At 42.4% G+C, this 101840-nt stretch overlaps 2 protein-coding genes and 3 long non-coding RNA genes across 10 annotated transcripts; 2 read left to right on the top strand and 3 right to left on the bottom strand.

Annotated features, from left to right (window-relative positions):
- Nucleotides 1–19672: 19672 nt before the first annotated feature.
- Nucleotides 19673–30889, bottom strand: LOC136019068 (uncharacterized). 2 transcript variants are annotated; one of them, XR_010614729.1, is made up of 4 exons: nucleotides 25893–30889; nucleotides 25160–25332; nucleotides 23592–23707; nucleotides 19673–19800 (listed from the first exon to the last, which is right to left on the bottom strand). It is a non-coding gene; the product is annotated as an uncharacterized LOC136019068 (long non-coding RNA). The 2 variants fall into 2 exon arrangements; XR_010614730.1 differs by lacking the exon at nucleotides 23592–23707.
- Nucleotides 25705–29722, top strand: BCL2A1 (BCL2 related protein A1). The gene is made up of 2 exons (XM_065688839.1): nucleotides 25705–26264; nucleotides 27739–29722. The coding sequence occupies exons 1-2, from the start codon at nucleotides 25845–25847 to the stop codon at nucleotides 27841–27843; spliced, it is 525 nt and encodes a 174-aa protein (XP_065544911.1). The 5' UTR covers nucleotides 25705–25844; the 3' UTR covers nucleotides 27844–29722.
- Nucleotides 30890–30920: 31 nt separating the features above from the next.
- Nucleotides 30921–52540, top strand: MTHFS (methenyltetrahydrofolate synthetase). Of its 5 annotated transcripts, none has more exons than XM_065688835.1 (3): nucleotides 30921–31155; nucleotides 34497–34761; nucleotides 34960–38111. In XM_065688835.1, the coding sequence occupies exons 1-3, from the start codon at nucleotides 31015–31017 to the stop codon at nucleotides 35070–35072; spliced, it is 519 nt and encodes a 172-aa protein (XP_065544907.1). In that variant the 5' UTR covers nucleotides 30921–31014; the 3' UTR covers nucleotides 35073–38111. The 5 variants fall into 5 exon arrangements, with proteins under 5 accessions (XP_065544907.1, XP_065544906.1, XP_065544910.1 ...); XM_065688834.1 differs by lacking the exon at nucleotides 34960–38111 and adding an exon at nucleotides 51705–52540 and having other exon boundaries at nucleotides 30943–31155; XM_065688838.1 differs by lacking the exons at nucleotides 30921–31155; nucleotides 34960–38111 and adding exons at nucleotides 31297–31472; nucleotides 51705–52540.
- A 13202-nt stretch (nucleotides 52541–65742) lies between these two features.
- Nucleotides 65743–68273, bottom strand: LOC136019044 (uncharacterized). Its single transcript, XR_010614724.1, has 3 exons — nucleotides 68144–68273; nucleotides 67710–67968; nucleotides 65743–65786 (listed from the first exon to the last, which is right to left on the bottom strand). It is a non-coding gene; the product is annotated as an uncharacterized LOC136019044 (long non-coding RNA).
- Nucleotides 68274–69864: 1591 nt separating this feature from the next.
- Nucleotides 69865–81520, bottom strand: LOC136018796 (uncharacterized). The gene is made up of 5 exons (XR_010614580.1): nucleotides 81449–81520; nucleotides 80277–80400; nucleotides 78030–78202; nucleotides 77467–77540; nucleotides 69865–69925 (listed from the first exon to the last, which is right to left on the bottom strand). It is a non-coding gene; the product is annotated as an uncharacterized LOC136018796 (long non-coding RNA).
- Nucleotides 81521–101840: the final 20320 nt, after the last annotated feature.

Raw genomic sequence — 101840 nt, 5'->3', positions numbered from 1 at the left:
TTTCTCAAGTTGTGAATGAAGCTTATCAGTTTTCTGATGTGCCCAAAAGAGGAAACTCAGTTACAATAATTCTGGAGTAAATGGATTTCTGGGAGCATTCAGAATGGTCAGAAGTTGCCACAGCTCAAAAGGGGCAAACAGCTGGGAAACAGGGAACACAAACGTTTATGTCATCTGCAGAAAAAGAACCAGTAGTCAAACTGTCCCTGAGGGAGAAAATTAATATACAAGATGGGGTAAAATAAAGAATGCAGTTAAAAATTAAATGTACATCTTGATACAGTGTGAATAGAAGACATAATATTAAAGAAATAGTGTTCAATTTTCTAATTTGAGGACCTCAAGACTGATAGGCTAAAAAAACTTGCTGAGCTCAAGTAGGATAAGGAAAGAGAGAAGTTTATAATCAGAGAAATGACTACGCTGTTAACCACCCAGAGAAGGGCATCCTTGACTCTGAGAGAAGGTCAGAAATCAGCTAAAGAAGATGGAAAGTCAAAAGTGACCCTGATCCAGCAGATGGAAACAGAGGCCTGTTTTCTGTAAACCACTGCAGAGAAGGAGTTTGTTGGTAGGAATAGTTTTGAATTCTAAGAGTAGACTAATGTTCAGCACGATCTAGAAGCATGTGGAGGCTGATATGCAATGGGGTGTTCATGGAACAATTTCATTCTACCAGGCAGGATTTTGCTTGAACAGAGCCATCCAGAAGAAGCTCCAAACAAATAGGTAGGGATCTTGGTACAAGCTGAAACACCCATGAGGGCGGTGAAAGGTTTCCCAGCTACTGGCAATTTGACGCTGCATGGCAAAATGGAACAATCAGGGAACAGTACGTCCTCATTTATAATGTTACAACTGAAACAGTGTTTATTCTCCTTGACCTGTGTTATTTAGATCTGCCTGTCATAATTTAAGGCTCCCAACACCTTGGTATCTCAGCACAACTTATTCTCATGTTCTTAAGTGCCATCTATTCATACACCTTTTAGAAGTTGTTGGCAAAAAAAAATCTGAAATTAGTTTCTTCTAATTTTTATTCCCTTCTCCCAAATCCATTTAAGCTATCTCCTAATGCACACAAACGCAGAGGACGTTTTTCTCTGTTTCCTTTCATGTTTGCTTCTGCTATAGCAGCTTGTTATTTCTTTTGCTAAAGCTTCAGAGACCACTTGAGGAATCTTAGTAATGTATTCATTTTAAGGTAGATTTATCTTCAGAGCTCGTCAATAGAAAGACTCTTCTTCACTTCAGTGGGCTTTGGATCAGGTGTTTAGTGCTAACATCATTTCAGTTCTCCTCATCTAGTTGTTTGGGCTCAGCATGCATCCCCTGAGACTGCTGAGATTTTCACCAGAGACTCTAATGAGAGCAGAATCAGCCCCTACTTCCTGAGAGACAGCCTACAGAAATCCAAAAGAAATAAGCACAAGACTTTCTTGAACAACTGAGTCTAAAACTTCATCTGATTTTATCCTCAATCTCACCAGATTTTTTCCACAGCCACTTTGACCTCTGTTCTATGTAATATCCTAACAGGATGAGCTGGAGTTTCAGTTACCCAGGCCTAGTGGAAATTGGGCCCAGCAGTCATTTGGCAGTGGGCCTTTAAGAGCAGCAATGCCAGCTCTCTATTGCAATACCCAGATTCAGAGATCTGTAGAATTAAGAGTCCAAATTCTGCTTGTATCTGCAAGCCCAGAACACGACTGACTTCAAGGGGGTTGTAGGATTTTAGCCAAGAGCAGAAACTGGCCCAGGAAATTTCAAGATTCCCTCATGTTTGTTTATCTGGTGTTATCATTGAGAACTAAGAGCTTCCTTCATGATGCATTTTAGTTTTAAATTACATAAAGGATATTTACTGTGCCGATGCCACATAGTTTGCAAGAAAGATGCACATATGGAAATGAAAAAACACTGATTACCATTGGGATTTCCAGCTTCCAGCATTCATTTTCCAAAACAACCCAGGGACTATTTCTCATCAAAAAATGTAGAAATGAAAATCAAGTTTTTTGCTATTTATGTATGGCATCCTGCAGTCTGACTCATCAAGTCTGTTGTGAAAATGGTCAGAATAAAAAACCTCATAATGTAGAAAAAGTTCAGTCCTCTGCTTTTATTTTCTCTATACTGGTTTCCCAGCCAGAGACATGAGTCCTTGCCTAAAAATAATGTCTTTCTGCCTCTCAGGGGGTGAGAGGAGATCTGAGGAGAGCTGAGTGATCACCAGGGCCAACAGGTAAAAACACAGATAAAGGCTGAGAATGAATGGATCATTCTGTAAAAACAGGTAAGTGGATGCCAGGCAGAGCATGGCTGCACAAAAGCATCCGAGCAGCCAGTGGAGCCAGGTCAGTCCTGCCCTGCCCAGGGTGACATCACCTGCTTCAGAGCCAGCAGCTCATTGATACTCTTGCAGCTGCAGAACAGACCTGAGAGCAAAGTGCCTGCTCAGTGTCTGTCTTGAGCAGGGAGCAGCATAGGATGGAGGTCCTCCACAGAGCAGAGCTCCAGTCTGGTTCTCGTTGGAGCTACTGGGCTGCTCAGCATCTTTCAAAATGAGGCAGATTGTTTTGCCGGGCAGTTACAAATCTGGGAGCTTCCTTCTAGGTAGCCTTTAGAAATCTGGGCTGGGGCCTTTTAAAGCCTTAATGACTCCCTATTTAAGCTTTTAATATCCATGTTAAATCGTTCATTGAGCATGGCCTGGTATTCAGAACAGTGTTGCCATTGTCACCCCGTGAGTAACTTTAGGCAAAGAAATTATCTTGTACCTCTGTGACTTTTCTTCTGCATCTGCTTTGTCTATGTAGATAGTAAAGTCTTTCAGCCAAAGAGTGGCTCATGCTATGCGTGTCTACTCATCAACACAGTGAACTCCAGTCTTGCTGAGAGCCTCTCTGTGCTCCTCAGTCCTACCCATAACAGTAGCATCTTTACACATAGTGGCTTCTGTATATGCTTGCCTTTCACCCTACTGCAGAAACAGGGTTTTAGCATTACTATTTACAACCAAAATCTGGAGTCCTGAACTCTGTAAAACTGAAGTATCCATATACCATGCTTGCATGAACCCTCCACAAATTCTGATTCTATGAAATAGGTCACTGTACTTGAAAGTCCAGAGGCTACCAACGGCTCTGGCAACCAGGTACTAAATTGTGAGTATAAAGGAACCAGAGATGCTCTAACATGACAATGTCATCCACTGAAAAGTCTCCATCCACATGAGAAAGCTGGCCCTATCTGTGTTCTGATCCTTGCAATCTAAGGTAAGTAAAGAACCTGTTGTCAGGGCAGCACTGCTTGGTGATCCATTAATCATAGAATCATAGAATGTTTAGGGTTGGAAAGGACCTTAAAGGTCATGTAGTTCCAAGCCCCTGCCATGGGCAGGGACACCTTCCACTAAGACCAGGCTGCTCAAAACCCTGTCCAAGCTGGCCTTGAACACTGCCAGGGATGGGGCAGCCAGAGCTGCTCTGGGCAACCTGTGCCAGTGCCTCAGCATCCTCACAGTAAAGAATTTCTTCTTGATGTCTAACCCAAACCAACCCTCTTTCAATTTAAATCCATACCCCTTGTCCTATCACCACATGCCCTTGTAAGCAGGGACTTTTACCAGCACTCCTTTGGAGGTCTTTAAAAGCCAGCAGAATTTAGTGCATCCCTGAGGGTGCTCTGGGCCAGTTTTTGCTTTCGTGACTTTCTATTGCCTCCTCTGCATGTAGCAAAGCTCTTGGATAACACTGTGTCCCTGGATTCTTGGATTTAGAAGCCTGTTTGTGTAAATAATCTTGGTGCCCAAGCACATACTGGTGCCTAGAAAGCAAGCAGTTTGCTCGAAGCATCTGTCAAGGATCTAGATATAAATGTTCCAAATGACAAAAATGTCTGTTCATCCATCTACCTTCCTGCTTAGGAATGCCAAGAGCACTGGATTATTATGGGTTTGACGCTCTTGTTCGTTCTGTTACTGTCCATCTGACCTTGCTAGTTCAGATAGGCTGTTTGTCAATGCCAGAGAAATCTGCTGCAACAACAGAGGGAATATCTGGTGTCAGTGTTCTCCAGCTTCTTGAGGGAACTACCTCATTAGAGAAGCTAAAACATCGTTTTGATTGCTTAGAAGCAAGCATTTGTTTTGCAAAAATCTCCATGCAGTTACTCACTTCTTGTAAAATTATAATGCCTCAAGTCTTTTTCTAAAGCAGTCTCGGGTACTGGAATGGCTTGAAATTTGCAGCCAATAAACAGTTTTACAGCAAAGCAGATCTGATCAGTGTTTCCTTAAGTGAGACAATTAATCTGTGCTGTCAAAATGTCATCAGATTTTGGTGGATTTAAAAACAATAAAGTGTTTTAGTGGAGAAAGTAATAAACCAGGACATTTCTATAGCTTCACAGATGTTCATAATGTATTTGAGATTTGGTGTGCTTTCTTTTGGAAATTTGGAGCTTGGATTTTTAGTATACCTAGAGTACAAATTTTTTTGTCCCATAATATGCAACTATTGTTCATGACTCTTGTCCTGGTATTCTACTTTAAGAAAGAAGCCTGTTGGAAGATTGATAGCTCTGTCTACTTTTGGGTAGTACCTTTCATTCAGGGATCCTACAGCTATCACAGAAATCCCTAACTCCTTCTAGCCAGAAGTATGACACATCCTTACTGCCTTTCTGAAGTGTACTTTACTCACTGTTGGATTGCATCAGGAGGGACAGAGTCTATCCCTCTCTCACCTCCATGCTGGCAGTTTCCCAAGGAATTGCCAGCAAACATTAGGTTACAGACCATGCTCCCTGCACTCTCTACATAGGGAGAAGAAAGGGCTAGAGAAAGAGGTATCATCTTCCTGTTCTCCTGTAACAGATCGAAATCTTTGGGTACCATCACATGTGAGCAGTTCCTATGCAGACATAGCCTGTGTGAGGACCACAGTGACAAAAGGAATCAGGGACAGCAGAGGCCTATCCATCCACATTCCCCCCACATCACTGCTACATTTTATAAAACCAGATATTATTCAACTTAACTGATAGAAAGTCTGGTGTCCGACTCCCTGTACTATCTTTTAATGTCCTGTGCACTATTCAAGACCTATTAAAAAGACACATTAGCAACTTACCAGGGTTAAACACAGCAAATGCCTGGTGAATTTCCCGAGCAACAGTACACGTAGAACAAGGTTGAGGATTTGGATCACTGACAGGTCTATGGTTGAAGAGAGGTTTTTTCTTAATATTATAGTCACAGGGATGTTTCTGTTCCTGCTGTAAATGCTTAGCTAATGTTTCTTAATGCACATCAGTTGACTTGGAACTTCAGAGGTTTACGATTCCTCCTTTCTTCCCTATGATTCCTTCCCCTCTTCATCTTTCTCCCTCTCTGCTCTTCACATTCTTCTCTTCTGCTGCCCTCCGAAGTACTCCTGAGTAGCGGGGTTATGACATAGCTGATAAACTAGGAAATTATGACATCAGAGCAATAAATCACACCTCCCTCCCAGCATTCTTCTCTCTGCTTCTTTCTTCCTTTTCTACTGATCTCCTAAAGGATTGAGGAAAATTGTGACATTAGAAGGAAGCATCTTCTTCCAATCTCTGTGCTCCCAGTCAGACCTCTTGTAGGAGGTGATTTTATCCTTGTCTTTAAACATTCTAGAATCGTGATAATAAATTTATGCCCCCTCAGTTTTCAATCTTAAAAGTGAAAGCATGATAGAGTCTTCTGTTTTCACAGTAATGGCCATTTGACCATATTCTGACATCTTACAGGCTTGCAAAGTTTTCCCTCCTTTGGGAAATAGCTAATAATCAGAGTTGCCACAATAAACAAGTTCTGCAGAAGGAGAGCATCACACCCGAGTTCAGAGCTCCAGACTGCAGCTGAATTTATTTATTTCACTTAGCAAAACTCTGGTATTTCTGAAAGTCACACCTCCTAGAGTATAACATCCCAGATGTGAAGGTACAATGGGTTCCTGTGTGCTTCAGCTGTGAGAAAGCTGGGGTGTGTAAGTAATTCAAGTCCTTCCAAAACACTGTCTTATAAAACCTACACTGTGCTTTGCTCTTGTATGAAGCATTCTCTATAATCTGCTTGGGAATATGAATTTTACCTTATTTCTTGTCCTTACTGGGCCAAAATAACATTTACACACCCCACACCAAGCTCACTAGCTCTCACAAAGAATAGTACTTAGTATACTGCTGTTAATTTGCTGACATACCTAATTATATAGTTGAATATGTCAGCATTAAGTTATGTCTATATGACAGGCATTGAAGTGGCTGTTACGTAATACAGATGTACCCAAACCACTTAAAATGAAGCTAATACACTGCTAACCATTGTAGAAGCCATTGCTAAGCCATGTGGACTGCAAAATCAATCAGAGTAATATTTATTGACTTACAGTCACTAGCCTGTACCAAACTCTGGTTTTAGCTACTACAGTACTACTGGCAGTAAGACCTTGCCCAGTATTTCTGCCTACACAGCAGTGATCACAGCCTTGAGTTCCAGCGGTGGCAGATGAGATTAGCCACAGAAGGATAAGGTTTCATCATCCCCTCTGTCTGCATCCATATTCTCCATGAGAAGTTTCCACCTTTGCTGTCAGGGTGAAAGAAAGGGATGGTAACCTAGTTTATAATTCATATGGCCCATTTTACAGCTGAAAGGAGTGGTGGAGATGTGTTGGTGCTGAAATGTTGGATTATCAACTATAATACAGACACACAACCTTTTGGGCTACTTTCATGCTACTGTCAATAACATCCAGAAGAACATACTGGGAGGAACACTGATCATTTACAAAACTACCACTGAATGTGCTGGAGCTGCCTGCCAGAGCCCTTGCCGTTGGATGGAAGAAACTGGGAGAAGTAAAAACCATAGAACAGAAGGTTTTACTAACAAAACATCCCAATGTAGCTAAAAATCAACATTAAGTCTTTACTAAATCAGAGAAATTAAAGCAATAAATAAAACAGGGGACATCATAAACATTAGAGAGTTATGTATTAGTCCATATCTAACACAAGTTACTTCTCAAGGGTTTTCTCTTCCAGTGCTACAGCAGATTTTATGCATGATCTTAGGCAATATGCATAGCTTATCTCTGCCGTGGTGTTAAATAATACTTCCCTTATAATAGCTCATTTTGCAAGTTGCTGAGTGTCAGAGTATTTATTAGATAGGATTATATCAGGTTTTGAAGAAGGGATAGGACCTGCAAAAGGCATATAAAAATGGGATGAGTTCAGTTGTCCTTGGAATCAGTGGGAGCAGAGGCCATGGCAGAAATCAGGCATTCTCAGGTTCAGTCTCTAACCAGCACAGAGGGAGCAGGTTTAGTATAGAGGCAAGTATTTATACTCTTAATGCTCAGCAGACAAATTGTTAAATTGCAAAAAACAAAAAATGTTGTTTGATTTCCCATTGGCAACACTTGTAGAAGATACTTCACTGTAGGACTGCTTCTTCTCCCGATGAATGAGCTCCTGGTAAGCTCTTGGGAAAAGTTTGAGTACAATTTCTAATGGGTCAGGTCCTGTGAAAAACGGGGTGATAAAACTTTTCTTGTTCAGTAAAGCAGAGTAGTTACCAGATGTGCAGGGGCTGTACCAGCATAGGGGCCCTTGGTGGTGAAGAGTCTAAGTACATAGTGACAAAGATAAAAAAAAGACAGGGGCAGGCAACCATGATGGCTGGTCATGTTCCTCCTTTACAGCATTAGGTATATTAAATTGAGTAACACACAATGGGAAACACTGGAGAGTGCCAGCATCTGGGAAGACACCAGTACTTCAAATTCATTCAATGGCTAAATCAGGTGGCATTTGTATGAGTGGGTTTTATATCCTTTAAAGTTATTTCCACCTGTTAGCAGTGTAATAACTACAGAAAGATCAGAACAAACAATGTTCACCATTTCTGTGCATAGACAGGAATATTCTACCTGCTGCTGAATTCCCTTCTCTGGCTGTTACCTTCATTGCCTTATGTATACCAGAGAATCAACATTTCTGCATTGCAGCATTCTTTGTCATGTCCAGGTAATTAAAAGAATGCCACTGCACCTGGAAGAACTATAAAAATGTCCTTATAAAAGTATCAGCAGCATTTAATAGAATCATAGAATAGTTAGGGTTGGAAAGGACCTCAAGATCAACTAGTTCCAACCCCCCTGCCATGGGCAGGGACACCTCACACTAAACCATACCACCCAAGGCTTCGTCCAACCTGGCCTTGAACACTGCCAGGGATGGAGCATTCACAACCTCCCTGGGCAACCCATTCCAGTGCCTCACTACCCTAACAGGAATGGATTTCTTCCTTATATCCAATCTAAACTTCCCCTGTTTAAGTTTTAACCCGTTACCCCTTGTCCTGTCACTACAGTCCCTGAGGAAGAGTCGCTCCCCAGCATCCCTATAGGCCCCCTTCAGATACTGGAAGGCTGCAATGGGCAGATACTTTAATACTTTATTCATTGCTATGTTGTTGTATTTTTCCTGCCTCGTCGAAGTGATACACTACCACTAAGGCCCAAGAAACATCCTCCATTACATTAGCTCCATGCCTTTTTTTATATCCTTCCAGTTTTGGATCCTTGTTTTTAAACAATCTTTCTGCTTTTAAGAAAGAAAGAAAAACCCCAACCTTTCTTTTGCTAGAAGCAGGGAACCAGAACAGGCAGCATTTAAGCTTTTATCCCTGTTCTATATATAGAAAAAACTGTCTGAAACCTTTATTTCCCAAGGAAATCTATTCTGAGTTTTAATCTTGTAATGCCTGAATAATTGCCTTGCATACAACACTATTTTGCCTGTTAGTGACTTCAGGAACTCTAAGTAAAAATAAAGCAGTTTAATATACACAAAACATTGATGGTTTTATTACAGAAGGTGTAGGAAGCCAAGCTGCACAAGCACAGACATAACTGTTAAAGGAAAATTATCCAGTTGCCACAGCAAGCTGTTCAGAAATAAATGTTCAGGTCCCCCAAAGCCATGTAATGGGTTTAAAGACTTTTGGTTTCCAAAATACAGGTTCAGTGTGTTCTTACTTGCCTTCACTTTTTGATATGCTGTGGAATCACAGGAAACAACTTTACCTTATAAATGTGGAGCTGAAATCTTTGTTTAATAGAGATCCTTGAGTGTTAACATGACTCCAGAATCTAGAGATTTCAGGAAATCACCACCAAGGTCACATGGCCAGCAGTAATGTCATAAGATTTAGCATCATTAGGCTATTCAATTATAGCAAACTAACTGATGCTCCCACACGTGCAGTTCCTTGGAGGTATACTGTGTTTTTCCATCCAGCAACCTTGTCTCAGAGAAGGACTCTGTCTAAGATTTACAGACATCTTGTGGCACAGAGGGAAGCAAAAGCAAGTTGGGACATCATGAAATTCCCATTATATTCTGTGTATGCTCAGATCATCCATAAGTACATATGCAGTACGCCTGACTCATCCCCAAATCCTGGATGTGAGTATAGGAGCCCCAGGGGGAGATTATGCCAACAGTGCAATAAGCAACATGACTAACATCTATCATATGTAGTTTGTTTTCTCATCCTTTTTTTTTTCCAAGGGAAGGACCTCATGTCTTGGCAGGTACTATTAGTACTCCCTTTGTATCCAAGAACACAAGCTCTAGGAATTGCATCTAGCACAGGAAGCAGAAGATGGTGATGTTTGTGACAGCCATGAGGCCCTGAGGGAATTATTACTTACTCTGGGACGTGGCCTGTCCCCTGCCCACACAAGCTGCACTGTCATTTTGCAGAATCCCATTTACCCAAGGGACACAGCTGCCAGCGAAGTGCTTGGTCTGAAGGTCCAGATGATGGGGTATGCCCAATCCAGCCTTGAGCTGTTACACTCAAAATTTGCTTTGAGAAGAGAAATAAAGAAAAATCAGAATGATAGTCAGTCTAACTGCACCAACCTGTGTGAAGGTAAAGAGATTAAATGAATACACCAAGCCCAAGACAAACTGGTGACAGTAGGCTGAAAATGCCATCTCAGGGGACGATCCGCCCCTCTGTGACTTTCATCCAACACCAAGCCAGTGATACAATTTTTAATAATTCTCAGCAAAAGCAATCTATACTTTCTCAAATAGATTGACATATCCAAACACTAAATCATTGTGCTGATGGGAAAAGCAAAACCCTCATTCTGGATGGAAAAAGAAAGAAATCACACATTTAGTTTTACCAAGTGTGCTCAGCGATAGCACCAGTGTTGACAGTTCTGGCCATTAGGTCTTACAATATTCCCTGTTTTTCTGAAAACAGGAAATTGTGTGTAGCTCATGAAAAATGAATGCCCTGAATTTGCAGCCTTAATGGTTGCAAAGAAGAGCTTGAAGACCTGAAATGGGTGTGCCTCACAGCCTTAGAAAACCCAAAGGCAAGCTGAAAATATGCATTTTATTGTTTTTTATCATCCTCGTGATTTTAAGTCATGCATGACTTTTCTTGGAGGCCTGACTCACAGCTTTTATGGGGCTGCAGTGTCCCATGAAGAATGAACTGTAAGAGCTGTACTCAGTTGACAGGTACAGGGCAACTAAGCAAACATGAAGTGTTTTGTATCTGCCAGCAAGTTTTGTTTAATGCTGGCAAACACGAGGAACCTGATACTCCTGGTGTTTTATGGGAGCAGATAAAGCTGATGAGGAATGAGGGGAGGAAAAGATTCCTGCCTACCTCAAAAATAGGTGAAAGTTGATCCCAAGGAAAAAAAATGAACTGAATCTAACTGCTACCGCTGTGTTAATGGATGGTTGGGAAGCCAGCAAGGGAAGGCATGTGTTTATATCACACAGCTGGTAATAAGGGATTCTTGTTCTTGCCCTGATTCTGACACTGACTCATCCAGCAGGGTTAGGCCTACTTCAGTTCCCACTTCAGAGCAGATTAGACTTAACTTTAGACCCAGCTGCTGTCACATTTACTCATGTTGAGTAACACTTTTTTCTCCAGTGACACTATTTGTAAAGAAGAAACTCTGTAGTTCACAGAAGAGGAATGACTGAGCCCCCTGTAGAGACTGAAAAGATGAGAAGCATCCTCTGCATAGAGGTGCCCTAAGGCTTAGCTGATTAGGTCTATGCCTGATACACCTCTTAATTAGATGTAGATATCAGGAGCAGTTACTGATCTGATTCTCTCCAGGCTTTCCTTTAGGAACAACGGAGCAGGAACTGAAGAAAATCTGGGAGTTGAGACTTGCTCGGTTGTCAGGCCCACCCGAGCAGTTCTCAAGGTGATGGAGAACCACCTAGCCCCTCTTCCATGCTTACCTCTGAATCAGCAACAGAGAGGGTGAAGAATTCACGGTACCTTTATGGAGATGCTTTATGAAGTTTTGCACTTAAGCCTAGAACGCTTTGCTCCAGAACTGAGCTGAGTTTTGTAGCCCAATATAAACCACATTTGTAGAAGTTCTGCCAGCCTTGAGCACATACAGCGTACCAACACCCAAACTTGTCAGTCATCACTGACAGTGATATCCAGTAAATCCTTCCAGGGAGTTTATTTTTAATGTTACACAAATGTTGGATTGAAACATAAAGTTTAAATATTCAACAAGTTGCATAGATTCCCAGACATCATTTGTTCAGGAAGTTATCTGGGTAATACCAATGAGTATTATCAACATTAACGTATATATCAGATATGCTAATTAGATGACATATCTGCTGTTGTCAATGCCAGCACTGTGCCATGCCTCCATCTCCCCTTGGATACATGCTTTGTAGAATGGCTGCAGATGTGTTAATAAGCACTAGATTAAAAACTAAATCTCATAGAAACTACCTCTGCTATAATTATATTTAAACAACATATCCACAATAATACAAGTGAACTTTTCTCTTGATATGACCTCAGATTTCAAACAAACTACATGTAAAATGAATTCAGACCTGTGCACTCTTATGGAGGCCCTTATATTTTTACTTTGGATTTGAAACATTCTACATCATCTTCCTTTGCTCAGTGAACTCAAAACATTGCTTTGCTACACTTTCCAATTTGTAAATTACCTAGTTCACATATACTATCATCAGCCCGGTACACAAAAATCAGGCTAAGCAGCTAAAGATCATCCAGTCTTAAACACACACTTCAGAATTTATAGCTGTTGTAAACCCCTCACCTTTATCCTTACTGGCTCAAGAACTTCCTGTCTCCTGTTTATTACACATCCATAACCTACAGCAACATAAACACACATCATTGTTTTTCCTGATGCTTTTGCCATCCTGCTATTTTATGAGCCAGCCAGTTGGTCTATGAACACATGCACCAGGTAGTACATCTTGACGAAGGAACTGGATCATTGCCAGTTCAAACAGTCAGGCTACTATTATGGCTAATATGCTAGAAGTGTTTGCAATGGGTTTTTAAATAATCCTCTACATTTGTATTGCACCATTCATCCTGAAGAGAACCAAGGTGCTGTGGAGGCTGATAATTGCTCTTTTTCCTCACTGCTAAAATGTATCTGCTGCTAAGCTGGAGAAATAGTGACCATTCTGCACAAACAGCATTATCAAGTGCAGTAGGTAATGAAGCAAACAATAACACTGCCATTTGAAACTGCAAGCTAATTACTTGATTTGGAATTTGATGAGCACATAAGAGCTGATATGCTGCTGCTTGTAAAAATATGTCCCAAAGTATTTTGGGGTTGTTTCATCACTTGTGTATGATGGCACTTCAGCATTAGGTTCTGTCATCACACTCAGCACAGTATTTCCAACTGAGCTCAGGGACAGGACTGTGTCTTGGACACTGAAAGCTTCATTTCTAGCAGCACATGAGTTTCTCTGAAGTATTTCCTAAGCAGTCCAGTGACTCGTGAAGCCCAGCTCCCCTTTGCTGAACATGAGCATACACAGCTTTATTCACTGCAGCCCAAACACAATACACGTGGGAAGGTACATGACAGGCAGCTTTCAGCCAGGGATGTGTAGGAGCTTTGCTGATGTCTGAGTTGTAACACAATTAATACCACACTAACAGACAGTGAACCTTTCCTAGATACAGTAGGAGGATATTCATCATTCTACTGGACTTAAGAGATGCATCATTAGTGCATTCCCACAGTCTGCTCTAACTTCTGCTTTGGGGCTGGCTCTGCCACAAATACCTGAAGAATAGGAAGATCAGTTGAATATGGGGAAGGTAAGAAAGTCTTCTATTATGTCTTTTTTAAGAATTCAATGTGTTGCTATATATAATAACAGAAGGAATTAGTTATTAACTGAAACAGGCAATATAATATGGACAGTCTGTCAGGAACTATCTGCTGTGTAACCTATTATTATATGAATGGAACTGTACCACAAAGGAAGGCAACTGATCAGACTTTACCTTTAAAATTTTTTTCCAAAAGCAGATGGGAAGTACCAAAACTGCATACACCAAAGCTGAAATCTCACTTAAAGGGAAGACATGAGAAAAAATCACTATAGAAGTAGCAGTTTGTGTCCAAATTTAACCTAATGCCAAATTCTTTGCTAATCATTTGAAGCCAGGAGCCCAACTCAGTCAAGAGTTGCCCAACTGGACTTTTGAGACTATGGCCAGAAAGGTGCACTCCTAGCAGCAGGATACAAGCTGGACTCATGGTACAGGCTTTGCATCCATCACAATAAGCACTGATGTCCCAGGACATCTTTATTTTAATACCAGTCTCCTCCCCTCACTTACAGTACAGGGAACTGAGGTACTCACATTGCAGCACTGTATTTTCTCTCCAGCTCCCATGCATCAAACATAGTATGTCAAGCAAAGTTTCAGATGGTGATTGTTTTCCATCCTTAACTGAAATCATTAGGCAAATTATTTAGCAGGGTGCACAGGGATGTAGCAGTAGGATTCTCATTAATATGGCCAGACATACACGACTAAATTGCGGCACTAAAATGTCCCTGCACAGTATTGCCTTAATAATCTTTTTAACTTCAACAGTTTGTTCTGTCTATCCAGAGATGATGTAGACAAACTGAAAATAAAGCATCCCAGATTTTAAGCTCTCAAAAGTCAATATTCCCTTTCTTCAGGTTCCTCAAGCCAGAAGAATCCTTTGATGTTGCATGACAAAAGGACAATTCACCAAATTAAAAGCACTGTGATAGCTGAAGCCAATTGCTATTGATCAGTCCTTTGTAGGCTGGTAACTCAGCTGCTCTCTGGAAATAAATTTCTACAAATTCCTTTGGAGTCAACACTGCCTGATGCAATCATTTATGCACAATCACAAGGGACAATCTGTCCTAATTCAGCATTCTTCCCAATTTAAATATGCCAGAAGGTACCAAAATCCCAAACTTTAATAAAGGGGAGGACGAGGAAGAGAGGCATCAGCATTAGTCTGTGTAGCATTAATGATGACAGGGTATCTTGTTACCATATCCTAATTCAAGTAAGTACAGGGACATATAGGAACACGGTCAGAAAGACACCACCAGTGAAGGTATTCAGCTCTAACAGTGAACTTCTTAACTATCACTTGGTTGTTTAACCACTGAACCTGCTGCAAAACATACCAATGGCACAGAACAAACTTTCACTGCCTCAGGGAAGAGAGATGGTTTACAACATTACTGCACCACCATTCAGACAGCTCCAGAGTCACACACAAGAATCGCCTACTGAAAGCTCTGATGGATGAGTGGGATTCATTTACAGTAAGGCAGCAAGAGAGGTTTGCTTCTTCATAAGGATGGCTCAGCTCTCCATTGCAGCTACTGCATTGCTATAAACTCCAACCCAGGGCATTAAGGACAAGTGAAATTGGTGTTTGTCCACTTTGACCTGCTGAGTTCCAGGCTGCAGCAGTTCAGATCCTGCTTGATGAATAGCCAAGCTGTCTTTGCAGGAGGTACAGGGCAGGAGGAGTGGAAGGTGGGAGGGAATGACTTCTAGGAGGAGGAACCACAGCAGTTGTTAGAAGGCAAGTCATCAGCATGTGTGAATCAGAGCACCCGTTCTGGATTGTTAGATCTCTGCAAAACTATTAAAGGGAATGAAGGGATAAAGCTGTGAGAATTCCTCTAGCTTGCACAGTCTGTCTTAGCCCAGAGTTATGAGCTGCGCACAAGAAGGAACTAACTGAAATTCTATGGTCTGTGTTACCAAAGAGGGTAGACTATAGATGATCTTGTTCAAATAGCCCTACATTTATCAGAAGGAAGTAACCTGTTCTGATCTTACCCACATCTATTTGCAACCTGGCTACTATTTACACAAATATAAACCACTACCAAGTCACGAATGCAACACCTACCTGTGGAAACTACACAGTCTATAGGGCAACCAACCTACAGCATAACCCCTTTTTATGGCTGGCAGCTAAGAAACAGGTATTATATTTTTGCTTGTAAATTGAGCACATTTTGTCTGGACTCAGTGAGAACCAATAATCCTGCAGCTTGGAAGTGACACTTTTACTGGGTCACTTTTCACAGCAGAACACCACTGCCAGTGTATTATTGGGGTTGTAAATATTTGTCTCAGCACTCTTATCTTGTCAGTAATCACCAGCAATCAAGGAATACGTTTGCTATAACTGAGCCCTGCTCCAGAGTGTGAGCTTCTGGACCTCACTTGTTATCCAGTCCTGCTTCCTCAGGAGATGACAGAAGTGTTCATAACTCCTTAGAAAAGAGATGGCAGCTTTACAGGTTGGATCCTACAGCTGCATGCAACCTTCCTCCGTGCAGGAGGATGCGCCATCAGTAAAACTTATGTATGTGTATGTGAGGCTGCAGGGCTTTAAACCAACAGAAAGGAAGAGGAGGATTGGATTGCATGGATGTTTTAAGATAAAAACAATCATGTCTCAAAGAGACAGAAGAGCTAGAGAGCCTCAGTGCATTTAAAATGCCTCCTGATTCCACAAAAGCCCATATTAACAGTGTTATTTGGCAAGGAATTGCTACAATAAAAACCCCACTTATTTTCTTTGTTGGGTATCCAGCTGGACACCACAAACAGAAAACCTGAGTACATCATGCCTTTACCTTCTAAGGGAGATTAGTTTTCCGTTAGATTACAAGTTAATTAACTATAAACGTACCTTACTGTTATTACAATTATTTCCAATTTTCCATTTGCAAAATATTACATACTGACAAAACTATTGCTTCATTTTAAAATGAGATTTTTATTCTTTTATAAAATCTGTAATTTTAAGCTATTTTGGAGAGCTACACAACAAATTAATTTAGTACACTAAACATCGAGGTATCTAACTGTGACTGAATAGGAATCCACTCACAAATTGACTATCTAGAAAAAGTGATTAGCAAATAAAGGACAGAGTATAAAAGAAATGTTGTTCTACATCAATTTCTAGATTATACAAAATTAGCTTCTAAGTGGTTAAAAAGGAAAAATGTTTTCAGGAACAAGTACCTCAGATCAAAGATCAATGCAGAAGAAAACAGATTGCCTCAGAGTGTGGTAACACACCTTAGTAGAATAATTTTACAGCTAGCAAAGCATACTGTGAAAGAAAAATGATTGGAAGAGATGAACTTGATAAAGCTGTTTTTCAAATTGCCTCACAAGCACTCAGGCTTCAGTGACTTAACCAAAACATATGTCCAAAGAATTACGAGTCCTACACCTTTGGCATCTCTAAGGCAGATCTATCTACTAGCCACAGTGCCACATGAGAGAAAAATGGGATCCATTTACACATGTAAATGACAAAGCCAGCATCTCACTCTGTAACATGCTACATTAGGCTATGTATTAAAACTAGCACCTAGGCCTGACTGAGATCAAGATCCTAATGTGCTAACTAACTGCTGTACAAATAAACAGCTCCGCTGACTGCCAACAAAGGAGAGAAGAAAACAAATATTAGGGCTCTGACTCACACACAGATGGTAAATGACTGGAGTTACCTGCCTTTGAGTCAGCTCTTACCTGCTTCAGCTCCATTTGGCTTGTGGCCACAGTTACTGTCATCAACAGCCTAGACTAAGACATCCCAGCATACCACAGACCAGCCAAGCCACACACATCAACTCCCCTTAACATGCTTCCTTGAAAAGACTGCTAAATATAAGCAAAAGTAATTACACCTGAGTGTAATTCTCTAATTTCCTCTATTTTAGAAGTGAGGAACTGAGTCAAAGGGAGACCAGGAGTCTTCTCAAGGTCATAGAGGAAATCTGTAGTAGAAGTAAAAAAATCAAGTCATATTTGCTGAATCAGCAAATCCTTTGGAGAAGCCCATTCAATAGATGGGAAACCCAAAGCTCAGTGAGCTGAAGGGGACCCGCCAGGCCATAGGAACACCAGGTTTTATACTGCATATAAGGACTCTAAATTTTGTGGCTTGCCACCTTTTGCAGAGAGCACTGGTCCCTGCCAATACACTCAGCTAATGACTGAGTTGTACTCGTGTGACAAATCTCAATGCCCTGTAGGCAGCCAGAAAAATGAGCTCCCTCTGGAACTGCAGTGGCTGTTTGTTAGCTCAGGAATATAAAGGAGGGTGTAAAGCAAAGTAATTACATTTGATGGGGGCTTTTTGGGTCTGGGTTCTAAGTTGCAAAATAGATTGGGAATGGCTGTTTATTGCCAAGCCTCCAAAAGGAAATTAAGGGCAAAGGAGAAACAAAGATGTTGCTATTATTTATGTTGCTTGAGAACTGGCCATTGGAAATGTGCTTCTCATTGAATGATTAACAGCTATCCAGCACAAAGAGCAAATAAAAACCTTGTCTAACTCGGTCAGTCCCCTACTCTCTGGTCTTGCTTCACTAAATCATGCAAAACTGGCTGTTTTATTTATTGTCCCTCTTTAATATCATTGCTGTGATGTCATGTTTCAAAATCAGGAATAATTAAGAAAACATAAGAGATCTTTAACTGAAGTTCTTTTCTCTTGAAAATCAATAACTTCATTAAGTTCCCTGTAGATAGATTTACATCCCTGCACAGATGAAGTTACCAAAATCAATAGAGCTTTGCTGAGGCACAGGGGGTCAGTGTGTGCAGAGCTCCTCTGACTTCATGAGTAAAGCACTTGATGCTGGGTCCAAGCTTCCATCTGCATTTGGGTTTAGAAAAGTTTCTCAGCTCTAGAATACACTATGAAAGCCCTTGATTAAGTCATTATGATGCATAATTCCCTGGCATGCCAAGAATCTAGTCCCAAATTGATACAAAGGCAAGTCTGCCAAGGATGAATGGGTATTCGGGGGTTTCGTTGTGAAAACTCAAAATTACACACACTGAAGTGCTGGTATGGAGTTTGCTTGCTGTTGCTTCTGATAGCCATGAAAATGCCTCAGATTAAATACAATCATCCTCACTGTTGCCTAATGATAGACCATCATGGTACCATGCCTGCTGTTTTGTGAAGCTAGGGGGATTTGAGTTGGTTCAGCATTTGTCCCCACGTGCAGTGAGCTGGGGCAGAAAACTCCTGGCTTTAATGGGTGAAACACCCAGCACAAGGGAATTCCTGCTCCCGACTGGGGCATTTAGGTGTTGCTTTATTGCCTGTAACTGTTGGCACAAATAAGTAAACGCTTTGCCTTGAGATCATTTGAAAGGGTCTAAAAGAATTCATCTTTCTGAAAGAGCATTTTAGGGCCTGAGCAGGCATCAGTATTAGCATCATTACTACAACATTTACAGGCTTGATTCCCTAGATAAACCAGGGGCTCTATACACAGCCACAGCAATTGGCAAATGCAATTCAAAGCACAGAGTACTATAAAGGTATATGATTAAAAAATGAGCTCAAAAGCAAGTTTCTTTCTGCTTTAGTTAAAGAATGGCGGCAGGTTTGGATAACTACTCATGGTAGCATCAGCTTCCTTCACACTTCTTTCATGGGACATCATTTCCCTTAGAAAGATTGAGGGGCTAGTATTTAATGTTCAGACAGCACAGTGATGAATGTGGTATAAATACCTGGGGAGACAGATGAGTTGGCTATTTCTGCTCACAGCCTTCTCCTAGGAGCACAGAAATGCCATCTCAGCGTGCTTTTTCAAAGGATCAAAAAATCGTAATAAACGCAAGGATAAAAATATACCATGGGAGTTACAGCTATTTCTCGCTATAATTTGCAGTAATTTACACGTGATAATTGTGGGTTTGAAAATACTGCACTGTGCCAACAGCAGAGTGACTGCTGAAATGGGGTAAATCAGAAGGATGAGAAATACAGTTCAGACTATAAGTAACCCCTCCAGAAGGATTGCTGGCGATATTACCTTCACCAGTTCTTCCTTGCAGTTGACTTGACTTACGCGGATTTTATTCTACCATAAGCAATACAATTTCTTAGGTGGATGCACGAGTTTCATAGCAACTGCTTTTAGACTTCAGAAAAGTCCTACCAAATGGCACTGCAGTCTTTGTCTTCCTCATGTGTTAGATGCAGGACTATTTGTTTGTTTGTTTTAATAAAGGCTGTAAACAGTAGGTGCTAGCACCACATTTTGATGCAAACAGACATTACATTTGAGAAGGTAATAAAATTTTAGCAAAATTACTGAATTAAGGTTCAGAAATGTGTTTTAATATGCATATTTATTTCCAGCTACTCTGCTCTGGTGAGGTCCCCCCCGCCCCCCCCAGTACTGTGTCCAGCTCTGGAGTCCACAGCACAGGAAAGACATAGACATGGAACACCTCTCCGGTAAGAAAAGCTGAGAGAGTTGGGGTTGTTCAGCCTGGAGAAGAGAAGGCTTCAGGGAGACCTTTCAGTTCTTAAAAGGGGCCTGTAAGAAAGACAAGACATTTTAGCAGAGCCTGCTGCAACAGGATGAGGAGTGATGGTTTTAAACTAAAAGAGGGGAGATTCAAGATGGATGTGAGGAAGAAACTGTTTACAGTGAGGGTGGTGAAACACTGGCACAGGTCACCCAGAGAGGTGGGAGATGTGACATCCCTGGAGACATTCAAGACCAGGCTGGATGTGATTCTGGGCAACCTGATCTAGTTGAAGATGTCCCTGCTCATTGAAGAGGGGTGGATTAGATGAGCTTTGAAGGTCCCTTCCAACCCAAACTGTTTTATGATTCTATGAAAATTCCTGAAATCACATTATATATTAATTTCCTTAAGCGGAATTTCTATTCGAAGATCTGGGTTTATTATAAAAGAGGAACACATCTGTACGCTACATTTGTATTTTTGTCATTTTTTAATAACTTAAAATAACTCAAAACAATTTGAAAAGGGAATAAAAACAAATGTGCCCCCATACGGGAACCCTGCAAATAAAACAAAAGATGAGTTATGAACTTTCATGAAGAGTGTTTTATAGTAGAAATACTAGTGTTGTTATAACCCTTTTTTATAGGGTCATCAACAGAGAGGATATCGTAAGAAGAGGGTAAGATGATTTATTAAAAGAATACATTATCTTCTAAAGGAAAGATACTTAATCTGTGAATCACTAACACTTGACCCAGTGCAAAGGTTTCTAGTAGTAACAGGAGCAGATGTAGGATTGATATGAATGAGAGGGGAGCACAGAAGCAAGCTCACTTCTAGGAGGGCTAATGTAGATGTCTGCAGACTTCTAAGGCATCCAGGTAGATTGTACCTGGTGAAGTGAGCTTGAATTCTGATGTGATTTATTTTAAACCCATGACATACAGAAGCTTCACTTGAAAACTCAAATAGCAAAGAATTTAAAAGAATAACCAACTTTAAACTCTTGGTAGCCTTACTGAATAGCTGCAGGTTTTTTTGAAGGTACCTAAAGGAACTGGGCATCTATATTCCATTCATGCTCAGTGGAAACTTGTTACCTGAATCTTGAGCATATTTTGAAACTCTCATCCAGTGGGACTCTCTATATGCTAAGTAAGGCTCAGATGTCACTGAAATGCTGTCTCACCACATATCACCACCTTTTAAACTAGCTTTAAAACACTGGTGCAGCTGATGCTAAATGCCTGTCTCTCCTGATGGCATTATGCCTTTGGAAGATGCAGATCTGAACCAAAGCTGCAGATCAATGTAAAGACGGACTTTGTACGTGTTAGCATTGTGCCTGCCGTAGCAGAATGAACCAGCAGTGAAGACCACCCTTGACTTGTGGCTGTGAGGGAAACACATAGGTTTGGTTATCATACGGAGATATCTCCTGACTTCTTATTTTAGGAATATGCACAAGCAGACCTTTTTGGTTTTTTCCTTCTGGGATCAAGTATTTTCAGCAATGAAGCAGACAGTGTTTCTGCTTAGCAAGATCTTGCTACCAAGACTTTACTTGTTCATTCTCCATTGCCTGGGAAGCTCAGCGAGCCTTGTGTTTCTGTGGCTCACTGCTGACAGCTATGACTATTGGTCCAAATTCTCCTAATCCGAGACAAACACTTGGAAAGGCTATAAGAATGTAGAACGTGTGTAGAACACACAAGCATATGATGACATACAGCACATGCATAGTGGGCTGGTGTGTTTGGCTGCTCCCTTGACTCATGATGATGAGAAGAGAGCTGGGATCCAGAAGCTGCCAGGTTCTAAGTTGTGATGAGTTATCAGAGGAAGTGACAAGGCAGGAGCTGAACCCTGAGTAACACAGCCTGACTGGGCCTTTCCTATGCTTCCCTCATGTCACCGGAATGCTACAGAGGAGTCATAAGGGGAGCAGAATGGCCTCTCAGATAATTCTTCTCATGCTTGAGACAATGGAGTGTGCATCTTCATATGATCCGTCCTCCCAGACTTTGCTGCGTGTTATTTCTGGGAGCAGAAAACTGCTTATGCCATATTGCTCAGCCCTCATTCTGGACTGCACCCCAGCTCAGTGCTAAGATGAGTAGTTATTTGCTTTCGTTTACACTGGGGACCACTTTTGCTCTCCTATTAGCCCAGAATATCTCAATTGGCTCAGAAGATGCAAAACCAGCTACATCCTCCTACCCCTGGAGCTTGTCTTCTGTGCATCTCTGAGACACACAGAATATTAGATGCTCTAATTGTCTGTTTCAGTTGCCAGAATTTGAGATCCAGGATCCTGCTATTCAGCCTACATCCTATAAACATTAGGAGATGGACTGAAGTGATTTAGAATGAACTGCTCATAAAACTTCTTATGGAGAAACCTTTCTTCATAGGAAGGAAACCTTTCTTCAAGAAGGAAAACTTTTTATTGGAAACCTTTAGGACAGGAGGCTGGTGCTTCCCAGCTGACAGAATTCTCTGGGAAACAACGTATCATGTACTAATTTAGATTATTACCAGGTATGAGTCTCAATCCTGCTGTATTTTAGTTCTTTGCTGCATACAGAACCCCAAAGCACAGGCTTGAACTTGTATTGGAGGTAACGGGTTTCTCTGCGTGCATTCAGGCCGGCTGCGACTAGGTGGCAGCACTCCACTGGGCAACCAAGCCTCTGGATTCAGTACCAACCAACCATCCCAGCTCACAGAAAAGCCAGCTTGCATATTCCGATTTATAGGAAAAGAGAGGGTAAACAGAAGTCAACAAAGCCTCCAGAAGCCTTGTATCAGGGCTGTGCAGGACAGCTGGGAAGCTACAAGTTAACTGAGCCGTTCTTTTGCAATGAAATCCAACCAAACCACACAAAAATAATCCTGGTTTGGACATCAAAAAGGGAAGAAAAGCAGAAAAAAATCCGTAATGATTTTCTCAAGGCCTCAGACTGCTCCTCCAGACAAGGCTCACAATGCCCACATTCACCTGGAACCGGAACAACTCTGGCAAGGCAGAACCTTTGAGAACAGCTCACAAAGCTTTTGTCATTTTGGCTTAGTTTTGCCTCAAACATGATGAGATGACATTGTCTCTCACAAGTCAATTTTATGAGGATCTGTCAACTGAGTTCCCATCTGTTCTGGAAAATAAGCTTTTTCAGGTTAGGGTACCATGTAGAATCAAATCCACAGAGCACAGATTTAAATTAAAGCACTGGAAGTCCCTTGCTATTGCCAGGTAGTTAGGGGAGGGTTTGCATTTGAGTTTCTATGTCAAGCTGGTTTCTGTTTCAAACTTTTTATTGGCACTTATCAGTTATAAAAGACAAAGTGTATGCAGGAAAGAAGAAAATAGGGAAGAAGCAACGCAGTGTATGAGGCTGCAGTCCATGCAGCACTGGGGAGACAGACCGAGTAGTAAGGTAAGTAGAAATTCATTATGTTGAAAGTATTCACTTACAGCTACAAAACACAAATAAACTCTGGTAAGAGAAAGGAAAGCACTCCCCAATACAGAAAATGAGCATCAGAGCATTACAGTGGCACAATACCGGGTAAAGATTCTAAAGGTCATTTCTTACAGTGCTCAGAGTTGACCATTAGAGCTTGGGAAGACTGGGCTACACACTCTGGTCCAAGTCTTTATGTGCGTATATAGATAGATAAATTGCCACTGCTACTCACAGAATCATAAAATACCAGATTGGAATGGATCCCAAAGATCATCTATCTGTTCAATCTTTACACACCTCTAAACCTCAGCATACAACACTTGGAACTGCACCCTCCACTACATGCTCTTGAAAAGCAAATGTGTCTGACATTGAAGGAGACAGACCTGGGGCAACTTCAACAGCCATATCCTGAGCTCTGGTCACCAGTGTCACAGCTTGCTGCTTGAGATGTCTGCTCAGAGCTGCCACCCCCTTCTGGGAGCTGAGCACGGAGCTTCACCTTACAGAGATCAAGAGACTGTAAGTGACAGCATTTGCACCAAAATTGCCAAGGTATTAACACTGATTTCTTTCAATAATGGTGATGTATTCATAGGCTTATTTCATCACCCTTCTCAGAATCCAAAATGCTCCACTAATGAAGAAATATCTGCTTCTGCCTATGCTCTACCTCAGCTGATTGTGAAAAAAGCAAAACTTGTCTCCTTAGGTACTGTTCACTGTTCTCATATTCAACTATTATATTCACAAAGAATACAAAAGTTTTTCATTAATCAATTATTAAGTCAGGCATGATCTGTAACTTCACAAGCTGTGCTACACAGAAAAAGGATGCTTGTGATTTCTTTCCTCGGGTACCTTTCTCAGCTCTGTTTGCAGCTGGCATCTGACAGGAGAGAAGTGGTCTGGGTAGAGCAATGCCTTCCCTCTGCCCTAGAAATTTCAGCCCAAATTTAGCTGAGTTGGAAAGAGTTAAAGACATCCTTTTTTTATTTTTTCATTTGCATTCCCCATAAAACATTGGCAGTTTGCTGCAATCACTGAACATAACAAAGGCAAAGCCAGCCTCAGCTCTGCCAAAGCAGCAGCTGCAGGTGTTGGATAGAGGACACCTCTGAACTCTGAAAACAAGCTTGGGGAGAATGTGCATGTGTATGGAGGCGAGGAGAGCCCATTCCCAGTCCCAGTATCGCATTCTCTCCTGAAGATACCATCTGAGTTTTTCCAGCTCACACTGCCCTCCTAAACCCAAAGGTGAACACATCACCAAGCATCCTTTCTCTGCTTCCAAGAGAAAGCGAAGGAAGCAATTTCCAGCATCGCTGAAGTGACTGATGTCTGTGCTATGCTGGTGACACCTTGAGGTTTCAAACCCCACTGTGGATGGAAGACTACTATGTCATTGAGTCACTCACCACACACTGAAAAACCCTGAGAAGGAACTGGAAACTACCCTTGTCTGCTCAAGGGTTTTCTGCAAAACTGTTACGTTAGAGCAGCAGCATATCCTTTAGGGACATGGGGGCGGGGCTAGCTAGGGTTAACACTATACTGACACCAGCATGAGCAAAGCGTATCAGCTTGCTCTAAGCAACCCTTCACAGTTGGGTTGAGGTCCTCTACAGATGCATCCTGACTCAACCATCAGGTTGCCTCAGGAGAAATCTGTAAGGAAAAAGTGGGCTAGATACCCCTGCCCCTTCCCCCAAAAATAACTGCTTGAAAATGTTAATAGAGAGCAGTTGTTGTAGGTATCATACTTGTTACCTGACAAGAAAGATTCAAATGGTATCACACATCACTACCTTGGCCCCATATTTTCCAGCCCATGTTCTGACAAGCTGAACGCATTCACATTGTCTTTCATAACTGTTTTTTACAGCAGAACTCGCGGGGGGGTGTGTGGTGTTAATCTTTGAAGCTACCCATTCAAATCTTGAAAAGTACTCACTGAGAAAGTGTGGGAAAGTCTGGAACAGAAGATAATGCTATAAAGCTGGCTTTCCCCTTTTTTCCATCCATATCTGTATCACTTTTTGCAGTTAGGTAAAGCTCGCTGAATGCTGAAGAAAGTTTATCCGTTCTTCCATGCTATTGGAAATACCTACCGGTATCTTCAAAAACCTGTGAACCAGAAATAACCCGTTAAACTGCAATATAGATTGCAGCTTTAACCCCTGGCAATGAAGAGATTAGGGTAAGAGACGATGGGGGGGGGGGGGGGGGGGCAGCCCTGCATGCTCCTACAGCATACACTTTTTAAGTAGGTTTTTTCAAGCCAAATGGCAAACCTTTGCTAACATGCACCATTCTTGGAATTCTGTAAGCTAAATGCCAAACTTTTGCTAGTGTTACATAGCAAAAATCCCTAGGAAATGCCTATTTATACTGCTAAAGAATATGGTAAAAGCCAGTCTATTTAGAGAACTAATAAATCTCTCAGGAAGACGTTTCTCCCCTTGAGTACACACTTTTTCTTTCATTTCCGCTGTGACATATTCCACAACCCACACTACTGTTAAGTCAAATAAAAACTCCATCAAAACCAGATGATACAAAGCTGTGTGCATGTCTTGTGGATGCTCATTACTGACCCTGATCAAGACTGGTGCACTGCTCTCTGCATTTCTTTCTAAATGGAAACTGCTGACTTCTATTACGTTTATTACTTAGCTCAAGATTACCTGCAATATGTGCTTCAGGAGTCACATCTTGGACCAGCCCAAACCAGAGTTGCTCATGTCTTGCGAAACATTGCATCTTCACTGCAAGATCAAACCGAGGAGGCTCTCAGACCGCTCCTGGACAGAATTGACATTACCTCTGTAGCTGTTGCCAAGAGAATTTTCAATGGTGTCATGGAAGAAAAATTTGCTGATGGAAATACTAACTGGGGACGAATTATGACCATATTTACATTTGGAGGTCTTCTCACTAAGAAGCTTCAAGAGCATGGAGTTCAGCTCACTGGAGAGGAAAAGGAGCAGATTTCTTATTTCATCACAGAGTACATAATAAACAATAAAGCCGAATGGATAGATGCAAACGGTGGCTGGGTAGGTTTCTCATTTTCCACCAAAATCTGTATTAGGAGATTTTGTTTCATTAAGTGAAACTATTGTTACAGACACCATCAAAACCATTTTTAAGGTTTTATTTGGTGGTTTTAACATTTGATGACTGGAATGTCTTCCTGAGACATACAGTGAAAGCTTTGCTGCTGCTTTAAACAGAACAATGCTAAAAGGCAACTTCCTTTTTAAAATGGCACTTTCTGTACCTGTAACAGCAAAATCCTAGTTAGTCTTGACTCACAGGATCATATGGTAACTCAGGTTGAAAGGGACCTTAGGAAATCATCTGATCCAGCCTCCTGCTCAAAGCAGGTTAATGCCTGCATGGCATGAAAATTTCCATTACTAAATCTAAACTTAACTGGTACCCTAAGGTTAGTGCAGCAACTCTTCTTCCATAGAGGAGTTGGTCCAAAAATACTGGAGTTCAAGGTAAGGGAAGAATACATGTGTGATCTTCACAGGTGAACTCAGTACTTTTGTAAAGCCATTATTTAATCCCCAAAATCAGTTTTCCTTACACAAATTTACAGGTAAGTGTAATCAAGGTTAAATCTTTTCTGTCTGGACTGAGATAATCCCACATCTTCCATCTACCAACAGTTAGTGCTAAGGAAAGCATTTGTCAATATGTGGATTATTTTGCCAAGTTGCTGAAATTCCCTTCTGGCAGTGGAGGGGAGGTCCCTTTTGCTCTGCTGAGTTTCATCATGCCAGTATTTTGTTCTCATTTGAAGTTCGGGGAAGCTGAGAATCAGTGACATCATTGTCAGTTATTTCCCTGGTACTTTTTTCCTTTCTCTATACGTAAATGTTACTTTCTCTTTCCAACCCCTCTCGTCCCACTTCTCTTTCAATTCCTATCTCTTATTACTTTTCCCCTCATTTATTTTCTAGTGTCTTGCTTTTCCTTTATTCTTTTTGCTTGTTTTGACCCTTCTCTGTCTGTTAGCAGTAAAAAAAAATACATGATAGTGGACCCCTGATGCATCAGATTTACTGTAAAGGCTTCTCTCGGCATCTCTTTGAAATAGAGTCGATTTTATTTAAGAGAAGTATCAACTCCTGGAAACATTCCATAATATTCTACTGTCTCATCATAGTAGAATAAGTAGTCTTAAAGGAAGATACTTACAAGTATATTACTACATCAGAAACATAGTACTTTTATCTTCCTTGAAGATGTGGGCCTAGATGATGCAGTTCACATTCATTTTCTATTTACACAGGCAGGGCACAGTCTTGACTTGGAAATAAACATTCAGCAAGGTGCAGCTATTTTCAGCTACTGTTTTTAAAGCCCTATTCATCTTTTGGAGGTAGAGCTCTGAAAACCTGTCCCTCTATGCAGAATGGTGTTGCACTCTGTGCACCTGGTATCAGTAGAGTGGTGTGTTTTTTCCTAGCTTAATGTTATTGTTAAGCTATCCCTAAGTCTGCATGTTCCTTTCCATAGGAAAATGGCTTCCTAACGAAGTTTGAAAGAAGATCACGACTGTCTTTCTCCAAAATTACAGCCATGTTCATAGCTGTTTTTACCTTGTTCAGAGAGTACTACTGAAACAAATGGACCTGCCAGTCATGTGTAATCTAGATATTGCCACAAGCTTCATTGCTAAGCTTTCCTCCAAGCAATATCAACAAAAATATGATTTTCTGCCCTACTTTTTAAACTTATTTGTATTTATTTCGAATAAATACAATGTTTAACATACTATCCTAATTGCCAAACTTGAGGATGAAATCCTTCCGAAGAGGAATTGACACAGCATCATGAAGCAATTCAACTCAACCTTTCGAGGCAGGACTGCTTTGAAAGAGTTTTTGAATTTTCCACATCCAGGCAGCTCTTGGAATCTCTGCTGCACCTCCATGAAAGGACATTGTTTTACTAAAGTACAATCCAATGGGTTAAGAAACAAGTTTTAATGTCATTTGCTTTTTAAATGAAATACTACTGTAATGCATTTTATTGCAACCTTTGTACAAGCCGGGGGGGGGGAGGGAGGGGGGGATTCTGTGAGCAAAAAGTAAATACAAATTCCAGTGTAAAAGTGGGTACAAGTTACTGACACAGACTAAGCAATTTTTATGGGAAGAACAATTTGTAGAAGTCAGCAACTTAAAAATGTGCACTAAGTGTTAACGCAATGGTATATGTTTCTTTGTTGTATTTTTTAATTGCTCGTATCTACAGTCAATGTTCTTTCAAACCTGTGTAATGTAATCATCTGGCCGAGCTTTTTTTTAAACCCGGTGTTTTAAAATAGGCAAGTACAAGATAATTCTAAATGAGAAATTTATGTAAATACACTAACATTTTTGAAAAATACATCAAAATATGTATTTGAAAGTCTTATGATTGGTCTCATTTCTTCCAGAAAAATTGGAGGATGGGAAAAGATCTACCTGAGTAAGGTGACTCCTAGAAAACCTATCACAGTGCTAACAGAGAATCCAAGTAGTACATGGGTTTGACCTGAAGTCCAAGGATGTCAAGATGTTAATTTTTTGTAGTACTTAAGTATTATCTCAGAGCTTGTATAAGAAACAGATATTTTGCAGCAAAATAAATGAACTGGATCTGCTCTGATGACAGCAATTGTTTTTTTGGGATTTGCTGCAACTCATCAAATTCAGGAGCAGGACTTCCAGGCTTTTGTAGTCTGGGGCAACTACTGTTTTGACTCAAATTCCATTTTCTTTCAAAGGTTAAATAGTAGTTCTTCAAGAATTCATTCTAGGAGGGTTTTCTTTAGTTGTAGTGACTCCTACAATAAGGAACTAAGGCTGGGTCTAAACACCCTTTTGTAGACATGCTAGGAGAAGAACCAAACTGAGGCAGTGATTACTTGTGACACACAACAGCATTATTCTCTACGATAAATCCTCTAGACAATCAAGGTTTTATGGTACCAGGAGAATGAAGCAGCCTCCTTCTGGTAATGGGTTCTTCATCATTCATCCTTCTTGTAATGGATTCTCCATCATTCATCCTCCTGGCAATGGGTTCTCCATCTTTCATCTCGACATAAGAAATTTTGTACAGTAAGAATAATCACCTAAGGAACAACCTCCTCAGGAATGTGGCAGCATCACCATCACTGGAGGCTTTCAAAATGGGACTGACTAAACATCTAATTTAATCTAGGCTGCCTTTCCCATTAAAGGCCTGACCAGATGATCTTTTAAGACCCCCTCAAACCTGGGCTGTTGTGTGATTCTATAGTCCAACTTTGTTTAGGGTTTAACTACAGAACAAAAAGAGATGTTAACATTTGAGAGAACCTGTATTGCTCTCTTCCTCTTCCTTTTCCTTTCCCTCTCCCTCTCCCCATCCCTCTTCTTTTCCCTTCCCTTTTCCCTATTTCCTCTCCCTCTTTTTCCTTCCCTTTTGCCTCTTCCTCTCCTTTTTCCTTCCCTTTCCCCTCTCCCTCTCCCTCCCCAATGAAAACAAGAAAGATACTCAACAAGACTTCTGAGAATTTTCTTGCTGTTGAAAAAAAGATGGCATCATCCTGAGGGCAAGGGGCAGCTAAAGGAAAATGCCCACTTCCAGAATACCTATGGAAGTTCCTGTCAAGAATGACATTTTAAAATATATTTTGACATATATTTAATTATTTGCAGTCTAAGTCTTCGTGATAAGAACAGCAATTCTTACTTAGTTCCTTTCTGTGCACTACTGTAAGCACACACTGTAGTGGCTAACACCAGTCTATTAATACCACATTCACTTCCTTTTACACTAAACTAGTATATTTTATACTGGGGAGTACAATTTTTTAATTAAATATAAAGGGCTAACCTACCCTTTTCAAAATGCAGTTGATGCAACCATTTTAGTACTTGCCTTCATAGTAAGGCCTGGGTTTAAATCAAAGAATCCCGATTTAAATCAAAATGGCCTGATGGGCTCCAGATAATCTTCACCAGAACAAGACCTCCATTTGCTCTGCATTTAAAGGCAGGAAAAGCAGTAACAAGAAATACTACCCAGATTCTAAACATAACAGAATGTCTGAAAACAACAGTGCTGTTATTTAAGCCTTACAGTACAGATACACTTTGTTAACTGTCACTAAGCTATCTATACAAGGCACTGAGCAATGTCCCAGGTGATCCTTGCAGCGGTCTGCCAATACACTGGAGAGCACAGTGCTGTTTCTAGAGCAGAAGGTAAAGTCAAAGAGCCACAGAGTGGGTCAGCTGATGTCTTCATTAATGCTCACAGGAACAAAATTCAGATGTCATCAAATGCCATGAATAGTTTTATGAAAGTAACTGCTGCTCTACAAACTTCCCTTTCTGCACTTAAAATGGATCATTACACATCCCCAGAATCAGCCTCCAGTGTCTCTCTCTGGACACAGCTCCACAGGCACAGCACTTCATTCACACCATCTCCCCCATGGCCAGGCCAATACCATAGGGAAACGAAACCGTTCGGTAGATGGTGGTAAAATATCCCACCAACACGTATTTCCCTTGTTACAGCAACATTCCGAAGGGGGAAGAGTCTTCGTACCCTCCACCAGCCAAAACAACGACGACAGGCCTCGGCAGGAGGCTGGCACGGCCAAGGCGGCCTACGACTCCCTCCAGGGACACGGACACGGACACGGCCGCCACGCAGGCCCCCCAGCAGTGCTGCTCCGGCTGACACCCGGCCCACGCCGCGGGCCGCCCCCCGGAGGGCGAGGCCGGCGCTCAGGCCGGGCTCCCCGGGCGCATGGAGCGGCCGGCGGAGGGCGGCGGCATGGCGGCGGCGCTGCGGGCCGCGAAGCGGGCGCTGCGCGGGGAGCTGCGGCAGCGGCTGCGGGCGCTGGGCGCGGCGGAGAAGCAGCGCCAGTCCCGCCTGCTCGCTCGCCAGGTGGGTGCGAGCGCGCCCGGCTTCCAGGAAGAGCGGCCCGGGGGCGGCGGGGGGAAGCCCGGCGGGGACTTTCCAGGCGGCTCCGGGGACCGAGGCGGTGACTCAGGGCTCCCGCCCAGCTCCCCCAGCGCTGCGCGGCCTTCCCGGGCCTGCGCGGGGCGGGGAGCACCGCCGCGGCCCCGGGCCTGCTCCCTTCACCGCTCCTGGTGGGCGCCGGCGCCCGGCGCTGGTGGCTTTGGTGGCAGCTGTCACCGAGTGGAAGCACGGGGCGAGTTCTGCCTCAAACCCCCCAGCAGCGGGGGTCTTGCGGGGTCCCGGTGGGTGCGTAGCTTTGTGGGCAGCTCCTGGCAGTGCAGATGAGTATTTAGCAGCTATCTCCATTTAAACAGCCGTACCTTGTTTACCTGGCTGACGTTCCCCTTCGCTCTCTTCCCGTGGCGTTACTTCCATGCAGTTTTATTTCTAACGTAATTCTTACACTTTAAAAGGTACCAAGCAGGGTTTACCTAATTGGAATCCTAGCGCAGCGTGGTGTTGGCACGTTCTTTTGAAAAGCCCTGTTTGCTTTTGGATCACAAAAGTTTTTATATAGGTGTATTTTATCATTTTAATAAACACAATAAAATGTTGTTCTGCAGTCACTGCATGTCCTAGAGCACAGTCCTCATTTTTACATTTTGCAGCACCAGCGGGTGTTTCTAGATGATCTACGTTTGTATTATTATTTTCCTGCCAGAGGATTGCAAATCATTTTATAGACTTAATGTGTAGCCACTTAATGACTGGGATGTGGCTGCACAGAAACTTCAGGTCATAGGAAGCTTAACAGGAGTTCATGTAACCCTTTCTTTTTTATTGGGAATGCTTGTTTTTAAATACATATGTGTAATGTCCTATCATGTTTCTGCATTTTAGTAATTAAACATCCTAGACTAAAATCTCATTTTTTTGAGAAAATATTGGCATGCATCCTCTTCAAAACTGCAGTCCTCTGCCAACTTCATGAACACCTAGCCCATGTAGTACCAGGTTTTAGGAGCCCTTAGCCTTTGTCTAAACTCAGCAACAGAACACGTTTCTGCTTGTTGAGAGCACACTAAAAGATACAGCTTTTGTTTTGCTTAAAAGAAGGCACTGGAAAATACGCCATATAAATTGGTGTGATCTTGCCATTTTAATAATCTGACACAAACTGAAAGTCCTGAGCTTGCTTGAGACCAAGGGGTGGTGTGCAAATGGCAGAAAGTAGAGTCAGCTTCTTCTATAGGGGGTAGTACCACAGACATGAAGAATTTATTGAAAGTGCTAAAATAGTATTTGGAATGCTGTAAGGCTGAAAATGTAGCTTTATAACATATATCACTGCTTGCAGCTAATAAAAGTGAGTAGGTTATTTTATAACACCTGAACAGTATTTTCAGTCGTAAAATCTCATCTCAAAGTGATCTTTAAATTCAGAGTGAAACAGTTTCATGGGCTGACCCAGCCACTGGTATTTAATTAGCTTCTGGATGATTTTTCTTTTCTAATGTTCATGATTAAAGTCATGCTGTTTGCATGCTCTGATTCTGCAAAAATAGCCATCAGGTGGTAAGCAAAGGGCAGATAATATTTGCTCAGTGGAAAATCTTTCACCGTTCTCAGAAAATGCTCCGAGTCATAGCGGCTTCATCTTCACAGTTCTGAAAACATCCGAAATTGTGTCTTCCTGTGTGGTTTGACATCTTCAACCTCATTTTTCTTGTATACGGCATAGTCAGTGTGTTGCTGGAAATGTTGGAGTACATTGGACCTGTGTGGGGCCCACAGCACACAGCACCACTTTGAAAGAGGAGAGTTTCTCTCTTCCCCAAAACCATGAGAAGATTCAGCTCTGGAGGCCCTCAACAACATGAATCACAGGCACTGTCTCAAGTCTGCAATTTGACTAAATAGTCCTTCTTTCAAACAAAAGCTACCATGGAAATTCTGTTGTTTAAAAGCTTAATCACTTATGTGGAAAAATCCATGTGTAATGTTGGGCAAATTACAAAAGCAAGTAAAATACGGGTTTGAATTGTGAAGACATTTCTATGGCCAAGCAGCAACACATTACCATAATTTTGTCTGCAGTAGGATTTGGGTTTGGTGGGTTTTTTTTGTTTTTTTTTTTTTTGCCTTACAAAAATATATGCATCTTCTGAATATTTTGCCTGGGCTTTTCACTGCTGTGCTGGAAAGAAAGGGAAAAAAGGAGTGATAAGCATATCTCAACTTGGATAAGGGCAATTATTTATCTCTCAGGCCAGGGACAGGGCAAAGGCTAAAGCTCAGAAGAACAAGATACCCTGCAGTTACACAAACACAGAGCAGAGGATTTGGTGCTCTCTCTCCCGCAGATAAGCAGTTTCTCCGTTGTCTCATGTTTTGGACAGATTTTTTGCAAGTGTGTAGAGTAAAAATAAATCACATTTAAATGAGAAAGGACACATTTGTATTTGTTTTGACCAGATGTAAGTAACAAACTATGTGTGGTACTAGAGAACGAGAAGACAAACATTTAGAAACATTCTCTCAAATTTTAATGTGGAATTCAAACGAATGGGGCAGAGACATAATGAGGTATAGATGCACTAACACTTTTTCACCATATAAGTGTTTTTTGTTTTCCTTCCCATATTCACTCTTTTATAAGCCCAGCGCAGAGAGCCTCATGAAAATAAAAAAATGGTAAGGCTATTTTTCCTTCAAGCTCTGAAAAATGTGCAGTAATAAGATTCCCCATTAAAAGCTGGTGATGTTTGAAGTCATATATTTAAACTTGCTGTAGGGAAGGCGTTTCAGGTTAAAAGAAAGAGAGAGGGACCTGGCCTTGGAAGATTTTCTGATGCTAATTTTCTTTTGAGTTATTATCATTGATGCACTCTTTATTCTACCTGGGCCCAGATGAGAGATGCAGCGTGTAAAAAGGGTGGAAGAAAAGCAAAAACCTTGTGTCTTGCATAAGCTGGCAGCTCTGACCTGCTGTATCTTGCTCCAGTGATGCTGGGCATTTGAGGATGTCTGCACTGTATGGCACAAACATAAAAAAGATCAGGAGATTGCCTCCTAAATTGCTTTTTGCTGGCCCAAACCTGTGTTACAATGTTCTGTTCACTAGGTGCAAATATTTAACCTATTTTCATTTTGCTGATGGTGAAAGTGTTGGTGTAGGAAACAAAGTCAATTTCTTCTTTTCATGGTGCAAGATAGTTTGAATCTCTACCCTTTTCAGTGTATATTTTGCTCCCATTGTGTGTTTAATTAAAATAGAGTTCTTTTTGTAAACTTTTCATAAACGATTGCCCCAATTTCCCATGTAGGTGATTGGCCATCCCAAGTACCAAGAATCCAAAAGAATTGCAATCTTCCTAAGCATGCCAGATGAAATCCAGACAGAAGAAATCATTAAGGACATTTTTAAGCAAGGCAAGGAGTGTTTCATCCCACGTTACAAGCCTCACAGCAATCACATGGACATGCTGAAGTTATCATCAACTGAAGACATTTCATCACTTACTTTGACATCCTGGAATATTCTTCAGCCTAGTGATGATGACAGTGCAAGAGAGGAAGCTCTTGCTGGTGGTGAGTGTTTTCTTCCTTATTGTGGGGTTGTTGAGCAGGAGTAGCCTGGAGGCCAGTAGCGAATAATCTGATGGAGTGAAATGAGATGCTGCATTTTGGTTCTATATGTTGTAGAGGTGCTTAAGTCAACGTAAGCAGATGCTTGTTTCTCTTGCCTGTTTTTCTCTATCCTGTGCCACCCCTGTAATTTGTCGACAGGACAGGAACAAGACTGCACAGCTGATGCAACTGAAAAAAACTCAACCTTCCAGATAAACCCAGCTTCTTGGTCCGACTCATGGTTATCCTCAGCACAGTCTCAGCAAGCATAATACAGAGGCTCATGAAGGACGCGGGCTTGCCAGGAATGGCTTAGGCTGCCAGTGAAACTCACAGGGATTCAGAGTTTTAGGATGCACTCTGAGAACTTTAGTTTGCGCTGCCTGAAAGGTGGGGAACTTTTCAGGTGATGCCTGTAGGCTGGCGTGAGAATCCTCTGAAATCCTTAAAACTGCATTGCATGGATGAATCACAGTGCTGATATGGAGCCTGCACGTGCAGAACACCTCTCCAGACTGAGACTTTTGTCTGAAAATAAAAGGACTTTCTTGTAGGCCTGGATGAATATCGCAGATCTTTCCCATCATTATTCTCTCACATTTTGATTTTATAATGCTTTCTCAGACACTGAATCCTTCATAGGGTTGAAAAGTAAGGTTGGTTTAGATGTAGCTAGTGGCATGTATCTTTTAGTCCCAAAATAACCTCTCTCTTTCTTAGCCTAAAATTGCCCAACTTCTACAAACTTGTGAACAAGCTTGTTTCTTCTGTGTCTGCATTCAATATTTGCATTCTTTTTGTGAAGACATTAATATCTTCCTGAAACATTTGAAGAAGTGTTTAATGTCATTAATGGAAAACTCATGTCGAATTCGAGCTTGAAACAGTCTGGGAAAATTTTCTGTGGGTGGAAATTAACCATGCAGACAGCTTCCACACCTCACAGATGTACAGCTTTTTAATGCTTGGTAGAGGAACATATTTATATGACTCTGGCTGGTTGAACTTGGGTTTGTATTTGCTTCAGGATGCCAATGTACTTTTTCCCAGAACTCATAACTGCCTTTGTTTCTCTTTTATTTTCAATCTATACCTCTTTTCTATATTAGAATACTTTCTGTGTTGACATGTTAGCTAGCAAGGTATTTCAGTGCTTCATACAATCATCCTTCTTTACATTTAATATTTAGCACTGTAGCTTGTTTTCCTAATTTTTGCCAAAATTGTGTGTATATTGGGATTTAGGGGCTTTTGAAGGTAAGCCTTAAAATGTCCAGGGTTCGGGGACTTGGGACAAGCTTTTCTACTACTGATGACCTGCTGTTCATTGAATTAAACAAGTCTGTTGCAGAGGTCACAGAATAAACACACAACAGTTTTAGGTATGGTGGAAGGAATGACTACCTGGTATAGAGTGCAGTGAGATGTATGTGTTGGGGACAGCCCAGGTGCCAGGCACTGAAGATGATGGGGGAAGGCAGGAGCAAGCTGTGGTACCTGGCTAGTCCTGGAGCTGCTGTTCCATTGTCTGCAACAGGATATGGTTATGGGCAGAGAGCAATGCCAAAAGAGCTACTGCAGTCTACAGACAGATGCCAAGAGAGCAGTTGTAACAACTGGTATATGTCCACATTAAACTTGTTCTGCCTGAAGCTCAATTTCAGTCTGTGCTCAGTAACTTAGGAATAATTAGATTTGGATTGGAAGTCAGACTTTGGTTGTTTATCATTGGTCAGTTTTTGTAGACTAGAGAGTAAGTTTAGGTTTGTTTCACTATTGCATAATCAGATTTTGTTCCCACAGAAACACACGCTGCATCTCAATGTGTCTTTAAATTCCTTTTGCTGTATTTTTTATGTCAGTTACTGTATTTTTTGAACTTGGATACATTTGCAGGAATGCAAATTGCCTTGCTACTACATCCATCCTCCATTCTTGGCATTATGCATGGATGAAACATTTATCTCTGTGATGTTATCAAATACTGTGGTGATCTGAGGCATTTACATTGTTATAAGGAGATAACATGGTGTTACATTAGTAATGTTCCCATCGCTGGCATAAGTTGCTATGTAATTTCCAAGAAATACCCTGCAGGTACATAAATAAGTCATGTCATTTCTGAGTGTATTCATTTTGCATGACAGAAAGCTTAAATTCACACTGTCCTTAAAACTTCAGGCATAGTTATTGTGAAGAATAGCTCAAATATTAGAGTAGGTATAATTTTTGCATAGTTTCCCACTCTTTGGTAATGCTCAAGCAGTGTCTAATAGATGTGAACCTGTCCTTTTGAATAGACCCTCCTTTTGAAGACAGACCATTTTCTGTTGGATCAGGGTTTACCCATTTTCATCTTGGCACTATGCCACGTAACACTTTGTTGGCATAAACAGAGATCTCTGCAGTTTTAGTAGTAGTAAGTCTATGTTCTCTACTGCGCACAGCTGACAGTAATCCTTATGTGAAAAGTTGCTTTCTTTAGGCTAAATGGACACAGTAACAGAACAAAGGTGGAAGAAGTTCAGGTATTTTGTTTGGAGTAGGGGTGTATGTAGGTGCATGACTTGGTTCATTTCCAGCTACACCTACTGGAAGATTTAGACAACATCTGGAGCAAGCCAGTGGTACATTTTCTTAGTAGGTACCAATTCCCATCTGTATCCTTTCCCATCAGAAGTGTAAATGTGTACTGGTACCAAGTTTTGACCAAGGTAATACTTTCAATGAATTTCAGGTGGGTTGCAGCAATTGTTTACAGGAGTATAAATAACTTGCACAACTTCAGAAGGAGTAAATAAGATAAAACCATGCTCCCTGTTTCCTTTTTATCATGACTCCTGCAGAAATTTTAAAGGACATTTCCCAAGCGGTTCTAATTTCAATGTGGTTTAGGGAGGTGGTGTGATTCAGCGGGCTGGACATAGGTTTCCTAATTTGTAATGACATTTATTATTACTTAAACCTGCTCTGAGAACTGTGGCCAAAAAGCTGGGACTCAAAAAAAAAAAAAAAAGAAAAAATTAAGTTACCGCAAAGAAGATTGAGTTTCCTCTATATGGTAAAATTCTTGGAGGTGATTTCTTTGAAGGGAAGGCGGGTGGCCAACTTTGAACTGAAGAATTTCAGCTGGAAGTCTTGGACCTGAGCAAATATTACACATAAGTGTTCATAACTGAACTACTGACTAGTAGTTGAAGGTATACAGTGAATTATAGGCAGCTTTGAAAACATTCACCTAGGTAATAGGGAAAGGGGGTTTGGCCTTGATATCTTTCCTTGACTGAAAAATAAAGAGCTATTAGAAATTTTGGCACTGGATCTGGTTACTCTAATGGATTGTAAACCACTCTCCTAAGAAATGCAACAAATGGCATTATGTGTACAGACTTAAATAAGCCTCTTTATCTGTGTAAGTTCTGCCCTGGCCTTTAAGTACATTATTACATAGTCCTTGCCCATCAGATCTGGGCTCATTCAAAGATGAACACAGATGCAGTGACACAGGCTCTTTCAAAGGTGCAAGAGGTGAATACTGCTTGCTTTTAATGAATGCTACTAAGAAGTATGTGCTCAGTCATTTGCTTTCCCTCTGTTCAAGTTAGAGCTGCAGGCCTTTACCACCAATCTTTACTACTATTCAATCTGTGGTATGGAGACAGAGTTCTTCATTTCTGTATGGGCTCTTTACCACTACAGTGTTCAATGACTTGAAGATATTAACCAGTATTCGCTGATGGAGAAGCAGCAGAGGCTCGGGATCCTGGTTCCAGCCTGAGTTGTGCAAAGGATCTGCCCCCACTGAACACAGACTCTTTTGCTTGTTTTTCCAAACATTATGGTTTCTTCTCTGTTCCCTCTGAAATGATCATTTCTCAGACTTGCCTCATCCTTGGGCTAGACCCCATTTCCCAGCTTAATTTCTCTGCCCTCACATGCCCCTTTCCATCCCTCTGCTCTTTGCCCATCCTGTCTGAATCTCCCGCTCCAGATATCCTTCTCTGGCCTTTCTGACCATGTTCCCCATTTCCTCCTGCTCTCAGTCCTAGCCTGTCATTTTATGGCCAACAAAAATAACTTGCCCCTGCCAAAAGGGAGGAGATCATGTGCTTTTGTCTTCTTTCACTTGTCTGCTTCCAGGCACACAAGATTCCCCATCCCAATTTACTCATTTACTTCCCCACTGTGCTGGCTTCTTTCTCTTTTTCATTGGTGTAGAAAAGCTCCTTCACTGTTAAATAGTTTAATGGGGTATGTTGAATAATCTCTGCTACTCTGCTAAAGCTTAATGTATTTTTGCTTCCAGAAATGAAGGTATCAAGAACTCGTAATTTAGTTTGGAGACTCCTCGCATTTTCAGTACTGGAAACTTTGGTGGCTGATCACAATATTTGTGTTGTACCTTCAGGATAATTAGTGAAATATTAACTAGATAATCTGTGCTTTAAATAACAGTACATCTACCATTAGCAGTAAGATACAAATTGCATACAAAGTGAGGAAATACTAATGTATGTCTAGCAGCAACCTCTTGCAGCTTCATTTTCATGTAACCTTCTGAATATTAACTTTTAAGATTGGGGATAGTTATATCCTTCTGCCCTTATAACTTCCAGAACACTATGAGACTTGCTGTAGCATAAATTACAACATACAGCAGAAATAGGCAGGGACAGCTTACTCGCATAGATTGTATTTGGTTTATAAAGGCTATTTCTGCCGGGAAGTGTGATCCTCTTGCAAGGAAAATGCTGGCTACGTCTAGGCTACAGTTTGAAGAAACCTGAAGTAGTATAAGTGACCATTAGCCCTGTTTCAAACTTTGCCATTGGGATTTGCCCTGCAGAAACATTTTAGTCCACAGAAGCATTTTTTCATCCATCTTTAAACTCCTGCTATTTATTCATACATTCAAAGAGGCTGCATTTGCTGCCAGGACTGATGGCCTTGTGATGCCAGCAGTCTTCATTATTCCAGATTTTAGCACAGTTCTTTAGGAGTGTGACTGAAGTGGTGGCAGTGCAGTCTTAAGAGGAATAGGTTTAATTTACAGCTGTGAGATAAAGTGGGATGTAAAGAAAGATAACGGGTTGCCCCTGCTCTACCTGCCCAAAAAAAGATGCACCAGAAATGGGAGGGTTTGAAAAATGAGACACATTAGTTTGGAAATAAAAAACAGTGTGAAGAGAAAATGTTGGGTCTTGAAGCACAGAGAACTTGTAATATGCTACTTCAGCTCCATTAGATGTTGTGTAGCTGTCCATGAAGGCACAATGGGACCATACAAAATGATGCTAATCATTCTGAAAAAAGACGTGTATTAAATAATGCTCAGGGGTAACAGAATATTTAAATGAGATCTATGCAGATTGGAATGTCTCTGGATGTAATGAAACATGGGTGTGAGAAAAGCGGAGATGTTAAATATTACTGCCTCAGAAAAAAACAAAAGTACCCCAAACAAGATTGTAAAGTGATTGAGGGCACTATTAGGTTTTCTTTTCCTCTGGGAAACTTGATTAAAACTTACAGTACTAAATATGTCAAGGGATAGATTATAATTTAAAATCTTTTTACACTGTTCATAAAAAAGGAAACCTGAGAGCATGGCATGAAACCAAATTGAAAATCGAGGCCTAGCTCCTAATGTAATTTATTTTTTAATGAAATGATTTAAAGTTTGGAATGAACTTCTGCTTGGAGACAATGAGCCATAGTATTTTGATATGCAAAGGAGAGCAAATTCAGTGCAAGGGAGGCATTGACATCCTGGTGATGAGTCTTTTTGTGAAGAGTATGCTTCCCCTCACACAGTGCTGGATCAACACGCTGGATATGCAACCCAGTGTCATATGTTTTACAAGTCAGGAGATCTCACATCTTGTGACAATACCTGAAATTCCTTCCCACCTCTGCAGCTACAGTTGCTGGCTCATCCCCTTACAGACAGGTTCTGGTTTCTCTTTACCTGTGGGCATTCCAAGCATTGCTCTAAGCATCTCATTTTACTTGTACCGGGCCCTTGGTTCCACTGCCTTCTGACAGCTGTGAGTTGCACTGGTTAGTTAGTTGCAATGTGAAATATTATGTTCCTAATTATGTTAATATTATATTATGTTCCTACAGTGTGTGAAATACTGTGTTCCTTGTATTCATTATAAATCTGCTGCTTTCAATTCAAGTGATACCTCATTCTTCTATGATGAATAGTAAATAAGGATATTTGATTTCTTTCCATTATTCATTGTTCAGTTAAAGCTGTATTATATCTATTGTATTTTTTCTCTCAAGCTTTGTCTGTTTTTTTTATTCTCTTATAGAAGCTTTTCTAGATCTGTAGTCCCAGCCATTGCTCTTTCTTTTCTTTTCTTTTGCAGTCTCTCTGAAGTTGGAGAAAAGATGCCTGAGAGAAAATGTTATGGCAGGGAAAGAGATACTATGAAATATATGTAGTGGCACTGTAGATGTTAATTCTTTCTGTATATACCACAACACTGCTTTTCAAATCAGCTCACCAGGCAGGTCTTTTCTACTGGTTTCCACACAGGTATCCCCTAATGATGCATCATTACAAAAATGCCTGTTCCAATGTTAAAGATCTATAAAATAATTTCAGATTATTCTGCCTGGCATGTTCTGTAACAGATAGAGTTGGAAAATGCTTGGTTGGAAATCAAATATTTCTGGTGTTGAACCCAGCTGTGATAACAAGTTTCCCTCAGGGCCTTTCTGCATCCCAGCCTTCAGTTGAAAGACATAGGACTCCATCACCAGTGCTGGGATTCCATCACCAGTGCTGGGATTGTTCTCTACTGCAGCTGGTGTCTGCCCCTCTCCTTGATGTCTGCACCAGCTTCCACAACTCTCTGAAACGGCTTCATAGCAATCAGCACACAATTTGCTAGGTGAATGCAGAGGCTTTTGGCTGAGCTTCTCCCAGTGCTGCTTCTCAGTGACAGCTATGGCATGATGACACAGAGTTTCTTTCTTTGAAAGGCTTTTAAAAAATGCTCTGAAATGCAGAAGTCAGTGTTTTCATGTGGCATCACTTTGTAATGCCCTTTGGTGTCTTATGTCCTGAATTACCTTGGTGCAGACTAAACTGTGAACCCAGCGTGCTTTAATTTGAATACCGCCTGTGCCAGGTTATCCTGCAGTGAACCTGGAGGGCTGAGAGCTCAGGAACACTACAGCTCTTTGCTTTATAAAGTTCATTAAGGCTTTTAAAGAGTGCTTTTCCTTGTAATCATCTTAAGTGTCACATCTATGTTTGCCTTCTTGCAGAAAACGTTCCCTTTGCACTTAGCAAAACAACTAAAAAGATTACTTCTGCTGTAATCAATTTAAGTTTAAAGAGAAGTGAGAGCGACATAGGCAAGAACTATAAATCTGCTGCAAGTGATTCTCAAGTGTTTTGTTTCAAAGAGGGCTAATTTTGCTACAGTGAGTATGAAGAGTAGCACTGTCATTTTCTTCATATGGTTTCCTAGAGACAGGAGTCTCTCAAAAGCAAGAGGTTGGGTTAATTCCTAGAGTATGTGGCATGAGTCTGTTCAACAAGCTCATACAGGGGAAACACAAACATGCAAGTGTCTGTGGCTGCAGTAATTAATCCAAGCAGACACTTTTGTCTCCCTTTATTTTCATTTTTGGAAAGGAAGAGCCAGCACCAAAGTCATCCCAGTGCCTTTGTGCACATAACCTGGACAATCCGAAGAACAAGAGAGGAAGCTTTTTCCTGCTGCCCACCTGTGTAGGGTAATGTGGATTGAAGGTGCAGTTTGATGAGCCCTGCTGGTGCCAGAAGGGACAGTCCTGATGCTTATATGCAGCTCTGTGCTTTCCTTATCCTCCTAACCCTGGAGCCGTCTCCAGTAGTCACTGCTGAGCATATTCAGCTCATGAATCTGGCACAAAATCACTACTTTATTTTTTTTCTTTTTCCTGGGATTGGTTTTCTGCCAGCTTAGTGGGCTATTAAATCAGGTCAGCACTTTTCCAGCTACAAAAGATTTCTCTTCCTGGCACAGTTAATCCCTGCTGTCCTTGCTGAGATTCAAAATACACTGTCATTTCCTCTGTACAGTGGGAAATTCCTTGGACCTGGCTGAGAGCCACTGGCTTTCAGGGAGCAGGAGACTCGTACTGCTGTTTCACGGTGTAAGGATAGCTCTTGGTCTTTATATCTGGCATCATAGCTAGACTCAGTTTCTGAGTGTTTTGACTGCTGTGCATTTGAGATGGGAATCAGTTTTTGGGCTGTAGATGGAGGGCAAATTCCTGTCCAGGAGTGACGTGAAGCCCTTTGCCGGCAGGTGTCAGTATTCCATACATTTACTATGGAGCATTGGGGTAATTTAATCCTGTAATTAAAATCTCATCCAGGCATTGCACTCACACACACAGGAGAACAAGTGGTCCAGCCTAATGTCTCCAAAACCTCAGCGGCTGCCGTGAAAGAGGTGGAGAACTGAAGGGAGAGTTGGTTTTTATCAGATGTGCTAGCTTAAAAAGATAAAAGAAAATCTAGTGATGGAAGAAGCAGGATTTCTCAGCTGTTGTGTTAACATGTTTGACACTAACAGTGAAGGTGCCCTCACCTCCAAACCAACTCACTCTGCATGTTCAATAAACCCTCCCTGTAAATACGCCTAATGTTCCCATCAAGCAGTGTAACTTCCTACAGGAGTCAGGCTTATGCACTGACAAGTTGATGCCTTAACTATTTATATTTCACAAGCAATTCTGTGTACCTTATGATAGGCTATCTGCTGAGTGAGTCAAAGGGCATTGGAAATGCTGATAGTGATGCATTTATTGAAAAAAATCCCCAAATGATTCACTTCTGTCATATTTTGGTTTAAAAATATCCAGGCAGCAGCATGCAAAAGAGGACCAAGAAAAAATTAAGAGATGAAGTAATGCACATGCACATGTATGGAGTGGAAGTATTTAAGTGCTCAGATAAACACTATGGGAAGTGTAGCTGCTGAGATCTTAATGTAGTGTAAAACCACAAAGATACACAAAGATCCTTGTATTTGAGGCTGCAACAGTGTTAGGACAATCCCAACATAAAAGAGTTCAAGCACCAATGCCTTGAGAGTCTCTCTAAAGGAGCAGATTTGCAGTCAGCATTTGCTGATTTAACAAGATGTGTTGATGTGCTGCGAAGTGGCTCTAATGCCGTTTGTCCTCTCTTTGGAATTGCTCTTTGGTACATCTTGTTTCAGAGTATTTTGGTGGTTTAAAATAACAGGAGAACCCAGGTGCAAGCCTTTGAACCAGACATTTTTCATTGCCCATGTTTTCCCAATCGGACTATTCTAACTCTGCTCACACATACGAATATCAGGATCAGATAAGTCATTTTTCACAGACTAATAACTAAAACATTTCTAAGTAATTCTTTCCTTTTGAATTGATGCTGAATTTGCAAAACCAGACATTTTTGTAGGTGGCATTGAGTGGTTATGGTTTATTTATGGGTCTTACACAGACTTGATGAATAATAGTGAAATAGAAAAGTACGTGCTCAAATTTTCTTTTGGGGAGACATTTGGCAAATTCTAAAAATGGGACACTAAACCTCAGCTAACTTAAACCTCAGGGGAGATGAGTGCAATGGTTATAGCCTCCTCGCACACATCCCACATTGTGAAACCAGCTGGATTTAAACGCAAGTCTTAGCCTTACACAGTAGCTTCCCTGGCGACACATGAAAGGATATTTGTTTGTGGATCAGGATAGGTTCGGTTATGCAGGGCTGACGTACTGCAGCTGATACTGTGCAGTGCACTTACCCTTTCAAATGCATTGGCGCTACATGTGTAAGATTTTGTTTTAAATGAATTCAAAATAGAAGGGTATTTGCTTGATCACAGCTTAGTAGCGCAGGAGATGATCAAGCGGCTTTATTAGTGTGTTTTGCAGTTTAATAGCAGGACAGTGGCTGCCACTTGGTTGTTTTAAACCTGTATGACTGATGGCTATCATGTAGCTTCTCAGGGGAAGTATAAATATTTTATTATGCCGTAGTTCAGAAGGGCAAGTGTGAACTGTGGAGACCAATGTTTCATGCTGACACAAAGCACTGACATGGATGAGTAGATAGATAAACGCTGAGTTGCTCAGTGTTTGTAGATTCTGCTGATGGTTCTGTTTTCTGCAAAATATTTTACTGAAGTAATAACAGAAGCTGTCTCAGTCATGCTTGTGAACCAGTTACCTGGGCGCAGGGGCTGCAGAGGAGATTGTCTGCTTGGCATCTCTGCGTATGTAAAAGGTAGATGAGTGGTTTATGGGTGGGCATGGATGTGGGTAAAGAGATTTTTAGAAGACAAAAGGACACAAAACCTTCCTGATGCTTGCAATTCCCATACACAAACAGGAATGAAAATAAAGCAAGTGTTTGCCCCAGGTGTTAAAAGCATTCCTCCCTGGATGAGGTGAGCGTTAGCCTTGAGGGCGTCACCATGTGCCCCATAGCAGGAGGGCATGGATGGAGCCTGTGAGATTTGGATGTGATACTTCGGTTTTTCATTCCTGTGCCTGGCTAGTGTGTGCTGGGTAAAAAGTGCATCACTCTGGCGCTCCCTCTAAAGCAGGAGTTGTCTAGGAATAGTTAGAAAACAGTGAGTCCTGCTGAAGTGATGTGGTACTGCACAGTTAAAGGTGTTCATACAGGGCTGTCGGACAAAAGGAAACAGCTGGAGGAAAAGCTACTGACTGCAGTTTAAAATGAGCTGAGTTTTCAACCTAATCTGAAACAGCGTTTAGTACTGCTAAGTAACTGGGATCATAAGAAGGCTACAGAGTGGGCACCAGAGGACAGCTGTTGATGAACAACTGCCAACAAGTATCTACAAGATAAAAGAATTTCTTTTCCTCAAACTTACATCAGTAACTCGGGATGTTTTTCAAGTAGGTTGGTGCAGAGGGGAGTCGGTGGGGCAATGCTGATTTAAGGTAACTAAGGATCTGATCATTTGTTGTATCTTAGGTTTCCTAGGAGATGAGAATTCATGCTGAGCTTCTGATACTGATTGTCAAAGGCCATATCGTGTGAGCAAATGGTAATTATCAGATTCCTTTCTGTTTAGGGATTTGTTTAAAAGAGTTTCCTTTCTGTTTAAGGGGTTACATTTACATTTTAGCAGACTGGCTGGGGTGAAGTTAAGCAATGTAACTGTTCATGTCTGCCATCCCCTGTGTTACTGGAATTTCCATCACTGCTTTTGGATGAATGACTTTGTTTCAAATGCTTTCCAATTGAAGCAAAGGGTAATGTTTTTGTCTCCTTGCTTATTTGATTGGGGTATAACAATATCTGGTTTATCCAGGGCTTAGTCAGGATGAGTTGGTTTCCTCTGGAAGCAATCCCAGCCCTTCAACCCAGGGCCCTTCATCCCAGCAACCACACACCCCAACAGAGTCTGGATTAGGCCTGCAGTGAACAGATCTGGCATTCCCCTTTTTGACCTTGTACCGAGGAAAGTGTGTAATAGCAGAGATGTTGTGCTTGAAACCAAGGGCAGGTTTTTTCCAAAGGGCAGAATATTTTTATCTGAAAGGAAGTACTAAGCTGTTAGCAACCTCAGGAGTGGCATGAGGGCACCCAAGGCATTCCAGGGAGAAGGCTGTGCACTAGTCATAAAGGGCAAGGATTTGTTTTGCTGCAGCATAATTGAAATATTTACTTCTGTGGAGTTGTTTTCCCTGAGGTCTGGTGATTAACCCAGACCACAGTTGTTAGGTGCTGTGTAAATACAGAACAAGATGATGATCTGTGCCCTACAGAGTACATATTGAGGAGTTAACACCTACCCAAGAGGCCTAGCTATGCTGGTGCTGACAGTAATTAAAGTTACAGTAACGACTGTGTCTTAATTAGAACTTTCTGAGTTACTCCAACTCACTGGCTTATATCCTGCATGTCACCAAAACATACTTAAAATGTTAGGATCAAGTGATTGAGTTATTTTTTTCCTCTGTACTGGGATGCAGCAAATGCTGATGCAGATGATGGTTACTGCATCCTTTTCATTCTGAAAAGGTTTTCCTGCAAAAGGCTTTGTTTTTTTCTCCACTGCGGTCCTTGCTGGGATCAGAAAAGGATCAAAGCAAGCTTCTGTTCCATGTAAGTGAACAGCTTTCAAATACTTGTCACCCCTGCAGCAGCTGCACATAGACTTATCTGTCATTGCTTATGTTGTGCATAGCACCATGCACACTCCTTTCCTTTAAACAGAAAGTTGTTTTTGCCCTGGTTCTTCTGGTTGTGCACTTTATGTAATATTGACATCCGAGCAGAGCAGGGGAGTCCCTGACTACCCCTGCAGAGCAAGCTGTGAGTGGAAGAAACCCAGCTGCTGAAAACCTCATTCTTGCCCTAGGTACCAGGCTGGGAGGATCAGGTCATCCTTGTGGTGATGGAGTAAACGATGCACAAACTTCTGTGCTTCTGGGAGAAGCTCAAACTGCTGGTGCTGTGAGAAGCAGCAGCAATGCCATACAGAGATGATTGCTGTCAACCTCTTGTAGGCTTGGGCTCAGGAGGTGTCTGTGCTGCAAGCACGATTTTTATGAGCACATTGCTTGTTCTTTAGAGGGACACAGGAGTTGCTGCACCCCTGCCTCTGTTTCATCCTCTTGTAAGTGCTTGGGAGGCAAGGATCAAAAGAGTCCTAGCTCCCACTTTGATGGGTCACAGGCAGTCACAAGCAAGTGGCAGTGAGGGATGAGAAGCTGGCATGACCAAGTATTTCAGGTTCATCTTCCATTAGGACTGTCTAGCTGTTCAGGGGAAGATGGGTGACCCCACATGCGGGTGGCACTGGGCTGGTGGAGCGCCTTCAAACCTGGGAGGACAGGGCCATGCTGGCTGCTCCTTCTGAGAGCAGGACGAATCTCCAGCAGTCTTTACAAGACCTGTATCTGTGCAGTTTGATGGACTCTTCTATAATTAACCATTGTCAAGGACACTTCTTAAAATGCCGGCTGGCATTTCAAATAGGAACATCGGATTAAGGAGAAGAGCGGTAATGAGGTGCAAGGAGAAAATCCTTCCCTGGGGAACAAATCAAACCTGATATCATCATGGAAGGTAATGATAAATGCACTGCTAAACTGAGGAGGTTCACTGCAGCTGCCTAGAGGAAGCAAAACCGTCTATTCCCATTTAAAACACCAGAGAGGAGATGCTGATATTTTGGTCTGCTGGTTGAGTCAGGGGACGTGCAGTTTCCACACCTGCATCTTGCGTTTCCTGAGTCCTTGGGCAAGTCATTTCACTTCTGTGTAACATAAGGTACGTCTATGTAGACATACATAATTCAGTGCAGAGTGCGCCTGTACATAGCAAGTTCTGAAGATGTTAAAGTGTTTAAGAAGCATTGATATTCTCTACATAGAGGCTGGAGTAATAAATTGTTGCTTGATACAGTGTTTTTAGCCTTTAGCAATTTACAGACCACAAGCAAGTATTCCAAGAGAAGCACAGATTACCTGCTGACTGGGTGTGCTTTCCTGGGCTCCTGTAGTCACAGGAGCCTCAGGGATACAAGAACAACTAGCTAACAACTACAAAGACATGGGGGGCAGCAGACATTACGAGGAGAGGAATAGAAGTAGCAAATGTGAGACCTCCCTCAGCATGTTTTACAAGACAGTACAAACCAATGGGGTGTTTGGTGCCCAAGTATCTGCTCTGTCCTCTGAGGCACAAGGATGCCATTTCACACAGCGATCTGTGAGAGCACAAGGAGCAGGATGTGAGAACAGAGAAAGCTTGCAGAGCGTCCTGAGTGGCAACAAGTGGTCCTGCAGGGCTGGAAGGGCCTGGGAGCATGAGGGCCCTGTGCCAAAATCGATAAGATGTTATTACCCTCACCTGCCATCCTGTTGATGTACTCTCATTGCTGGTCGTAATTTTATGTGTCTGCAATCTCGGTCTAATCTGCGTGTGCAATCTTGGTCTCATCTGTGTGTCTGTCACCTCTCATCCTGTGACAGCTCTTCCCCTGCTCTGCCGCAGGCACCACAGAGGTTTTGTTGCTCCCCAAGTTATGTGGCGAGAAAGAGTTCTCTCCATGCAGCTCTCTATCATTCATTCCAATCCCAACCCTAACCATTCTATGATTCTTTGATCCTGGGGTAGGATTTGGGCTAATGATGCTTGAACTGCCCTTGGGCTCCTTGCAGAGTAGCTGTGTCATTTTTCTACTGAAAGTCTTGCCTGGCATTTTACTTAAATCTTGTGTGGTGTGAGTTGCATGGATATCAGACAGTGTTGTGAGTCAGAGCAAAGGCAGTCACTACTGCAGTGCTCTGTAGAAGAAAAATAAAAGGGTAACTATTACAGCATTTGGAGCATAATTTTTCATATTGAGATTTGTACAAGCTTGTTTGAGTTGCTCAGCATAAAAACCCCATGATTATAGAGGAGCTGACTCATTAAAATACAGTCTGTTTCTCCAGAGAACCCAGAAGAAAACACAGTGCTTTAATACATCTAAATTCACTCAAGTGTGCCTGTGCTATCAGTTAAACTATGTAGAAAATATCTTTCTTCCCTCCACAGTTCCTGCCAATTCCCTCTTTTCTTAGTATTTCTCCTGACTTGTCTTCTTCCTGTCTGTAATACAAAATGTACAGAGAAATGGCACCTTTGGGCTGTAGCTTTGCCCCTTGTGTGTATTCTCACCTGCCAGCAGTAGTGACTGCAAGTATTTCCTGCTTTTTGCCATGAGTCTTATGGAGTGAAAACAGCTCACAAAAAGTGTAAGGCAGAGCGTGTTTCCTTCCATGCATTGTTAATGTTTGGTACATACTGGTTTCTGGCCCACCTGACTACCTACACAAAACTGATGTGTGGCAGGTTATGAAGAGGATAAATAGTGAGCACAGGAGTAACTTGGGGGAGGATTTAACCTGCCAATTAATGCTAATTAATGCTAATGACCTGCTAATATGATCCAGGTCCTAGTTTCTAGGTCCTAGCCCCTAGGCCTGGCAATTGGCAAATACATATTTTTACTTGCAAACTGAGATGTGACATGGTACATCCAACATGATGTACATAGTGATTACCATAAAAATGGCATCTATTGTGAGATCAAACCATACTTCTGTCCTCATGTGTCTTTTCCTCTTTGCCATTTGCCATTTCTCTGTCCTATGAGTCAAAAGTGTGGTAAAACACTAAGACTCCTTTTTATTTCAACCAGTAATACTCTGTGGCCTGCCCTTTGGCTAATTCCCTCCTCTTACTCCCCCGACCTCTTTAAAAAAGCCATGCTCCTTAGCTGTATGATGCCAGATTGCAAGGCTGATCTTCTCTAAACATTTCACACCGTGTTGCCTTGTATATTTTATATCAATGTTCTGTTTAAGTCAACAGGTCATGATGAGTGTTCACATCAGTGGCTCTTCAAATCCAAAACGGCAAGAGAGAGTAGGTTTGGACACAGGAAAAGTGAAGAAGTACCTGACACATCTTATCCCTGGTGAAGGAGTAGAAGCTAGTTATAAGAAGCTGCTCAAGGCTAAGTACTGTTCCTATGAGAAGGAAGAAGCAGTGGACTGAGACACAGCATTTGCTTTATTTCCAGACTCATGTCAGCTGTGTTTTAGTCTGCGCTGGCTTTCCCCTACTGTTCCTGCCCTTCTCTCCTTAAGTGTCTATCTGCTACAGCAGCAAGTAACGAAAGACTTTCTTTACATTGTGAAACTAGTAAGTGCGATGTTCCTGGGTTCAGCGGTCAGCACCAGGCCAGCCAAGCTCATTTGTTTAAAGGATGTCCTTGTAAGACTTCTCACACTAAATGAACAAGCCTTGCATAAGGAATGGCAATCTGCAGGCTGGCTGCCTCCATGCCTGGTTGCAGCCAGTTTCTTTTGCCTACCTGGAAGTGATGTGAATCAAATCCTGAAACAACTGGGCAGCTGAGTGCAGATCATAGCTAGCTGGCTGCCTGGCATGATGCTGATCCGCATCTGTTCACAGAGTATAACAAAGCAAGAAAAAGGACTTAGCTATCTAATCTTACCTTTTTATGTGGAGCTGGTTGGTGGGGACTTCTGGTTTCACCAGCAGGTCGTGTCTCTTCTGTCCAGATGATTACCAGTTTATGCATCGTTTCATTTTTTTAACTGAATTTGAGTTCCAGTCAAGTGCAGTCTCAGAAGGGTCTTGGGGAGCCCATATGTCCCTCCCGAAGGAGGGATATCCAGGGCAGGCAAGCAGAATGCCTGTGTGTGCTGCTGGAGCAACAGTGAAAATTGCTGGAGGCTCAGGAAGAATCCTTTGGGAGAAGAGGATCCTGACACCACGAAGAGACAATTTTTCCAGTCTTGATCTTGGTACAAGAGGGCCAACATCCACTTTCAGAATATATTGCATTCAGGGCTTTTTGATTTTGGGAGGTTGAGTGAAGGTTCATGACATCTTACAGTTGTGTCAAGAAGATCCTCTCTCTTACGTGCGTTCTTTTCATTCTTTTTGCTTTCCTATTTCTGTGTCTGATGTTGAAGTTCATTTGATTTTCTGATTCCTCCTGCATTTAATTTCCCTGAGTTCAGTCTCTGCCTGGATTTAGAGTCATAATCATTACTATTTGGAAATGTGAGGTTAAAATGATAAAATAGATTTGTTATAATGTAGGTTTTTTCCCTTCAAGCTTTTCAAGGTCTAATTATTTTGCAGCTGATCTAGTATGCAATTGATAGATAAAAATGTAAATTTACAGGTTTAGTATTCAGATTTAGTATTTTTCATCTGATCAAAGAGAGATTTTGCAAAACACAAAGCTTGCAGTTTTGCAAATATCTGAAGTTACGTGGATGTAGTTGAGCCATCAGGAAACCCACAGTGCCTCTACTAATATTTATTTCATTTTCTGCAGGAGGTCTTGACCTTATCTTCATGCCAGGCCTTGGGTTTGACAAAAAAGGCAACAGATTGGGAAGAGGGAAAGGATATTATGACACCTACCTTGAAAGATGTATGAAACATCCCAGTGGAAAGCCTTACACAATTGCCTTGGCTTTTTGGGAGCAGATTTGTGAATCAGTGCCTGTGGCAGAAAATGACGTCCAAGTAGATGAAATCCTTTGCGAACAGTGTTGAATGTATTTTGATTTCAAACCACTTCCAGAGGGACCAGCCAAAGATGTCAGATCCATCAGTCATGACTTTTTAATAGTCATGTAGATGATTTTGGGAGCAATGAACACACTACTGAACAAAAGAGAAGCAAAACAACATTGTAAATGTGGTAATACTAGTGAGGATTGCATTGATCTAACTATGAAATATCTGGTGTAGTTCTTATTCTAGAATCAATAGAAACAAGAATGTGTGACTGTTTATTACAGTAAGGACAATTTCTGCTCATCATACTTTTGAGGAACAAATTACTTGATACTTACCAGTTTTATTATTCCAGTTTAAAGATGAACTGTCTACTAATGACAGTTCTTGATCCATTCTGGAATTAGATACTTATTATGGTAAAAGTTCTTAGTACTTAGGTCTTATCCATGAACAAAACAAGAAACTGCCAGAAAAGTCCTATAATAAACTGGGCAAAAAATGGTGATTGGAAGAAAGCCTTAATTGATTTTAGTGTGGACAATAAATGACTGCTTGCTTGGCCCCTTGCTGTCTTAAAATAAAGAAGTATTAAGAAGTCTTAAAATAAAGGGAGTATCTGTTAATAAAAAAAGGTTCATGTCTGTCGCTTTGGTATATGATTCTTTCCTTTATCCAAATACAAGATTGCGATGTAGTCTAAAATGCAGTCAGTGAGCTCTCCATCTGGAGAAAAAAAAGAAACAGCTCTTTTTTTGTAAAATAATATTCCAAATTACTCTAAGTTCTTTAATTTTGTATGCAGGCTATTAATAACTTCCAAAAATATTGTGTGAACTATGGGTGCTATGTTAAAGGATAAATAGATGCTAAGAATTGCAGAGAACACATTTTATGGACTGAGTAAGGTTTTGGGTGGGAAGTTGTGCATTCTCCAGACTATCCTGGAAACTGGGAAGAAAACAGTGAATTTTCTTCTGAAAAAACTCACTCTCAAGAGATAGTCCTCGTAGTAATAAGTCACAATGTTTCCAATCAGGATCAATCAAACTGTCACATTTTGTGTTCCCTTTCCAATGCAATGTCATTTTTTCCATACATGTTTAACTCCTCCCTCTATCAGTAAGTCAGTGTGTTTACTTTCACCGAACAACTCTGTCATCCTTACAAAATCCATGAATTCTCCAGGAGCAGCTGCAGAGCAGAATGACCTGAAGACTTTCTCAACGGTAAGTGCTTTTGTGAACAAAACCATGCCTGCAGTACGTATGAACCTCTTCATCTCAGGCTTTGTGTGTGGCAGACCTATGCCTAGGTTGATCACCCATCACATTAGGCTCAGCACTATGCCTTATGGCACAGCCTGCCATGGCCATCAACAGAGCTACACTGAAGCCGCTATTTCTCACACTGGAAACCTGGATTCCAAATCTGATAAATGTTTTAATGCAGATATTAAGTCCAGCCCCATTCAACAAGCTACTTGCTTCCACCGCACCAAAGCCGGTGGGTATTTTTAGTGGTGTCAAGGTTTAACCATGGACTTTTATCTGGGATCCTGGGGCATGTTTGTATGGTTTTGGATAATGCAGCACTAGGCCTGACTGCATGAATGCTGCTCCAGTTCTACTTTAGGCACAAAACTAAGAGGCCATGTCAGCATAACAACATAATCAGTGGCTGATGACATCTTGCTGCTTCGTTCAAGCTCAGGGGAAGCCATGATGTCTGGTTTTAAGCTAAATACTGGGTTTTTTTAAACTGTGTTTTATTAGCATGCTTTGTGCCTCATAAATCAAATAGCTACCGTGAAAGCAAACTTTTTATCCAAAACCTCTGCACCTTGTGGCTTTGCTTTTCTGAGTATTCTTTGTATAAGAGGGTTTTTTGATTGATGTTACTATTCTTTGGTCAGTTAGATGTGAGCTTAGTCACAACACTTTACAGCCCTTTGGATTAGCTTTTGATCTTGCTGTCTGAGCTTACCCACTACCTTCACTCATACGTATTTCAGTACGGATGAAACCAGGTGAATAACTGTGTACAGAAAGTCCAGGATATGATGAAGAAGCTTTAGAGCCAGCCTTAACAGCTGTACAAAACCAAAGTGCTTAGGGAGAGACAAGGTCAATGTTTCATTGTGTGGGAGTTCAAAATAGGAGGAAAAAGTAAAAAGCAAGAGTTTGGATGCAATAATACAGGCCCCGGTCCAGCACAGCCACATTCAGGCCCCAAACTTTGTCCTTGTGGGCTCACTGAAGTTGCTGGAACTAACTGGTATAGGAAAAGCAAGCAAGCTTGCAGGCTTCCAGGACTTGAGGCAATGAGTGTCCTCAAGCTTCCTATGTCATAGACCACATTTCAATACATTGTGGAACCATTCTGTCTCGCTTTCGCTCCAAACTGCTCTTACAGCTACCGCTACAATGGGAAAGGATGAGGAAGCTATTTAATGTACTGTAACATTGGTAACAAGAGGAGATGGCACTTTGTTTCTTGCCAGCTTCTCCTGGGTCAGGAGAAGACCATGGCAGGCTCATCGGCCAGGCTGGGGGAGCTGCAGGACCCTGGCTGATACAGAAAGCTCTTAACATTTGTCTGATGGGGATAGTAAGACAGTATGTATATTGTCTTGAGAATCACGGAGCTAAATAAATATGACAGCTTTCACTTGACATCCCCAACCTTGCTGCTGTCGCTCAGGGTTTTTCTCTTTGCCACATAACATGAAATCACTGTCAGTTTGATAGCACATAGCAGTGGTTCTGAAGCACAGAGGTTAGGGGTTTGTAGGTGCATCAGGATTATTTACGTTTGCTATGCATAAAATGGCACTTGGGAAGCAAGGCAGGCTGCCAAGAAGGAGATGCACTGGGGCTGCCTGGCTGCTTCCTTCTATCTCTCCATGCTGGGTTGTCAGGATAGGATCTGTAATGATTGCTTCAAAACAGTATCATCTCTCCTCAGATGGACATGCCCCTGTCTGCTGCAGTGAATGCCATTAGTGCTGTTCTCATGACAAAGCGTCTATCAATCTCTGCTTTGTTTATAAACAAATCTGCCTGCCCTGCATAAGAAATGGATAGGCTAAAGAAAAACAGCATTACCAAAGGAATAAGTTAATTATGTTCCAGGATCTCAGCAGGGAATGCTATCTCCAAGTATTCAGTAAGATCTGACCAGTGGAGTTATAATTAAAAATGTCCCCAGGGAGGAACTTGTAAATTATTTACTATAAGGGGCTTTTCCAGGCTTTTTTAGTTTAATTGCACATTCTGAAAGAGAAAGACCTCAGAAACAAATTAACTAAGAGGTTGAAATGGCTTTGTTAAAATCATGTTCACAGCTAAGCAAGTGGAAAACTGTGAGCAAGGGTCAAATATGGGACAAAGCTTCAGAAGCTGGCATTAGTCATGGTTAAAAATCATATGGAAAGCACCAAAATGTCCATGCACAGAAAATGCTGTCACTGGGTTTGTCCACTTCGTAGTCCAGAGCTGACAGTGCCTCATGAGCTCATGGCCATTTGTTTTGTAGTAGGAGGAACTGGCTTTTGGGGAGGGGTTGATAGGTACAGAAGAAGTCCTAGCAGAGGGAGATGAAAGATTAGAGGTGATAGAGAGGCAGAATACTGGGGTGGTATGTATTTTCTATTGTTCTCACGCCACCTATGGCATTTTAGCTTAAACCAGCCTGGTTAACCCTCAGTGGAAGGTGGGATGAGAGACAGGCTGTGTCCTTTTGAATGCATGGGTGAAACCTGACGTGCTTGCCTTCCCACATGAAACATGGCTTAAGTGTTTGCTACCGAAATTGCCCCCTGGATTTGGCCTTTGCTGGAGGACAGCTGGTGTGATCTCTGATTTTATGTATGTAAAGGCCTTTCAGTTGTGGTTGTCCTTTCTTTTATTTCTTTCTGAAAGAAGCCACATCTGCTGTGGCATCCCTACCAAAGAGCCAACTGACTGAGCAGAGCAGCCAGCCATGCATATGTGCTTGTCAGCCCAAATAGATGCATACAGCATTGCTCTTTTCCTTGTCTCTCCTTTTTCTTTTAAACCTTGTATGTCTTGCTTAGATGGAAACAGTCCCAGAGTTAACAGTACCCCCTGCATATGTACATTCTTCAACACACTCCTCTTGATTATAGCCTGCGGGTACCATTATCGCATCCTAAACATTAAGTTCTCCACCTTCAGGCAAACTAGCTGAAAATCTGCAGATGAAAGCTGCTTTAGTCATTCATCAGGCAGATGAGATCTCTGCTTTTATTTTGTTGTAGTGTAAATCTGCCGCTTGGTTTTCTAGTCTCTCTGAAAACTACTGAATCATAAAAATGCTTGTAGCAAACGCCAGCTTGGCTGTCACCAGAATAATACATTAAATGGCTTATCAACTCCAAGAGAAGACTACAATACTTTTGAGATTATTCGGATATAATAGTTAGGGAACAAAATATGTTGACAGCTTTAGAACTGTCTTGATCAGTAGATTTTATTTTCTGTTCTACCACAGTGTATCCACCAGTACCTGGGGAAGAAAGAGAAAATATCCCTAAATTTCTGCAAATATAGCTTATTCATGGGGAAAACCACGGAAGAGTGGAGTAGAACAGAAACATAAAATAAAGGATTGTTCTTGGAAGGGCAGAACTATAAGGTTTGAATACTCTCAGTAGATGTATTGCCATCTAATTATTAGGAGTGGTGGGTCCATATTAACCTTTATGGAAAAGTACTGTAGACTATAATAAAGCTGGATACTTTTCTATAGTCTTTTGTTATCACCATGTCAAATTCAACAACAAATTACTAATAAAGAGATTCTGTAAGAATGGCTGAAAAAAAGATACTGGGAAGGATCATTTGCTATTAAATAGAATCATAGATGCATAGAGTGACTGTTATTAGACCATATTAAAACATGTATGACTTTTCCATTCCGGATACGGCTGGGAAATGCAATTGCAGATAAACTATTCAGGGCCTTTGCTGTTGTTGCCTTGGCCATGGGTGAGCTTCCATTGAACTGCATTGCCGTTTTGTGTCACCCTCCTGGGGACACCTTGCAAGAGTCAGTGGCAAGTTGCAAACTGCTCTTTTACAACTGTGGTAAACACTTTGCAAATGCTAAAAAAGACTTGCTTCCCTGAGACTTTGGCTTCCTAAACCAGTGGGACTTTGATAGACTTCATCTGCTGTAGTGCTACTGGGTGCTCTGTCGTCTCCCTAACATGAAACGCTCATGTATGAACAGTGTGGCTATAATAAATTAAGAGTAGTGGGACAAGCCTGGGAAGTTAACCATAAATCTGGTGCTAAGCACCAGCGAGCAGCAGGGGCTCGGCTGTACATCATTAATAAAGATGTGGAAGAGGTGCAGGCAGCGTGTTGCTGTGGATGTTACTCACATCACCGCCACAGCAGAGCTGAGAATTGATATACACAGGGCAATCTGTCAAAAACTCTCTGCTGTTGTAAAAATGAGGCAGGTTACTGTTGGTAAAAGCTGCTGGTGGTGGTGAGGTTTTTGTTTAAAGGAAGAAAGAGAATCCCAACTCCATTTTTCAACATAAGACAAATTCCTGAAGAAATTCCCCACTTTGTTGAAGTGCTTCGAGCACTTTGTTTTACATAATTTGCACCAAAATTAAAGCGAGGTTTAAAGCTCTTTAGGACACTGGTCTTGGCTTTGTAAGCAGTCTCCAGCACTCCAGGCCTCTGGCTGGGATTAGTACCAGAACAATGCAGATTATTAAAGAGGGACAATAAAGAGGCAAGAGGAGGGTATTTTAGTGCAAGAGGCTTAAATCTGGTTTCACATAAGGGCTGTGGAGTAGCAGCAGGACCAGTCAGGCTATTTTCTCACCACTTGAGTAGTTCAAACGCAGCCTGCAGATGTAATTTTATGGCTTTTCCTGCTTTCCCTGATAGGTACCCACATTTTTGGAATAATGGAGTCCTCCTTCAACAATTGTAGGATCCTGTATGGCGCATGGATGGAAGCCATGAGGGGTATGGCAGTGTGGCACACAGAAATGAAATGGTTTTTCTCTTGGGGCAGCAGGGAGAGGACTGCAGCTGTCTGGGCATTGTGCAGTGGAACAAGGAGCTGTAATGACCAGTGAGGAGGGAAGGGACCTGCTCTGCATGAGGAGCTGTCACAGACTCATCTCCTGTCAATCTGGAGCCTTTATATACAGAGCCGTGGGGATCACAAGTATTTGTGGACTGAAGGGGGAGAGGGAAAACAGAATGTAAATAAGGTTTTAAAGCTAGCATTTGGCTAAAATTAGAAGCCATGGGCCTGATACTCTTGTATGCTGTGACAGGCTAAGTACCTAATTGCAAGCAAGTTTCCACTCCACTTGATTATTGTTGTGACACACAGATCATTAACATGATAGTCTAAACATGAAACAAATTGTTTAAATATTAAACTGTCAAATCCTTCCTCTGATCTTTAAATCACTCCCTAAAGTAGAGAGGATGTGTGTGTAAAAATGAGTTTTGGGCTCTGCCACTGTCTGATGCTGTGTTTCTCCCAATCAGCACGGCGAATGCTGCCAGGAGGCTGCGAAAGGGCATTTGCAATCATCTGCTTTGTTTGCAGATGTATTTAATAACTAATCACACATGCTCTTCTGCAAGCTGTCATGTGGGCATAGAGGCTGCTGTCTCCTATGTGCATCCCTCTCCCCTGGGTCTCTGGAGATTTAGGGCATTTGGAGCAAGTGAGATGGGGAACGATAAAGGCCATTAGCCATAGTATTGCTCCAGCCTCTTCTGCTGCTGCAGATCTAAGTGGTGAACACCAATGGTGTCTGACTGCCTTACCAGCACAACGGGGTGGCCAGTGGGAAGCTCCTCGTGTTGCAGCAGGTCATTCAGGAGCTGGTTGGCCTGGAAAGAGCCTTTGGAGCAGGTGCCCACAACTTCTGTGCTTCCAGGGACAATGTCTCCTTTCTTCCTGGATCTGCAAGATCAGTGGGTTTGGGAAGATATTCTAACTGCTGGTTTGTGCACTTTCAAACAGTCTTCAGGTAGAGGAGGAGGAGAAGGAAGAGAAGGAAAAGCAGCAGGAAGAGGAGAAGAAAAGAGAAGGAGGTGGCCGCTGCAGATGGCCCTCTTTCTGATGCAGGAGGAGTGATGGAAGGGTGAGCAAGCTCTACACTATTTTCCCATTTTCTTAGGCAGCCCATGGAACAACACAAGCATACCCTTGGGGCTCAAACTACCACAATGAACTTCCCAGAGACAAAGATTTTGACTGCAGCTAAGCATCCCACTTCTTTGCAGGGTTTCTGCAATGCTGTTACTCTATGAAATTACCCCTGTCCAGTGTCATCTTAAAGATGGGACAAGAGCAGTGTAAGCACATGGAACCCCCATCATTTACAGTTCTGCTCTTTGATTTTTTTTTCTCAAATAGCTGTTGTTACATGCAAAACATAAAAGACCCAGTACAGAAACTGTTTTGCAAGAGAACAATGCTGTTGGGAGAAAAATGCAGGCATATTCATGACACTGAGCCAAGGGATTATTAAAGGCAATGAGCCCAGGCACTTATTTAGGAAACTATTTGTTCAAGGAGGAGAGTAATAGCTTCGGCTTCGTGGTTACCATCCTGTGTAACACATGACTGCAGGAAGCCAGCTCTTGACTTCATGGGTCGTAACCCCATCTGCTGAAGAACTTGAATAGGATCGATTTAAAATGAGTCCTAGCACTGTTCTGCCTTTCCTCGTCGTGATTTAACCCCAGCTGGCAGCTGAGCCCCATGCAGTTACTCGCTCACATTCCCTTCCCTCAGGTGGGATGGGGGAGAGAACTGGAAGAGTAAAAGCAAGAAAACAAGACAGTTTAAATGGGACAGAAGAGGAAGGAAATAATAATGATGATAATAAATAATGGTAAAAGAATGAGAACATACAAAACAAGCAATGCACAATGCAGTTCTCACCACTCGCCAGCCGATGCCCAGTTAGTTCCCAAGCATTAGCCCTCAGCCAGCTTCCCTCCCAGTTTATGTGCTGAACATGGCATCATACACTATGGAATATCCCTTTGAGCAGTTGGGGTCAGCTGTCCTGGCTGTGTCCTCTCCTGTATTCCTGTGCCCCTCCAGCCTTCTTGCTGGCAGGGCCTGAGAAGCTGGAAAGTCCTTGGCTTACTATAAACACTACTCAGTAACAACTGAAAAGATCAGCGTGTGGTCAACATCATCCCCAGAGCAAAACCAGAACACAGCACTGTACCAGCTGCTAGGAAGAAAATTAACTTTGTCCCCCCGAAAGCTAGAACATCCCCAAGAGCACAGCAAAATTAATCCACCACTAAAGTTTCTCTATGTCTGGAGCTAGAAAATACAAATAGCTAAATTTGTGCTGATAATTACTTTGATAGCTGTCACATGTGCATGTTGTAAAGGATCAGCACAGGCACAGCTTCCAATATGACGATAGCCGGTGGTAATAGCTGTGATTAAGAGGCTGCTAATTAGAATGCATTACACATCCAGTCACCACAGTTCACTATTCTTTAAGCGAATTTCCATATGGGAAGAGAGCCTTATTTTTAATATACATGGGTAATATACAAACTCCCATTGATTTACACCACAGGCACGTGTACCAAAACATTTTCTTTGGTAGCTCACCAAATACAGCACCTTTCTTTAACACAGCAGCAAAACTAAGAAAAAGATTTGTCCTTGTTGTCCTTACAGACAAGTGTGTAGAAATATACCAAGCAGTACTTAGCAGGAATAGAGATTTTAAAGGTTACCAAAGGAATTTTGCCCTATGCTACCTTTGTAGAGTTGCCTTGAGCACTACCTGCTGTCAGCGTAATACACAGAATAATGGAGTGAGGATAAGTAGAGCTGTTTCTTACATACACATCCCAAAATCGGCCTCGGAATGAGTTAGAAGCTTTTGAATAGCATTTTGATTTCTAAGTCACGTAAGTATTTGCAATTTTCCCCTGTATCAAGTTGCACATGCAAACAGACTGGTTTGAAGCAGCATGAACATTTCCACATTCTTTTGCACTGGAGGTATTAATCCACATATGGGTGTTCAATTACTATCAGAACAAACTGTGCAACTGCACTAGAATCGTATAAAAATATGCAAAGCAGGTAGCTTGAGGCTTATTTATACTAAAATTCCTCTAGGTGTTTGAAAAGACTTTGTAATGTCAGCATACTCCCACCTGAGTATATTCTTTATTGCCAGCATTGTAAAGTGGCCTTCCTGGATGCAAAAGCTGGATCTGAATATATTCACTTCAAAGATGCAAGGGTTTTTTTTCTCTTAAGTAAAAAATGACCAAAGAGTAAAGGTAACCTAATTATTTTCTTTCTTTCAGGAAATTATGAAATTTATAGAGTGAGAATTCATGAAAAATAAATTAAAAATTGGGTTATCCCTCTTTTATTTTCTCCTGCTCATCTTTTATCCTTTCTTGTCCTTGTCAGCATTCCTCCCTCTTCCCCCCCACGTTATCATCCTTGCTATCCTTATCAACGTTATTACTTTTGTTGGCATCCAATTCAAAAGCCTGCCATCCCATCACAGGTTTATATTTTCAGATACAGGGAGGAGCTTCTGGATAGAATCCCACCTTTTGGGGGCCCATGGATGTGCATGGGGGGAAAAAGCAGATAAGAACAGTAAGTCTTTAAATCTCCACATCTATAAATCTTAAAATGGATTACTGATGACAGTGGCTCTTTAATGGAAAGAGTGACAGTCCATGTAGATGAAAGGCAGTGTAATTCATGGAGGCTATTAGATCTGAGAGGCCTTTTCATTCCCATTTGTCTTTCAGTGTTATGTGTCAGTTTCTGGGAGATTATTCTCTGGGGAGAGATGTGCCCAACTCATCAGGGCCTGAAAAGCATTTGTGTTTATTTGTCTGGCATTTGCCATGGTGGGTAATATATTTGCTCCTCCTGCACCAGGGAGGAAAAAGCCACAGTGCTGGTGAGGGATGGAGAAGAGAGAACCCAACCGAATACCCTGCTCATAGGGTCTCTTGGTTGCACCCACTGTGCTTTTAGGGTTAAAAGTGTCCAGAAACCCATCACAGGGAAGTAGGAGACTCATAGCCAAGTTCTTGATCAGCTGGGATGTGGCTGTGCCCAGGCAATCCCTTCATAGCTCCTATGCTGCAGCTTTGCAACAGGAATGAGGTCTTGGCTGAGAAGTCAAGCCACTATCGAAATATACACCCAGCAAAAGCATTTTGGAATTCAGAATGCATCAGAATAAAAGTGCAGAACAATGAGCAGGCGATGGGGGGATTTACAACTAAAAAGCACTCTCTTTGCCAAGGTTGTGTTCCTTCATTTTGATCATGGATTACCAAGTTACCACGCAACATGTTCCCATGGGGAACTAAAGGCCAGCTGAGTTTCATCAAGAAATGAGCTGCTGCTTTGACTCCAAAGAGGCTGGGCAGAGGATTTACTGTAACACAGTCATTTAATGCAGGTGATTGACTGTTACTGCTACCTGCAACAGCCTGAAATCTGTTGCCTCTGCATCCTTGCTGTTAGTACAATTGTTCATTCAGGAACTGAGACACTCACGGCACATTCAATTCCTCGCTGTGCAAGTGGATATGATCCCCATCAAAATCAATTGACTGAAGTCAGACACTGCATCTTCAGTTGCTAAGGAAAGAAAGATCTGTGTTGCTCATGAGAAGGCCACTGGTGCAGAAAGTAACTTAGCACTAGCAGCTGCTTTATGGCAGCAGAGCCTGGCAGAGGAGATTCAGAAATGCAAGCAGCGGATGGAGCAGGGCCCTATATTGTGTAGGAGTCCTGGGGACATGCATGGGGGGAAACTTTGAGCAGAGGGTTGCTCCTTGGCCGTGTGTGGAAAATTCCCATTCATTTTCTGAAGCAAAGTGTGCGTACGTGATTTATTTGTTTGCTTATTTATACAGCAAAAAAAGATCAAAGACATTGCTGTCAATCTGTAGAGATCTGGATTCGTACCCTCTCACTGTAGCCAGGGACCTGACAGGGGCTGCAGTGCTCTAAATTACTTATTAGCTAATTAGTCAATTACTATTACTTATTAGCTTATTACTATTAGCTAATGAGCCCCTGGCTGTCCATTGCAGCAGCCCCATGTTGCCCATGCCCTGTAGAGATGAAAACCTGCTCACTCCCAGGTCTGGTTCAGCCCAGGTCAGCAGTGGCAACCTAACACTGCTGCCCTTTCCTATAGGAAGTGGGTGGGTTGGGATGAATCACAGGAGACTACACTATCTGGTCTAGGAGAGGCTCAGTTTCAGTGCTGAGTCACTGGCAAGGTGGTGTGGGCAGCCTGGGGCTGTGTTTGTCTTGTGCCTGCTGCTTTTTATAAAGGACTTCTGCTTATTTTTGCTCATCTAAAAGGTCATGTGTCCCTATGCATCCTTTTATTGATGTTCTCCAGCACATCGAGCCAAGGATGGGTTTGTGGTCCTCACTGCGTAACATGAAGGTTTTGTCCCTGCGCATAACCTTCATCTGCATTATGGCTGCCTCAGCGTGGCTCTGACACCAAGACAGATTCCACTTTTTTCCAAATAAAACCAGTATTGCTATTGTTATGTATTATTTATATGGGGGAAAAATATTGAGAGGAAGAAGTGGGGAAAAAATTAGCTCATTCTTTCTAAAAGCTGTGAGCAGATGAAAGACAAAGAAGATAGAATTAGAATAAAAGCAACCCTCAGCTAATTTTGGAGCATGTTTCATCTTCACAAGAGCCCTCATTTTGTAGCTAATTCTTTGTAAACCTTTATTCCATTTGTTGCAAGTTTGGTATAATTTTACATTATACCAGGTTCAATGGAAGAAAAAACAGGAGTGATGGTTTGAATTGTTCTCCATCCCCCCATCCCACAAGAAAAACGTGGGTTTAAAGATGACTTTTTCATATGCAAGGATCCAGCCAAGGACGGCCTTGCTAATCTTTCAAAATGCAGCATTGTGCTCCTTCAAAGTATTAAAAGCTGCTTGGATTTTGAGTGAACGTGTAACCCAGTATTAAACTCCTAGTGGCTAACGAGACAGAACTTGGTTATGAGGACTAAAATATAGAAAATATAAATCAGCAGCCTGGATTGAGCACTCATCCCTTTTTTACTTTCATTAAATCCATTTTAAACTAACTTTACCATTTATCTTTCATGAGATTTTCATTACTTTCCCATCCACTGAGGACAAGATGGAACAGTCAGTTTTATTGTTCATTTGTCTAATCTTCTCTTCACTGTGGGTTATTCAGGCGTTTGCATGTATATTTCACTGCCAGCCCAAGCCTGTGGTTTTAGTCTGTGCTGTCCCTTCTCCTCCTGTGCTCCACCTTTCTTGCAGATGGAAGGACAAAATATGCAACTTTTTAAAGATATATGAATAAATAATAACTGACAGTGTTGTTCTAAGCTGGAGCAAATCATGCAAACAATAAAAATGTCTTTTGTCAGCCCTGTTTCCCCTAGACATTTGCGTGTGTAGTCCATATAGATTTTTTTCCTAGCTCAAAGTGATGTACTAGTTCTCCTGTCCAAAGAGGCAAAACTACTGTCTCTTGGGTTACCATTTATGCATAGTCAGTGGTGTTTCACTGGCTAAATCTTCTTACCTCATTTGGGCAAAAAGTTGCATGGGTTATGTGGGCTTTATCTTGCATGGGTGAAGTAGTAAAGTCTAATTTAGTGACATCAATGAGATTTCTGATTTTTGCTTAACTATAAATCTTTAATTTCCTTAATGCATAACTATGAAATCCCTCACAATGGCAGCTTCTGTTATCTGGAAAACATTTGAAGGACAAAACCAGGGTTTATATAAGTCAGTTGTATAGTTATTTGTAAGGATTGCACTGTAGCTCTGCTGGAAATAATGGCAATTCTGCAGTTATTCATGTCAGTGGAGTGATACTATTCCCCAGTCGCTCTGCAATTAACTTGTGCCACTGCTGTATCCCAGGAATGGAGTAGGTAAGATATGCCATAAAAGAAAACTGTGCCTTTTTGAAGGGGTTCCCTTATGGCCTCAAGCCCCCAAATAGGTGTTCTGTTTAAGCAAGAGCTGGCTAAGCATTAGCAGTGAGGATCCACAGCTATCTTCTTTGAAACAAAGCTCTGCATTGGGCTTAGCATTATTGATGGGGTCGCGTGTGAGGGAGGCTTACACTGAAGGGAAGAGTAATGGCATAAAAAGAGAGAATGGCAAATTGGCTGGCTGAGAAATTACCTGCATTCAGTCCTGCTGCATGGAGCAGTTATACTGGCTGGGTAACCCCTTCATTATCAAAGGGTAAGGCACAGCACGCAACCTTTCTGTAAAAATAGTGGAAAAGCCATTTTTAGTGAAACTATAAATACCATCGCTAGTTAAAAAGGACAAGTCAAGGGACATAGTCTGTTTCCTATGAGACCTTAGTCCATCAGGGTTAAGGTCTTATTATTTGCATCTTCAAGAGTTTTTATTAGATTTATTAGAGAACAGGCAGTGATTGAAGCACGAAGAGGCAAAACCCACAGCCATGGGAAAATCATGCAGGTCTCAGGAGCCACTCTGCAACCTGAGCACTGCAGGAGAACTTACAAGTGATCAACCCCTTCATGTGGAGCAGGTTTGGTTAAAACAAAGCGTGGTAAGAAGGCTAGCTTTGCTGCAGACATTATTACCAGCAATAATTCCCTCACCTCCACTCCTGTCAGGTCCCTTGGCAATAACCAGCTGTCAGAGCAGAAGGGAGGAGAAGATGCTGAGTGGTGACATGTGTCAGGGACACTGTGTCGAGCCACAGGCCTGGAGGACACAAACCGGGACAGCAGCTCCTGGCAGGGGTTTTAGTGCTTCTTAAAGCCATTTCTGGGTGCTAGAATAGACAGAAATAGGGTCACGCAGCTGCAAGGAAAGCAGATGATGCCGTTTCTATGAAAAAGGATGTGCATTCCTGATGTGTGCTGTTGTTTCTATCTCAACAGCTGAACTGCATCACTCACTATTGCTGCACTGAGCTACTGCACATTTAATATGCGGCTTTTAATTCTTTTTATAGGAAGTCTCACCCAGCATGTGTTGGTACTGGGCTGATTTCCATATGGAGCTCCAGTACTAGATGCTGATAATCAAACCCGAGATGAAAGGCTCTGTCCTCTCAGGGACACCACAAAGGTAAATGGGGTGCAGGCTCTTCAGCCCAGTGGACAAGGAATAATTCACTGTATTTTCAAGCTTAGAAGCTTGTTTCCTTGAGAGATAGTAGTTAAATATCATCACATTAGAACCAGTGTGTCCCAAGTAGAGAACAAACTCATAATTATGTAGCCATCACATTAAACAAATGAGCTGCTCATTAAAAATAAATGCAAAAGATTCAATTAGATCTAATGCTATATTAAGGATTTGATGATATGCTGGCTTTGTTTCCATTGGTTCTAGGCAATAATGAAACAGCTTTTCATAGTGACCCAAGAGGAGTATGTTTCTTTTTTAAATACCCGTTTCCTTCTTAATCTTAAAATTACTATTAAGCACCCTTTCCTTTAAGTAAAGACAGGAGCAGAAGAAAAACCTTTATTGTTTGCTAGCATTCCAGCTGGGTTTAGAAGCATAAAAATATGAGGAGCCCAATCTTTATTCTGTGTGCTACTTCTAATATGATTCAGAACGATGTAATAGGGAATCAAATCTCTGTAAGGATAATTACTGAATGTACAGAATTTCTTCTACCCATTATCTGCCTCGATTTAAACTTAGCAATAGATCTTTCCTTCACAAACTGGTTTTATTTAAAGCCCTGTCTGTGGCCCTGCCCCTTGTGTTTTGGAACATGTTACATTTTGCTGAGAGATCAGGATTACACTTGTTCCATCACTGCTCTCCGTTCTCCAGAAAGGCTGCCCAGGGGGACAGAGCTGTAAATTGCATCCCAGCTCTGTCTTAATCCATCACCTGGACCAAGCAGCAGAGTCCTAGCAAAGACTGAAACAAAATCAACTTTGCTTTTCCCCTGAATCTCTCACCTAGCTCACAATGCAGACACTGTCAACTTCTAATTATGTGTGGGCAGATTATCCAGTTGCGAATGATCCATATTACGCCAAAATATAAACCAATTTTGTTCGTGTCGTTGAACTTTTCCTACATCATCACTCCGATGTTTACTAAGATTAATACAGAATATAAAACATTCACTTTCACAATCCGATTTACACCGGTTTTGTTCAGCTGTGCTTTACTTTGTTTGAATTAGTTCAGCTCCCTCCCCGAGTCTGGATAATCGCAAGTTGACTGACTGTAGTGAGGCAAGACGTATTAAAATTTATAGTTATAAAATAGCCTGATGCAGCGTCTGCTGTAGATGGCAAAATAGATCAGATTGATTGGGCATTTGTCTCTGAAACAGAGGGTGGTTTTGATGTATGTGCATAATTTGTAAGTGGATTTGCTTCTCCCCACTACTGCTGTGGTTGATGCTGCATAATTAAGAATTTCATCACCAATCTGAAAAGTGCCTTTCGTTTTAGAGCGTGGTTTGATTTCACAGAGAAATCACTTTCCAGGCACAATGTGTTTGGAAACCCCAACAATCCCAGTTGTTCTGGGATATTTGCTATGATAGGAATTTAAGGGCTGTGTTCTTACGAGTGATATTACTATAATGATAGATTTCTTGACTCCAACTTGTAAATCAGTATATTCTAGCAAAGGGCACAAGTACACACATGGAACTGAAAAGTTGTCTACATAACACGTTAATCTACAAGAGATATGAAAAAGGGAGTATCTTAGGTACCTTTTCAATCCGATTTCAGTTCTTGCTGCTGTGAAATCTCTCTTGCTTTTCAATGTGTACTATAATGTGGGAAATAACTTTGCAATGCTATCAGCGCAGAACAGGAGGTGATGGTGGTGAGGTGGGATTGCTCCACCAGCCTCGTGCTTGCTCTGTTTTTACATTCTTGGGAAGATACAGCCTCCTTTCCGAAGCAGAACAGATGCTGGTTTGGTCTGCAGCGCATTCAAACTCGTGTTTTCAGGTAAAGAACCACAAGCTGGAAAGAAGCAGACTGTCAGTCTCTGCTGAAACTTGAAGAACGTGGTTTTTTCCACTTTTGCCCACATTATTTTCCCCTAGCCAGCTCATTTCCCTTTTAGAAGTGTTGTTTTGTTGGGTTTTTTCTTTCCTCCCCACCCCTTCCCCCAAATGAGTAAGAATTCCTTATGTACCATTCTACTGTCATCTCCGGCGAGGGGGAGTTGCCATGAAAGGAGCAGAAGTAATCCATCGGAACATTTCTTCTGATAAGGAGGTCATTGTGACCATCCTTGGTAGAGCCACTGTTGGCATTTCCCTTCACACCACTCTCTGTTCTGAAAGCTCTTGACAGGAGAAAAAACATATGCAAAAGGTTAGGTTTTCTCTACACTTATAGAGTTTTTCATCCCCCAATGGCTGAATTTATTTCATCCATAAAACAAGAGTCTCGAAGGATCCCACCCTCCAGTACAAGGGGTGGGTTGATTTGTATTCTGCTGCTGTTTTCTGTAAGATAACAAATACAGGAAGAGAACATCAATCCTGATTTCTTTTCTTTCTTTATCTCCCCTCCTGTTCTCTGTTGTGCCATGACTGCTAATAGCATTCTGGTTTAGTGGTGGATGTAATAAGATAGGGATGCTGAATATTGTCTTTTTATACCTGTTGCACCTATATGAATTCTGATGGCAGGCTTCCCTCCTCTCCTGCTCCTCTTTGAATTGAATTAATTTACCTCAAAATTACAGAGCTATAGTCACAAATACAGTGGGTGAGAGAGATACTTAGAAGAAAGATGTAGTCCACTCACCCCTCCTATATGCTCTTACATTGTTATCACTCCCTCACCTCTCTTTTTTCTTTTTTCAGAAGGGATAAATACTCTATTTTTTCACTTAAATTTCAGATCATTCACTAAAATAATTTCGTATAACCAACTTTCATTATTTATAAAGGTGAGACTTTCTGTATTTGTAATAAATTTCTATACTCACAAAAAGCCAAGGATTCATAACACCCAGAACTAAATTATTTATCAGTCGGAAAGGTGGTTGCATCCACAGTACAAGGTGTTTCTAAGGACCTCAGCTGACCAGAAGGCTCATCTCCTTTGGGTTGAGAAAGGATTTGACCTTGCTCTTTCTGTTCCCTAGAGCTTTTCTCCCAGAGAAAAGCAGTGGGCATTTTTCAAGCACAGATTAGGCTTTGAAAATTAGATACATTTACTAATTAAAATACAGCATGGAGACATGATGTGAAACTTAGGAACTGGATGTTTGTCTCCGTCCATCAAATGGGAAGAGCAAAGGTGACCATCAGAGTCACTCGAGGCTGGTGATGAAGGGCAACACTTTCTGCTGCTGCTCACGTTTTACCCCAAAACCACAGCCCTTATTGGTGCTGCATCACGTGAGTTTATGTAATGCAATCTGTCCATGCAGTATAGTATGTCTAGGGAGGTGTTGGGAGGCCAGCCCAGGGCTGCTGCATGTGGGCTTGAAGGTGTGGGTTTTGGAGAGGGAGATGGTGCAGATTGGTCCCCACAGTCAACAAACTGGTGTCTCCGGTGGGCCTGGCTCCTCGCCCACTCCCATCTCACCCATCTCACTGGGTGGCTCTGCAGAGACCCATCACTGATAGCACTTCATCGCCCCATGTGATATTTACCTATCACGTACACCAACCCAGAGTGCATCCTCCTTCACAGCAGTGATGTTACCTGGAGCTTCAGCCCTTTGCCCCTGCAAAACCTGTGTTTTCATTGTATTGATGAAACTGAAAAATAAGATTTTCAACCTGTGCCCAGGAAAGCAGAAAACCAAAACCAAACCCAAGGGAGAAAAGAAAGAAGAAGAAAAAAATCCCACTTATCAGAGCTGTTAGATGAACCTCATCGCACATTCATAACTGCCTTCCACGAGCAGCAGGGCTTTGGGGAAAATATCTCCAAGGCAGACAGCAGCACGGGTGACCTAGTGCAGAGAGTCAAGGTCAGGCAGTTTTCCCCAGGTTTCTATTTTCAAAATTAACTGAGATTTTCAGTTTATTTCCATGATAAAAGAAGCGAGCAGGAAAAAAGTAATCCCGGGTCCTTCCATCATGAAATGCGTATTGTGGCAGAATGCTGCATGCCTTGTGTCAAAGGATCCATAGTATTGATTCCTTGAAATGAAAAATAAGTTTAGGGTGGAGTGCTTGGGAGAAAAAAAAAATCAATGAAATTTCAAATGACTGAATAGAACTATCAATTGTAATGACAGCAGTCAAAAAGCCTTATCCAGTTCCATAACGTTTTGGTGTCTGGGACTTTGTTTTCATTAAATTTGTCATTGACAGAGCGCTGACCTTACCTTACCAACGTGTCTGAAATTAGATTAAAATTAGTGCAGCTCAAAAGTGCCAGTTTTCATTCCACAAAATGTTTGTAAGCAAAAAATAGAAGATGTGGAGCAGGAGTGTAAATGTCTGCAGTGCAAACTGGGATGCTGCAACCCAGTCAGCTTGGAAGAATACTGGAAAATATCCTTCGAGATTTAAGAAACAGCCTCACACTCCAGTCGCCATCACCAAAACCACCTCCCAGGCTGTTAGCTGGAAGGCCAGAACATGAGAACCTGGCTCTCTTAAAAAACCCTTGGGTTTTGTTGTTGCTTATCCCCTTCATTCTACAAGAACTGAATTATCAACAGTCAATAAATAAATACCCCACACGGGATCGAGGGCTGCAGCTCCCTGGGGAGGTTTCTCCCTGTACTTGTGCTGTGGGTCTTGCTCCTGACCACCACCATCACCATGGGGCTCTTTGCTGGCTAGCGAGGTCTCAAGGCTTGTGCCACGCCTGGGGCCCTCAGCATCGCATAGGAAGGATCAAAGGGCAGTTTGCTCTGTTTGGTGTTTCCAAGTACCTCCTGCTTCCTCAGCCCATCCAGCCAAGTGTCTTCAGAGCAGGGTCAAGGTCATTTTGATTCCTCTGCAGCACCAAGCATGTTGCAAACATCCAGTAAATAGAAAACATCATGAACATTATAGGAAGGAGGCTGCTGGGGTGCTTGCTGCCTTGCAGAACAAGCGCAGAAGACAAGCGAAGTTCACAGGGTTGGAGAGAAGGCTCACGATGCCTCACGGGCTGTTGCAGCACACTGGGCACTGGTCTCCTGGCACCCTGTGCTGTGCGTGGGGAGATGGGGCCAAAGCAACACTTTTCTTTCAGGTGGTGTCAGGTTTGTGCTGCAGCTCCAGTCAACATGTGTAGGGATTCATTACTCGTTTCTATAAATCATCTCCCTAAAAGTCACGTGAACAGCACCATCTCTTTCCACAGAGATTCTCCCCTCATGATACGTTGCAGTAACTGTGTTGTGAATAGGTGGTGGCTTTTCTGGGTGCCTTGGGGGATGGCTGAGGCCAGGCAGAGCCTGGTGGGTCATCTCCCTGCTCACTGCTGCAGTGCCTCGCTCTGTCCTTCCTGCTTGTCCCTCCTTGGCTGCTTTCCCTGGTTTTCCCTCTTTGCTCAGTGAAGTGATGCTGCTGTGTGCTGCCAGCTCGGCAGCTCCCACGGGACACATGGCAGATCCCTGTGGCAAGAGGAGCAAGCACAGTTCCCTCCCCACCATGCTCTTCCCCCACATGCTTGTCTTCCATCCCCTCTTTTGCTGCCCCACTCTCCTCCCTTCTCAGACAGAGCAGGGACTAAAGCCAGTGCTTTAATCTCATGCTCTGTGCCCTCTCTATTTTCTGTCTTGTTTGTTCAGATTTCATCACTTTTATACCCTTTCTCTCACCTACTTTTTGCCCAGCTGTAGCCAGGCTTGAGCAGGAGAAGGCACCTCTCCTGTAGCAAACAAGTTTCCCTGTTCTGCACCTAGCCATCTAGCAAAAAACCACAGCCTAATCCAAATACCATCAGTAGTGCTCATCTCTGCCTTAGGTCACAAGAGCCTGCGTTGGCCGGCACGTGTAAGATTTGTTTGGCCAGCTCCAAACACCTCCTTCCTGCTGGCAACCCAAGAGGCAGTGAAAGTGTGGGTTCTGGCTGACCTTCTGGGGGCTGAAGGGGCCCTGTTGTTTAGATCCCATCTTGCACACCTACAGCAGCCTGAAGCGGTTTGAGAGCAGGGTGTTGGTGTCACTGTTTTGCACTCTTACCAAAGCCCCCTATCATTTATTTCAGTTTCCGCGCCTGTCTGTCCACACTGACATTCTATTGCTTGGCTTCTCCAGGGGAAGAGGTGATGTTTTCATGTTCTCTAGCAGCAAGTAGGAGAGGAAGCCATTCTGGGAGGTCTGAGCATGTTGTGTCTCCTGGGAGAGTCATTCCCAGCAGTGAGGGACAGCAGAATCTGCAAACCTGGCATACTGTGCTTGGGTTTCTTGGCAAAGAGCTGCTCATTAAGCCTGAAGTCCAGGGTGTGTATCTTGCAGCTGCTGGCCAACAGAAGGTGCATCTGTACGTACCTTTCCGCATAAAGCATCTTGGCCACCCCGAGTCACTGCATGGGGTCCATGCCCATGGCTGAGGCTCACAACAGCCTTAGAGAGGGGAAAAAAAAAGGCCTGTTTTCCAAACCTATTATTGTTACTTGTGGCTCTAGGATGGATTTTGCCATGACTGCACAGATGGGTTGAATGTGAAATACTTGCTTTCACTTTCAAGTGTTTCAAGATCATTCTTACAAGTCATAACCATGAGGAGCAACATCTCAATGCACATGGCAGTGGCTCTGGTATGGAATGCACCAAATGCTCTCTTCTTGGCTGTCATCAAATACTTCATGTCCTCCAGTACCTAGAGGTTGAGTCCTCCTCTCAGATGGAGAATTTTGGCCTTCTTTTGTTGCAAACAGTGACACAGAATTTGTAGCAGCTCCCTGAAATATTTCTTTGTATTAAAGTCAAGGCTTTAAATAAGAAGCTCACTGGCAAGTGATTTTGTCTTTCTTGAAGCCTTTTGAACTTTTCCAAGCTCCAAGTGTCTGATTTACTTTATGGTTCAGATGCCAGCTCAGGCTGATTATTTTTGAGACTCACCCTCTTCTCCTGGGTCATTGAGTTTCACACTTGCTCTTCAAGTGCACCTTGGCTTCCTCTATGGGGTTCCTCTGGGAATGTACAGGCTTGCATTCAGCTGCAAGGAAAGCAACTACAATCCACCCCAAAGTGCTGGAGCCAGTTTACAGGAAAAGGGCCAATTTTTCCCTTTATCACTTGTGCTGTTGCAGAGAGATGAATTCTCCATGGCATAATAGCAGAACAAAAATAGATTGCTTCTGTAATACGCTACACAACAGGCTGGAATGCATCAGCCTTTTTCCTCAGCAGTTCTTTGACAAATGAAACTTTATCTAACCAAGTTCACTACACCATTCTCCTTCTTCTTTTTGCTCCCTTTATCCAAATTCCTGCAAATTCCAAAATGGTGCTCATGCAGAGGTTTCCATTTATGATACTGCCAATGAGCAGCAAGGGTTGGGTGCTTGGGCTCTGGGTCAGGTGCCAGCTAGGATTCCCATTATTTTGGGTTGTATTTGTTGTTATGGATAACTCCGAAATTTTTGAACCAAGTTTCTAGTTCTGTTCAGTCTTGATGCAGGAAAAGTACCACTGAAATGCGCCTGCCCATAGAAAACCTTCTAATTAAAACAACTGCTTGGCTTTGCACTGCTGACAGCAAACAACTCTGAAGGGAGCATTTGTTCTACCTGTATGTGGAGAAAAGGCAATAAATGCTCACAGACTGGCTAAAATTAGGTGTCACAGTGAAATCCCTATTTTCAGGTCTACAAAAAAGTAAAACCTTTTTGAAAAATTATGCCATTTGTCAAATACATTTCAGACCTTTTAACGCAGGTGAAATGTTCCCTTCGATACAAGGACGTTATGGTTTCCCCTCCTCCAGCACCTCAGCCTTGTGCTTCCATAGAAAGGGGTATCAAATGAGACTGCAGGAAACCAGTTCCTCTATATATTGGGATTTTGTATCAAATATGCGTGCTTTGACATGAGGCTGCTTCCAGCACTCCTGTTGTTGCCTGGGGCCAGCACAGACCAATCTAACGCAAGCAGATTGTTCTAGCAGGAAAACTGGCATTTTACGATGGGTGAGGCTGACAGTTTTGTCGTACCTTGAATTTCAGCAGATTTCATGAGAATTCACACAGAAAGAACAGGCAAAACTTTTCTGCAGGAGCCACCTTAAGCAGACTTTCTTCTTGGCATAACAGCTAAGAGGTATTATTGCAGGGCTCTGAGCCCTGAACAGTATTAAAATATTCCCTGCATTCCTTCATTGTCAGCCCTGGGAGTGTCGAAAACCTATTTCACAGACCAAAATGCACCTACCCATCCCCATCTCCATTCCCAGGGCACAGTGACAGCCCAGCTCTGCCTCCGTGACACTCCAGGGTCCCTGCCTGGCCATCCCTATAGTGACACATGAAGTTTACCGTGGCACAGGAGCCACGTTATCCCAACCAGGGACAGATGTGTAAAGACACTTGTGGGAAACTGCTGGTTATATCCAAGACCGACAAGCTGCAGAAAGCAAAGTAAATGATGGTTTTTGGCCTCACCTCAGGGTAACCCCCTTCCTCTAACACTGCCCAGCACCCCAGTGCCCCACGCCTTGAGCAATGACCTTGTCAGTCGCTTTAGGTGCAGGCTGCCAGGTTTCGGGTGAGGGCGGGTGGGATGCAGATGGCAGGCACAGTTTGTGAGCTTGCTTTTGTACCCCGGGGCCTGCTGGGCAGGATTCATTGCACCGCTCAGAAAGCGGCATTAGCAGATGTTATTGATGTGGGACTGGCATCGTCCACAGCGCGCGGTGTCGATGGGGAGAAGTGCCACAGATGGCACCATTTTTTTAAAAAGCTCTCTGCCAAAATCTTTTAAAACAAAACTTGCCATTTCTGTTTGCATTGATCCTCCTTTCTTGCCATTGGTTTTTGCTCTTTCCCATTACTGATGCGAGGAATGAGGAGCAGCCGTTGTCGTGCCGGCACATGGATGAAAGGAAATCATTTTCACAACTCCTGTTAACAGTGGGGGACCTTATTTTGTTTGGGTTTTGATTTTTGTTTTTGCTCTACTCTTGCTGCTCTGTGTAACATCAAAATAACAGGGCTGTTAGACCGGCTACCAAGTCCCCAGATGGCCATAATGAGAAATTGGTGCTGTATTTATGTGACGGCTGTACCATAAAAATGGATCAGTAAATGCTTCAAGCAGAGAGCGTGGCTTGAGCTGAGTCCTGTGACCTGACGTGAGCAGGAGCTGCGGAAGGATTTCGGAAGCTGAGTGAAGGCAAGGAGAAGCAGGACTTATGGATCATGCAAAAGAAAACCTGAGACCTGCAAGCTGTCAGGAACCAGGCTCGTCCCAACCTTTCCCCCTGTGAAGGGGCCCAAGGTAAGTTTGAAATGTCTCAGTGGTTTTGCTTTGCATTTGCATGTTGCAGCCTCAGTCCTCTGCTGTTCCCAGTCTTACTGATGACACGCTAGAAAATAGGACATGGCTTTGCCTTACAGTTTTCAGGAAGAGAGTCAGTGACCTGCCACAGGGCAGGTTTTAAGGAGTAAAGAGGGTATAGCCTCCTGGACCTCGGCACTCATAACCAGAGCCACTGTTGTCATGTGAAACTGTACCTTCAGATAATGTCGGGAGGAGGATCCAGGACCTCAGGGTGTCTTCCCATATGTAGCTAAAAAGAAGCCAGGCCAGAAATGCAAAACCAGACCTTGATCTTCCCAGGCAAGTGTTGCAACCCTCAGTCCTGTTCCCTCACTGCAATCCAAAAGTCTTTCCCTGCTTTATAAGCAGTGACCACACCATGTTAGAGTAGAGAGAAGAGCATGCAGCAGAGTCATCCCTGCTGCAAGTCTGATTTTGGCCTCTAGAGCCTTTCTTTTACTTAAACCTGAATTACAGACAAATCTGTGCTGTCTTTTGTACCAGGGAGACTAATTTGTGGTCTCTGCTGGCCAAGCACAGTTGGAAAAAGGCCTGATGCACTTTGGTGAGAAGCCACCTTTCGCCTTCCAGCTTGAAAGACACACATCTTTAACTAATTAATCAGTAATTGTGTACTGCTTGGTCAAGGACTGGGGTGGGACCCCACCACTGGGACTGTTTGACTGTAGATGGGGTGTTTTTCCCCAGAGAGTTGTTCTAGTGCAAACAGGATCTTCCTTAGGAAAGACCTGTAGATTGTGCTACACCAGAGGCAGAACACAGGACCCCCTCAATGCCATTCTGGTTCCTGTAGCAAAAATCATGCACAGTCATAAAGAAACCTATGTCTCATCTGTCTGGTGGTGATCACCTCAGGAGAGCTGCAGGGAAAACTGAACAAAATCAATCTGGTTTCATTATCACTTGCTCCATCCATTTATTCATATGAATAAAATAGTAGCTCATCTAGACCTGATACTTCCAAATGAGGGGACAGTGGATCAAACCACTGAAATAATTACAGCTCTAACTGCACCAGAAATATATAGTTTTCCTGAGAGGTCGCGTATTTCAGTCCTGAGCTCCTTGGACACTGGCATCTGGAACTGGGGCCAAAAGGCCAAATTCCCCCCCCTTTTTTTTCACAAAGTTTCAGGATTGAAAAACAAGACAATCAAGGAAATGCAGATGTCTGGGAGCTCCGGCATTGAATGCAGAGTATAAAGATTGGATATGTTGTCAGCACCATTAAATCTGCAAGAACAGACTTTTTCTTGCAACATATTCACATGAAGTTTTGTGTCAAACAGCAGATAATGGAAATCATCCTCGTTCCCATTACTTTGGTGGCAGTCTGCCTTGAATACAGCATTTAGTTCTGGGCCACCTCATTACCAGGAAAGAACACAGGGAAATTGGAGACAATTCAAACAGCAGCTGAGATTATTTTGGGGTTGAAAAGATTGACTTATGAGAAAAGATGATGAACTAAATACAGATAGCTTCGCTGAGTAATGACGAGGTTTATGGTTACTATGTTCAGGCAGACAGAAAATTATTTTGTGTGCACAAAATGTGATGCAAAGGGGAGCACAATAAAATGACAGAAGGGAAAGTCTGAGCTAAGAAACAGAACAAAATCTCTGTGAAATAGTCTCCTAAAAGGCATGGAAAAAACTCCCATCTTCTTACTGACATTTTAAAGAAGACAGTGAAAAATATAGACGATACAGTTATCCATGCAATTTATCCAGTTGCTTTTTTATCAATCTATAACCACAAAATAAATAAAGAAATTAAAGTCAGATTAGTTTCTCCTAGACTCAGTATTAAAAATACCAACTGACAATTTCTTGGTTAAACTATGAGGGAGGAGAAATTTGTTCAGACTGTAACTCACTGTGGGAGAGCTGGATTTTATAAACCTTGGCAGTTCTCAGAATCCAAGAAATACTCCCTCACACAAGGGACAATGTTTCTGACCAAATTAGTTTGTGGGTTTTGGGGGTTTCTTTGGTTTATATTGCACACTGACAGACCCAGAGTCCATGGTCAACATGTCCCGTACCTGTTCCTGTGCATGTAGTCAAGCCGATGCTAAAGCTGCAATCCACCAACTTCTTCTCACCAGGTCTGGGACCCCTGCAAGGGAATAGCCATGAAGAAACCCAAGTCCTGCCTCTAAGGTACTCTTAGAACCATTGAACAGTTAGGGTTGGAAAGGACCTTAAGGTCATCTAGTTCCCAACCCCCCTGCCATGGGCAGGGACACCTCACACTAACCCACGTTATGCAAGACTCTGTCCAACCTGGCCTTGAACAATGCCAGGGATGGAGCATTCACAACTTCCCATCATCAGATTTCTCCATACATTTGCCAGCAGTGCAGAACTGCTTGCCTAGCATGGGTATGTATGGGATATTTAGGCAGAATTGAGACTGATAACTGGGTGGTGTTGACAGAACGAACAAACTCTTTTATCTGCTGCCCACAGAGAATGTCTGAAGCTGTGGAGGAAACGCATGGTGGATGGGATGAAATGTTGTCAGACCCATTTTCTGTACAGAAATAGTTTAGTGTGAGAAAAACTACTTTGGTCCGGACCATCCGAATTCATTATTATCACTAACCTTGGAGGTCGCTGTCATAAGCCACTGTGCATGGAGCTGCATAAAAGACTATTGCCAATGCTGTGTCCAGCTGAGAAACTCCACGAAGAGAAACCCCACTTTCAAAATCAGCTAATCAGCAGAATAGCTGAGGAACTAGTTATTTCATTTGCCAGCAATTGGCGCAGCAACGCCTGTAAAGGAAGCAGCATGCAACGTTAAGTGATATAAATGAATGTGTTATTAAAGAGCCAAATGTCTAATTTTTTCTTAAAAGGTCATTAAAAAACCCCAAAAACCAAAATACCCAGCCTCATTTAAACTCTTCCAAGAGCTGTTAAACCAGTTTAGCACATTGCTGTTTACTTCTGAAAGACACTGAGAGCTTATCTTGTCTCCTGCCACAGTTTTAAGGCTAAACAGAATATATTAATGCATTCATAGTATGAAAATCTCTGTAAAATGAAGATAGAGATTTCTACAAATTCTGGTTACCAAAGACCTGCTCCTTTTCTTGTTTGAAGTGCAGAAAGTGGCTGAAAGATTGGAAGTGATGAAGGAACAAAAAAGCACTGGATGACAAAGTTCATGGAAGTGAATGACAAAAAAAACTTAATGGAAAACCAGTAGGAACTGAAAACAAGCTTAAAATGTCTCGAACTGTCCTGAAAAGGGAGGCTTTCCAAAATCTAGCCATCAGCAGCCTAGAGATAAATTCCCATCCCCTTAAATCAATACTATTTGCCAAAAGGGAAAAATACCAGCCCAGTAATAAAACCACCAGTTATCTGCTATCAGTGCAGCACCACAGGGTTACCTCCTCCTGCATTGCTCCAGATCAAGGGCATTGCATGATACAGGCAGTGAATCAGTGTGCACTGATGAAATGCTTTGATATAGAACACACAGAGGGGCTTCACTTTGGGTTATTTGCACTCCCTGCTTAGAGTGGGACAAGTAAAGCAAGCACATTTCCATCTACAGCTTTCCTTATGCAAGAGACTAGGAGGGAGAAAATTTAGTGGAGGGCGGTAGAGAGCTCTGGGAGATAAAATCAAATGGGAAACATCAAAAAGAGGGGACAGCGTAGTGCAAAGGATCTGGAGGATGCATTTGGTTGGAAAATTGCTTTATTTTTTCTGAACAGATCCATGTTCCCTCCCTTCAAAAGAAAAAAAGAAGAGGAAGCATGGTTTACTAAAGGTCAACAGATTTATGCTTGGCTTTAAATCAGTGCAACTTTATGTGGGAAGTTTAGTTTCTGGTGTATTCGGGATGGGGAATAAATATATGAATTATTCTGGTACAGTGGCAGTAAATAGTCCAGTGGTCTTAGACCAATTTCTGTGGTGCCATATCTCATAAAGTCTGATAAACACAGAATGTGCAGCTGCTGAGGAAAAAGGCCTATGTTCCACTGATTGTCTATATACCGGAGACTCACTGACCATGTACCAGCCCTGGCAACTTGATTTTGTGATGCTGAGATTTAGTTAGAGTCTCAGTCTCCTGTGGTTTGGGTTAGGGATCAGAGTAGTGCTGGGGAGTACATAAGCTTGCTGGACTGAATTCCCCAGGCTGACAGGAAAGTGTTGCGTGTCTGCATCTCTCATTTAGTTTATCGCGTTTATAGTAGGTCCAGAGGTTTAGGGGTTTGTTGCTAACTGACCTTTGAAAGTACTTTTTTCTATCCAGATGCAATGATTTGAATTCCGTGGATGAAAAAGAAGGTCTACCCAAGAGGAGAATGATCCCCTACTCACTAAATTTAAGGAATTTCAGATGTTCCCTGTATATCTGTTCTCAGTCCAAAACTGCTTCACTCCATGACTCCCTAACATTAGTATAACCACCTTAGCTAAACTCTTGTTATTCCTTACTACTTGTAAATGAGATGCAGTTTTAAATGTAAAACACCCCACAACATTTTACTATGAAACATAAACGCGATCCTTTTCCATACGAAGTTGAATTTTGTCTCAGGATTAAAAAAAAAAAAAACAACAAAAAACCCCAACAAAATCCAATCATTAACTGGTCCTTAATATTGGAAAAATAACTATTACCATATTAGATAGTGAGAAAAGCAGCAGAAAGAGTGACTATTATGGCCACTACTAGTAATTAAAACCAGAATTATAAAAATATTGTTGTGGATAATTTCAGCCCAGGCATACTGAGTGGCTCTTGTGAATGATCATGTTTTCACTAACGCTTCCTGGCAGAGCTGCATCCTTATTCATGCTGAAATCACTGGGAGCTACTCACCAGAAAGAGAGTGGTTTAACATGTTCAGGAAGCTTGGAGAGCTGTCTGAAAGCAGTCAATCAGTCTGTGCTATGATAGTCTGGTTCTGGCCGTATTTTGTTTAAAAAGAAGAGGTAAATGTTGCCTGAGGAAATAAAAAGATTTGAGATAAAAATGTGACTATGGGAGGCCAGCTGTCAGTCATCCAAAATGTATTAAATCCTAGAAAACAAGTCTCCAAAATCACCTGCAACCCATTTTCTCTTGATTTTCTCTTCCTCTGGCCACACATAATCATTATTCCATCAGGACACCTACAGAGAGCTGAAGGTCTCAATTCTCTAAACACCACCATGATGAGCTTTGATAGACCAGCCCCAACGTCAAACAAAAGCCCACCTTGCGTGGGACATATCAGTAGTGAAAAGTGGGTGCCTTGGGTAGCACTGAATACTGCGTGCACCAGCAGGGCACAACCAGAGCAGATTCAGAAGCCCAGCCCTGGAGACCTCCCTCTCAGTTATCTTGAACCATTCTGGACACTGGGGATGTTGTCACCATGTACAGCCACTTGCCTTTGAATTTACAAGGTGGAAAGCCATGGAAAAACGCTCTCCAAAACCAAACCTAACTTTCCTCAGATGGGTAAAATAGTAGGATTATCCTGCAGTATATAACTGCAGTACCATATACAGCTGAGTGCATTACATGCTGAGTGCATTTCTGATGTGCTGTTCTCTACAGGGCTGCTGGTTGCAGTATGTGTGTACATATATATACATATATATGCGCACATACATGCATGCAGTGATGGCTTTTTGCCAAGGCATTTTGGTTTCAGCAGCAGAGGTTGTCAGTTCAGCATTTGCTTGATATTGCTCTTTACTCAGGAGAACTCTTTCTTCTTTTCCCTCTCAACTATCACTGTGCTTCTTCACAGTGCTCTTAGCACCATTTAGCATATCCTATTTTTACACACTGAGAAATGGCAAACCTATAATGAAATATGGACAAGGACAGCAGTATAATAGGTGGTGCACAACGTTCACCATGTAGATGAGTTATATGTGTATAACATCTCTGAGCCCTGACGTATTTTGGCAACCTATTTCCTTCTGGTTAAAATTCAAGCACTAGTGCAGTCTATAGAGACATACAGATTGCTTTGGGGACTGCTTGTCTGAAACACATACCTCTGTGCCTCCAGCCTTTCAGAGCAGTCAACATCAGATGGGAATTTTTAGGCATCTGATCTGGGAAAATGCACTCCGGGGCTGATGTCGCTGTTCTCCACATGATTTATATGCTTATTTCCCTGGCAGTCAGTCCTAGCCGGTGTTTGATGTGCAGAAAGTTCTTCTTTCAAGCTGCAGACTAGATGAAGGCAACAGCCAAAGGACCAGAGGGCTTCTGGACCCAGACAGAGAAAATGACCATCCCCCATGGAGAGCTGTGTGTCAGAAGAGAAAGAAGAGATGCCTGATTGCCTGGTGATGGGCATCACGCGCAGCTCCCTCTGAAGATATTGTATGTCAGCCATTAAAGGCAGTGAAAACCATCTCAAATCTGTGGACAACCAGCAATCTGACTGAGGATGTTCAAGCTGACATTTGTGAGGGCACTGCTGTCTTTCCCCAGGCAGGAAAAGGGCATCTGATGAAGCATTAGGATCAACTAGCACTGTTTAGCTGCTTTCAGTGTCACTGCTACATCAAACGTGGTAAAGTTGAGGTACAGAAATCCTCCTGGCTTTTGGGCTTCTTTTTATTCTCTGTCCTTGTCCTTGTTTCCTCTCAGTACTCTAAAACATCATTCTCCAAGTACATCCAAGTCACCTGGAGCCTCAGAGTGGCTGCATGTGAAGGTCTGAAAGCCTGCATGAGTCATTCAGGAAAGCAAGAAATGCCCATCCCCTGGGCTTGTTTGGAAGTTGGGATCCTCCTACTGCTATTGTAGTTCCAGGGAGCCCATGGATACATGCTGCAGGGGCAGCAAGAGAAAAAGAGAATGTTCTGATAGGAGGAGGAGGCAGTATGGTCATTATCCCCGCATCCATTCCTACAGATGCCCTAATGGGTTTTGGAACATCTCATGTGCACCCAGAGAGACATAAGTCCTGGGAGGTCGTCTAGGAGCAATGGTGTTGTGAGGAGGGTCATGCTTGTCTGTCAGTGCTTTGCAACCAGGAGGCAGCCAGGTTTTGGTCACAGCCAGCAGCGCCTGGATGGATCAGCCTCAGGGGCTTTCCTGCTAGAGTAACAAAGGCAATTAATCTTAAATTTATGCACTTAACACTTGTGCTTTCCTGCCTGATGGTTAGAACAGGCAGCAGTGAAAGTGCCTGTAGTGCTGTAGTTTTCAACTTGTAATGTTCATTCTCTAACCTGGGCAGAGCAGCTGGGACCCGAGCACAAAGTGCAGTTGATGTTTCTGCTTTTACAACCCAGATTTGCGTCCACTCTAAAGGCTGGACCTCGCACAGGGTTAGGGTTGGTGTGTGCCTTCCTCTTTGCTCATCAGTGCTCAATAGCCTGTGAAGAGGAAAGGCTTTGCTTTAGTGGGAGCAGGTGTTTGATTACCTCGCCTCTCTCTTTTCCTATTAAACATATCCCTGGTTCACCTCTCCAGGAGGGATAAACTTGTGTTTTCGAAAGCAGCGAGGGAAATCACTTGAAAGGTGATATCGGAGGCAGGATGCCACTGGTAGCTTGATGAAACAAAAGAGCAAATGAATGAAAGGAAAGCATTTAAAGCCTTTTCTGCCCGTGGAGTGCAGCTCAGAGCGATGCTGCAGGCCAGCCCGTCTCTGCCAGTCCGTCTCTGCGACAGGGCTGCCTGCTTTACAGTGAGCCCCTTCCCCGGTAAGGCTAGACCTTGGAGATTTACCCAGAAATGGGGAGAAATTCACCCCTCTTCCCCATCCCTAGTGCTGGTGGCAGGCGCTCTCCTACCCTGGACAAAGAAGCTTGGCATCCCCTCACAGGACAGCATCCAAGGACAGCAAAGTTGTCCCCGAATGGAACATAAGATCCATTACTGCCTGTGACAGGCTACAATCAGACAGGGGTGCCATGTCCAGGCACAGCAGCTGAGGACTTGGCTCCCGAGCTGTCTCTGGCCTGAGCGCTAGGCTCACAGTGCCAACACCAAAAGGGGTGGTGGGCTGGAAACAGCGAGTCACTCAGGATGGACACATGGACCGACATCCTGGATGTAGATGAAGAACCGATGGGGACCCTGCCTGGTTTCAGTGCACCCCATGTGAACATCCATCCACTTGACTTGGGTCAAGTCAGACACAAGATGTTTGTGTCTGAGCAAACAAGCAGAGAACTGCTAACCAGGATACATCTTTGTTTCAAACAGAACTCAAAGGCAGCCATGCCTCAGTGAATAAAAGCCCATTGCTCTGCTCTAACCATCTGTCAGGCTCCCTGCCACAGCGTCTGTGTGTTTGCTCAGGCGGTGATAGGGAATTACCCACCTTATATCATGGCAGATTGGCTTTCACCTTCTCACTGCTCCATTCCCCTTGAGAACATTTTGGATTTTTGCCTCCAGTGGCTCAAATGCAGGTGTTGGATCATAGCCATGGAGAGCTAGGGACAGAGAATAAAGAAATTCTTGGGTATCCTTGGATGAAGATGAGGTTGGAAGGAATTGGAGTTGGCTTTCCCAGAGTTTGCAGATACCAGGGCAGCACCAGAATCAAAAGAGCCATTGTTCCCCTTGGCACAGTGCTGAAGGATGTTATCTAGAGACTGGTCCAGAGTACAGACTTACGGCCAAACTGGAAACGTTTGTCTGTTGGAAACATCTGTTGTTCTCCTCTGCTTCTCATATCATTTGCCAGAATGTATTTCTTGTAGGTTCCCAGCTCAGAACAGATTTTCATGAGGTTTAATTCGTGATGAGTAATCTTGTGACACATTGCTGCCTGGTGATGTAGGACATGGAGATGATGAAGGAGGACGGCTGGAGTGTAAATGCACCAGGAGTGCAGTGTCCAGCTTGGAAGCTGTGCAAAGTATTTTCATGAGCGTTAGCTAGCTTTGTGTTATTAGTCCTAAGAGCCAGAGAGAGAAAGTTACTGCAGGCAAAGTTAAAAGACCTTTCAACAAATGTGCATCGGAGTTGAATGTCCTGCTGAAACTTCCAAGGTTCCTTTGACTGCCTGATGTGATAAAGATGAGCATACTACACTGGTATCTAAACTCCTCGCTCCACATGTGGACATCTAAATACCCTCAGCCGCTCTATGTGCTTAGATGACCTTGTAAACCACACGGCTCCCTTAAGAAATGCCCCCTTCATGGTGTGTTGTGCCTCCTCTAAATGCTACGGCTCCATCCAGCCCTTCGGTTTAATCATATCCTGAAGTACTTTGCTGAATGAGAGCAGGCCTTCAGTGCCAGGACCAGAGGCAATGCTCTCACTTCACCCCAGCTCTTTGGAGTTTCTCCAGGTTGTCCATCTCCAGAGTCAGAGTGACTTGACCCGTCCTGAAGCTGGGATCTGAAATAGATGGGTTCAATTTATTTCACTCTGATAATGCCATAGTCTCTGCTCTAACAGGAGAGGGGACGCAGGAGAACGACTTGGCAAGACACACAGTGTTTAGACAGAGGAAGATCTCTGCATCCAAATGAATCTGGGACCAGTGCTGGTGTTCAACTCTTTCAGCTGAAAAGATGCAAAATCTTATTTCTTACTGATTTTTTGATTGGTTGAATTTAAAGGTCAAATACTAGATTTTAACATTTCAGTCATGCTTCATATGAAAGATTAATATAAAATACTTTATAAAGGGCTAATGAACAATTAATAGTTATTTTAAGAAATGGATAATCAAACATTATGGGCTGTTATAGAGTTCAACAGGTCAATATGTTGCTTATGACCATAGCTGATTGCTCCCAATAGCACACTGAGTGATGTGATTATGACCACCTTTAACACAAGATGTTTGTGTCTGTGCGAAGTCTATTTAACCCCCTCTCCACTATTCCAGAAATAGAAACCTCCTGTAAAGCATGCCCAGTATTAATGGGTTATGATACAAACATAAGCCTGTGGGTTGTTGAGTAGCTCATTTATAGCTCAAGAAGTTGATTATAGATGAGCAGAAAGAAGTAGAGACAGATGAATACAGACTGCAGACAATGAACATCATCTGCAACCTGTACGGGGAAAGCTTCGAGTGCCAGAACTGTACGTCCAGAAATCCATGAGCAATGGGACTTTTTAATGTGTGCTGGGGGGCTTTCAGGGAGATCCTAGGAATTCCCTCAAGGTTAGTTGCATACTTAGCTGTCTATCCTCCTGTTTTTAAATTACAGCTTACAGAGCAGGTCATCTAAGTACCCCAGATCAGTCTATGCAAGAGAAATTGCTCCTTCATGATCTCAGCCTTGCTACTATACATTCGATTCTGCTTTTAAGTAGTAAAGAAGCTCACTGGAAGTTGCCAGTTCTTATTATAGCATGAAATGTCTAACCTTGGCTTACGGTGACTACAATTGTGTTCCTCACAGCCTGAGATTTACTTGGTCTGAGACAGCACTCAGTGAAGGGGGAAAAATAACCATGCTGAAACCTTCTGGAGGGCACAGACCACTCGCACAAGATGGAAATGTAGCCGATTGGAGAGCAGTGAGGGCTCACTCCACAACTGGGCTCCCAAAATGCAGCCGCCAGTGCTGAATGCTGCAAAGAGCATTAACACAGATGCTGCTTTTTCGTCCTTGGAGCTGCGAGGATCGCTTGAGTGACGGCCGAGGCATTTCACACATCAGTAAGCACATTCTCCCCAGGTACTTCTGATCGCCACACAGTTTGTTTCCTGACAAGGTTTGTGGCAATATGCTCACTCCAGCTAAAAATTACACGCTGGCTAACAGTAGAACAGACCTAATTTTCTTTGCTTTTACACTGGGTTTGCAATCAGTGTTACTCCAGAGACCCTCTACTTTTATACCATAAATAGCACTGAGGAAATCGTATTTAACAGAGTAAAGAGCAGTTCAGTGTAGCTATCCTAGGAAGGCAATGATAGGCAGAGACATTTTTTCCACTCCTTCTGATCCTGGCATGGGCCAAAGGCAAAATCTGCCACTGGTACAAAGCAGAGCAACCTGCAGGCTGCTTTAAATGGCCTCTGTTTGTAAAAGCTGCTATAGGCTCATAGTACCCATGAGTTCTGCATCACCATGTGCATCCCCCTACAAAACATAAATAGAGCTGCTGAGCCGATTGTGTTCCCTGTATGGCTGGTTTAAAGTCCATCCATGCCAGAGCAGCTACAAAGAAACATTAACACAAGCCATACCCTGTCCCAAACATCAAAGGAAAGATTCACTGCTAGGAGGTCTCTGCATCAATTTTTCCTGTCTTCTCTCATTTCTCCTCCTACCAGATGAGTGTTAGATGCTTGATCAGACTGGTAAAACATGCAAACATTAACATTCTCCTCCAGAAGTGCTGACAGCCATATGCATACCTTGCCAACAGGTGCAGCAAGCAGGAGATGCTGCTGGGATCTGTGCTGAGACACTGTCCCAAGGAGCCGGCATGAACCCCTTGTGCCTGTGACCTTCAGAGGCAGCAGGAGCAGCTTCCACTCCCTTTGCATTTCCTCACTGGAAGGACAGCCCACAGGGAAAGGACAAGGCAGGGGTGGGAGCTGAAGGTGGGAATTGGCTGTGTTCCTGGAAGCATTTCAAACCGTCTCAAGCATACAGGAGAAAATGCTTTTCAGCAAATGAATACCCCTCAGGCACTTGTGGAGAGAAAAAGAACATCTTTCCCTCAGTACTTGTGTTGTCCCCAGCACCAGTGGATAAGTCATTACCTTTTAAAAATTACTATTTTTATAGCGATTTCATCCCTGCCTGTTTTGCTGTGGATATTTGGGGTTTGTCCCCTTCTTTGACATGTGGGTAGGAACGGACTGGGAAAGGAAAATTTCACTTATGTGGGTGATACACAAGTGTCCACATCTCTGCCATGGCAGGATGTCCATAGGAAGCTTCTGCCTTCCTTATCCCTACAGCTGTGTCTCAAGTCAAGGGTGGGTGGCTGCTGTGGATTCCCACCCTCACTCCGTTCCGAGGCCATCTTCCCAACCAGCTGAAGCTAATCTAATGGGGTAAGGTGAAAAATAAACCCTGCTAACTTACCAGTATCTCCAGGACGGGATGCGCAGCCCAGAGAGATCAAGGTGTCTGCCACACTTGTCCTGGACAACGACAGGAATAAATCATGTCCAAAAGTGGGAACTTCTGAGTTGATGGATGTCACTGGTGGGGATTAAGCTCCCTTTTTGTGGGATGGATGTTCTCCAGCCAGACAGATTTTGCCCTTTCACACTTCAGGTGAGGGTGCTGCGGCGAGGTTTGGCGGCTGCTGAGGACTGGAAGAGATAGCACCTGCCTGAGGCATGTTTCTGTAGTGCTTCCAGATGAAGCAATCCCTGTTTTGAAGAAAGCTTCAATACAACTTAAGGCTGAAATCAGTAACTCCGAAAGATCAGCAAAAGGTGTCATTCAGCAGGGATCTCACTGTGGGGTTTCATTTAGTTATCCACTGAAATTCGTAAAAGAGGAAATAAACAGTCTGTTGGATCCACCTAACAGCTCTCATGATGCAGGCTCACTTATTGTGCTTCCCAGGAGATCACGTTCCAGTCCTCCTCCTCTTTTCACGTGACAGGTGATAACATTAGCTTTTATCTGCTAATAAGACAGCATGGCAATTCTTGTTCAGTTTTTAAATAGAGAGAAACACAGGATTCGTTTCACCCCCTCAGCTGTGAAGAGGACAGGTTCTTCTCCAAGGCAGGATGAGCCATGTGCCATGGGCTGCAGGACCACTCAGCCAGCAGTGGGGGGACACCAAAGACACCCTGGGACCAAATACTTGTTTCTAAAAACTGGCATAGATGGGAAGCAGAAAACACTAAGCCAACATGACCAAGGCATGGAAGAAAAGGTGAATGGTGGAAAGGATGATGTGCCTCTTCCAAGGTCATCTAGGCCAGCAGGCTGCCCCTCGGCAGAAGGAACTCTACCAAAACTACTCCACCCAAAAGTTCTCAAGCCCTTTCCTAAAATCCTGGGCTATCAGAGCCAGCACTTAATGACCCAAACAGCCAGAAAGCCTTTGCTGGTATCTCACCTCTGAGCTCACTGCACGGTCTCACCTCCTGAAGCGACAGGCATTAGCAGATTACAGCCTTTTGAGTATAAAACTGAGCAAAATCTCCGATATCAGGATATTATACACTCTGTGCAGCAGGCCTGAGAAGGCTCTGGGAAGGACGGAGCATTTATAGTTTTCACAGAAAGAACCTGAAGGAGATAAAGACAAGTATTAACTTCCAAAATAAGGGCTGTACTTTGTATAATAACTTTCATTATCTGGAGCTGCTGGCCTGAGCTGTGTTAGTCAAGTGGATTTGTGGACTTCTAATCTGAATCGTTCTGCCTGTTATTACCCTGTCATTATCAAACAACTCTTCTGTCGGCTGTGAAATGGGAAAGGCTTGTTCCTGTTCTCACTTCCTTTTTGAGCCTCTAGGAACCTTTGGGACTCCAGGCAAGTCTGACCCAAAGACAGATTTAGCCCAAGGGAAGTTTTCCAGCAAAGAGAAAAAACCCTGCAGGGAAGACACCACAGCACCACTTCCTTAATATCAGCTGTTTCTGTGGCCAGTGGTGACACAACTGGAGAACACCGGGACAGGGCTGGACTTTAAATACTCAGAAACAGTACTTCCTGACTGACTTCCACTTCTGTATATTTTCAGCGTAGGAGAAGGTGCAGAGAGTTAAAAATGCTGTCCCAAACCCCAGTTTCCTTAGTTTGGTTATTTGTGTCACTCTGGGAAGAGAGGGACTTTTCTGACCTGGGGAGAGCATTGCAGACACTAACACAAGATGCTGCTCTTGTTTAAATTTCTTTACTTATTATGGGCAAACGCTGCTGCTTTGTTGCTGTCATGTCAGACAGGGCATCAGCGGGTCCTCAGCTAGCTTCAGCAGAAAACAGGGGATAATGACATTCCACATTTGTTACCTTCTTCCCAGCCAGTTTACAACACACCACTGACTGCATCTCTTGGTAGACTTTGGGATTTGTAATGCAGGGAATTGTACCACAGTCCATTTTTCCAGAGGCTCATTTTTAGCACTTAAATGTGAGATTCTTCTTCTACTAATACATTAATAGCAGCGTAATAGAAAAGAGAGTTTAAATAGCACGCTATATATACTGCTTTTCTTCTTTCTCCTGAGAAGGTGTAATAACACACGATAATGCAACAGCTAGCTTGCACATTTTAAAGTCTTTGCAATGCAACAGATCTCCACTGAGTTTCTGCATAGTTGTTTCTAAGTGGCCTCGTTGTTGTGCTGTCCGAGTATCAAAGGTTGTTTTACTATGATGTGGAATTTGGGAAGTCGTCAATATTTAACCTGTGTTTTGATACTAGAGATTTGTTTTCACCCATACCAGATTCTGTCTGTGACATAGGTTTAGCCTGTTTAAATTTTGCAACTTTCTGTAAACTAAATGTAGTTCCATAACTTAAGCAGGTGGTACTTGTAAGGAACTAATGCAGGAAAAAAAAAAGGAGCATTTCCCTATGAGTCTAGTATAGCACAGCACTACAGAAAGTTTACACAAACACTGCAACAGCATGAAAACATGTTTTGGTTTGTTTTCAAAAGAAATAATTTGGGTTATTCCACAGCCTGCCTGGGTGACCTTATTTCTGTCCACAATATCATCATGGGTGTTCATGTGATCTACTTGAAAGATACCTGCATGTTCGCGCAAGTATTGGCTTTATACTAACAGTTAAGCATTACAACAATCTAATCCTAATCACATTACCTCTCTTGCTTCAAGAAGAATATTTGGAGCCAGTTTTGTTTTGATTCTTAGATCCTCCCTGTCTGTTTAAAGAAGTCCTTTTGTTCTGTGGACTTATCCCATGATTATAATGCCTGAAGCTCTGAAAAATATCAATGCTCTTGTTGAGACTGTGAGCTCAGGAATTTAGGGCTAGAAGGAACTTGCAGATCACACAAGCAAGTTCCCTCTTACTGCAACGGTCTCTTACAGCCCTTTCCATGAACTGTGTAAGGGCATTTTCATTTCCTCAGCTGTATAACTCAGATTAATACATAAAGATTTGCCAAGCACACACAGTCTGCATCAGAAACACACAGTCAACCCCCAGCTTGCAAGACGCTTAACCAGAAACCAAGCTTTCCTCCTACACGTTTGGATACAGAGAACTAGTTTAGTCACATACCTCATGGAGGATGAAGAGAGTTGTAAGGAGAAAATTTCTCAATTTATTATTCTCTTGTTTAAAGGAAAATAGAAACCACTTCATCGTACAAGTGTGCATGGTTCAGCTTTCCCTCGAATGCCTGCCTTCTTAGTCTTAATGCAGATGGGTGTCTGAGAAGCATATGCCTTCCTACTAGCAGAGAAGACAGACTAAATTAGGATATGATTCATGCTTCCAGTTTATGCCTTCTCTCCCTTTATTGTCAATGGCTAATGAGAGGTAATTGCAAAAGCTTGCAGAGGGAGGCACTTTTGGAAGGAAAGAGAAGAATTAGAGAAGGTGTGAGTAAGGTTGTGTTTACCGTTCAGAAGCTTTTCATTCCACTGTTCTTGACTTTCCAAAGTTGCTTCTGCCAGAGCTCCATATAATTTCCAAAAGTTAGAAATTTCTGGGGTGTATCAATACTTGTAGCAGCACCGTGGCTATTGATCAGGATGAGTCAGGAAAGGCAGGCCACCAACGCAACGAGCTGTCATTGACTCCTCATACCAGCCCGATTTCAGATAAGCTCTCAAATTTTATATAGGAGCAACAGATTTTGGAGCCCTCTAAAGATTATCCGAATCAAATTACCTGGCCAAAGCTCACCTTAGGTGCAAAATGGTATCTAAAGATGAAAGCCTTGAAGCTCTCGTTTTCACAGAAGAGCTAGCAGGATTGGGTACCTGAAAACAGCTTGAAAGTCAACAGCCATTTCCCAGCATTAGGCTCTGGATTTCATTATACTATACTTTTCCTGGTTTGGAAATATTCATTATTAAAAGGCTTTTGTCAAGAACAAAGGCTGGCCAGGTTCAACGCATGTCTATGAAGCAGGCTGAGATCCCTTGCAAAGAGTCATTGGAGGAGAGTGCTGATTGAGATTATTTCTCATTCTTTATTACTCATTTTAGAGTAACAAAGAGACCTCCATAAGCAAGAGCTGGTGGCCCCCATGCAGGGGTAGCAGAACTTTTCCAGGTGACACAGCTCAAGTCTTCAGGCAGCTCACAGGAGCACTGGCCTGTGAAATCTCAGTATTCATCAACTCCCTGTGCCAGTATTGCTCCTCTCTTCTTGGCTGAGAAAGGAGCACTTATTAGTGCCGAGGACAGGCTCAGATTCCCCAAATCCCTCACTGCAGTGCAATGTTGCATTCAATTATGTAAAAGACCTAAATTAAAGGATACTGCCATGTGTTGTCATTGTTTCTGGCCATTTAAATGATGAAACATCATCACTGCAGAAGGAAAACCTTACACAACCCATCATAGTCAGCTTGCAGTTGACTATGGACAGTTCCTACATCCATGCTGTGATACCTCATCCTGTGGAAAGCTGCATCTCTGCATTATGCTCTAGTTGCACAAAGGACTGATGTCTCCTTTGACATGTCCTTTGACATAAACCATTCTTTAGCCTGATAAACCAAGGAGAGCTAAACTGAGAATTAAGTATTGTAAACAACAACTACTGATCAGTGATAAAAAAACTCTCACTCTGCAGTCAGATTCTCTGATTAAGTTTATCTTTCTAAGTATTTGAGGTAATATTTTAACACAGTATAGCACACGCATCTCACAAGACTCTCTTTAAACCTTCTTCTGCTACAATCCTTTGCCACAATGTTAGTGCATGAAGACCATAGCCAGTTGCTTTGATGGATTTGGTCTAATTATCTCCTTATACTTCTTTGTCTCTCTGGCTCCATCTGTTGTCTCTCATCTTAGATGTAAATTACCAGTTCTGGGACACGGACCGCCCGTTGGGTCTATGCCTGATGCACCACAGTAGGAACTTCAGACGCTGGAGAAATGTGAATAATAAATAAATGGAAGGTGAAATACAGCTTTTGTCCAGTATAATCCAGTATGGCAAGATCAAGTTCCCTAGCAATGGCAGTATATTTGTTTTCCAGATCGTTAGCTGATGCAAAGGAAAGTGAGAATATTTATTAGCCTCCCTCAGACTCACAGGAATGAATACTCACTACTATAAATAAGACTGCTTCAATTAAGACTGCACATAAAAATGCTCCATGGTGTCACAGAAGGCTGTGCTATTCAGAAAGAAATGCCTGGATGAAAGTATTTAAGGCTGTTTTGAAAACAAATTTGCTTGTGAACACTCACTTCCACTGTTTCACAGTTAATCACTGAAAGTTACGATGTTTTCATCTTATCTGAATGCCAGACCGCAAGTTGAGATGCAGAAGCAGGCTTGGGCATATTTTTTTCTACCTGTTAATGGCAATCTGGTACCATAATTGCTTTCTTGTTCAACCTCAGGTAACATATTGTGTTGGTGATAGGTTTTGTGTTCTCCTGAGTATCACTAACAAAGAGCAGTCACAGTACAGAGCTGCTCATTCCTGCCTCCAGGCAGCATCGCCCATGATGTGGCACAGTGCCCTGGCCATCCTGTCCTGCTACAGAGACTTGTCTTAGCAAACCCCCCCTTTTCAAGAACACCCCCCATTTACTACCTCCAAACATATTCATGAATCAATGCTTTTCAGGATCAGGTCTCTTGCAACAACCTATCTAGACAAATTCAGACACGAAAATATGTTTTAGGCTATAGAAGACCTATACATTGGATCTCCAGCTCAGAAAGTCATGGGTCTTCTCCCTACCAAGAGCTGGGAAAATATGTTTGGAAAGTACTGATATTTGCTGTGATGTCCCTGCCCTGTGCCCTCGGAGTCTGCTCCTGGTTGTTCCTAAAGACAGTCAGCTAATAGGAGCCATGGTCTGAACCAGTAGATCTGTTGTCACGTTCTTCTGCAAATGGCATCATTTACCAAAAATAAAAAGAAGAGAAAACTATGGTTCCAAAGTCAAATGTTTGCCACAGGAAAGCTAAGGATAGACAACAACTTCATTAACAGGAATAAGTTGGTGGTGAACAATCTCTCCTTGCCAAACTTTCCTGTTCATTGAGAGAGTTTTAATGGACGTTCATCCCTTTGAGGACAAGTGCATAAATCCCCCTCTCTTCTTCACAAATGTGAATTTATCCTCTGCAATAATACTCCTTCTATTAAGAAGGACTCTAGAGGAGCTTATTATATACCACTGAAAAACATGATGCCAACAATTACAGGGAATCGATGAAGATATTTGCAGAAGTCAATAACCTAAATTACCAACAAAAAGAAGTAGCCAGTATAAGCAGTTCATCTATATTTCCCTGGGATAAAAATCAGACCCTGCATCTAAACATGGTCTCAGTGACAACAATAAATGCTTCCAAAAAGGATTTAGCCTATTGCAAGTTTGCCATAATGCAGAAAAATGGTAATCTACTCTGAAATTACAAGTTAAATTCAGTTCATCCAATTCAAATAACTTCAGGAAAAGCTATATCAAAACTGGGAACCATGACAGCTGTGTCACCCCAAGTAACGCATACAATGAGGCTTTAAAATGAACACCTGCTATTAAGCCAGAGAGTAATCTATGGTCAGTCACGGTTCAGACATCCTGATTGGCCTTAATTAAAATTCTGATGATCAGGTGGCTATGGAAGGGACAAAACTTTGAGAGAATTTAGGCTAGTGCAAAAGGCTGGAGATAGGGTAATAATTAGGAATAATATCTCTTGTTAAATTTAATTCCTTTAGCCTTGAAATTACCATGACAGATTTCAAATTTAGTGGCCATTTTCCAGTCACTGAAAAGAGCTTAATTACATAGTTTAAGACTTTGGGAGAACTGGTTCAGATAAAGCTACATGAGGCCCATATCGACTGTGTGGTATGCTTGAATGGACTCAGATAAAGAAGAAATAGATACCAAGTTGTTCAAGAAACTTGAGACATCACACACCTGGATGCTGTTTTGAGACACCAAAAAAGTTTGGATAAGTTTTTAACTTTCTCTTTTAATTAATAATAATCACTCGCATCCAATTTGCTTTTCTACTTCTTGATTTCAGCTGGGACTGCAAGCAGGACAGACATAAAGCAGCCAAAACTGAATATTGCTGATACTAACAGACCTTCTTAATCATTGGAGCTTGCCTCTCTCTAGAGCCCAGGCAAAACATCTAGAAAGACAAGCAAAGTTCAAATCTGCAAGCTATTCCTCCAAGTTATAGGACACCTTGTAAAAATAATCCCTGTGCTCTACCAAGTGCTGTTAGTGTGGGAGAAAATACAAGATACATAAGAAAATATCAGACCCAGGAGCTCTGTCAAATGGAAGAAATATTTATTCTAATGCGCAGTTCATGACAAAGCGCTTTGGGATATTCAGGGCCAGGAAACATCCAGAATGATGGCTAGATCAGCCAGATGATTAATAGACTGAAATACAGATGCAGAACAATCTCTTCTCATAGAATCAAACTCAAGAAGATAGATGTTAATATTATTTTAAAACCACCTTCACTGGTTTCTGCCATATCTATGTAATACACTTACATGATCTCATTGTCAGGTTAACTGAACACTTTACAGTTTTAAAGACATTTATTCTCCCAAGAGCCCCATGAAGTAGGAAAATACAGTTGTCCCATTATAGAGATTTGGAGCAGTGGCACAGAGGCACAACGTCACACATAGTAAAGCAGGGAATTGAACACGGCTTTCCTACATCCCAGGTTGTCACCCTAACTACTGTTCCTACATACTCTTTGCATCAAAATGGATGGTTAAGCCAGAGTCCCTGCACTGTTTCCTTCTGTCTACATTAATCTCCAAGCACCTTAGCAAACCCACAGGAGTGCTACATCAAGAGGATAGAGTGGGTCAGTGGAAGAAGTGCCCCATTTATTATAGTTTCTTGTTCGTGACTGAACATATGCCTTACGATCTACTGACAAAGAGTCAACAGTTCCCAGAGATAATCTTTCAACTGATAAGAATATGGTATGATACCTTACAAGAGTATAAGTGAGCTTTCAGAAGCGAGAAAAGCAGGTATGGCCTGGACCTGATGAACAGAAAAGGCTCGTATTGCAGAAGTTAAATTCAAAAAAGGTTCCAATTTAAACAAACCAACCAACCAACAAACAACCCAAGACTGGTCACATACAATTGTCTTAGAACAACAAGAAACCCTAAATGCTTACTCTGACACCTCTGATCAGAGAGGATTAGAACAGCTGCTGAGGACTGCAAGGACAACAGAGACTCCCTCAATTAGAATCATAGAATAGTTCGGGTTGGAAAGGACCCTAAGATCATCCAGTTCCAACCTCCCTGCCATGGGCAGGGACACCTCACACTAAACCATCCCACCCAAGGCTTCGTCCAACCTGGCCTTGAACACTGCCAGGGATGGAGCATTCACAGCCTCCCTGGGCAACCCATTCCAGTGCCTCACCACCCTAACAGGAAAGAACTTCCTCCTTACATCCAATCTAAACTTCCTCTGTTTAAGTTTGAACCCGTTACCCCTTGTCCTGTCACTACAGTCCCTAATGAAGAGTTCCTCTCTAACATCCTTGTAGGCTCCCTTCAGGTACTGGAAGGCTGCTATTAGGTCCCCACGCAGCCTTCTCTTCTCCAGGCTGAACAGCCCCAACTTCCTCAGCCTGTCTTCATATGGGAGGTGCTCCAGTCCCCTGATCATCCTCGTGGCCTCCTCTGGACTTGTTCCAGCAGTTCCATGTCCATTTTATGCTGAGGACACCAGAACTGCACACAATACTCCAGGTGAGGTGTCACGAGAGCAGAGTAGAGGGGCAGGATCACCTCTTTCGACCTGCTGGTCACGCTCCTTTTGATGCAGCCCAGGATACGGTTGGCTTTCATGGTCATGTTCCAGAGAAAATAATTATTCAAGACCATTCATTCTGACTGGTACCATCCCCTCAAGCTTTGCGCCTTGTGGGTTTCCATGCCGGGGGGCATTGGAAAGGGGCAAATAATTGCCCCTAAATGACCTCTGGATCCAATGATCCAGTCATTGATCCAATGTCATTTCTGAGCATTTTGGTGCACCTTAAGGTACACACCATAGAAACAGCAATAGCTCAGAGGCTCTCATGCATCTCTAAAGTTGGACCAACTTTACATACATCATCCCTAAAGGACTTTGGTCCTGCACTGTTGTTACACATCCTCAGCTGTTTTTCTTTCCTGTTTTTCAATAGTATCCAAGCCAGGGGATGCTCGCTGCACCTCCTCAGTATTGAATTAATGCTCACAGTCATGGCCCAGTTGTTTTATGAAAGCTTCTATGCATTTTCTCTTCACCTCAGATTACTCAAGACTCTCCACTGTAGGCTATTCTTAACTCTCACCTGTTTTAAACTTGCTTAAAAATTAACACTTCATTGGGGTTTAAACCTAATTTTTCCTAATACAGATGTGAATCCACCTCTGGAGCTTGGCACAACTACACCCCCATCATTTCGATCAAATGTGGAAGTATTCCCAACATGGTACACAATTAGCTTTGTCTTTCCTCCTAGATGATACAAACATTTCACAAACACATACTGCAACATATCCTCTTTTCATGCTGTCTCTGCCAGGACAGATTCATTTTATCAGGCATGGAAATTGAAGAATTATTCCACTTACATGCTCCTAATTGCAGCTCCCTTTCTCTCCTAAGCTTTCTCTCTTTTGTGACATTTTCTAAGTCACATCTGATTTCGAGGTTATAAAGTCCTTGGAGAAAATTAAGATGCTCAACCAGCCTATTTCCCAAAGCTGAATCTCTGTGTTTTCTTTAATCTCACAACAACTTCTGCCATGTGAAGTTGGAGAGGAAAGGCTGGGATGTTTTTGAGGTATGGTGACTGAAGGAATATGCAGCAGAAGTTATGGATTTCCATGTCTCCTTTAACTGCAGTCAGAATAGGGTTGCCAGATTTAAAGCCTCTAAAATGTGAAATAGACCTTTTATGAACATGACACCATGAGAGCTGGAAGAAGGGGTCAGACCCCAGGCAGAAGAGCACGAGCAGAGAAGGAGCAGAGGTGACGAAGGTGAGTCCTACATGCCTTATGGTCCATTGCAGCTTTTAGGGAGTAACACTGCCTATTGCCAGCCGCATGTAGCAGACTGCAAGTGCTTCTGCTGAAACATTTGTCTAAGTAATACCATTTTAATCAGGGGTACAGGATTTGTGCACGCACTACAGGAAATCCCACGTTATACGGGACAGCTGGTGTCGCAGCATGTGAGAGACTAGAGCCAACATGCTGTTTTCCCACCTGGAATTGTCCTTTTATAAGACACCTGTGGCACATTCACCCATAGCAGGAGCCTTTTCTGCTCCCTGAAAGACAAAGATCCCAGTCTGTGTTTTTATTTCTTTTCGATGAAATTGCTGAGCTTCGTGCTCCTCTGTTTCTATTGCAGATCTCAGCCTCCCTGTACCCCATGTTTCCTCCCATAATTAAACTAAAAAGTCTTCACTTTCTGCTCCCGTGCCTACACTTGGTGAATAAACCACAGTACCCAGCTTCTCATGTGTTGTTTCAGTAAAAAAACGTTTTCAGTTAGAAATCCATGTGCGATACAGGATGAGGAGCAAGATCCCTGCCTGCCTGATCCCAGCCTTTCCATTACTTCCAGGGTAAAAAGACCTGTCCCCAGATCTCTGTGCCATCATTATGAAATGAAAGCAAAGGCTGAACTAAGTTTTAATGAATGTGCATGGCCTGGATCTCTGCAAAACAGCTTACGTGCTCTAGGATCATGATTAATTACGGGCATATGAAGAGACTTCTCATCCGCTAATATAAAGCAAAACTAAAGCTGAAGCTGTTTAATGCAGAAAAAAAGTTACAAGGATATGATGCAGCTTCATTAAATATGGATGTTGATTCTCTTACTCTGCCACTGTTCACCACAACACAGAAACCTGAGCCTTTTTCAAGCATGGATATACTCACGTGTCATGATAGTAATAGTAAAGCAACTAAGGACCTACACTCTTGAGTAAGAGCAAGCTCTCTAGCTTTCTTGGATAAATATGTATTTCTGTACAAATCAACTTGTAACATTTGTGTAAAATTCACTTCAGTAGCACCTGAATTTATTTTCCGATGTTGCTGTGAATAGAGACAGATTGGTGCTTTGCCTTGTCACCAGGTCAGTACAAGCAGGGCTTGGAGTACTTGCACAAACACTGAACAGTCCCCTGAACATCAAAGATGGGCAGCAGTTCCTGTTATTGCTTGCTTTCATGCCTCTGACTCATTCCTGAATTTGTGTTTTTAAACAATACAGTTCATCTCTAGTGCAGTGGCAAAAAGGCTCATAGTGAAATAGCACTTTCATCCCTCTTTGAAGGCTTTGTGGCTGTAACATGTTGACAAAGACCATGGGCTAAATTGCTGTTTGTAAACAGTTCAGGAGAGGAAGAAAATCATGAGGCAAAAATACAGACCCCCTTTGATGAAACAGGTCTTAGGTCTTCGCTTTCTGCTGTGCTAAAGCCCAGCTCTTCAAGACAGATGCTTCATGAACTTTGTGAACTGCAGCTTGTTTATAGAAGAATACTTAGAAGTGTAATAACAGCGTGATTTTAATATTGACATGTTTATACTAGAGAACACAAGCATAAGAGTTTTTCAGCATGAGCTTGTAAGTAATTTAAAGAAAGGGTTGAAACATTATGCCCCCTCAGTGCTGCATATTCTGGTTGTGCAGCAGTTTGTGGACAAGCTGCTTTAGACTGCCATTAACTGAATATTTCCAATGTATTTGCTTTCCCCCCTTGCTGGTACAGAAAGCTCTGTCAAAGTCATGAATCCAGATACTCCAGCTTCAGAGACGGAGCTAAATTCTCACTGACACATCACTAAAGAAAACCCAAATCTACAAGGACTGCGAAGAGCTTTATCCCAACAGAGAATAGTTTGACTTTCTAGATGCTTAGAGGACTGAAAAGCCCTAACGTTTCAATCCCCCCCTTTCCCAGAACATAATGCTTTTGTAGAAGGAAAAGGAAAAGTCCAGCAGAGCCCAGAGAAGTGAGAGCAGGAGCCACTGTCCATACAGCAGGGTCTATGCAGAGCCGCCTCTTCCCAAGGCAGAGACGTGCCAGTTTGGACATAGCACTTGCTGTGTGAACCTGACAAGTCTGGACATGCAGAAGCAAAGTGTTGAAAGGTGTAAGAGCAGCATCACAGCACGACCCATCACCGACCCCTTCTCTTCCTACCCCATATCACCTCCATAAGCAGCCAGCCTCCTTACATCCCTTTCCTTTCCTTCTAAAGCCTTGAGCTTGAGCAGGCTCAGCTTTGCTTTATTAGCTCTCAGCTGGTAGCATTTCCCTGAACTGCCTTTGAACCTTGACAAGGCATTAACCCCTGGAATCCTAGGCTTTGCCTGGCTCAGCAGGGTTGTCAGAGGACACTATGAGTGAGATGGGGAAGCCTGGCCTGCAGGTAGGGTTCTATGAGCGCCCTGCACACAGGGAGAGCATGGTGCGTTCCCAGGATGGGATGCTTTCTTTTGCACGCTCCAAAAATGGTAGAGGAATTGCTGGCAGAGGATGGCTGGTGCCTATGGAGCATGTTTGCATGGGCTGGGAGGGTGCTGACCCAGCCCCCCAAGATCAGCAGGACTGTGGCTGCAGTAGAGGTCAGGGCAGAGAGCTGCCTGAGTCTTCATGCTGTTCAGAAAAGGGAAATTTAACTTCACCCACTATATTGCAGAGCTTGCTATTAAAGTGCTTGGGAACTTACGGGGTTTCTCCTGGTGGGATGCATTTTCTCCTTTAAAAAAATACAGAATTTTTTTAAAAATACCAAAAAAACCCCACCCCAAACCAAACAATACAAATTGAGCTTGTCAGCTGAAGTATGAAACTGTAATCTATGTTCTTATTTGAGCTCTAATTTTATGGCTGCTGGTACTCACTTATATAGAACTTCAACAAACATTTATATCTCTCTTAATTATCCCTTTTCCCTATTAATTTCTCTTCTGTTCAATAAATGATTCGTATGCCTGTTGGTTTAAGACTTCCTTGCAAAGTTGTTTTTCCCTGGCTTTCCCATAAGCAAGATATTTCAATTTCTTGCACTATGCCTCATTTGCTAGTAACAATGATGTATTTTCACTTTCCCCATGTATTTATTTTTACTGAGAGATGTAGCTGTTCATCACATTCAAATGCAGAATTATTACTTAGCCATTATTATTATTGCTAGTGATGGTATGTAAACAACTATAATGATGTGTGGGCTTGTGTAGGAGCAAAGACCACAATAAGGATGCTGCCTTTGGGGAAATGAATGAGGAAAACCTGCAAAGATTCAAGCAGCACATCCTCTCCTTGCTGGCTTTGTTTCCTTTAACTGCTCACTTCAGCTCCATGGCCTGTCTCCTTTGGTCTTGTTCTCCCCCTATATTGGATTGGGAGCAACTGGTTGAAGAGAAGCGCTCCCCAAAATACAGCTAGACGTCACTGCCACAAGGACGCTTAAGAACATGAATTATATGGGAAAAGGGGTTTTGCTAATATTGTTTTGAATATGGATGGGGGTGTGTGATGAGGAAGGGGTGGTTTAAGCGTGCAGGAAAGATAAAAAGAAGAGCAGCGGATATATTGGAGAGGATGGCACAAGCAAGGCTGCAGGACAGCCTGGAGTGAAGCTTTCAGAGACCACTGCTGGGTTAATTTGTGTTCTGTGCATAGGAACAGACCCTTTTCACACTCTGGTTTCTTTGCCTGTCAAATGAGTCTTTCTGATATACATTCCTAATACATAAACAGGGGCAATCCAAAGGTACAAGGCTCTGATGTTCTTTTCTCTCCTAACTGAGAACAACCAACAATAAATCATGTGTTTGCTCGGCTGCTCAATGACAGTTACACTGCTATCAGGTGCCAATGACTTTGTCTGGAGTAAGCAGTAGGTGACAGGGAGAAACAAGCACCACCCTAATTTTTAAGGACTTTTGTTATGTTTGCAGACAAAGAAAAATCAGCAGAAAATAGGGAGGGAGCATGAAGAGAGAGCTAGACCTGAATGGAAAAACCCAGCTCTTGGCAGGCCCATAAAGAAAATTCAGCCTAATGAAAAAAGTTCAGTCTCTTTATTCCGTGCTGCCAGCAATTTACTGCCCTAAAAATTAAGGCAGTTGGCTTTAGGAGGATCAGTCTTGAAGACAGTAAAATTTCAGTATCCTGCATTAGCCTGGCTTCCCTTCTCACAAGCAGGAGCGTGAGCAGAAGAAAGAGGCATCAGCCTGGTTATCTCTTATCCCACAGCTTCTGGCTGCTGCAGTCTTGATAGCAGGAGATCAGCCTGACCTGACAGAACT

The sequence above is a fragment of the Lathamus discolor genome, chromosome 8 (genome assembly GCF_037157495.1).
Source record: "Lathamus discolor isolate bLatDis1 chromosome 8, bLatDis1.hap1, whole genome shotgun sequence".
Lineage (NCBI taxonomy): Eukaryota > Metazoa > Chordata > Aves > Psittaciformes > Psittacidae > Lathamus > Lathamus discolor.
Note: the sequence above shows the minus strand (reverse complement) of the source record. Positions and strands in the feature narration are given on the sequence as shown.

What these genes read in the sequence shown, in the direction of transcription:
- MTHFS (XM_065688834.1), top strand. Translation starts at nt 31,015, where the DNA reads ATGGAGCGGCCGGCGGAGGGCGGCGGCATGGCGGCGGCGCTGCGGGCC. An exon ending in CCCGCCTGCTCGCTCGCCAG is followed by an intron (nt 31,156 to 34,496) that starts GTGGGTGCGAGC and finishes TTTCCCATGTAG; the next exon opens with GTGATTGGCCATCCCAAGTA. An exon ending in AGAGGAAGCTCTTGCTGGTG is followed by an intron (nt 34,762 to 51,704) that starts GTGAGTGTTTTC and finishes CATTTTCTGCAG; the next exon opens with GAGGTCTTGACCTTATCTTC.
- BCL2A1 (XM_065688839.1), top strand. Translation starts at nt 25,845, where the DNA reads ATGGAAACTGCTGACTTCTATTACGTTTATTACTTAGCTCAAGATTAC. An exon ending in TAGATGCAAACGGTGGCTGG is followed by an intron (nt 26,265 to 27,738) that starts GTAGGTTTCTCA and finishes TCCTTTCCATAG; the next exon opens with GAAAATGGCTTCCTAACGAA.